The sequence below is a fragment of the Carex rostrata genome, chromosome 34 (assembly GCF_964058835.1).
Source record: "Carex rostrata chromosome 34, lpCarRost1.2, whole genome shotgun sequence".
Taxonomy (NCBI): domain Eukaryota; kingdom Viridiplantae; phylum Streptophyta; class Magnoliopsida; order Poales; family Cyperaceae; genus Carex; species Carex rostrata.
The window spans coordinates 210,636-354,614 of NC_135951.1; the positions used below are offsets into that span (position 1 = coordinate 210,636).

The 143,979-nt window shown below is 33.4% G+C and overlaps 4 protein-coding genes, 6 long non-coding RNA genes and 5 pseudogenes across 16 annotated transcripts; 7 read left to right on the top strand and 8 right to left on the bottom strand.

The window, feature by feature from the left end:
* Positions 1-16,062: 16,062 nt before the first annotated feature.
* On the bottom strand, positions 16,063-20,247 carry LOC144549053 (uncharacterized). Of its 2 annotated transcripts, XR_013509551.1 has the most exons (3): positions 20,150-20,247; positions 19,849-19,924; positions 16,063-19,444 (listed from the first exon to the last, which is right to left on the bottom strand). It is a non-coding gene; the product is annotated as an uncharacterized LOC144549053 (long non-coding RNA). The 2 variants fall into 2 exon arrangements; XR_013509552.1 differs by lacking the exon at positions 19,849-19,924.
* LOC144549236 (small nucleolar RNA R44/J54/Z268 family) lies at positions 19,012-19,114 on the bottom strand (annotated as a pseudogene).
* Positions 20,248-38,816: 18,569 nt separating the features above from the next.
* On the bottom strand, positions 38,817-41,705 carry LOC144548822 (putative receptor protein kinase ZmPK1). Its single transcript, XM_078297538.1, has 2 exons — positions 41,698-41,705; positions 38,817-41,378 (listed from the first exon to the last, which is right to left on the bottom strand). Exons 1-2 carry the CDS (start codon positions 41,703-41,705, stop codon positions 39,014-39,016), a joined length of 2,373 nt encoding a protein of 790 aa, XP_078153664.1. The 3' UTR covers positions 38,817-39,013.
* A 12,588-nt stretch (positions 41,706-54,293) lies between these two features.
* LOC144549126 (kunitz trypsin inhibitor 5 pseudogene) lies at positions 54,294-55,070 on the top strand (annotated as a pseudogene). The gene has a single exon (XR_013509580.1). The product of XR_013509580.1 is annotated as a kunitz trypsin inhibitor 5 pseudogene (transcript).
* Positions 55,071-55,813: 743 nt separating this feature from the next.
* Positions 55,814-57,859, bottom strand: LOC144549069 (E3 ubiquitin-protein ligase SINA-like 10). Its single transcript, XM_078297824.1, has 3 exons — positions 57,747-57,859; positions 56,825-57,080; positions 55,814-56,497 (listed from the first exon to the last, which is right to left on the bottom strand). The coding sequence occupies exons 2-3, from the start codon at positions 57,075-57,077 to the stop codon at positions 56,094-56,096; spliced, it is 657 nt and encodes a 218-aa protein (XP_078153950.1). The 5' UTR covers positions 57,078-57,080; positions 57,747-57,859; the 3' UTR covers positions 55,814-56,093.
* A 2,959-nt stretch (positions 57,860-60,818) lies between these two features.
* On the bottom strand, positions 60,819-62,881 carry LOC144549114 (putative disease resistance protein RGA4). Its single transcript, XM_078297860.1, has 2 exons — positions 62,498-62,881; positions 60,819-61,784 (listed from the first exon to the last, which is right to left on the bottom strand). Exons 1-2 carry the CDS (start codon positions 62,855-62,857, stop codon positions 61,485-61,487), a joined length of 660 nt encoding a protein of 219 aa, XP_078153986.1. The 5' UTR covers positions 62,858-62,881; the 3' UTR covers positions 60,819-61,484.
* Positions 62,882-63,583: 702 nt separating this feature from the next.
* Positions 63,584-64,486, top strand: LOC144549202 (uncharacterized). The gene is made up of 2 exons (XR_013509622.1): positions 63,584-63,790; positions 64,172-64,486. It is a non-coding gene; the product is annotated as an uncharacterized LOC144549202 (long non-coding RNA).
* A 5,064-nt stretch (positions 64,487-69,550) lies between these two features.
* Positions 69,551-73,992, top strand: LOC144549181 (uncharacterized). Of its 2 annotated transcripts, XR_013509613.1 has the most exons (3): positions 69,586-69,792; positions 73,013-73,136; positions 73,763-73,992. It is a non-coding gene; the product is annotated as an uncharacterized LOC144549181 (long non-coding RNA). The 2 variants fall into 2 exon arrangements; XR_013509612.1 differs by lacking the exon at positions 73,013-73,136 and having other exon boundaries at positions 69,551-69,792.
* LOC144549239 (small nucleolar RNA R44/J54/Z268 family) lies at positions 70,023-70,126 on the top strand (annotated as a pseudogene).
* LOC144549183 (uncharacterized) lies at positions 70,031-93,283 on the bottom strand. The gene is made up of 2 exons (XR_013509617.1): positions 91,505-93,283; positions 70,031-70,812 (listed from the first exon to the last, which is right to left on the bottom strand). It is a non-coding gene; the product is annotated as an uncharacterized LOC144549183 (long non-coding RNA).
* On the bottom strand, positions 76,205-83,868 carry LOC144549067 (protein argonaute 16-like). The gene is made up of 21 exons (XM_078297822.1): positions 83,737-83,868; positions 82,915-83,117; positions 82,155-82,373; positions 81,342-81,478; positions 81,169-81,266; positions 80,950-81,047; positions 80,638-80,797; positions 80,030-80,146; positions 79,738-79,845; positions 79,598-79,660; positions 79,400-79,513; positions 79,036-79,204; positions 78,728-78,840; positions 78,500-78,637; positions 77,629-77,762; positions 77,483-77,545; positions 77,320-77,383; positions 77,131-77,242; positions 76,974-77,047; positions 76,743-76,869; positions 76,205-76,493 (listed from the first exon to the last, which is right to left on the bottom strand). The coding sequence occupies exons 1-21, from the start codon at positions 83,866-83,868 to the stop codon at positions 76,333-76,335; spliced, it is 2,604 nt and encodes an 867-aa protein (XP_078153948.1). The 3' UTR covers positions 76,205-76,332.
* On the top strand, positions 89,355-95,223 carry LOC144549182 (uncharacterized). 3 transcript variants are annotated; one of them, XR_013509615.1, is made up of 3 exons: positions 89,355-89,514; positions 90,375-90,451; positions 94,877-95,223. It is a non-coding gene; the product is annotated as an uncharacterized LOC144549182 (long non-coding RNA). The 3 variants fall into 3 exon arrangements; XR_013509616.1 differs by lacking the exon at positions 94,877-95,223 and adding an exon at positions 90,658-91,517; XR_013509614.1 differs by lacking the exon at positions 94,877-95,223 and adding an exon at positions 90,674-91,517.
* Positions 95,224-98,163: 2,940 nt separating this feature from the next.
* Positions 98,164-99,976, top strand: LOC144548775 (uncharacterized). Its single transcript, XR_013509470.1, has 2 exons — positions 98,164-98,274; positions 99,710-99,976. It is a non-coding gene; the product is annotated as an uncharacterized LOC144548775 (long non-coding RNA).
* A 30,174-nt stretch (positions 99,977-130,150) lies between these two features.
* LOC144548823 (miraculin pseudogene) lies at positions 130,151-130,759 on the top strand (annotated as a pseudogene).
* Positions 130,760-134,188: 3,429 nt separating this feature from the next.
* LOC144549228 (noroxomaritidine synthase pseudogene) lies at positions 134,189-135,926 on the bottom strand (annotated as a pseudogene). The gene has a single exon (XR_013509628.1). The product of XR_013509628.1 is annotated as a noroxomaritidine synthase pseudogene (transcript).
* Positions 135,927-143,979: the final 8,053 nt, after the last annotated feature.

The window sequence follows — 143,979 nt, forward strand, 5'->3', positions numbered from 1 at the left end:
CTTCGTGCACACACTTTGTACTAGATTACAAGAAATGAGAACAAACCTTGTACCGAATTTTTTATTAATATCCAAATTTAATATTAAATTTCAAAAACTAACCGCTTGAGCAGTGCAATTCGAATTTTACCCTTTTCGTAAATTTTTTTTCCGGAAACAGGCCCCATTTCCGGAAAATTTTTTTCCGGAAACAGATAAAATCCGGAAAAAATTCCTTCGGAAAGTATCTCTGTTTCCGGAAATTTTTTTTCCGGAAATGGGAATCCGGAAATTTTTTTTACGGAACCAGGCGAAATTTCCGGAATTTTTTTTTCCGGAAATGCATTAAATTTCGTTATAAATTCGCAGAGTGTTTACGGTTCGCTTTCATATCATCCGCTCTCTCTCTCACAGTAAGTTTTAATTTAATTAATTTATTATTTATAATTTAAATTTAATTAATTTATTATTTATAATTTAATTTATTTATATTAAATTTAAGTAATTTATAATTTTAATTTCATTAATTTATAATTTTAATTTCATTTATTTATAATTTAAATTTAATTTATTTGTAATTTTAATTTAGAAGTATTTAATTTGTAATTATTTAAATATGTAACTATTTAATTTGAAATTATTTAAATTCTGAATATTGTCATATGAATTGAAAAAAATAAAAAATGGTGCAGAATAAATTTAAAAGTTTTTGTAATTCTAAAATAATTTTATTAATTCTGAAATAATTTTGATTAATTCTAAAATGATTTAGAATTGTTTTAGGAACTTTTTGCTTTTCGGATTCCTTACGGAGCTCTGACAGTCAGATCGACCGGTTTTCGATTGAGGTAATTTTATTTTCTTTATGTTATTTTTAATTTAATTTATAATTAATTACTTCATTCCAAATTTTTTTTTTATTTTTCATAATATTGTCCAGAAAATTTAGAATTGTTTACAACCTTCGAAAATGGTTTATAATAATTTAAAAAATTCCAATATAGTTTAGAATGTTGCCCTATTAATTTATGAAATTCCAAAATAGTGTAGAATAATTATTGAAAATTGTCTAGAATATTTTTACCAATGGCAACACAATTTTTAATTAATTATATGTTGTTATTTTTGAAATTGTCAGACCAATCGAAATTAAAAATGACAACTATTTGTGCGAAAATTTATACTGGAGGGGAAATCCAATATAATGATGACGGGGTCTATTACAGTACCCGAGCTAAATACTCATTACCGCTAACCGTGAACCACAATTTTGATTATCTTCAGAATGAGATTTATAAATTTGTTGGGTACAATGCTAGTCAAGCAAATCTGGAAATTCAAGCCAGGTTTAATATGTCCACCGATGGACAACGTGACTATCAATTAGTACCGGTAATGGACCAACAATCATTCGAAATGATTTTAGGAATTGTGTCGTCTTTTTCACAAAGGTTCAAGATTATGGAGTTATATGTAGAATTGGAACCGAACTGTACTAGTCAGATTCCTGAACCTCGATACCGACCCAGTACCAGTCAGAATCCTGTGGAACCGGACCCAATACCAGTTAGATCTCGACCTAGCACCGGTCGGTACTCTGTGGATGTAAGAATGAGACCCGGACCCAGTACCGATAGCAACTCTGTGGATCGACCAGTTATATCCCGACCCAGTTGCAGTCAGAATCATGTGGATCAAGACCCAATACCAGTTAGATCCCGACCTAGTACCGGTCGGCACTCTGTGGATATACCAATGAGATCCCGATCCAGTTCCAGTGCGGTCCGCAGACATGTACGCGATTATTCGCACGTACCTGTGGATGCAATTGATTCTGATAGTTTGGCGAGTGGAGATGAGATGCTCTCCGGTGAGTCGTCGGGTTCCGATGATGATATCAGACAGCCCAATCAGTCACAACCACAGTCCCGTCAATCACAGTACCCGATTACTGGTCGGGAAAATATGACACATCCGGTTGACAGTTTCAATGACATATCCGGTTTTCGGCCTGCGGATGTCGATTTTTTCGGCAGCTCAAAAAAAATGACAGATAATCCATTGGCTAAAGGTGTATTTTATGAGTCGAAAACGGCTCTAAAGATAGCAATCAATGAGTTTCATCTTGAAAATAATTGTGAGTGCAGGGTTATTAGGAGCGAACCTAAACGTTACGAGTGTAGGGTTTTCGGATACCACTTTTGGGGTTTTGCGGTAACCAAAACCCTTTTAGGCTTAAGCTGCGGAAAGAACGTAAAACAAAAATTTTTACTTCTAACTCAAGCCGTGAATTAAAAGGGATATGCCGGAAAGACCAAAGCAGAGTTCCTTCTGAAGTCTTTCATTGCAAGGACCCTTTTAATCCTTTTTACAGATCTACTCCATGATTGATTTCTAAAACTTTAATCTACTTACAAATTAAATAGATTAATATAACATATTTATACCTTGTTTCCAAATCACAGTTGGAATGCAGACCGAGCGAGTAGAGCCTCACCAGGGAAGGAGTCGACTCGGAGTATCACACGTGTGATACCTCTATCGGTAATCCACCAGGACTAACCGGAGAGCGGTTTATTTCTTCTGCCAGAAATACCGTAAACCGCGGAATTATGCAAAAACACTATTCACGAGAATAAGACGAAAACCCGTAATCACGAATTTTCGGTTGCTCAGTTTCATCAATATGCAAAACTGACATACCGCGAAATTCGGTAAAACACTATTCATCAATCCCGTAAATATTCTCCACAACAACCCGCAAGATTATACGTCAACTACGTATAACTTTCTTTTCTCAACCGAAACACTATTTGGGAGAGAAACCGGGAAAGAGAGAAAATACCGATTCGTTTCTGCACGAAAAGATACATGTGAATGTGCATATGTATATATGTGAATATATCTTTCTCTCTCAACCCCTCCACCCCTATTTATAGTGTTTAGAGTTGGTTGCAAAAGACCAAAATGCCCTCCAAGTTCGGCCTATTTACAAGACATGCCATTGACACCTCATCCTTTTTATATGTGAAATGACCAAAATACCCCTTCCACACCCTTCCACATCCTTCTCCATGCTTCTACACATGCAAGGTGGCATAGGTGTGAAATGACCATTTTGCCCTTGTGGATAGGATTGATGACATGTCATCTGGATAGGATCAATGACGTGTCATGCGGATAAGCTCGAATCTGAAAAGACCCGAATGCCCTCAGCCCGAACACAAATAATATTCGTATAATTATTCTAAACAATTATATATATATTTTTCTTTCGGTTATTTGTTTCGGTATCGATGACATGTCATCTGGATAGGATCGATGACGTGTCATGCGGATAAGGTCGAATCTGAAAAGACTCGAATGCCCTCGGCCCGAACACAAATAATATTCGTATAATTATTCTGAATAATTATATATATTTTTCTTGCGGTTGTTGTTTCGATAATTTATACAATGTGTCCTGCACATTTATAAATTAACCGGTCAACTTTTATATAACGTGTCACACACGTTTATAAATTAACCAATGTTTTTGCTTGTTATTTTTACATAACATTTATAATTTAATTATAACACGTATAATTAATTATAACCATCTTATCATTGATCATAACCAATTTATAATCAATCAAAATAAGATTCTCCGATTAACTCCTATATGGTGTGACCCAATAGGATCTGTGTTATGTTGGTAAATAGAGTTAAAACCGTTTTAACTTCTATAATCATGGGTGGCGTCTGGCAACACATCATGACCATCCAATTACACAGATGATGCTGTACTGTACAATATCACGATCCAGTAAACAATTTACTTGTGTCTGTTCCTCTGTCTCATAGCTATCAGATCAGTTTCAAGGTAACTGAATCTTTTCTTGATCTTGAGCATATTATCAAATATGATTACTCTTGTAATCATACCGCGCGCTGATAATCTTACTCTATCAAGGGGCCCAGTGATGCTATAACTCGTATAGAGATACGAGGGACAAGTAGTATTCTTGGCAGACTATCACTTCCTCAGCTAAGCTATATATATCGAATGCTACCGTTATGACTGCTTTTTACGGACAGTGTTAGATAACACTCACACATATATATTTCTTAGTGGGAACGATAAATACCTCATACTTTAGAACGTGACACTGAATGAAAAACATAAATGACACGAACACAATTCTATTTAATGTTTTCATTCGGGGTCTGTCAAATACCATGTTCCTAGAACATGTATCTATGTGATTAAAATGACATCTCGTGTCAAATGGTTTGTAAAACTTAACCATCTTTCAATCCACATACTAACCTTATAGTGGTAATTAGTGTTCCTGCTAATTACCTTGGTTAGTGACCTTTTAAGATTAAGAGTATATATCATCTATATTATGGAGTTTCACAATTTCAGTCATGAACTCGAAATGATCCATAAATTCAATAATACTCAAGGCAAGAAAATGATATTAATCATCCAATTCATGAACAAAGCTTTATGATAAATTATCGTATTATTGACTTCTAGATTATTACAAACTAACAACGAGGTGGGGTGCAGAGATGTTTTTTGTAAATTTAAGGTGTCCGCAAAGCAGAATGGTCTTTCAGAATCTTGGATTATTACCAAACAAGCACTTCCCCATACGTGCACAGTATCGGCAACACGTACTGATCATTGTCAGCTTACATCAGAGATGGTTGCCCTTGCGATTGATAAGACCATTAGAAGGGACGTGTGCTCTTCTATAAATCATATTCGAGATATCGTCATGATGAAATATGATAAGGTAACCCCCAAGTACAACAAATTATGGAGAGGTCGTGAGCTTGCTATTGCAAATCTATTTGGGAGTTGGGAGAACTCGTACAACTTGCTTATTCCACTATTGGAAGCCATCAAGAGAAACAATCCAGGAACTAAGTATTGTGTGATCTCGAAACCGATTGAGAAAGAAACTGATAGGCACTTCCACAGAGCGGCATGGGCATTTAGAGCGTGTATTGCAGCGATACCGTTCCTCAGACCAGTGATTAGTATCGATGCATGCTTCATGTCGGGACGGTACCAGGGTAGGCTGCTAATGGCATGTATGTACGATGCTGAAAACCAATTACTTCCAGTGGCTTTTGCAATTGTGGAGAAAGAAAGCGCTGACAACTGGGGTTTTTTTATGAGATGGTTAAGGTTGGAAGTAATTGGAGATAATCGATTCTTTTGTGTCATATCGGATAGACATTTGGGAATTAAAGCCGTGTTTCAGGATCCAAATCTCGGATGGGATGAGTCTACCGATCAATCTGTGCATCGGTATTGCTCCCAACATGTTGCCGAAAATTTCTACAAGCACATGGGCCGTAAGAGAGAGGTCAGCGACAGGTTCATAGCTGGAGTGAACAAATGCAAACCTAGGAGGTTGCAGGAGATGTTACAAGACTTTGAAATTGGTTGTCCGAAGGCTATCGACTACCTTAACATGGTGGGTAAGAGGGACCCTAACGATGAAAACGAGCTTCCATGTCCAGAGAAGTTGTAAATCAGGGGGCTAAATTTATGCTTAAGTACTGGGTCTGCCATACTACAAAATTCGAATAATATTGTAAATCACCTTAAATTTTTTCAAATTATTCTACATCATTTTGTTATTTTTCTAAATTATTGTACATCATTTTGGCATTTTGTAAATTAATCAGACAATATTCTTAACCATTAAAATGAACTAATTAATTATATGTTAAATTAAAATTAAAAAAAATACAAATATAAAAACCTGAATCGCAGATCCGATCGATCAGACAATCAGAGCTCCGAAAGGGACCCGAAAGGAAAAGAGATTCCTAAACAAAATTTAAATTAATCGAACAATTTTCTACATTACTAAGATAATTTTATACACCATTTGGTATTTTTTAAATTATTGTAAACTATTTTGATATTTTTTAAATTATTCTACACCATTTCGGTAATTTATAAACAATTCTAGACTATTTCGGTATTTGCTAAATTATTCTACACCATTTGGTATTTTCTAAATTATTCTACACCATTTAGAAATTTTCTAAATTATTCTACACTATTTTGATATTTTTCTAAATTATTATACATCATTTTGGTATTTTCTAAATTAATCAGACAATATTCTAAACCATTAAAATGAACTCATTAATTACATTTTAAATTAAAATAAAAAAAATTCAAATGTAAAAACCTGAATCACAGATCCGATCGATCAGACAATCAGAGCTCCGAACGGGACCCGAAAGGAAAAGAGATTCCTAAAAAAAATTTAAATTAATCGAACAATTTTCTATATTACTAAGGTAATTTTCTACACCATTTGGTATTTTCTAAATTATTCTAGACTATGTTGGTATTTTTTAAATTATTCTACACCATTTCGGTAATTTCTAAACAATTCTAGACTATTTCGGTATTTTCTAAATTATTCTACACTATTTGGGTATTTTCTAAATTATTCTACACTATTTGGGTATTTTTCTAAATTATTCTACATTTTTTCGGTATTTTTCTAAATTGTTCTATACCATTTCGGTATTTTTTAAATTATTCTACACCATTTCGGTAATTTCTAAACAATTCTAGATTATTTCGGTATTTTCTATATTATTCTAAACTATTTTGGTATTTTCTAAATTATTCTAGATCATTCGGTATTTCCTAAATTATTTGGAAATTATTTTCAACCATTTAAAATTAAATAAATTAAATAAATTAAATAAAAAAAAAATTACCTTGAAAACCGGAAGGGAGAATGTGATGGAGTGTGATGGGGACGGGGGAGCCAGCGGCATTTGTAGTTAACTCTGTTTCCGTAAAAAAAATTTCCGGAAATAGCCTGTTTCCGTAAAAAAAATTTCCGGAAATAGCCTGTTTCCGTAAAAAAAATTTCCGGAAATGGGGCCTGTTTCCGGAAAAAAAATTTCCGGAAAGGGTATATTTCGAGATTTACTGCCGATACGGTTAGTTTTTGAAATTTAAAATTAAATTTGGATATTAATGAAAAATTCGGAACCTTGTAATCACGAGACGTTAAAATAGTAAGAAAGAAATATGAATGTTCAAATTTTACAAACCTTCCAAATTTCACACACTTCATTTAATAAATCTTCGCGGTTTATGAGACAAATTAATTTAAACCATGATTTAAGTTGTCAAATGAGATATAAAATATGAGAAAAAATAAAGTAACTTAATTCTAACAACCAAACATGATTGTATATTTTGTATAGAGTAAAACTACGATATTCTTAAGTTTACAAAGTGTACTTATGAACTCAACTCTAAAATCTATCAAATTGATTTCAAATAACGAATTCAAATCATTATTTGAAATGAAATTGCTATCTAATTAATTTTAATGCATTCATTTTTTACAAGCTTTTTGACCACTTGATCCTATACAAAATTAATTCGAAAATTTAAATTTTTGTAAGTAAATGCATCACTCATAGGTAGACGGATTTCAACGGCTCGAATTCGTTATTTAAAGTCAATCTGATATATTTTATAATTAAGTTTACAAAAAAGACTTGATAAACTTTAAGAACATCTTAGCTCTACTCTTTTTTTATATCTCTCAAAATTTAATTTCTAGTGAGTGATCAGAAATTAATATTTTTTTTGTCAACATAACATTTGGGGAAAAAAAATTAAAATTAAGTATAAATCTGAATTATAAATAAAATTGCTATCTAATGAAAAATTTTAATATCCTGAAATTATTAAACATGGGTACACGGAACGGTTCATTCAAAATTGAGAGACACGTCACAGCTACCGAGGCATAGGCTTTATACGCCGGTTCGTCTTCCAGTCTTCTTTCATTCTTCTGCTCCCTCTCGCTCTCCCTCTCCCTCTCCCTCTCCCTCTCCCTCTCGTGAAAAGATAGACTGCCATGGCGACGAAACGGAGAAAGACGCAAAATGAAGAAGGAGAGACTTCTAATTCTCCTTCTCCTCCTCCTCTTGCTGAAGAAGAGATTGGAGGAGAGACTTCCTCTCCCAGAGCTCCAAATGAAGACGAGACTCGAAAAGAAGGTTCTTCCAGAGATATCGTGAGAGCAGAAAAATCGAATTCTGCTACTTCAAGTGAAGAGAAGGTTCTTCAAGTGACAATCCACTCTGTCGCGCTGAAATGCCCCATTTGCTTTGATCCGCTGTGCCCTCCAATTCGTCAAGTTTGTTTTTTATTTTTTCAATATTATTCTCTGGAAATGTATCTCTTTGATCTTCTCTGGAAATTCATAGTCTGGTTTGCGCCCTCCAATTCACCAAAGCATTTTTTGTTTGTTTGTTTATACCTTTGTAATTGGAAATATATATATATATATATATATATATATATATATTTTTGAAAGCTTGGTAGATGCTACCAAGAATAAGAATAATTGCATTAATGAAACTGAACAAATTGACATTATTTTTTGGCAGTGTCAGAATATTCAGGCGGCACACGTGGCGTGTCTCTCCTGCTGGTCAAAACAACAATACAAATGTTCCACCTGCGGTGAGTTTATAGGGCCTCGCATCATCCCATTTGAGGCTGTGTTGGAAGCAATACATATACCTTGCCCAAATGCCAACTTCGGATGCGATGAGTCTGTTTCATATTCACAGATTCAAAAGCACACTCAAAAGTGTGAGTTTGGTCCGTCTGATTGCCCAGTACCAGAATGTGCTAAAATGGTCTTCCCAGGTACACTCTTTTGCTGGTCAATATATTTTTTTTGTAGTATTATTACTACAAATCAACAGACACAAATGCAGGGTTTAATATTGCCAAGTATGGGTACAACACAGTTGTACTGTTTCCGATTTAAATTTAAACTACAAATATAAATCTTACTAAATCATTTTTCTTATCAAAATAGACATACAAGGTGAGGAGACGCTTTCTGGGGAGATTCAGAGGGAGGACCCACAACAACCATCACGAGAATATACGCCGCTGGTGCAAATGGAGGAGATAGAGGAGCGTCCCAAGAGAAAGAGGAAAGAGAAGGTGCCGTACACACCATCGACCCGTTAAGATGGAAATGTTTTACTTGTTAATTACATCGTTAGTATGTTTTTGGAACTGTTGTTTGGTAGTTATGTTGTGACAGACTTTTATTACATATATATGTTCAACCTTTATGATATTATTGTTTGAATATTAGAGACTTTTATGTTGATATTCTTTTTTTTTACTCTACTTTTAGCGTATGTTCTACTTTTATTTTATCATGTTATGCTTTTTTACATACAACTTACACCGTACATGATATATCAAAATTTCATAATTTGTACAACAAAAAATATTAATTCCAGATTTAAAAAATATATATATATATGTGTTGGTGCGCATCCTCAGCTCCAGCTTGCACATCAAACGGTGCTCCTCCCAGGATGCACACCAGCTAAATTTAATGTGCGCTACGGATAACATGGGTGATTACTTTTTAATTCTGTGAATTATGATGGTGTTTGTTTAATTTTGAATTAACGAGGTGTTAAATTAAAAAAAAAAATTGGCTTTTTTTTTTATAAAATATTCTCTTTCCCTTGGATTGAAGCCTTTGAAATATGTGCCCCAACACAGATATGACTATACAAGTATACAGGGCTCCCATATATTCAAACAACTCGAAAAAAAAATGTCTATTGAAAACATTAATACTAAGTGCACCCCTGGCCCTCACAAGTTGACATAGGTTACAGTCAACTTTAACACAACTATTACTGCATAATATAGGACTATACGCAGTTAATACTACTAATTAAACATGGATCGGCAACCGTGTACGAGCACATAGCAGTGTGAAAAAATATTATAAAAAGAATTTAGTTGTATAAATTCTTTTTATTTCACATCTTAATATGAGACTTTCTACAATCAAAATCACAACTCAATCAAGGAAACGGCTTGACTTCAATAAATATAAACCTCATGCGAACACTTTAGGCCACTAAAATATATTAAATCAAGCATGCGCAATTTTAAAGGATATAAATTTGAACATGTTTTTTTTTTACTATTATCCATACTCGATTTTTTGTCACTGCTTGTAATTCAATAAAGTTGTGTGCACAGAGAGTGTTGTATCATTTCAGATTCTGAATGAAAAATGCGGCAAGCATATTAATTGCAATTTTTAAGCTCAGAGAATCAACCTTAGAGATCACGCAAAAAAGATATATAGGATCTCGATTTGGAACTCTGTAACCATAAAAAGAAATTAACTGTGTAAATATAGATTTTGCTGTTGCAGAGGAGGGCCAACCTTTGAATGAGCAACAAATAAAAAAACAAAATTAGCTAGGGTCAACCATATAATTGAAATTATCTTGTAGAACTCCTATCTTTTCACTGGTTTTAAGATATTGAAATTTAAGAAGGGACCATTTTTGGTATTTATTCCCTCTACTAGATGGCCGGTTTTAATTTTTTTTTTTTTTAAGAACCAGTTACTACTTACTAGGTGGCCAGTTTTGGAATAAAAATTTAAAACCGACCATCTAGTAGCCGGTTTGGATATTTTGAAAAATAATAAAAAAATGTGGACATAATTATTAATTTCTATTTTATGTTCGATATATTTAATAAAAATGTCAGCCATACGCTTGACTGATTGTAGAGAATAAATACCAAAAATGGTAAGAATAATCATCGAGGTGTTTTCTTCTCTCAATATATAACCAACCAGCTCTTGACCGCTACTAGAAATTAATAACACGAATAGTCGCATCATGAAAAAACACAATGAATGCCTGCGTGACACGTAGTATCATATGATATATCGGATTGCTAAGCCATGGATCCAACAAGAATTGTGCTTTTTAGAGAAAATCTCAAACACTTATTTTACATCAAACGATTGAAAATTAAAACTTCATGAATGACTGGTTTTTCATTCACAAAATATTACATGCACCGAAAAATATGTTAGATTGTTCGAAAAAAATATCCGTGAATGAGAATGGTTATCTTGATTATTCAGATTTTAATTTCAATAAATAACTGACTGTAATAGTGTAAATTTCGAATAATTACTCATAGCTCTACTTTATTTATTTTTTAAATAAATGTCAATATAAGATTTTTTTTGTATATTACAATTTTATTTATTCTATAAAAAACCACATATTTAATTAGTTTTTCAACGAAACTCAAATTCTTAAATGGTAGCAAAAATTAAAATTCAATCAGATGTGGAGCCTAGATTGCATATTCAATAATTTCAAGTGCTAATAAAATTATGTTTAAAAAGAAAAAAAATATTAATTGTGTATTGAATATAATTGTTTGTTTTATTTCATGTCTAAAATTTGCATAAATATTAATACTTTAAAAAAATAATTTAATTATAGAGTTTTTGTGATTTTTACAAAAAAATTATTTTTTCACATTTAATTTTAGTTGATCCCCAATTATCAGCTTCCTTAGTATTATAGGCCTCATATACGATTACAATATTTTTTGTCACTACTTGTAATTTAGCAAAGGTGGGGTGCACAGAGATGGTGCTGTATTATTTCCGATTATGGGTGACAGGGTGAGAAAAGCTGCAAGCTAATAAGCACATTCATTGCAACTTTTAAGCTAGTCGAGATCACGCAAAAAATAAAAATATAGAACGACCAAGATATTCGAGGAAAGAATATGATCCGGCACACGGCTCAAGAAATTTAAGAAAAGCCTCGCTAATTGTCCTTTTTTTTTACTGGAAATATGATTCTCTTTAAATTTAGAGCAAACTGTGCCATCTAATTCAAATCGTATATTAAAATCAGATTCAAACTTGTTTTAGTTCTGTAAGTTTGATTGAGTTTCATAATCGTTTTGACTTCAACTTAGATATAATTTTTTATAGTCATATCGATACTGTTGGGGCAAATTGAACGGTCAGAAAAAGAGAGACCATGTACCCAGCGGTGGCAGACTGGCAGTAGAGTAGATGGATGCAACCAAAAAGTCATCTACTCACTTTTTCTCTTTTTTTAAATTGTACTGAATCTCTCTCTCTCGCATTCATTCTTTTCAAATTCTTCCTGTTCGGTTGGCAGCCATGGTGAAGGCGAGGGAATTTTCAAAACGCATAAAGATCACTAATGAAAACGAAGAAGAGACCAATCCTCTTCCTCCTCCTCCTCCTCCTCCTCCTCCTCCTGAAGAAGAGACTTCCTCTCCGAGAGCTCCAAATGAAGAAGAGAGTGGAAAAGAAGGTTCTTCCAGGGAAATCGTGAGAGCAGAAAAATCGAATTCTGCTACTTCAAGTGACAATCCTCCCTAACGCACTGAAATGTCCCATTTGCTTTGATCCGTTGCGCCCTCCAATTCGTCAAGTTCGTTTTTTTTCAATATTATTCTCTGGAAATGTATCTCTTTTATCTTCTGGTTTGCGTATATGCTCCATCCAATTTCAGCACCTTTATAATTTCTTAAGAACATATGAACAAATTCAGCTTCAATATTTGAACGATTTAGACCCAAGTATTGTCTCATATTTCAAAATGACAACTGCTTTCTAGAATATTTATGGGAAACACCTTTGAATAGAACACCTATTTTGCAAATTTAACTGAGAATCATGTATATATTGTGATATTGTGTCATATATATTTTGAAATGACAACTGCCTTTTAGAATATTTGTGGGAGACTCCATTGGGAGTTGCATGTTCTATTACATGGTATCACAATTGTTATTAACTTCATAAATGAAATTTTTAACTAAATCTGATAGAACATCAAGCATTTTTTTTTGTTTTACCTTGTATTACAAATTGAAAAGCTGAGTAGCAAGTATTGTTTCATATTTGGAAATGACAAGTGCCTTCTAAAATACTTGTGGTAGCACTATTGTTACTAACTTGTTACATGGTAATACTATTGCTACTGACAAGTGTTGGTATAACTTCACTACTGATATTGGAGTGTTTTCTGCTTTTTAAAACACTACCGAATTTTGTCAGTTTTGTTATTTTTCAGAAATTAGCAAATAAATTGGGCTGCGCTTTTTATAGATACAAGTACAATTTTTTCACTTTATTTTATTGCCTAATAAGTCCAGGGGCTCGTTTCATGCGCTGGGTTCTGAGTTTTTTTACACTTGTTACAAAGTAATAAGGTTGCTAAATAGATTACAAATATTTGTATTTGTTTCTTCTTTTTTCTGTTTGGTTACATGATCTGTATTTCAGAAACATGGATGTCATCTGCAATTAACTTGAAAGAATGATGAGTAAACATGCAGTCTCCTGTTTTTTCCCCCTCCTCTCTAACTTTTGATTATGGACAAGTTATTTTTGATTGAGATTGTGAATCCAGTAAAATCCAAGTTTAATTCACAAACAATGATTGCGGATGAAATTTTTAATTCAATTTGGTACAAGTTGAAGCATTGTTTGTTTTTACCTTGTATTACAAATTAAAAAAACTGAACAAATTCATGTACTTTTGGCAGTGCATATTAGGTCATGTTGCATGTCTCTCCTGCTGCGAAAAAGAACAAAACAAGTGTGCCACCTGTAAAAAACCGAGAGGGGGCCGAAACATCGCACTTGAGGCTGTGTTGGAATCAATATTTCTCCCTTGCCCTAATGCAAATTTTGGTTGCCGCCAGTCTGTTTCCTACTCAAAGATGCATGTGCACACTGATACGTGTGAGTTCGGCCTGTTTTTATGCCCAATTCCAGGATGTGTTCACAAGGCCTTTCGAGGTGCACATTTTTACTCGATATGTATTAGTACAACAAGTCCACTAACACAAAAATGTTGTGTTTAATTGTGGACTTGTTGCGATACCAAGTATTGGTTGGTACTGCATAGTTGTACTGTTTTCGATTAAAATTTAAACTGCATATAGAACAGCTTACTTCATCATTTGTCTTATGCAAGCCTTGATAGGCAAATCTTGATTTCTCTATTTTCTGACAAGAAGTTTGTTTGCTAAATAAAACCTTAATTATGTTCCTTTTATGCACAATGTTGTAGGAGAATGGAAGGAACATTTTATGAAAGACCACCGGGCCGGGGGACCACCGGGCCAGGGGACATGCTATGACTACCATTACGGAAAATCCTGCTGTATAAGTTTAAATGAAGATGATCATTATTATACCTTGTTTGGACCAGCGGAAGAACTGTTTCTGCTTGTGAAGGAATCCATTCCCAATGTTGGGAATGTTATATCTTTATTTTATGTTGATTTGGCCGGTCTGGATCCGAATCATTTCTCATATGAACTTAGAGAGTGTTCGACATGTAAAAGTCACAAGTCGCCATGCGTTGTTTCTATCAAGAAATGGAAGAGAGGTGACGTGCTTAGTGCTTCCCTTTTGGTACCATCACTGGTTCGGTCCTCAGGATATAAATTGCATGTTTTAATAAATAAAAAATAGGGATGAATTCTCATCAGACTGAAGAAAATGATCTTTTTCTAGGATGGTTTTATTTAACTCATGCCTGCCTTGTTTTGGAATTCTAGATTAGTCATCGGCTTGAAATGAAGTTGTGTGTTTTGTTTGTTTTGTTGAAAGAATGTTCTTTGTTTGTCATAAGCATGGACACTTGGTGGATTGGTGTTGTGTTGTCTAAATTTGAATTTAAGTATATTAAGGTCTTTAATTTGGACTTAAAAAGGTTCAGTTTTGTTTCTATTATGAGGTGATGCATCTGTCCGTTTTTTGAAGCACTGACAAGAGCAAAATAGGGAGATAAGCTATAAGGAGAAATATCATGAGTATCACTTGTATAATGCAGAAACTATACTCTTTATTTTATTTTATTTTTTAATTTCAGAAACCAGCAAAGAGGTGAGGTAATGTTGTTTTATTTTAGTAGAATTTTAAGTAGTTATATATAGTTAAAATTTATACTTTATATGTTTTAGATTCATTGACCAAAACAATCACTATGATTGGCTTAATGGTATAATATATTATGGGGTTGAAATTCAATATGGGTGAAAGGAGCCTGAGTACAGTGAGTCACAATTATGTAACAATTCACTTAGTATTTGTTCAATTATGTATGAAAATCAGCAATAGGATAGATAATTTTTTTTAGTTAATTAAACTTTGATTTTACATATTTTGTTTTATAATCACTTCTGAATTCTGATATGTTCGCAATCGCGTTTATGTAAACTGATACCTTTTGAAAATAGGTTTGTATATTATTACCCATTTGGTTTGTACTGCATATGCAATGTGTCAGACTATATTGATCGAATAAAAACCAAAAATAATAGTTTGAAATTCTTCAATTACAACGATTAATAATCCGTAATTTCTCTAACTTCAAAAACAGCAATTAAAACAAAAATCAAAATACACTGAGGGATGAAGCGTTTCACCTGAGAAGGATGGTTCTATGTAACTCTTGTCAGAAATCTTTCTTGTTTTGGAATTCTAGATTATTTATGAGCATTAAATGTCTGTTTTGTTTCTTTTAAAGAATTTTGTTTGTTTATCATTAGCATTGGCACTTAATGGAGGACTGGTGTTGTGATATGCTACTTGTAATTTAGTTGTCTAAATTTGAATTTAAGTATAATAAGGTATTCAATTTGACACTTGGATCAATTTCAGATTCATTATGAACTGAGTAGACTTAGCTTGTACCGTAGCGTACAAGTGAGATCCAATACTTCAATCTGTACCAGCAAAATTTACTACTCCATCTTGGCTAATTACAGTTTTTGAGTACCTCAAAAAAATGCTCTCTTGGGTTGATATCTGGTACGCTACTCGGTCAAATCCCATTTTACCAAATAGATGACGGAATTGAAGTTTAAGCCCACCCTCTTCCAGGTCAATCATGTGTTTGTTTCTCGAATCGAGAAATGCCAGGGTGAAATACAATCATCTCATTGGTGTAAAATGTAATACCTGTTTACTCAAGTGTCTAGGTCTCATTAAAAAAAGCTGACTATAGTTTTCTCTTACCAGTACATCTAAATCATACAATGTACCGGTAGCATCATTTGTGATTTCAGGAATTACAAACATAATTTATACAATCAGTTGCAGATGCAAAAATTTAAACCTAATGTAATCAAACATGAAATAAAGATACACATGGTCAGATATGCTTCATAAAATTCAACAGAGAAATCCATACAATTTGAGTATTCAATCTAATCCCTCACCGGTTATACAATAAAATCCATACAATTGAAGAGAACCGAGGTCCAGATCACAGAGCGTTTGCATTCGACAAAGCACTTACATTCTTAACAGTTTCTAACAGAGAACAATTTTTTTTTCTTTTTCATATCTCCGTTCTTATCTCTGTTACAGCATCATTGGGCCTCCATAGACACAAGTAAAATGTGCTTTCCCAAAGAAACAAAATTAAAACCCCACAAAAATAAATCTCTAAGAACTTATTTGAGAAATGAAAATCATGCATCCCATCTTAATAAGAAAACTAAATTCAAACTTCACAAATCTTGAATATGCAAAAGTCAAACTTCATTTGAGTTTTGTTATGCTATCAAAATGTAAAGTCAACTTTCATAAATGGCACCATAAAAGTTCTTATAAACAATGGCATCAGAGAGAATCTCACATAAACCAAGTCATCATCAATTCTTAAAAGGAGTGCATATTTTATTTACATTTTCCTTGAATCTCACTAAGAAAGTACTAAAATTTGTACAAGGATTATTTGCTAAACTTTAAAGAGGATAAATTTACTAAACTTCACAATGCATGGAAAAAAAAGTATAATTTTTTTTCCATGGCTTATTAGCAAAAACCAATGTTTTGTCCTCATAAAATCACTCTCTGCAAACAATAACTGCAATTTTGGTAGTGTTTCACTAATAAAGGAGATGCAAAATAGAAATGAACAAATGTTATACTGTAATTCGTCATAAATAAACAAACAATGCTGCAGAGCAACCTACAAGAATCTTATAATTACACAAATTTAGAAAACTGTTCAGAGGACATCAATAAACAATTTATCAACAAGTAAAGAATCAAAATCCTAAGGAGATATGCTACAGGGGGAAAGCAAGAAAAATAAAAGAAAATTGGGCCTTCAGATTGTTCATAAATGTGTTTATAATATTGTTTCAACATGCCAAAGTCACTGGAGCCCAAATATATAATGTGCAAATCAACCATGTCAGAAAAAAATCCAGTGGTAACCCCACACATTCCTGGGAGACAAAACATATACTCTATCTAGGAGAGGGAGGGGGGATTGGTATCCTCCCAGGTACCTGACTCAATACAACACAACACAACACAACACAACACAATTGAAACAGATGGCCCAGATTTACTCTCAGCACGTGCTTGCTTAGGATGATGCAGGGAACAATATTATTTGTGCTTTGATATTCGTGCCAAGTTAAAAAGAACAATTTTTGACCGTCCGATTCAATTGTACTCAGTCCAGTAACCTGAGGGGATGTGAATTCAGAGGGGGGGGGGGGGGGGGGGGGGGGGCGTCCATATCCTCTGAAGTAACATGATATTTATGTTTAGATCTGGACCATCCGATCAGAATCCGCACAAATATTAAATGGACAAATCAATCTTAAGCGACTAATTTGTGACAAAGGACAAAGTTTAGTGACCTTCGGCGAAATTTACCCTAACATCATATGTATCATATCAAAAACTCACAAATTTACCCGTTTTACCGTGATTTGAAAATTTGTTGTCAAGATTGTCAAAATAACAATTGTCAAGTGATCCCTCCTGTAATGTAATTGGTACATATAGCAATTACAAATATCTCTTTCTCCTCTCCTAAATAGAATCCATATCAAGTGCAAAACCTGACCATGTAGAATGAGTCATCCATTTTAATATGGTATGAATCGCAAAGCAGAACCCCTACATTCAAAATAGGCTCCGAACCACAGGGGACACTCACTCTTGAGTCCATCCCATCCATCAACATTATATATTGGGCTACAACAGTAACATGGAATTTGAGATACTCTTTTACCATATCTTTTCATCATCAGGCCAGTAATTTAGAGTGAAAAAATAACAAACATTCAGTAAAGGTAGCAGTTGTAATGCAGCATCAAGCGATCAACCCAACAAGGCAACAAAAATACAAAAGTTTCTTGTAGACATAAGAAGTCAAGCAATAACAACAATTGAATATCAAAGAAGAACTATTATTGTGCCTTGGTAGCAGCAATGATATAAAAACATCATCAAAGTACAATCTGATAATTCATGCATTTTTGCATCCTAAGGGTCAAATTTAGCAAACAGGGAAATTAAACCTAGTCAAGTAAAAGATGTGAAAGACCCTCAGTAAGTATAATATGCAGCTACAAAAATCAGAAAATGAAGTATAGTATGCATTGTGAAAGACCCTCAGTAAGTATCAGTCCTTATTTGTCAACACACTGTTCTCTGGGGCCCATATAAAAAAATGTATATGTCTCACAAGTTCGCATCAAAGGGTTTTGGCATGTTAATTCCTCTTCCTCAACCAAACAAGAATTAGTCATGATATTTTCTTTCCCTCCTTCCTCTACTCTCCATCCAAACAAGGTGTAAACTCAAACATTAGTTTGGATCCAGATTGTCCAGACTGCACATGCAACATGCAGCAAGAAATATTCTGTTACCTCAGATAATATGGACTCAGCTTCTACAGCCTTTTATGGCAGCAGATGTGTGCTCTGACTTGTGTTGTTTCTCTCTCTCCACACACAAGGGGTGGTGGAGGATGAGAGGAGAGGAAGAGGAATTAACATGCCATAAAACCTAAAGCTAAAATTCATGTACATTCTTATAGGACTTCAACATAGAACATCATTCATTTTCAGATCTCCATTCTTTTACTTATAAAACATCATTAGGTCTTCATCACAATAAATACAATGCATTTTTTAACCCAAAAACAAACACCAAAAAGTGCATGCAATAAACAACAGATTATATGCTTCACTACATAATAGTTGATGTATCAACAAAAAAAAAAAATTATCATGGGAATATCAAATAGAAAAAGTCAAAAGCGGCTTGCTCAAATTGATTGAAGAAAACAGATAAAGCATCAGAGAGACTCCCAATTAGAGGAAGTCTTCATCCCTTTTTGGAAATTCAAAAAGGAGTACAGAATCCCTGTCTACATTCTCTTCATCACTTGCATAACCTCGTCAAACAATGTCCCTCGACATTTATGAATATTAATTAATAACTTCACAAGATCACAAAGAAAAGCTTCAGTTTTTACTAAAATTTTGTTTATCAAAAGCTTGTTAAAGAAAAGAAGTAACATAATATATACAAGGGATCAAACAATGCACTGTTAGGCGACGGTGCAACAACAAATTCAAACACAAGATGGGGATTTCATGTTCATCATGGAAAGAAAGAGAAATTTAGTAAAGAAGAGATCTAATACCTGAGACAGCGGCGGGGAGAGCACCTTTGTTTAGGCCCTCCTTTTGTAATTGTGCCTTAATTTAGTCCCAATTTACCTTATGTATAAATAAAATAAAAATGAGCTGATGGAAAAAAAAAATTAAGTAAAAAAACAAAAAAAAAGGAAAACAGGCCACAACAAGGGTCAGTGCATTGTCTATTATCACAAGATGACAATTAATAAAGTTTATTTTTAAATATGCACTTAAAAGTATCTGAAATGTTTACCAGCTTGATTGAAACATTCATGGTAAATTGAATTTAACTTGGCAATAGGTTTATTTAAAGTGACAACTGATGGTAGCTAATTGAGGCTTTATTTTGATTAAACAAAGGCAATGCAGCAAACTTGATTTAATTCAACCTAATAACTGGATTGCAATTGATGGGTTAAAATCAGGCTTTAGTTGGGACATAGTACCATTCATTTTCAGTACAGTAAATTAACCTTGAGTTTTACCTTTGTGGATACTACATAATTAATTAACAAGCATTGGTCTGTGAACCATCACATTTGCTGGATGCTTGGTCATCTCCTATAGAATGAAGACAAAAGGCCCAAACACTAGAGAAATTAAATTGACACTGAAATCAAATTGAGAGTGTTGTAGTTGCACAAAACCGCAAAGCTAAGTTGTATGAGTAAACTAAAGCGACTAAGTGTAGCAAGTAAATATCAATCACAAATGGAGATCACCAAGAGAGAGAGAGAGAGAGAGAGAGAGAGAAGAGAGAGAGAGAGAGAGAGAGAGAGAGAGTACCTTTGGATTTGGATTTTGGAGTTTGAAGGGGACGATTTTCGTAGCTGAGACAGCGGCGGAAGGAGAGCTGATAACACTGGCCCCCTACATCACTCCCGAATAGGCACCGGATACGTCGGTCACGCAAAAGTCGAGATATCTCAGAGGATACGCACTCGAGCTGAGAGTACCTTTGTTTAGTAGACCTCAAATCCTCTGCATTAACTCAAAAGGATATCTTTTGAGGTAATAAATCTCAACTGTTTGATCTGTTTTATGATTCGTGTAGACTAGATCCGCACTAATATTATAAGATCCCTATGTTATAGACAGGAGTCGGATTGACTCTGTTTAAAATCAGACGGTTGAGAATCTGAGATTCATTAACACAAAAGATTCCTTTTGAGTTAATGCAGAGGATACGAATTCTGTTTAGTAAGGCTTTCTCTGCGCCAGGCGCAAGGACATGAGTCGAAAACATCTGCATTATGTCACCGTTTAGGTTTGAATCCATTCCGTCCGATCAGAATCAGGACCAATCCGATCCTAGCGGATAATTTACAAGCTCCTCTAAGATGCGTGTCAATACATAACAATCGGATCGGATTCAAAATCAACTGGTGTGGTACCTTAGGTGATATGAATTCCCAGCTCATGGGGTCTGCGGAGCTCCCAATCAAAGAAATGGAGAGATACTCAAGTGATTTTGGGCCTTATGGCCTATTTGTTTTGGACCAACACGGCCTCATAAATAAGTAAGAACATTTAGGCCGTGCATTATGCATTACCAACCACCAGAGTCAATTCTTTCGCTGCCTTTTTTTTTTTGTTGCTACTTAAAATGAAGGATTGACGGTTCAAGTTATTCTTATTTGATACAATCTCATCACCTCAGCGATAGCTTAAATTATTCATATTTGGTTGAATCTTGTTACTTTAATCATGGCTTAAATTAATAAAAAAAAGTTGTTATTAATATGGAGTTTGGCTAATGCCACAATGTTATAATTTTAGTCTAATTTTTGACAATCTAAACCACTCAACATAATCTTCATGTTAAAATGTGTTTGGAGACCAAATTTTTTATATTTTTTTTTAATTTTTTTTACTATTTTTTAGATAGGTTCAAAATCACTATTTTGGATGGTCCAAAATTATCCGAAAACAATGGTTTTGTACCTATCTACAAAAATAGTAAAAAAAAAATTCAAAAAAAAAATATAAATTTGGTCTCCAAACACATTTTAATATGAAGATCATGTTGAGCGGTTCAGATCGACTGTTCGGACTTTAAAATTGCAAAAACAGATTCGTTATAACTTAGACTGAAATTATAACATTATGACATTAGCCGTAATTAATTAATATGTTGATAATTTGTTAGCTTTAATAATCAGTAAAATTAAATATTACCAGTATTGCATCCATAGCTGGTATGGATCCGGTGGTACCAGTTCTCAACAACATACCCAAAATCAAGTTTTATATCTATTCACAACTAATTTATCAAATGTAAATCTATTGCTTTGTCTACGTCCATACAAAGGAGATATGAGAGGGGTATTGCAACAAGCTCTCAAAACATGAATGATGTTTGTTTACAAAAATTGAAAGAGCCATATATCATCATGTATTTATTTGTGCAGCTTAAGCGAATATACAACTTTTTTTTGCCTAAACCAACCCTCAAAAGTTTTGCCTCACTCAGTGCAATTAAACTTCAAACTATACATGAAACAGAATAACAACAAAAATATTATCAAAAGGTTTTCAAAAAATATGTAGAATTTTGAAAATTTATAAAATCAAAATATATACTAGTAAGTAGTAACTTAATAATATCTAACAATAAAAAGAAAGATTAGTTAAATTTGTGCGATTTTGCTGTGTTTTAGCTTTGGTAAAGAGACCCGATTTTTTTATTTTTATCCAAAATTTGAATTAAATTTTAAAAATTAACTGAACCGGTTGGTAAATTATAAAACTACCCAAACCGCTAAACGGTTAACCGGATCCTAGGTTCGGTTAACGGTTTAGCGGACCAAGGGTTCGGTTAACCGTTTAGCGGACCAAGGGTTCGGTTAACCGTTTAGCGGACCAAGGGTTTGGGTTCGGTTAACTGTTTAGCGGACCAAGGGTTCGGTTAACGGTTTAGCGGACCAAGGGTATGGGTTCGGTTAACCGTGAAGCGGAAATATTTTACCATTTGCTCTATAAGTATCAGTCCGACGGAGAGATGAAACGAAAAAAATAAGAGTGTTGTTTGAGAGACGAACGGAAGAAAAAAAAACCGCTGTTTGAGATACGAACGGAAGAAAAGAAGAAAAAAGAAGGTAATTTTTTTTTATAATTAATTTGTAAATTATATAAGTTAATTCTTGAACTATCGATTTTTCAGATTTTTTTGTTGGAGAAGAAGAAATTAAAATATGATCTCCAACCAAAATACAACATATTATAACCGTAATATTTGCATATATTATTGTTATTTAATATGTACGACAATTTTTTTTTTGACCAACTTGTGATAAATAAAATAAATTGGCAAATTGTTTATTATTGTTATAAAAAATATAAATCAAAAGTAATGGAGAAAGAATGTTACTTATTATTGAATTTATTATTTAATTTAATAACAAATTACGGATTCTTTTTTTTTGAAAACTTGATAGTAGCTACCAAGGTTCCAAAATAGTTTAGAATATGACAAAAAAATTCTAAAATGATTTAGAATTGTTTTAGGAATCCTTACGGAGCTCTGACTGTCTGATCAATCGGCTCTTCGATTCAGGTATTTTTTATTTTTTATTTATTTTAATTGATAATATAATTAATTAGTTCATTTTAAATGGTTCAGAATATTGTCGAAATAATTTAGAATTTTTTAGAACATTCCAAAACGGTGTAGAATAATTTAGGAATATCCAAAATGGTTTAGAATAATTTAGAAAAATGTAAAATGATATAGAATAATTTTTAGAGGTCCAGACAAGTTTTAATTACTTATATGTTGTTATTTTATAAATTGCCAGACCAATCGAAACTAAAAATGACAACCATTTGTGCGAAAATCTTTATTGGAGGGGAAATCCAATACAATGATGACGGGGTCCTTTACAGTACCCGAGCTAAATACTCAGTACCGCTAACCGTGAACCACAATTTTGATTATCTTCAGAATGAGATTTATAAATTTGTTGGGTACAATGCTAGTCAAGCAAATCTGGAAATTCAAGCCAGGTTTAATATGTCCACCGATGGACAACGTGACTATCAATTAGTACCGGTAATGGACCAACAATCGTTCGAATTCATGTTAGGAGTTGTGTCGTCTTTTTCACAAAGGTTACCAATTCTGGAGTTATATGTAGAATTGGAACCGAACTGTACCAGTCAGATTCCTGAACCTCGATCCCGACCCAGTACAAGTCAAAATCCTGTGGATCCTGACCCAATGCCAGTTAGATCTCGACCCAGTACCGGTCGGCACTCTGTGGATGTACCAATGAGACACCGACCCAGTATCGTTAGCAACTCTGTGGATCAACCAGTTATACCCGGACTCAGTACCAGTCGAAACTCTGTGGATTTACCAGTTAGACCCCGACCCAATACCAGTCGGGTCCGTAGACAGGTACGTGATTATTCGCATGTACCTGTGGATGCAATTGATTCTGACAGTTTGGAAAGTGGAGATGAGATGCTCTCAGATGAGTCATTGGGTTCCGACGATGATATTGAACCACTCAGCCAGTCGCAATCAAAGTCTCGTCAAACACAATCCCGTCAATCACAGTACCCGATAACTGGTCGAGAAAATATGACACATCCGGTTGATAGTTTCAATGACATATCCGGTTTTCGGCCTGCGGATGTCGATTTTTTCGGCAGCTCAAAAAAAATATTCGATAATCCGTTGGCTAAGGGCGTAGTCTATGAGTCAAAAACGGCTCTAAGGATAGCAATCAATGAGTTCCATCTCGATAAGAACTGTGAGTGCAAGGTTCTTAGAAGTGAACCCAGACGTTACGAGGTGGCGTGCAGAGATGTTTTTTGTAAATTTAAGTTATGCGCCAAGCAAAACGGTTTTTCAGAATCTTGGATTATTACCAAACAAGCGTATCCTCATACGTGCAGAGTATCAGCAACACGTACTGATCATTGTCAGCTGACAGCAGAGATGGTTGCCCTTGCAATTGATAAGACTATTAGAAGGGATGTGTGCTCTCCTATAAATCATATCCGAGATATCGTCATGCAGAAATATAATAAGGTAACCCCCAAGTACAATAAATTATGGAGAGGCCGTGAGCTTGCTATTGCAAATCTGTTTGGGAGTTGGGAGAACTCGTACAACTTGCTTATTCCACTATTAGAAGCCATCAAAAGAAACAATCCAGGAACCAAGTATTGTGTGATCTCGACCCCGATTGATGGAGAAACTGACAGGCTTTTCCACAGAGCGGCATGGGCATTTGGAGCTTGTATTGCAGCGATACCGTTCCTCAGACCAGTGATTAGTATCGATGCATGTTTCATGTCTGGACGGTACCAAGGAAGGCTGCTGATGGCATGTATGTACGATGCCGAAAACCAATTACTTCCAGTGGCTTTTGCAATTGTGGAGAAAGAAAGTGCTGACAACTGGGGTTTTTTTATGAGATGGTTGAGGCTGGAAGTAATTGGAGATAATCGATTCTTTTGTGTCATATCGGATAGACATTTGGGAATTAAAGCCGTGTTCCAGGATCCAAATCTCGGGTGGGATGAGACTACCGATCAATGTGTGCACCGGTATTGCTCTCAACATGTTGCCGAAAATCTCTTTCCGGACCAATAACCGGACCAACGAATTCATTGCCACGTGTCGACGCCGACCCAGCATGACCCCCACGCGTATAAAAAAAAAAAAAATTCGGTTCGGTTAACCAATAACCGGACCACTCTTTCCGGTGCATAGCTAACCGAACCCACTAAACCCGGTTAACCGTTAACCGGACCCAAACCAAATTTCCGGTTAACGGTTAACCGGACCCATTTAAAAGTATCCGGTTAACCGTTAACCGGAAATTTGGTCCGGTTAACCGTTTAGCGGTTTGGGTAGTTTTGAAATTTGGAAGGCGGTTCGGTTAATTTTTAAAATTTAATTCAAATTTTGGATAAAAATAAAAAAATCGGTAAAGAGACTATAAAAATAGACCACTATACGCAAGGGTAAAAAGTGACTATTCTGACAATAGATAAAAAAATATATATATTGAGAGCAAAAAGAATACGTAAATAATTCATAATTATACATTGTGAGCAAAAAAATTTTTTTGCTGAATTTGGTTAAAAATTCAAGAATAATTTGTAAAATTCTGAAAAAAGTTTGTAAAATTCGCGAATAATATGTGAATTGATTGCCAATAGATATAATCCAAATTATTTGAGAATCTTGTTATTACTATAGTACCAACCAATTTACCGGTCAAAGTACTCAGTTTACCCATCTTATTTATTTAATTTTTTTCAAATTCGTTTAAAATTCATGTTCTAAGAAATTATGTCACTATATAGCGCAACAAGCGTGCCAGTTATGTACCATGATTCGTGCGTCATATACTCATATTATGTAACTACTTTTCAATAGAAATGACAGAGTACGATACAATACGCAAATTATCAGGTTAGCACAGCACAACACGAAACATGATCACAATCATGTAAATCACACTTAATCTAGGCCGTTAGATTTTATTCGGCCGGTTATTAAACAAATTAAAAAAAAAATTAAATTATTAAGTGGTGTGAAGTGACCACCTTAACTGTAGTTAAGTTGGCTGGCCGCACCAAGTGCAATGTGACGATGCTCATAGATAAGCCTACTGTAGTACCATAGGAAAATGATAGTTGATCGTTTGTGGCACATTGAAAAGCAAGAAAAATATATCAGTTGGTCTCTTTCTGTACAATTAATATTTTCCGATGATAACAGCAGAGTTTCAAATCCAGATCGTATAGTAAAAATTTTACACACATGAAGAAAACAAACTATTCTCTATGTTATTCGGTTCTCTTCTATATTTTCAATTTTTTCACTAAATTAACTTAAATTACTAAAAAAAATAAAATAATAACTAATAATGTCACATGTTGTTACGACGTAACAAACATATATAGTGCAACTATTTGTGTCGGTACATCACGTGAAAACTTGAATTGATTATGATAAGTCACAAAACGTAATCTAATTAAATCACAGCATGACTAATCACATAACCATGAGTTCTATGATTAACTATCTTCCCAATTTCGTGTAACGAACTGTACTATTATTACTCCGTCCAACAATACAAATGTCACAATTTTCTGCAATTAATTAATTTGTTTTCTTTCTAAATAGCAAAAAAATCTACCCTCTCCCTGTTTATCACTCAATCATATTATTAAATGCAGATATAAAAAATAAATAAACAATAATTCCGTCATGATTTTAATTTATTCGAACTCAACAACCGAATATAACTGGACCAATTAATTTTGAAAAAAAAAATACATTGACATAAATACAATTCAAATTAACTACAGACAACTCAAATTATCTATTCGACTAAAATATCGATAGATGGTTATGGCATGCGCATAGCTAGTCATGCTGTGTTGAAACGTGACTGGTCACGTTTGGTCACCTTTAACTATTTTTTTATAATTTAGATTAGTTTATTCAAGATTTACCATTTGATCAAAATCTAACGGTTCTAAATATATATGACTCATGTAGTATGTTGTGTCAAATTTTCAAAAAATAATTAAGTTACGAAACACGCAAATCATATCACATAATCGACACATAAATTACCATGTTGTTCCATACTATAATTTTGCTGTGACGAAACTGTTCGCTGTGCTATTTTCCCCACAGTAGGCTGGAATCGCATCATTTGTTTATTTTTTTTTGTGATTAATTGCAATCGGATGCATTTTCTTTTTACAGATATTTTGATGTAGCTTACTATACCCGGATGGCCGGATATGTAGGGTTTTATTAATTGTGTTCGATAGCTTTAATTTGTTGATGTGTGTACTGTGTACCAGTGTATGAAATGTATGTTTGCATGTGTTAATATGATATGTAAAATAGGTACAACAAACAACACAAAATTTGCATGCATGTGTTGAGCCGTAATTGGCGAATTCTCATTTCTTAGAGAAGGGATGTGAACAAAGTAGGCAGCATTTCTCTACGAAGTAATGGTGAACCTATATGCAAGAATATGGCTCTATGTCTTATCAAGCTGTCAATTCATCTTTATTTTTATTTTATCTTCAAAAATAGTAGATCGTCATCCTGCCCATGTACATGCACTGTTTTGTCCACCAAAATATAATAATATATAATAGAGATATACAATTATTATTTTATAGCAAGAGTTGGACTATGGTGCTATATATGGAGTAGAACTAGGGTGCTCTTACGCTCACCAAAGTTTTGGTGAGCTTAACTCTAAAACTCATAAAATCGATTTCAAATGACGAATCCGAACCGTTGAAATCTGCTTACCTTACGTGTGATGCATCTACATATGAAATTTTTAAACATTCGAATTAATTTAGTATAAAGTCAAGCGGTCAAAATTAGAAGGTTAATAAATTAATTTTAGTGCATTCATTTTTGAACGTTTTTTGACCGCTTGACTTTATACTAAATTAATTCGAATGCTTAAAAATTTCACATGTAGATGCATCACATGTAAGGTAGGCGGGTTTCAACGGTTCGGATTCGTCATTTGAAATCGATTTGATAAGTTTTAGAGTTAAGCTCATCAAAACTTTGGTGAGCTTAAGAGCACCCTAGTTCTACTCCTATATATGTATATATAGTGTCATACTGTGCTATGTGCTATGTATTTTTTGGTCGTCGGATGAGCTTTAAGATTGGTGCATAGAAAATTCTCTAGATGGAGATAACAGAGTGGAAATAAAAATAAAACAATCCTTCGTGAAAGTAGGCGACATAACAAATTGTTTCTCTTTTTTTTTGAAGTTGGCAGAAAAGAACAAATCGATCCTCTCTCTCGATCTTTTTCCTCTCCACTCTCTTAGTGGTTCAGAATTTTTTAACTATTTATTGAAATCAGTGAATTTCAAGTCATCTTAATAAATAGTAAAAAAAGTTTCAAAAAATGTAAAATTTGGTCTCCAAACACATTTTTATATAGATATTATATTATGTTGAACAGTTTGGATTGATTGTATAAACTTTGAAAATTGCAAAACTGAATTGGTATGTCCACAGCTCAGGAACTATCATTTTAATCTTAGCCACTCAGGAACTGCCATGGAAGGAGGTGAGGGCCAATATACCAACGTTTGGCAACCAAATGCCTTACTCGTGAAGTATATCAGTTTCAATGGTTTGAATTCGTCGTTTTGAAGGAAATCCGTTATATTTTGAAATTGGTGAGCACATCACACGCTAACTTTATTCTTTTAATTTTCTTAAAAATGACTTTTGTGACGATTTTACATAGCGCAATACCATGTAAAAATGGTTATCCTTGCTGTTTCTAAATTGCGAAATTGCCGAGTAAATGAAATTTGTGTACTAAATTTAAGATAATATCAGATTCACAAGTGGATTCATAAGTGGATATCAATCAATGTTACAAAAAGTTTATTGCAATTTTGCATTAGATTACTTGTAGCCTATGCTAAGCCTCCCCTTAAAAACGGAGTACAGATTTCCCCGTCTAGATTCTCGTCATCACTTGCATGACCTTGTCAAACAAAATCCCTTGAAATATATGAGTATTAATAAATAACTTCACAAGATCACAAAGAAAAGCTTCAGTTTTTACTGAAATTTTGTTTATCAAAAGCTTGGTAAAGAAAAGAAGTAACATGATATATACAAGAGATCAAACAAGGAACTGTTAGGCGATGGTGCAACAACAAATTCAAACACAAGAGATGGGGATTTCATATTCATCACGGAAAGAAAGAGAAATATAGTAAAGAAGAGATCTAATACCTGAGACAGCGGCGGGGAGATCTAATACCTTTGCTTGGGCCCTCCTTTTGTAATTGTGCCTTAATTTAGTCCCAATTTACCTTACGTATAAATAAATGAAAATGAGTTTATGAAAGAAAAATTTAAGTAAAAAAAAAAGAAGGAAAACAGGCCGCAACAAGGGTCAGTGCATTGTCTATTATCACAAGATGACAATTAATAAAGTTAATTTTTAAATATGCACTTAAAAGTATCAGAAATGTTTACTGGCTTGATTGAAACATTCATGGTAAATTGAATTTAACTTGGCAATAGGTTTATTTAAAGATTTATATGACAACTGATGGTAGCAAATTGAGTCTTTATTTTGATTAAACAAAGGCAATTCGGCAAACTTGATTTAATTCAACCGAATAACTGGCTTAAAATCAGGCTTTAGTTGAGACATAGTACCATTCATTTTTTTGGATAAGAGGCTTTATAAGCCCGTTTCATGTAAATGAAACAAAATAGTACCATTCATTTTCAGTACAGTAAACCTTGAGTTTTAGCTTTGTGGATACTACATAATTAATTAACAAGCATAGGTCTGTGAACCATCACATTTGCTGGATACTTGGTCGTCTCCTACAGAATGAAGATAAAAGGCCCAAAAAATAGAGAAATTAAATTGAGAGGGTTGTAGTTGCACAAAACCACAAAGCAGTATAAGTTGTATGACTAAATTAAAGCAACTAAGTGTGGCAAGTAAATCTCAATCACAAACGGAGATCACCAAGAGTACCTTTGGATTTGGATTTTGGAGTTTGAAGGGGACGATTTTCGTAGCTGAGACGTCGGCGGAGGGACAGCTCTCGGAGAGTACCTTTGCTCAGTAAGGTTTCCTCTGCGCCAAGCGCAAGCGCATGAGTCGAAACATCTGCATTACCTCACCGTTTATGTTTGAATCCAGACTGTTCAATCAGAATCAGGACCAATCCGGTCCTAACCGATAATCTACAATCCACTCTAAGATGCGTGCCAATATATAACGATCGGATCGGATTCAAAATCAACTGGTGAGGTACCTTAGGTAATATGAATTCCCAGCTCATGGGGTCTGCGGAGCTCCCTATCAAAGAAATGGAGAGATACTCAAGTGATTTTGGGCCTTATGGCCTATTTGTTTTGGGCCAACACGGCCTCATAAATAAGTAAGAACATTTAGGCCGTGCATTATGCATTGACGGTTCAAGTTGTTCTTATTTGATAGTCTTATCACCTCAGTCATAGCTTACATATTCATATTTGGTTGAAACTTGTTACTTTAATCATGGCTAAAATTAATCAAATCAACCAAAATTAATTTATAAAAAAAAATTGTTATACGGAAGCCTAAATATTATTAGTACATGCAATTGTGCCATTTTAATGATAACTAAATTAATAAAATCATATTAATATATATGAAGTATGGCTAATGTCATAACGTTATAATTTCACTCTAAGTTATAATGAGTAAGTTTTTACAATTTCAATTTAATTTATGACGATCTGAATCATTCAACATGATCTCCATGTTAAAATGTTTTTGGAGACCAAATTTTATATTATATTTTTAATTTTTTAGATAGGTTCAAAATCACAGTTTTGGATAGTCCAAAATTATCTGAAAACAATGATTTTGTACCTATCGAAAAAATAGTTAAATTTTTTTCAAAAAATATAAATTTGGTCTCTAAGCACATTTTAATATGAAGATCATGTTGAGCGGTTCAGATCGACTGTTCGGACTTTAAAATTGCAAAAACTGACTCGTTATAACTTAGACTGAAATTATATATAACGTTATCACATTAGCCGTAATTGATTAATATGTTGATAATTTGTTAGCTTTAATAATCAGTAAAATTAAATATTACCAGTATTGCATCCATAGCTGGTATCGACCTGGTAGTACCAGTTCTCAACAACATACCCAAAATCAAATTTTATATCTATTCACAACTAATTTACCAAATGCAAATCTATTGCTTTGTCTACGTCCACAAGGGAGATATCAGAGGGGTATTGCAACAAGCTCTGAAATTATGACTGATGTTGTTTACAAAAATTGAAATAACCATATATCATCATGCATTTATTTGTGAAGCTTAAGCAAATATACCACCTTTTTTTTTGCTAAACCAACCATCAAAAGTAATGCCTCAGTCAGTGCAATTAACCTTCAAACTATGCATGAAACAGAATATTATCAAAAGGTTTTCAAAAAATATGTAGAATTTTGAAAATTTATAAAATCAAAATATATACTAGTAAGTAGTAACTTAATAATATCTAAAAAAAAAAAATAAAGATTAGTTAAATTTGTGCAATTTTGTTGTTTTTAGTTTTCGTGAGACTATAAAAATAGACCACTATACGCTAGGGTAAAAAGTGACTATTCCCACAAAAAAATAATATGTAAATAATTTAGAATTATACATTGAGAGCAAAAAAAAAATTGCAAAATTTCGTTAAAAATTCAAAAGTAATTCGTAAAATTTTGAAAAAAGTTCATAAAATTCGCGAATAATATGCGAATTGATTGTCAATAGCTAAATCCAAATTATTTGGAAATATTGTTACTCTAGTACCAACCAATTTACCAGTCAAAGTTCTCAATTTATCCGTCTTATTTATTTAAAATTTTCCAAATTCGTTTAAAATTTATGTTCTAACAAATTATGTCACTATATGGCGTGACAAGCATGTTGGTTACGTACCATGATTCATGTGTCATATACTCATATTATGTAACTACTCTTCGATAGAAATGATATAGCACGGCATAACACGGAACATGCATGATCATGTAAATCACACTTAATCAAGGCCGTTAGATATTTTTCGGCCGGTGATTAAACAAATTCAAAAAAATTTAAATTATTAAGTGGAGTGAACTGGTGAGGTGACCACTTAACTGTAGTGAAGTTGGTTGGCCCCCACTAAGTGCAATGTGACGATGCTCATAGATAAGCCTACTGTAGTACCATAAGAAAATGATAGTTGATCGTTGTGGCACATTGAAAAGCAAGAAAAATATATCTCTTTGTGTACAATTAATATTTTCCGATGATTACAGTTTCAAATCTAGATCGTATAATTTTGAGTCATCTTTATTCTTATAATAATTGGGATAAATTTTGCTAGAGGTCACTAAATTTTGTTATTTATCACGAATTGATCACTAAGGTTTAATTTTTTTTTTTTTAATCACTCAATTTTGTCATTTCTCTCAATCAAGTCACTCTATATTTTTCCATTCAAAATACTAACATAATATACTTATTCCGTTAGTACTAGATTGCAAGAAGTAGGAAGAAGACGTAATAATAATGGCAAAGAAATTAATTAATATATTCAAACTTTACGAACCTTCAAAACTGCACACTCTTCTTTTAATAAATTTTGATTGTTTATATATTAAGCGTAGTGAGATTTATAACTGTTCAATTCCTATCCCAGAGAAGTGGCCGAGTAAGAATTTTGATTAAGTGAAATCACATGAGTGTCAGAAAGTAATAATTTTACACACATGAAGAAAACAAACTATTCTCTATGTTACTCGGTTCTTTTCTATATTTTCAATTTTTTCACTAAATTAACTTAAATTACTAAAAAAAAGTTAATCATAACTAATAATTTTAATTTGTTGATGTGTACCAGTGTACGAAATGCATGTTTATTTGCATGTGTGTTATGATGAGGAGGGTTCAAATACCTATATTTTTTGTGCCTCTGTCATGCCTCCATTTCTAAAAATTTCAATAACTCAAAATTTAAATTATAAATATCAAAATAAAACCGTTAGATGTGATCTATGTTATTTTCTCTATATGCTCATAAAATATTATCACATTTTAATTTTGTTTTTATGTGAATTAATAAGTTGAAAAATCAATGTCTAGAAATTATCCACATTAATACATTTTTTTTTATAATCTCTTGATGACAATCAAAACAAAGTTAAAATGTCCTAATATTTTACATGTGCATAGATAGAATGATGTAGATCATATTCAACGGTTTTATTTTGACTTTTAAGTTTTAAATTTTAATTTATTAAAATTTTAAAAATAAATGCACGATAGAGACACAAAAAATGAAGGCATTTGAACTCATATGTTAAATAGGTACAACAAACATCACAAATTTGCATGTGTTATGATATGGTGATCCGTAATTGGCGAATTCTCATTTATTAGAGAAGGGATGTGAACAAAGTATACTCTAGGAAGTAATGGTGAACCTATATGCAAGGATATGGCTCTATGTCTTATCAAGCTGTCAATTCAATTTTATTTTTATTTTTATTTTCAAAAATAGTAGATTGTCATCCAACCCATGTACACTGTTTTGTCCACCAAAATATAAGAATATATAATAATGATATACAATTATTATTTTATAGCAAGAGTTGGACTATAGTGCTATGTATATATAGTGTCATACTGTGGTATGTATTTTTTTGTTGTCGGATGAGCTTTAAGATTGGTGCATAGAAAATTCTCTGGATGGAGCTAACAGAGCGTAAATAAAAACAAAGCAATCCTTCGTGAAAGTAGGCGATGTAACAAATTGTTCCTCTTTTTTGAAAGGTTGGCAGAAAAGAATAAATTGATCCTCTACCGATCTTTTTCCTCTCCATTCTCTTAATGGTCCATAAATTTTTAAATGTTTATTAAAATCAGTGAATTTCAAACCATCTTAATAAATACTAAAAACGTTTCAAAAATGTAAAATTTCATCTCCAAGCACATTTTAATATAGATATTATGTTGAACAGTTTGGATTGACTGTTTGAAGTTTAAAAATTGCAAAACCCATTGGTATGTTTATAGCTCAGGAACTACCATTTTGATCTGAGCCACTCTGCCATGGAAGGAGGTGAGGGCCAATAACGACGTTTGGCGGCCAAATGCCTTACTCGTGAAGTATATCAGTTTCAACGGTTTGAATTTGTCATTTTAAAGGCAATCCGTTATATTTTTGAAGTTGGTGAGCACATCACACGCTAGCTTTATTCTCTTAATTTTATTAAAATTGACTTTTGTGATGATTTTACATAGCGCAATACCATGTAAAAATGGTTATCCTTGCTGTTTCTAAATTGCGAAATTGCCGAGTAAATGAAATTTGTGTACTAAATTTAAGATAATATCAGATTCACAAGTGGATTCATAAGTGGATATCAATCAATGTTACATGTGTATTGCAATTTTGCGTTAGATTGCAATGCAACAGTGTACCACGATTAATTAATTTAAACCTAGCTACAAATTAATAGGTAAGAATTTTCTGTCTACTCATTAATTATCATGGTTCATTTAACCAAGCACGCAATTGATATCTTCAATTAATGCTCCACATCATGATAGCTAGTGCAATTTGTAGAATTCATTATAAATAGGATGTGTAGTTCACATTTCTGACATCAGGGAAATAGAATAAGTCGAGCTCTTAGATCCTTCGGAAGTACTTCCAAGGTAAAAGCAATTTGTATAACACATGCAGTACTTCAAGAAATCCTTATTCTTCTTTTCATGTGTGATCTGTACCAACAATTAATTTATTCCAGAAGTTAACATTACTTTGATCAATTCATAGAATGAAGGACGTTGTCATAATCTCCATTGTGTTGGTTCTGGTGATGAGCTCTTCTTGCGCAGGAGCTCCTAGGAAAATAGTAAAAGACGAACCTCAGAATTTCTTGACCGGAAAAGCGGTCTCAGAAAAATCATTCCAAATTGATGGAGATAAGTGGGGGCATCACACTGAGTATGTCATGCAGCCTGTGCTAATTAGCTACCCTCATGATTTTAATTTTTTTAATTTTGTATATTCAAATTTAATTAAATTTTCGTTCTTTTAGTTTTCATTTAATCTTAGCTTCTCTCATAAAATGACAAATATGTGCTTGTAGCCTAGAGGTTAGAGTTTCATTTGTTTACTCACTCTTATTCAAATTTTCAAGTTACAGATCGCCTGGAGATAGGACATTAAATCATACGACTAACCACCCGTCGAAACCGCCTCAGAAATGATGTGGTTCTTGCTGCCTCAGAAATGAATGCAAATTAAGAATGTGATTGCCCAAAGTAGGAAGTGGTGAATATATATCATGTGAGACTGTGGATGGGTATGGCTTGACTGTAGTTTGTATATGATAATATATAGTAAGGAGAATATATATTCCATGTATAATAATCTTAGATGTGATACATATATATAAATAGGTGCAATATAAGAAAATAAACAATGTAAATTATGATATGTACCATGTCCAAACAGATGTACGTTGAAGTACGTACGAGACTTAAAATAATCGCATCTCAAATCCTGAACTAGTGAAGGTTTTGGTAGAACTTTTTTAATTTATTTATTAACTTGCCTTTTATTTATTTTTTAAATAGTGGTACTAAGTAGGACAGATTTCTCATTAATTAAAATATTTTTTTTTTACACTCTTAACTTGATAAGAGGAGATATTGATGTGGGACTGGCTGGAGCCTCTTCTCACAGTTTGAACTAACAATTTCGGCCCAATTAGCCCAATCAGCATTCCTGTATGAATTTTTCAAATCTAATTTCATACCACAAACATTGTATTATTCAATATAAATTAATTTGTTGACAATTAATTCCTATTTTAAATTAATCTATTGACAAGAATTTGTGACAACTAATTTATTTTAATCCATATAAATTAATTTGAAGGCCGAATATCCAGCAAAAAAAATACAAACGTAAATTCTGACTGTAAACATGCATAACTTTTGATAGAAAATATTGATTTCGTCTTATGACTCAATTCCAGAAAGCTCACAAAGAGATCTACATGAAAAATTGTCTGAAGTCATTTTCGAACCTGTAACCTGTAACCGTCATTTTCGAACCCAATAAAGATCGTCTGAAGTCTGAAAAATTGATTTGAAAATTGAAATTTCTAAACATCACCAATTATTTATTTTCTTTTTATTTAAAATCGAAATGGCCCTTTTAAGAGAATTTATTAGAAGGCACTAAAAATATTTATTTATTGTCAAAAAATTAATTTATTCTATTATTTTTTCGAATTTATTTTTCAGTACAAAAGGTGGAATGGTCTCTGGTTTCCAATAAAACATTTGCACATAAGACACATCCTAAACAAACAGTACATCCCCTCAATTGATGTATTTCCTGAGTCAAGATTTTATGTTGTCTCCACTTGCTGAATTCTCGTATGGCATTTTTAACATTTGGCCCCACCTGTCATACCCTACTTCCCAGTCAAAACATTACTAGAAGACAGTCTCTCATCTCTTCCAACAACACGTACGTTCAAGCTAGACTTCTTCCATCCCGGCTCCTCCCTTGATGACCTTTTTATCGGTATATATATTGTTCAGTGTTTCACTGGAAACAGTTGTGTGGGTTGCCAACAGTTTTGGAAACCAAGTCATTAACCATACATAACAACGGGTCTATTGCTCCTGTGTTGGTTTGACTTCATGCAGCGCAGCAGTGACTCTATTGCTCATGTGCTGAATGAAGCCAAATCATCCCTGTTAATATCTTTACCTGGTTGCTCTACAATTGTAATTTGGATCGGGCCTTTGATTGTCCCACCAAGTTAACGGAAGCCCAATAATGTAAAATCTAAAACCTGATAGCCCCAAGTCCCATTTAAAATGCAATTGCGAAAAACGACAAAGGACAAAAATGTCCTTGTTCTTTCAAATAAATTGCCTGATTAAATCCAGTAGATAGATCCCTGCAGAATTTTCAACATGGATATATGGCCTGTATAAATAGAGAGACTAGTGACTTTTTTTTTATGGTTTAAAGGCTGTGAATTCATGATCACTCAACATCATGAAATAATTTACGTCGACAAAATTTGCTGTCAAGTATAACATTCAACACAATAATAGACATGCATGGATCGATGCCGCGTGTCTGAAAGCCAACTGTATTGACCCGGAATGCAACCAAAAATTTACGATTGAAGGACTGGAGGAATAAGTGTCATGAAATGTATTTCATGTTATGAGGAAACTAATAATAATCATTTTTATAAAAAAAATAAGAATTTAAAAGGTTTAAAATAAAAAAAATTCACTTCATCATAGGAGCTTAATTAGTCCCCTTTTCCGAGTTTTTTATTAATAGGAAATAAAAATATATAAATTTTAAACAATTGAAATGGAATGTAGACAAAACACCGTAAACTATGGCGTCCATTCCAAACGCCATAGTTTATGGAGTCCGTCCGGTAACAAAAAAAAAAAAAAAAAAATTCTGCAAAAGATAAGGGTAAAGCCAATCATTTGTATTTTGTTTCAATTTTAGAAAACTATTCATTGTTAATTAGGGATTCATATATATTTTGTTCCAATTTCAGGTAAAACTTCGGCTACTCAAAGTGAAGGCGATCATTATGAGATGGGACAATCTGATGAAGCTCGGCGATGTATTTTCTATTTAATGAACATATTGGTCACTCTATATATGGAGGAAGAATGAGAGGAGACAACCCGAGGGAAGAAAGAAGGAGAGGTTAAAGCACTACTAAGCAGGAGAGGAGAAAGCACGAAAGGAGGATGAAGAGAATGAGCTATGCCACATCAAGACTCAAGCTGCCGATAGGTGCATTTTACCACTAATTTGGCTATTATTTGTAAAGTTTCATTTTAGTAAATTAAAGTTTTATATGAGTCTTTTCTCTTTCACTAATAATCTCTCTTGTTTGATCACTATTGTCTAGGATTGATAGATTTTTCCTGTTTTGATTTAATGTTTATGTTTATGTTTTATATTTTCTTGGTGATTCTTGCTTTAATTGTTTCTTGGTGGTACAAATTAACAGGGATATATATGATAAGATGGTGATATAATTTTAATGTTATTAGTACAATCATGCTCCTTGTTTATGTCTATTAGCTTGCTTTCATGGTTTTATATTTTTTTGGAATATATTGGATGTTATTTCTATTCTTTTTTTTATAAATGACTAGCAAATATAGGAGTTAATTATCTTCAGAAGTACCTTCAGGAGTTAATTCTCTTTTTGGATGTTAATTATCTTCAGAAGTATTTAAATAAACAGAAATCTTCATACGTAGAAATAACATTTCAAGTGATATAAATCAGTCAATTACAGTTCTAAATGGAATTAAAAATTGCACTGAGTAATATATGATGAATCCTATAGTTACTTATGCTCCCAGTATCGTGCAAAGAACATTCAAATTTGCAAAGTAAATAAGATAAATAACACAAAATTTTAGCATCCATTTTTTTCAAATCGCAAATTAAGATCATATTTATTCTCTACGTAAATCATAAAAAATCATTATAAAATTATATTTTTATATTCATTATAGCTGTAAACATCAAATTTTGCTGTGATTGGAAGATTAGTTGCCTATAGCTGTTACCATCAATTGGAATAGGTCGCATTTTGCACATTGAGAGACTGAGAGGTTTCTCTCCTACATTTATATGTCCCTTTCACACATTTATTCATTTAGACTAAGTAGTGGAGCATTCAATCCCAAAGATCATGAATATATATCATTAATTGCTAAGTGGGATGCTACTATATATAAATACAACCAATTATTTGTGTGAACTGGAAAATAATTAAGAAAAAGAAAGTTAAGTCAATATGATAAAACTAAAGAGCACAAACAGGGATCCTAATGATAGAAGATGATTTGATCATCTTATGTAGCTAATTAGCAGACAAATATTATAAAAAAAGAGGAGAGAATTAATTAAACAATACAAGAAAATAAAAATCTCATTTTTTCCGTGTATTACATGTTATACAATTTATGAGCAAGAAGTGTATTTATTTAACTAAATGTCGATTACAAATTCATGACTTAGGCATCGATGGAGTGTAGAGTTTGCAGAACAGAGATCATGCTAGGCCTATTGCGTTGCTCCTCTTCCAAGCATGAAACAGCTAACTTTACGCATGCAGTTACCTCTGCCATCTTGAAACTGAAATCACCTTTCAATCTGATGTCTACAATTTCTACAATGCAAGAAAATTCATTGTGCGCGAGTTTTTCTTTAAGCTTCATCACAAAACTACTCAGTGTCATGTTTACCCCCTCTCCATTATCAGTTACACAATCTGAAATTCGGACCCCCATCACTAACTCAAGAAGCATTACTCCATAGCTGTAAACATCAACTTTTGCTGTGATTGGAAGATTAGTTGCCCATTCAGGTGCTATATAACCTCTGGTCCCTCGAATCCGTGATAGCATTGAGTTTACTCTGCTTCTATGAAGTAACTTCGATAATCCAAAATCAGTGATTTTTGGGTCAAACTCTCGATCTAACAAAATGTTCTCCGGTTTAACATCACAATGAATGACTTGTTCTAAGCACTCGTGATGCAGATATGCCAACCCTTTTGCCACGCCAATTGCGATTTTATATCTCTGCTTCCATCCAAGCAAGATACTTGAAGTACCGGTACCGAACAGGGCTTTGTCCAACGAACCATTTTCAACAAATTCTGTGACCAGTATCCAGTGCAATTTCTCTGAACAGAAGCCCCAAATTCTCACAAGGTTCATGTGAGAAATCTGACAGATAACACTCAATTCAGCCTGAAATTCTTGCTCACCTTGGTTAACTTCATCCAGTTTTTTCAAAGCTACCACTCTACCATCTCTCAATACACCTTTGTAAACAACTCCGGATCCTCCCAGCCCAATGACATCTTTAAACTTATTAGAAGCCTTCCCTAGTTCTTTGTATGTGTATCTACGAAATTGATAGGTGACCAACTTATACCCTTCTTCCTTTTCTAGTGAATTGCTCTTCTTTCTGAACATGAAACAATAACCAAAAGAAATGAAGAAGAGTTCTATTACAAAAAGAGCAAGTAAACACCAATACAAATAGGCCCATGGTGTTTTTCCCTTTGTGCTCCGTTCTAGCTCCGTTCCTTCACAAATAGGTTTGAGCATCCTTGTATTGAACAATAGTTCTGAGAAGGCCTCACTGCTTTGAGAAAGCTTAAGGTAGATGTCCCCTGGATAGCCAGGATAATACTTACCATTGAAGAGAGAGTTTTTCACATAACACTCTCCTTTTCCAGGACGGTATTCAAGACCTTCGCACCTGTAATTCCTACAAATGTCCTGGCACACTTCTATAGAGGTTCGACTCATGACAATTATGTCAGAACCTTTAGTCGAATAATCAGAGCTGGGGACATGAACAAACCAGCCTTCATTATTATTATTGAAAATACGTGAGCATCCTTTACTCCAATTACTCGGATCATTCATTTTGAAACCAGGAGGACAAGTGCATGTAGGCTGTGGTGCATAAATGCAAATTCCATTTGTACCGCATAACCCATGGATACTACAATGTTGAGAAAGAGCTATCCATGAGATTGACCAGGTGCCATCAATTTCATTCAGACTATACAGCCTGAGATTGCCATCGGAGTCTAGCGTGAGTCGTCTCCAAATCCCAGGACCCAAATCAGATGCTTCAAACCTTAAGGCATCCGTTGAGGTAAAAAAACCATTTACATCAAAGGAACCTCGTCTTGTACTCATATAATTCACACTTCCATTATCACACACACTGTTCGCATGATCTGGCCAATATGTGGTTGAGAGTGCGAAAGTGGGGTTGCCGTACATCAGTGACAGGACATTATTATCATCGAAATAGAATCTGTAGTAGTCTGACTCTGAAGAAAGTGGGGCTCTATATGCTATCAAATTTATGTATGCGGTAATTGGTTGATTAGGCAATAAGGTATCAGTAGGGTAATCAAAGCTTTGCCAGAGAGTATTATTACCTCGACTCATAATGACAAGGTTTCCTGAATCCAGGAGCTCAGCTCGATAAGCATCCTGTGTGTCAACGTTGGTGCTCCATACCACCCCTCCATTAATATCCTTCAAAACCAGATTACCATCTTCGCTTAATTTAATCATATACACGGAACCATAATTAACAGGTCGATTGAGGTTTGCACTTGCAGTCCAAACCGCTGTATATTTTTCTGACTTAGAAAACCAAATTGAGAAGGTAAAATCAGTCGGTGAGATGTTGTAGAAGCCGCATGTGAAAGTACCGCTCGTAGATATCAGAACTTGAGAAGGATCTTTAACTGATAAAGATGCACCGAGATCAAGATAATCACTACAGCAAAACAGAGTATCAGCGACCGGTATTAGCGACTGGTGGTGACGCCGGTCGCTGATGCTAATTTTTTCTCAAAAATAATGATTTTTAGTCAAATTCTGGCGACCAACTGTATTAGCGACCGGTATCAGCGACCGGCGCCAACACCGGTCGCTGAATTTTTTTTTTTTTTTATCGCTGAAATTTTGAGATAAAACGCGCGGGCGGCAGAATCTTCTTCTCCGCGGCAGAACTCCAATCGGAACCCCAAACCCTTTTTCAATTTTTGATCGGAACCCAACCCCTTCTCCAAAATCGATCGCCTCAGACCGACGGCTCTCAGCACCTCTCTCTCTCTCGCTCTCTCGCTCTCTCTTGCCCACGCTAGACCCTCTCTTGCCAGACCATCCTTTCTCTCTCACTCACGCCAGAGAAAAAACCCTCCATCCTGCGCACCTGAGAAGCCCTTGATCCCGCCAGAGAAACCCTCCATCCTGCTAGAGAGAGAACCCTCTATCTCCTCCGGCGCCTCTCCCTCCTCCGGTGCCTCTCTCCACTGTCCGCCGTCGCCTCTGTCCTCCCAGCGCATCACTGTCTCTTCTCCAGGTATTTCACTGAATTGAATAGATTTAGCGATTCTGTCACTAGATTTGGATTGTTTGGTTTAGCGATTGTTTGGTTTAGCTGTTGACAGATTGACAGATTGCGATTGATTTAGGAGCTCGTATTTCGGCAAAAAAATTGTTATTCTCCAAAGGCATGGTTGGTACTCTTATTTCGGCATAAAGACTGATTTAGGTTTAGCTATCAACACCCTGTACCGCAACTAGTACAAATACCATCAGAAAAATGAGATGTCGGTACTAAATTTGAAGATTTTTCATTGAATTTAAGCTGTACTGGTACTCTACTTGTCTAGGATATAACATTTGACAGCATTTTAACTTAATTTGATGATTTATTTAGTGTTTGGATAATGTTTTATGATAATTTTTATGAGAATGTTATATGTAACCTTATTAATTATATATTAAATACTTTCAGAAAACCAATTCAATTCAGTGATTTATTTAAACCAATTCAATCAAGTTTCTCAATACTTGAAGACTAGAAACTTGATTTTTGTCAAAATAAATATGTAGGTAAGCATAAAGACAAGCTAAGGACTGGAAAGGTCTCCGTGTCACCGTCAAGCTTACCGTCCAGAATTGTCAAGCTTGCCTCCAATAGTTAACATTTCAGAGCTTGCACCATCACAAAATCAAGGTTTAACAATTCAGAGCTATACATATTTCTCTCATTTTCTATTTTACTCTTTTATTCTTATCAATAAAACTTTCAATTTTATTCTTATCAGTACAACTTTCAATTTTTACGAGATGCCAAATCAAGCTTTAGTACAATTAGGGTTTTCCTGTATAAAACTGGTACTAAAGCTTAATTATTCACAATTAGGGTTTTGTATAGCTATCTGTACTAAAGCTTAATTATGCAAGAATAACGCATTTATGCTATTGAAGGAGGTACCTATGATTTTTATTGATATAAATTATAACTGGTACCAGTTCAGTACCAGTATTTTCTGATTCTGGTACGGTTAGGGGCCTATTGAAGGAGGTACCTATGATTTTTATTGTACCAGTACCAGTTCAGTACCTATGATTCTGGTACCAGTTCAGTACCTATGATTTTTATTGTACCAGTACCAGTTCAGTACCAGTATGCTATTGAAGGAGGTACCTATGATTGTTTGACAACTAGAACTTGATTTCATATTTTTAGCATTTTTCTGCTATTTATTAGGCATTTTCAAAGTTGGCTTGTTTGAAATGCAAAATCAGCATTTTATGTTTTTATTTCCACTTCTGTCCCTGTGTCAAACAATTTGTTGGTTAATTGTTGGTAAGATTAATATTTGCTATTGAAAATTGGTTATGTGCAGAGGGATTTAACAGCACCATATGTTGATGATAGAGAAGCGACTGTTGCTGCCTTTTTTTGCATTTGGAGCCTTTTTCGGGTAATTTCAAGCCCTTTTTCTTGATTGATTGTTGCTCGAGATGTGATAAATTGTGAGTTCTTGTGATGAATTGGGGTATTGATCGATTGAGTGCGGGTTGTTGATTTTCCTGGCTTTATTAAATTCATTGATATGTGTTGTTTTGTTAAATGGGAGTGTTTGATATTGTGCAAAATAACAATAGGCTAGCTTAATTTGGGAAAATTAGAATTGAGAATTTTGAGGAATATGTGCTTTTTTTTTATTTCATGACTTGAGAATTTTGAGGAAATTGTAATTGATACTATGGCAAAATTAGAATTGTTGTGTTGATATTATTACTGTTGTATCTCAAATCAAAAATGTAATTTTGTATGATATTTGACGTTACAATTGAATCGATCTATTGTGTATGTTTTGAGAAAAGTAAAATTAAAAAAACCCAAAAAACTGACAGAAAAGTAAATAACAAAAAAAAATTGACAAAATAGTATCAGCGACCGGATTTAACTATCAGAGACCGTCGATTCACGGTCGCCGATATCTTTTTCCCGACGTCAGCAAAAAATAACAGCGACAAAAAAAATTGGTCGCAAAAAAATATCAGCGACCGGATTACGTCATTCAGCGACCGGTGACGTCATCAGAAGAGTATCTGCGACAATGCTTTTAGCGACCGGAGTATCAGCGACCGGAATCGGCTTTCTGAGACCGGAATGACTATCAGCGACCGGCGACGTGACTATCAGAGACCGGAAAACCGGTCTCTGATAGTCTTTCCTGCTGTAGTGAATTAATGGCCTTCACAGAAATAAAGAGTGAGAGAAAGAGGAGGTGGAAGAGAGACGACATGGATAATAGGTTATAGATAACAGGTTTGTGACTTCTATTGGGAAATGAAAGTATATGTGGCAGCAAAGAATATAATCCATAGACTTCATCTCTTATAATTGATGAAGTGTCTTTATCTTTTGAAAAATATGCAAAGTTTGAAAATTTCACCTAACCCCAGTAATCACATATCTAACTATTTCTGAACAAGGCATATCCTATTTAAGTTTGTATGTGTGGCTCATTATGCGACCGTATAGTATGGATGTGCCTTTATTCAATTTAAACTACCCACTACATCTGAGCCAATCTAAACCGCCAGATTTCGTAATTGAGAAAAATGGTTCTTCTGATGGGCTGATTTTAGGCAAATAGTATCTATTGAATAATCTAATAGAATTTTTTTTTCCCCATTTTATGAAGAAATGAATCACTTGTTTGAAGAAAAATAACAGATGAATTGTGTTACGTATCTAAGAACATACGGTTTATAAATGAAAAATTCAGAATTCGAGATCTCTAATCCGCACTTGACCGATTAGTAGATAGAAATGAGAATATATAGATAATAATTATTTTTATGTAAGTAATGTCTTATATTATAATTAGAATAATTATAACAAACCCCCCACTCCCATCTCTCCATTTTTCCCGCACTCTCTCTCTTCCTTAACTGTCATATATCCCCCCACTAATTTTCTTAAAAGTTTCCTTTTATCCCCCCACTAATTTCCATAAAAGTTTCCTTTTATCCCCCCACTAATTATAAGACCCCCCACTCCCATCCCCGCATTAATTATGCATTCCTCTAATTACAATTCTTGCGTTAATTATTGCTTTAAAAATAATCTGCGCATTAATTATACTGTTATCTAATAACAATCACTGTTAATAAATGCTTATCTGTTAATTGATGTTCAAAAAAGTATTTATCATTATTTCTGAGAAGTATTTACCCTTGTAACATAGAGTATTTATCCATGTAACATAGAGTATTTATCATTATGTCTGAAAGTATTTATAATTGATGTTTTACTGTAAGTTGCAATTATGTCTGAGAAGTATTTATCTATGCAATACAAAGTATTTATCCATGTAACATAAAGTATTTATCATTATGCATGAGAGTATTTATCATTGATGTTTTACTGAAAGTTGCAAGTATGTCTGAGAAATATTTATCCATGTAACATAAAGTATTTATCCATATAATGTCAAGTATTTACCCATGTAACATAAGGTATTTATCATTATGTCTCAGAGTATTTATCATTGGGTGAGAGGATTGTTTATTTAATGGTCTCCAGTTGTGCGGGGACGATTCAAAAAAAAAAAAAAAATTGTGCGGGAACAATTAGTGGATTGATTTATTCTTTCATAAATAGAGATCATTGCATAGGGTTTAATACCTAATAAATTCAAGTTAAATACTTTGATGCTTCAAGTTAAATACTAACAGTTTTTAAACGTTCATTAATGATTTAGCGGTCCCCCCCATGTTTAATGGTCCCCAGTTGTGCGGGGACGATTCAAAAAAAAAGGAAATTTTGTGCGGGGACAATTAATGGATTGATTTATTCTTTCATAAATAGATATCATTGCATAGGGTTTAATACCTGACAAATTCAAGGTAAATACTTTAATGCTTCAAGTTAAATACCCGCAGTTTTTTAAACGCTTATTAATGATTGAGCGGTCCCCCCATGTTTTTTTTGGCAGTATCTGCGGGGATAAATGCGGGGATAAACCTGCGGGGATTGTTATCATTGTCCTTATAATAATTAAACGGAGAAGAAAATATCCTGATAATATATAATTTTTTTTGTGCTCAAATATGGAGATAAATTTTGAGTAAGGCTACAGTGCTATGGGTTGCATAGAGGACTACGGTGCTACGGCTCAATATTCGAGTTTTCAAAATCCTAATGGTCGATCCGAACTGTTCATCTTGCTCTCCATATTAATATGTGTTTGGAGACCAAATTTTATATTTTTTGGAAAAAATTTTACTATTTTTTTAGATAGGTAGAAAATCAAATATCTGAATGTTGCAGAATTTTTTAGATCAAGTGATTTTCTATCTATCTAAAAAAATAGGAAATTTTTTCCATCTCATATATATATATAAGAGTTTATATTTTTAATAACGTTATGTATAATTATGTAAATATTTCTAAGAAAAAAAAATTGTATTCAATTTATATATTATCTAATTAAAAATTTATTGCGTGTCTACAAAAAAAATTATTGTTTGAATTACATATTCTTTAAAATCTTTTATGTACTCATTAAAGTGTAATGAGATATAATAAGGAGGTGTCAAACTTGATGAGAGTAAATAGGAGATAGAGATTAACAAGGGGAAATGAGGACTCCATAAGAACATTTTGTTAATTATTTTAAATGAGAGTATTTTGTTTGAATTTTTTTGAAGGTAGAATAATTTGTAATATTGCCCGATAAATATATCAGATGATAATCAAACGGCACAAGGAGTCTCAGGTAAATCAAATAAGTCAAATTTTGAACTAGATAAAACAGTCAAAATTTTGGGAGTCAATATTCCATAATTTTTTTCATAATATATATTAAACTATATAATATATATCTACTATTCGGATACGGATAATTAAAATTCAAAACCATATCCGTATCCGTATCCGCACGGATATTCGAATATCGGATATCTGTATTAAATTTTCGGATACAGAGTCGGATAATATCCAACCCGTTTGCACCCCTACCCTGATGTTATATTAGCCATGATAGCAACTGATAGCAACATTTTTCAAACTACGTACAGTGCCGGTTTTCTCGAAAATTATATATCTATAATATAGATTGGAGCTGCTATATTATTCATTTGAAGCATCACTTTGATTATTGTGTTTAATTATTATTTACGTTGTTTACTTTCTTATTTAATTTTGTTTGTTTTTTGTTCACATTAAATATCCGAATTTTTTTTCTTACCACCCAATAAATCAAAATTAAATGAATACCACCCATTAATTCTGAATTCATATTCCACCACGTTCGCAGAGTGAATCCGTGCACGGATCCCAATCGGTGCGCGGACTGGGTATGCTTACCGATTCTGATTTTTTTAATATATCAATAACAACTATAATATATTATAATATTATTATAATAATGATTTACTATATTAACAATATTAATTATTAATTATATAATTATAAATTAATAATAATGATTAATAATAAGATACTAATTATATAATATTAATATATCAATAACAACTATAATATATTATAATAATATTATAATAATAATTTATTATTAATAATATTAATTATTAATTATATAATTATAAATTAATAATAATTATTAATAATAAGATACTAATTATATAAAATTAATATATTAATAACAACTAAAATATATTGTAATATTATTATAATAATTATTTAATATATTAACAACATAACATAATTACATTAATAATTATTATGAATAAAAATATTAATTATATAATATTAATATATTATAGTATTATGATAATAATTATTTAATATATTAACAATATATGATATTAACTATATAATTATTAATAATAAGATACTAATTATATAATATTAATATATTAATAATAACTATAAAATATTATAATATTATTATAATAATTATTTAATATATTAACAATATAACATATTAATTATATAGTTATATATCGTTAATAAGATACTAATTACACAATATTAATATATTAATAATAACTATAATATATTATAATATTATATAATAATTATTTAATATATTAACAATATAACATAATAATTATATAATTATTTATTAATAATAATTATTAATAAAAAGATATTAATTATATAATATTTATTATAATAATTATTTAATATATTAACAATATAAGATATTAATTATATAATTATATATTAATAATTATTATAAATAATAATATACTAATTATATACAAATAAAATATTATTATAATTATTCAAGTTAGGCCATGAGTTGGAATAAAAATTAAACCACTATGTGAGGTGGTTTAATTTAGGCCGGCTTAAAGATTGGCTTATGCCATCTTAGTCCGGCTCAATTAAGGCACGTTTGGTGGAATAACGAGGCCGAAACTCCTTATTTCACCCTTTAGGCCACAATCAAACATGGTGTTAAACCGTGCGTTTGGATGAAATAAAGAATAACTCAGAATAGCTCGCTAACCTCATATTTGGAATAGCTACTAATCCAATATTTCAATAGGATAGCTGAATAGCAGCTAACTTGAGCTATTCCTTTTGTTGAAAATAGTGTTTTGTTTCACCCAAACGTGAAATGGTAAGAATAGCAGTTATTTCTGAGTTAGCGCTATTTCAGCTCAATCCAAACACACCCAAAAGAATTGGTTCGAAAAAGAGGAAAGAAATAAGATAAAAACATTAGATTGGCACTAAATTAAAGAGATTTAAAAAAAAATTGCTTTGTTTTAATAAGCTTAAATACATATTAACATCACTCATAATTATTAACATTTGAATTGATCAGATCTTCGAGTTTGATTTACTTTTGAGTTTTCTTTTTTCAAGGTTGAATTATTTTGAGTTATGGGCCAACTGCCAACATGAGGACCAGTATAAAAAAACAAAAAAGAAACAAAAAAAAGGCAGTGCCACATGTCAAACACATGACATTCAAAGCTTTGATTATGCTCTGTTTTCTATTAACATTTTTGTATTCTACTTTTGTGAAGTGGTTGTGTGTGATTGCGTGGTTCTTACTCGCACTGACGAGTGACGTCAGCTGAATAGTCACAATGAATCTTCACCTTCAAAATAAGGCCCACTATCTTCATCAATCTCTCAGCCTTTCTATATTTTCATTTCTTCGTCTCTCTGTCTCCGTTCTTACATCTGTTAATTGAATAATTAAATATTATTTTACTTTTTTGCCATTAAATATTATTTTACTTTTTTGCAAGTAAGGCCCACTATTTGTCACATTTAATTGGTAACCTGGTCTATATTTCTTGAACCCTGATGTATTAAAAATATGAAATTCATTGGTACAGTAAGATAAGAGGCATATTTCTTCTAAATAAAAAAAAATTGTTTTTCCATTTGTCTTTTAATTATCTGAATTATATTTGTATCTGTTTGATATCCGATATGTATTTATATTCATTTAACATCTGATTCCTATCCGTATCCGAGACTAGAAGCAGAGGCAGAAATTTATTGTATGGGGGCTAAAAAAAAGGAAATTTAATAAAAATGATGAGTGAAAGAGAGATAATATAAAGAAGTGTTACATGTGAGTTTTTGATTTTTTTTTTATTAAAAAAAGTTATAAAGTGTTAGGAACCTCTCAAATTTAAAAAAAAAAAAAAGAGAGGCTATAGCCCATTTTCATTGCTGAAAAGATAAGATTACAATGTCAATCCATAATTTGGCAGTGCAAAGGAAACCAAAATAGACTCAGGGGTACATAACCAACAAGGTAGCAATACATTCAAGCAAAAGAAGAGTCTAACAACCAAAAGTATTTTAAGCTATCTATAGCTAAGCCTCTTTGACAAGGGCTGGGGTAAACAAAAAGTAAGTTGTAAGTCTGTGGCTTCATTCATCACTGGGAGTAACTCCAGGAGCTTGGAAAATCACCAACTCCATGTTAGGTGGCATGACATCCAGGGGGCACTGCATGTTCAATAATAGACATCCATCCCATTGCTGCTTCCTTAACCTTCTTCTTAATAGGTCCTGTCCAGTAAGCAATAGTAGATTTAATGAGTAAAATGATAGTTCTAACTGATTTGTGCTAGCAGTCATTAAAGCACACATCATTCTGATATTTCCATATCACCCAGCATACAACACTAAAAGTTATGTAGCCCATGTGTTTCTACTGGTGTAAGAGTAAGAGCCTGGTGAAAGATGTCATCCCAGGAACCCCAATTCTGCATAAACAATTGACTTTTTCCTAACCAGAATCAGACCTGTTGAGCAAATTGACAGATCAAGAAAAGATGGTCTCTAGTTTCTGTATTATAGCAAAAATGACATGTGGTTATCCCTGTCCAACCTTTGGTGACAAGGACATCCTTAGTGAGAAGTTTCCTATGCATATTAAGCCACATAAAGATTCTAATTTTGTGTGGTATGGATAATGACCACCATGATCAATGGATGTGCAGCTAACAGCCCTCTATTATTTAAAAATTTATAGATAGCCTAAGTAGAATACTTCCCTGTTGGGTCCCATATGAGATTTAGAACATCACCCTCATTTTGAAAAGATATTGAGCTAATAAGTTGCAGAAGATCTGACCAGTCAGTCAGATTCACCCCACTAAGGGTTCCTCGAAAGTGTAGAAACCTCTCAAATTATACACAAATTTTTTTTTTTTAAAGAATAGAACTCAATAGTATAAATTTTCACAAAAAAAATATGAGGGTCAATTTGTTGTAAATGTAGACTTTTATCACAAATTATAGAGCAAAAGTCTAATGCCTCCGCTGTCTGAAATTATTCATATTTGTATCTGTATCTGACTATAACGGAAAGAATACAGTTTATTCGCTATATCTATATGTATCCGATCTGTTTACACCTCGTCTAGAAATTAAGTTATATATCATAATCTTTTTTCTTAATTGAAAGTCTATATTCCTTTTTCCATGGTATATCTCCATCTTAATAAATGACTAAACTGCCATGACTAAAATAAATCTTGTTGAATTTTCGTAAATGAATATTTTTCAACTTCTGAAAACCTTCTTGCATTTTCGTAAATGAATAAATCATTCAAAAATAGCAGAATATAAACTGCGTAGCGAGTACTGTACAAACTATAGTGCCGGATTCGTCCAAAATTACATATCTCTAATAGAAATTGAAGCTGCTAATTATAAGGTCATTATTCATTTGGACCCTCACTTTGATCATTTTGTTTCATTATTTACCTTGTTTACTTTATTATTAATTTTATTATTTACATACCATTAAAATTAATTATCTGTTTCCTAATTGATTGGTCACGTTAATTTGGTTTATATTAAAGAAAAATATTGAATTACTTATTTTATTCTACGTCAATTTTACACTTCGTTTTATAGATTAAGCATAAAATTATAAAGTAATCCGTCTAAATAAGTAAAATATTGAAAAATAAATCATATTCATTACAACGAATCCTTAAAAAAAAGGTGTGAAATAAATTAATTAGCCTAAAACTATAATTTAACTTATTTCATCTTATTTCTCTCTTTTCTTTATCTCACAATCATACACGTGCGTAATACTTAGTACAAATTACAAGATTGATCCACCAACGGTTCATATACCATGTGAATCCTATCCAATTAATTATGAGTACAGTTGTAGTACTATTGTCCTCTGGAAAAATCAACATATAGTCAATATTTCCCCTTCACATGTCACTATTAATCAAGAGGTTCTAAATAGCGTATATTGTGTCATAGCGGGAAGCTTACAAAAAAATTATAGCGAATAGCATCGCTATAGCGAAAGCTATGCCACATAACGTTTTTTTATTTTTATAAAAATTATATCATATATTTGTACTAAATATCAGCATTATCTAAGTCTCATAGAATAATAAATAACATCAAATTGATTAAAAAATTATAATATTCATATTGAACCAATACAAAGTCCAAATTATGTCTCAAGATATCCATAGTAATACTAATATCATAAACTATTGATCTTTTTATATTCAAAATATATTCAACATCATGACATAACCTATCTTTTTTTCTATTTAAATTTCAAAATAACATAGACATCGTGGCATAATTAACTATCTTAATCTATTCAAAATATTCAAACTACCATATAGTAAGTATCATTTTGTCACTTCAAGAAATATCTTAATATATTCAATCTAAGCTTTTATTTAAAGTCCATATAAATTGAAAAAGAAAAGAAAAAAAAACTCATGTTGCATTACGCGCTGTAGCTTCCTTATTTGATTTCGTTTGATGAATCTCTCATTTAATAATTAATAATTTAATATAAAACTTAGTACTTCAATTGCAAAAAAAAAATCACGGTTCAAATCTAATATGAACCTTTATTTAAAGTCCATATAAATTGAAAAGAAAAAAAAAACAGCTCATGTTGCATAGCGCGCGCTATTTGGGCTATACGCTATGCGCTATAGCGAACCGCTATTACCGCTATAGCGTCTGTAGCTCAAATAGCGCGTTTTGATGTCATAGCTTAGCGTTTAGAATCCAAAAATGCTATAGCGTGGTATTTAGAACACTGCTATTAATTATCTGTTCAAATCTCACTTTACTCTTATTTGATTATTTATTTACATTTCTTTTTTCCTTAGACACAAAGCACGAGACACGGTCTACAATTCTTTTTTCCTTTGACGGGATCCGAATTGTTAAATTAAAAAAAAAATTGTGCGCAAATTGAATTTGCGAACGGATTTGGTATGCAGATTGGATATGCAAACTGATTGTGATCCGTGTGTGGATTCAGTCTGAGAGGGTGGTAAATATAAAATTTTTATTAATTGAGTAATAATCATTTAATTTCAATTTATTAAAGTGATAATTAAAAAAATTTCGAACTCATGAGTCTGATCCATTAAATATTCCAAGGGTCGCTATCGCTCCGTACGTACCAAACATCAAGCCTTGCTGTTGTTTCGTGCTTGACTTTGGTTTGATTTTTCTCTTTTCCCAATCCTTAATTTTAGATAATATGAATTTTGCTCCATTGAAAAGATTATTATCTCTCCGTATTATCGTCAATACCCAAAAGTTGAGTGAGTTTGGATGCACTTTAGAATAACGAGAATAGCTACTATTTGAAAATAGCATGATAAAAAAATAGTGCTAACTCAAGCTATTCGGAATAGTTAAAATGTTGTTTGGATGCACTCTTTGTAACAGTCGCTATTCCTACTTTTTGTTGGAACAACGGAATAGTGCTGCTTGTTGAAAATAGCACCTGTGATTGTTTGGATGCACTTAATTTAGAATAACACTGCTATTATGAGAATAACACTATTCTCATACCATTCAAACATATCCCAAAAGTCCAAAAGTCTTTGCAGAGGTTTTAAATTAACTACTGAAATCTCGGATAAACAAATGCTCTCTAACATGACCGATTTTGCTTCTTTAACCTCTAAATTGGAGAACTCTAGGAATATGAACAGAGAGAATAATACTAATATCAAATTCGTATCCGATAGGAAATAAATGTCAAAATTTTAAATCAATCCGCCTTTAACGACAGATATAGATAAGGAACAAATAATTTACGAATACATATACAAAATAGATAATTGTCAAGTAATTAAGTTATAATTAAGAACTTTAACATAAACATACTAATTAACATAATTCAAATATGAAAATGAATGATTAATTAAAGTTAGTTCATCTAAGTTTATATTTAAACCAATGGGAAAAACAAATCAAAATCAAAGACATGATTGGATACCCGAATAGATATTGGAGTGGAGAGAAATATTAAGAGAAATTTGTAATAAAAAAATCTGTTGTTAGTTCAAACCCTTAAGGCTTTAAAGGATTCAAACGTTGGAGTGAGCGGAGAGAAGAAAGATAATGGGTTTGGATTATAAAACAGGTTCTGGATAGAATCAGATCACATCCAATTCATTTAGGCATCATTAAAATTATCCACTTCCGAATGATCGGTCATGTTAATTTGATTTATATTTAAAAAATATTAAATTACTTATTTCATTCTACGTTGATTTAACACTTCATTTTACATATTAAGTATAGAGTAAGTTAATTCGTCTAAATAAATAAAATATTAAAAAATAAAACATGTTGATTACAATAAATTCTATGGGAGCAATAATAAGTGTGAAATAAATTAATCAGTCTAAATCAATAATTTGACTTATTTCATCTAATTTCTCCCTCGTTATTTGACAACCAAACACGTGCGTATGTAGTAGAAGTACAACTTAATTATGAGTACAGTTGTAATACAATTGATCTCTGGAAAAAAAAAAATCAAGAGATAGTCAAAGTTTCCCCTTCACATGTCACTATTAATTATCTGTTCAAATCTCAACTTAATCTTATTTAATTATTTGTTTACTTTTCTTTGCCAAACTTCCTATAGGCTTCAACTTACTTTATATATACCAATCAGAACTGTCTATATACTACTTCCATCAGAGAACTTTATACAATGAAGTTTCAACTCCTTTCCATCTCTCTTCTTGTGACCTTACTATTTTCCTTTCTCACCTCCAATGCTGCCACATTAGACTCAGTGTACGACACCGATGGCGATGCTTTGATCACAGGAAACCAATATTACATTTTACCAGTAATCCGTGGCCGAGGCGGAGGCCTAATCATGACTTCACACAATGACCAACTATGCCCTCTTTATGTTGCTCAAGATCCCAATGAGCTCGAAAGAGGCTTACCCTTGATCTTCCATCCCGTAAATCCGGAAGACAAAGTTGTTCACCTCTCCACTGACATCAACATACAATTTGAGGCTATTACAATATGTATCACGTCATTGACATGGAAACTCGAAGATGTTGAAGGAGGCAACCGATATGTAAGTACCGGAGGGATAAACGGGAATCCGGGGAAGGAGACGCTGAGTAATTGGTTTAAGATAGAGAAATGGGAAAATAAAGACTACTACAAGCTGGTATTCTGTCCGACTGTGTGTGACACTTGTAGGCCGGTGTGTGGGGATTTGGGTGTTTTTTATGAAAGTGAGGAGAGGCTGCTAGGCTTGAATGGCGGGCCTTTCCAAGTTAAGTTCATGAAAGCAGATTCATGATTGTAATTACTAATTAGTAATATATTTTGTTTTATTAGAATCATAAGTTTTATGTGGAGGAACTAATATATATGTGATAGCAGACTGTATTTTGCATAATGAATAAACTGGAATAAAATAAACAGATTTTCCTGTTCCTTGTTTTTCTTCTTAAATACTCTCTGGTTATTGATTATAATATATATAGACAATAAATTAATCAAATTCATGCTAATTTTTAAGCTTTAATACTTGAAACCAAGCATGAGTTGTGGAACTCATATTTGTCTTTGCTAATGCAATTTCTGTGCGTTGTTCACATGCTAAAGAAATATATAGATGTTGCCATAAGAAATTTCCTTGTAAAATTACAACTAAAACATGCTCAATAATTTTTTTTCCAAAAACTGTAATACACCTTCAATTATTAATTGGGCAACTTGTTGCCCAGTTCCCTAGCTCTGAATTTAAAACTAAAAAATGGAGTTAAATAATTAAATATGTCGGTCAGCTAATACCCATCCATTCAGGCTATCAGTGTTCACGTTCAATTTGTATCATGTTCTTCTTGCTTAGAGTCAATGCATGTGGTATGGAAAATTGGAGATCCAGAAGGGGCTTATGGACCTTAATTTAGTTTAAATTGGGAAATTGAATAGAATTGAGACTTAATAAGTTGCACTTACAATTGAAAAGCTCACTTGGGACTTATTTGTGTCTTTCAATTTGACAGGAATGAAATATTATAATGTGCATGTTAATTTACCATATGCAGGGTATATGTACAGACGTACAGTTTTCATTTTATTTACCAAATACATGTTAGTTTACCATTAAGTGTCAAATTAAAGACCACTAATTGCCACTAAATGGAATGTAGACAACTAAACTACAATCAGCATATCACAACACCAGTCCACCATTAAGTGCCAAATGCTGACGACAAACAAACAAAATTATTTAAAAGAAATAAAACAGACATTTTAAGCTCACAACTAAGCTAGAATTCCCAATCAAGGAAGACTACTGACATGAGTTACATAGACCGATCCATCCTAGAACAAGGCCATCTCCTTCAAGACTACTATGGTTACTCCACAACTGATATAGTATTTCAAAACAAGGAAGATTACTGACACGAGTTACATAGATAGAACCATCCTAGATGAAGGTCATCTTCTTCAGTCTGACGAGGATACATTACTCTTTTTATTTATTAAAACATGTACCTTATATCCCGACAACAAAACCTGTGATGGTACCAAAAGGGAAGAAACATGCACTTCACCTCTCTTCCACTCCTTGATTGAAACGGCTGGCGACTTATAAATTCTATCTGTCTGCCACTCCTCAAGTTCATATGAGAAATAATTATTGTCGCGATCGGGCAGATCAACGTAAAACAAAGATATAACATTCCCAAATTTGGCAATGGGTTCCTTCACAAGCAGAAACAGATCTTTACCGGGCCCAAGAAAGATATAATAAGGATCCTCTTCATATATTTTTACAGTGCAGGAGTGACCATAACAGTAGTAAATGCTGCGGTCCCGGTGATCTTGAAGAAAATGTCCCCGCCATTGTCCTACAACATTGTGCATAGACAAATAAAGGAACCAAAATAAGGTTTGATTTTGCAAATGAACTTTTCATCAGAAAATTTGAGAAATCAAGGTTCGCATAAGACTAAAGATTTAGTAAGCTGTTCTATATGCAATATGCAGCTTAAATTTCAATTGGGAACAGTACAACTGTGCAGCACCAACCAATACTTCATATTACCACCATTCCACAACATTAATCCCTCCATTTTTGTGCTTGTGGTCATTGTTTTGCAGCTTTTGCTTACATGTTAGTGGATTAGTTGTACTAATACAAGGACAAAAAAGTATCGACAAACAAAAATGTGCACCTGAAGACGCCTTGTGAGCACAGCCTGGAATTGGGCATAAAGAGGGGCCGAATTCACATGTATCCGCATGCACTTGCCTCTGTGAGTAGGAAACAAACTCACGGCAACCTAAATTGGCATAAGTGCAAGGTAGATGTGCTGATTCCAAAACCTTCTCGAGTGCAATGTTGCGGGTCACTACAGGAACATTGCATATGTGACACTTGTGATGTACTTTAGACCAGCAAGAGGGGCACGCCACATGCCCATTCATACACTGCCAAAAGTATCAGATTTTGTATTTGTAATATAGGGTAAAAACAAAAAAATGCTTAAGTTGTACCAAATTGAACCAAGAATACAAATTAAATTAACATAATTTTGATCTGCAAGTACGTTAAGATAATAGTGCTACCATCTAACAAAACATGCAACTCCCAATGGAGTCCCCCCATAAGCCATGAGTATTCTATATGGTAGTTATCATCTCCAAATATGACACGATACTTGCTTTATCAGTTCAATTTGCAAAAGTATGAGGTGTTCTATGCAAAAGTGTATATGATGGAAACTGTTGATGTATTTTTTTTTTTTTCTTTTTTGGGCAAATTGCCAGTAGGCTTGCATTGCATCGGATGAAACAGTACATGCAGTTTATAGTCTATTTGCAGTGCACTAATTGCACCAGATATTACATCCACATACAACTGTTGATGTAGTTGGCTGCCTTTAATTTCCAACAACAACCCACAACCAAGCCTTTACTCCCAAAAAGTTGGGATAGGCTAGAAATGAAACTCAATCATAATCATAATCACAAGTTGGGGCTGCCTTTAATTTCCACATATGATAAATTCAGGCATAATCGCACAAAATTGAGTTAAAAAAAAAAGTCAAGGGCACAAGGATATAAATTTCCAAAGAATAATATTGAAAAATAAACCTGATAAAGTGGAGGGCACAAGGGATTTGTGCAAATAGAGCAGTCCAATAACTCGGTATCGATTGGGACCGTCTCTCTTCCTCCTCCGGTCTCTTCTCGACGAGCAGAAGAATTAGAAGCAAGGTTCTGAAACTCGGAATCGGAATCGGAATCGAATTTTTGACCGCCGAGTCAGAATCGGATGAATCGGTCAGAATCGGAAGAATCGGATCGGTAACTCGGGTTTTTTTGACAGAAGCTTATTTTGTAGCCAAAAAATAGGAAAAAATTGATAAAAATAATTTGTAAAAAATCTATGTTAATTAAGACAAAATATTACACTCAAATAAAATAATAAAATTGAGTAATACATTTAGCAAACATGAGGAGGGGCGGATTGTAAAATTGAAAAATAGTAAACATTTCCTAAAATAACAGAAGAAATTAATAAATAAAATATTTTTGATTCCTAAAATAAATAAATATAAAAAGAAAAATAAAGGATGAAAAAGAATAAAAAAGGAGACAGAAAACATAGAAAAACAATTCGAAAGCAAGTGCAAAAATGTAAAAAAAATGCTAAAATGGATGGGTCCAATAAAGAACGAAATGGAGAGGAGAAAGAAAAGTGGAGGCAGTCTTTTATATGTCATTAAACCTTACATGTGGCCCATCTCCCTATCAGAGTTTTCTAGTTGCTCCTAGTTCATTATGGGCCAATGTTATTTAGATTTCTATATTTAATAGACTTGGTACGCCAAGTTTATTTGAAATGTCTCTATTAGCCTTTCTTCCTCCACAGATTCCTTCGTTCTGTCTTCCCAAATCAAAAACTCCTCTTCCGATAAACCCAATTTCACGCAATGAAAAGGCAAAATCTGCTCATTTGGAGGAGAATCGTCCTGAATCGGTCTGGAATCGGTCAAGACTCGCTTGACTCGGTCCGACTCGGCTGACTCGGCTGAAAAAATCGGAAAACTCGGCTGACTCGGCACTGTTCATCCGAGTTTTGCCGAAAAACTCGAACGGGCGCGAGAATCGGGTAAAACTCGGCTCGGACACCACCGATTCCGAGTCGACTCGGCCGAGTCAACTCGGAATCGGCCGATTTTCGGAACCATGATTAGAAGTCTCTCCTCCCCCAATTTCTGTTTGAGTCTGGTTCAGAGTCTCTCCTTCACCAATTTCTCTTGGAGACGGAGAATTCGAAGTTTCTCCTCCCATGTTTTCTCTTTGAGAGGGAGTATTCGAAGTTTCTCCTCCTTCGTTTTGAGTCTTTCTCCGCTTCGTATTCGCCTTCGCAATGGAGACAGAGGATTCGGAGCCTCTTGGAGACTTAGGATTCAAAGTCCCTCTGCCCACGATTGCATTTTGAGACGGAGCATTCGGAGTCTCTCCTCCCCTGATTTCTCTTGGAGACGGAGGATTCGGAGTCTCTCCTCCCCCGATTTTTCTTTGAGTCGGAAGATTTGAAGTCTCTCCTCCTTTGTTTTGTGTATTTATCTGCTTCGCCATGGCTATCCGCTTCGCCATGGCAAGCTTAACGGACTCATTCGCTCTCACCCTCACCATGCTGCTTATTAGCGAACTTAACGAGTCAAGTTGACAGTTCAGGTTTAGGGTTTAGGGTTTTGAAAAAAATCACATGAAGTCTTGGAAAAAACAAGAGTCCAACCTATTGCAGATAAAACTAAGTATGCTCACTATATACCAAAAAACAAGCAAGGAAAGAGAGGGGGACTGACAAAGTAGTGAAGAATCAGTACTTGGAAAATAAAATGAAAAACCAGAACTAACAAAGTAGTGAAGAATCAGTACTGGAAAGTTAGGATCACGGAGACGGGGGCCAGAGACACGGACACGGGCACGGACGCGGCGCGTCTGGTAGCCTGGTGGGGGTTACCGGGGTAGGTTAGAGAAATGGGAATTGGGAAAGAGAGAATTGTGAAATGGGAATGGGTCCGGACTGCGGAGATCCCAATCAAAGAAATGAAGAGAGAGGCTCAACTGGTTTAGGGCCTCACGGCCTGTCTAAGCCCAACTCTCCACGGTCCATTTAAATCAATAAGAAGAAAAGCATTACCTTTGCTTTTTATTTGTCAGTTTGGTTAAAACGGAATTATGACCTTATGCATACACGTGTATGATTCATACACGATATTTGGATTCCAAAAAGTTGAAAAGGAGATTCTTGGAATTTACTCAATTAATTCCTCGAAATCTGATGAAAGAAGCAAATAGAAATTCAAATTGTCAACACTAATTAATCGAGTCATAATTATAGAACACTCCAATGCTTCTGCAAATTAAAGGTTTTTTTGGTACCGGTAGCTCCAGGTTGTCACATGATAGCATCATGACAACTAATGCCATAGATAGCCTATCATCGGGGCATTCTTCGACACGTAAAAGACACACATGCACACATCTTTATAACTCTGTTGTAAGAACTGAGTTTTCTACTGCTTTATCAAGTAGCTTCAAAATGTTTTCTTCCTCCCAAAATTTTCAAGCCTAGAGTGTGAATTATGAGTGAGGTATGTGTTAGCAATTATCTTTGATCACATCAGTTTTGCTAATATAAATTATTAAAAAATATACGAGATTAATACTTACACATGCAAGAAGGTTTTGCTTCCCCTGATTCCTCTTGCCACTTATAATCTCAAGGAGTATTACTCCAAAGCTATACACATCAGATTTTACAGAAAATATACCCTCTGTGATCTATTCAGTAGACATGCATCCACTTCATATATAAGAAACACAACTAGAGGAAATTAATAAGCAAAACAGTTGAACATATTCCATATGCCGCATATATAAAATTGAATGTACATACCGATCGAGGGCCAATCACTGTTTTTGTGCTTATTACTGCCTGTTCTCTTTCAAACAATCTTGCAGTGCAGAAATCTGAAATCTTAGGATTCATCTCTTCATCTAATAAAACATTTGCTGCTTTGAGGTCCCTATGGATTATGTTGAGAATAGAATTGTGATGAAGGTAGAAGCCCTCTTGCAATCCCTATTACATTTTCCAATCCCGTTCTCCAACTCAAAGAGGCACGTGCACACACACACACCCCAAATCTTCTACATTGTATTTGTGATCTTTAGAAAACATGGAACAATATAGAAAACAAGACTTTAGGTAGGTGGGAAAACGTGCATAGCTTATTTGAAGAGCTGGAAGTATCTCATTATTACTCGTATCAGACTCCCATAACTCACTTTCTAAAATATCTCTCCAACTCTTTTCTTCCCCCTCATACCTTAAAATGCTAGCAATTAACTTCACAGCTAGGAGCAACATTCCACACTTGTTCATGATTTGCTTCCCAATTTTTACCAACTTTGGGTCATGATTTTGATCTACTCCACCAAATGCATAATGTTTGAATTATTGCCAACACTGTTGAGCTGACAGATAGCCAAGGTTGAATGTTGGCTCTGTTTGCATAATTCGTGCAACTTGATTGTTCCTTGTAGTAACTAGGATTTTTGCAAATATTGTTGACATAAAAAGAGCTTGAAATTGATCCCAAAGACTCTTCTTCTCATTCCAGATGTCATCAAGGACCAAAAGTACTCTTTTCGCACTTATCTCCTTGTGAATTTTCTCTTGCAAAGCACTCAAATTTGTAAGACCACACTCCTTACATGTAATAGACTCCACTAATTCTCTAGTGAGCCTCTCAACATTGAAATCATCTGATACACATATCCACCCAAATTTATCAAACCGTTGTCGGATTTTTAGATCATTATAGGCAAGTTGTGCAAGGGTAGTTTTTCCAATGTCCCCATGCCAACAATTGTCACCACCGAAACAACATCACATTCAGAGGACAACAAATCAATGAGCTTCTTCTTTTCCCTCTCTCGACCAAAGATATTCGAGTCAATAACAAAGTGACTAGATGGAGCTACTTGTAATTCGTTGTTGCAACGCCTGGGCCCATCTCCCTCTGACAGCTGAAGTGCAATCTGATCATTCACAATCTCATCAAACCTGCTTCTTATTTGCTTAATATGATCGAGCATGCCGTACCGAACCTGGAAAGTTAATAATTAACTTGAGAGTGTATGGCCTACTATAATATTCATATACACAGATAATAGTATAATAGTAGTTATGGTATAGTAGTTGCTACATATTTGCGATTTGCAATGTGGCACGCCATATGTCCAGCTGGTACCTTGTACTTGTATATATGGCTCTACCTGGACCTGATTGTGACACTATGGAGTAAAACTACATTCTCATATTCTTTGTTTTAGTGCTAATAACTTACAACATTTTGGCAGTTGGAATAAATATTGCTAACAAATGAACTTGACTAGGTTGAAAACTATAAGCTTGGGATTTCACATCAAGGGAAATAGAAAATACATTTGTTTGTCTTCATATTCATTAACAATTCCATTTACTGCTGGGAAATTAACCAATTGCTTAGCACTCCTTAGTATAAGAAACTAAACTTGTACAGCGCATTTCAATTCCTCATTTTACTTGTCAGTTGCCTATGAAATGAAGTCAGGATGGACCTCACACTTCTACAGTTACTCAAATTAATTACGACTTAAAAGTTAAAAGTATCATAAAGAAGGTTTTCTCTTGTACATTCAGGAATGGACCTCACTAAGACGTTTATCTTAGTGACCCAAACTCATGAACACAATGCACATACAACACACACCCTTTGCAGTATGAAATTAAATAAGTTACCTGAATTTTAATCAAAACAAAATAATTTACTCAAAGTTACCTGAATTAGCTTTCTTTTATGAGAATCTGGTGGAGAAGCATCTCTTGTTTCCACTTGCGCCCGTAATAGTTCATAGTGGTACTCACCCAGTACATCCTCTGCATCATATGCAACTCCCTTGAGCTCCTTCAACCAGAGCTTTATTAACAAATCTTTGATCTCCCTCTGCTCTGCATCATATAGGGTGGCCCTGATTCGCTCCAGCAACCTCATCAATCTCTCCAATTCAGCCTCAATTTGGTGGTTTTGATCTACAGGTGGAAGCGAGGAAGACAATAGAGTTTGCGCAGAGGCATTGACAGCAGGCAGCAATTTGGCGCCCAAAGAGAGAAGATTGGAAATCGCTCCACCTATACCCATCGATCTAAAATTGCAAAAGTCTCTTCTCTTCAATCTCTTGTGTGTGTATGAAATGTTACAAATGCTCGGTAAAAAAGTAAATATTTCAGAGAAATTTTTTGAAGTCAACTCTATTAACTAAAATATATATAGTTCTAGTGTCATTGCCTTCTTTGAATTTCTAATTTATTTTTTATTTACTGGTTTGATTTGTAAGACGGGTGCACGTCGGTCTTCAGCTCTTTATAAAACAGGTGCAAGATCTTAAATCTGATCGACATATTATCAAGTACCTGACTTAAAAACCAGATTTACATATTATTATTATTTTTTGAAAGTCCAGATTTACATATTATTAACCAGACTTTTATTGTTCCTCGTATTTGGAAATTAATTAAATTACTGAATATGCAATATATTTCATTCTTAATTTGGAAATTACGTTACTACACTTGATGCTTGTGTCAGAGCCAGAGGCAAATTTGAAGACATTAACATGGCACCTTTTACTCAAAACTCTTGCAACTCTCTTCATAAGCTTTCCGGAACCGAATCGTAATAAAAAATATACATATATATATGAGTAAGGCTACTCTACTTTGCAAAGCAAAAGCCCTTCTGTGCTTTGTGTTTTGCTCCCTTGGATCTCCTTCAAGATTCATGCAAACTCAGATTGATTTGATTTCAAAATTTTCGCTGGATTCATTTTTTTCGGATCTCCATTCACTGGACGGTCCAGTAGAGACCCCCCTCCTTTCTCTCTCATTTCCCCGTGCCCCAACCTTGCTAGGGTTTTCTTGCCCTCCTTTCCGTCGGATCTGCTCCCCCACCTCCCGCCCTCTGTCCTCCCTTCTGCCACTGTCGCTAGAATTTTGTCCTCTCAGGCTACGCTTTCTACGCTGATGAAGTCCGCCTCTCCTCTCGCCCCGCTTACTCATCTCCTCCCATGGTCAGGTCTCTCTCTCTCTCTCTCTCTCTGCTTCCACATAATCCTGGGGACATTAATATCAACAAAGACTACACTTTTTTCCAGTTTAATGCAATTCATCACTAAGCAATAACAATTTCCTCCTCTAGAGATACCGGTTCCAGTGTTGTAGTTCAATAATGGTATCACTGAGTCAAATAGTCCAAGACTCAATTTAACCCAAAATTAACCAGTTTTGACCTCAGTTCATGAATAAAATAATCTTCAGGTGTATAATGAGAAAATTGGCAAAACTACGGAATGTAATAGTCAGGGCTCACCCAAATCAATGTTTGTTTCTGAAATTTGGAACTTTCAACGGGAACAAAACATAAAACATAAACTCAACTTCCTTATATTTTTTGTAGGATGTTAACTTTTGGGAATCGGTATATCCCACATGTTATGCAATTCCTCATATTAAGGAAAGCAGGGGTCAGATTGTTGTGATGTTATCCATGGCCGGCTACATGTATAAGTGTGTGTATAAGTGTGTGTTTTTTTATAGTTTCGAGTAAAATTGGTTATATGAAAATTTTGCTATGGGAAATGGGATGCTGCTAATATGTATAAGTGTGTGTTTTTTTACTTCTTTTTTTGTTTCTTTTTTTTTATAATGAGACTAGGGTTGTAATTATTTATATTGTTTATGCAAAGAAATAGAAACATGTTACTGTGGTGTATGTTTTTCATGTATTGTTGTTATGCTTGATGAAAAATGAATTTGGTGTTTGTTTATGCAAAGGAATATAAAATTGATGCTTGTTAGAAGAGCCGCCAGGAAGAGATGACATGAGAGGCGCAAGGAGCTTTGACCCAACGCTAATTGGAATGTAATTATAATGTTGGTACACCCAAGAGAGAGAGTTCATCATTGCATTCAATTGTTCCTTTGCAACATAAAAAAAAAAATCAATACATACACACTGTTATTATTCAAATATTGCAAAAAACAATACATACGCATATGATTTCCAACAAAATTTCCAACACAACATAACACTAATCCATATGATGCCAACATAACATAACAAAGAAATATGTAATTCATTGACTTTTAGCCCTTGACAATTCATTGATCAATAGAAGTATATATAAAAGTCACCTCCTACTTGCATACAATTATACAATTCAAATAAACTTATTAATAGAATTATCCTAATCCATCAATTAGAATTTTGTTGCACGTATCTCTTCTGAGTTCCTCATGCGGGGTGTGCCAGCAACTCTTGGGTACCAACAGCTTGCAATTTGTGAAGGCCACATGATAACAACTCCATAGCCCTTATAATTTTAACTCCTCAAATGCTGACACTAAGCTCATTACTGTAGAATTCATCACAATATCTCACCAATGAATTAGTTAGTTTTATCATTTGTTCATGAGCTTGGCCATTTTCTATTCTTTTTGTCATTATGTCAAACAGTTGTTGATCTTTACTAAAACTAACACTCAACGAAGCAGTTACAAGTTTCAGGACTCGATAATTTCAGATTTTAAACAACTAATGACAATTAAAATCAACAACTTCACTCTACGAATCTCCAAAAGAAACTTTCAACAGTCTGAATTTTAGCCAAACAAGGAGAAAACAAAGAGACAGATTACCTGATGTCACCTGATGTCACAAGAGAAAGAAAGGAGTGGGACTGGTGGTGCGGCAGTGCAATGCGGTGCGGTGCCTTAGGAGGAGATGAGTAAGCGGGGCGAGAGGAGAGGCGGACTTCATCAGCGTAGAAAGCGTAGCCTGAGAGGACAAAATTCTAGCGACAGTGGCAGAAGGGAGGACAGAGGGCGGGAGGTGGGGGAGCAGATCCGACGGAAAGGAGGGCAAGAAAACCCTAGCAAGGTTGGGGCACGGGGAAATGAGAGAGAAAGGAGGGGGGTCTCTACTGGACCGTCCAGTGAATGGAGATCCGAAAAAAATGAATCCAGCGAAAATTTTGAAATCAAATCAATCTGAGTTTGCATGAATCTTGAAGGAGATCCAAGGGAGCAAAACACAAAGCACAGAAGGGCTTTTGCTTTGCAAAGTAGAGTAGCCTTACTCTATATATATATATATATATATATATATATATATCGAAATTATGCATGTTTTAATCGAATTTCAATTTGTATTTTTTCTTGATTTTTTGGACCTAAATATTTTTTTATTAATACAAAATAATTGCCAGAAAAATAATTTCATTGACAAATAATATATTTTATTGAAGATACGGACAAAATAGTTGACAAATATTATTGACAAAATTAATTTCTTTGATATAAAGTTGTCAAGTTGTCAAAATAATGGTGCACCAAGCATTACTATTCTAAAAATAGCGCTATTCCTGAACGATCCAAAGGAAGAAGCTTGTGTACGCGCGATAGTACGTACGTAATTTGTTTAATTATGTATTAATGCGCGTAATTAGTCAAAGTCAAGACCGAGTAATGAATATATAGCTTGTCTCGAAGTAATTAAGAAGAAAAGAATAACTTTTCCGAGGGGTTGGCTCTAGAAGTTGATCTCCAATTAAACTTCATCCCATCTATCAATGTTTCGCATACCTTTTTGTGATTATGTAAATTAAGATAATAGAATAATATATTTTTTGAATTAATGAGCAATCTCTTCTTTTGTGATTGATCTAAAAATGATATAATAACATTTTTTTTTAATGAATGAGCATACATTTTTTATGATTATGAATTTATGCATGTAAAGATTATAGAATAATTAACATGTTCTTCTTTGAACGAATAAGCACACTGTTTAAATTGAAAAAAAATCATACTCTTTAATTCTCGCTAGATAAAACTAAATTATTTTTTTATCTATTTCTTTTTTGATGAAATGGGAAATTAAGCTTTATTAATTTTGTCAGTATAAAAGTATACCACCTTTTTTCTTGAGACGTTCTTTCTTTTTTCTTTTTTTTTTTTTTCCTACTAGACTGCTTCTGTTTTTCCACTTTTTGGAGGGTGTGTTTTGAACTTCTTTATAAGTTAACCACGCATGTACTATATATATTATGTAACATAATATAAGCATGAGATGGTCTATAAACTCATTAATTTGTTCGGTGTGCTGTGCTGCACCCAATTAAAAGTCGCATAAGAATATGTCATTTTGTGTTGTTTATATTATACCTATTTTACCTATTATATAACACATGCAAACATACATTTCGTAAACACCTCAACAAATTAAATCTATTGAACACAATTAATAAACCCGAATAAAAGTAAACTACGTTAAAATATTCGTAAAATATCCAGCGTACGATGGACGAATACCAGAAAGACTCTTTAGTTGTCCCTTTTTACATGATTCAATTATTTATATCTATACTTTGAGCTCAAAAACTTCTGAAAATATTCCAGCAGTTATCTCCTTTTACATAAATTGTCATGTCTATTAAAATTTGTTTTGTCCCTTTCAAAATAGAATATTACTAATTGCAAAAATATATATACCAAATTACTAGAGATAATTTTTTCAACAAAGATAGACTCAACTATGGTTCAATTATTCTTTCGATTATCTATAGTTGGGTTGAGTTGTATTTAGATCAATTTAATCTTCTTCTCTTTTCAAAATTAATGGGTTCAGTCGTATCAAGTCTGAATTGGAATAAAAATCAAATCAGAATTTGTCAATCTATGTATTTTTTGTATTCTCACATAATTATATTAAACGAGTGATAGACAAGAAGAGTGATAAAGATTAATTTCTTCTATTTACAGTGAAAATAAAAAGAATATTTTGTAAGAATATTTTTTACAAGAATATATATGATATTTACAATTTCAAAAGATTAATTTCTATATTTCAAAATGTATTGTAAAAATTATTTACTGAATCACTTTCAATGTTAAATTATGTTTTTTCAGAATTAACGTTGAAATCCTATTAATTTTGGTCACTATCTTTTCCCTCGAGGAAAGAAGGAATCAAGTTTCTCATAAACCCTATTAGGTGTTGGATTTTTATTTATTGTTCACATTTTCAGACATTTTTATCTTTGAAGAATATACAAAAATATCTTGAAATAAAAAAAAAATTGCATATTGCTTTAATATAATGATTGTATATTTATTTCATATTCTTATCTTTCTTTATAAAATATATATATATATATATATATATATATATATATATATATATATATATATTATTTAGGAGTAAAGCTAATATAAACTTAAGTGTACCATACACTTAATTTTATGACCGTCAGATTTCTTTAAAAGTCGTGTAGATTCTTTAAAAGTCGTGATAGCACGACTTTTAAAAAAATCTGATGGCCCTAAGGTTAAGTGTACAGTACACTTGGTACACTTAAGTGTATATTAGCTTTACTCTATTATTTAGTTTACAATTGACAATATAAAAAAAAAATGAATGTACCGCTTGATGTGACACAAATCCATCTAGCGTATATAGGTTCATCATGACTAATTGGAAAATAAAAGCGACTTTGTTCATACCGATTTTTTTTTTCTTTAAATGGACTGTGGTGAGTTGGGCAGGCCGTGTGGCCCAAAAGCCAGTTGAGCGGGGAACCCATTTGTATAGAGTCAATTTTAGTGCGTACATCGTTTAAAATTTTGATGGACTAAAACGCCCCTGTCCAGCTCAATCCTCTGCCCTAGCGAAGGGAAAGCATCGTCTTGGTGACAACACCCTCACTGCATCAATAGCTGCACAAATTCTTCGAACTGTGCCAAGGGAAAGCATCGTCTTGGTGACAACACCCTCACTACTCGTTCGTACCTAGAAAAATGTATTCAATAAATGGATCAGCATAGAGAGTTTGGGGCAATCAGGCTAATTTTGGTGAATGCACCAATGTTGAAATACAAAAACAAGATTAGCTCAAAAGTTAAAACAGAGAATGGAAATAGCGCAAGAACCTAGATGATAGATTCTCGGAGAAATAGCGCTGCAGCGGGTTATAGCTAGTCGCTCAAATAAGAACTAAATTCCGGTTTTGACATTTTACTTTTCTTCTAATTTATTTCATTCGGATTCGATATCAGTAACGATTTGGGGTTCTCAGGTGGTTGCCATGCGGAGATGAGGCGCAGCGGAGAGATCGACGACTAGGGTTTTGACGAAGTTCGCTGCACGCACGAGAGAGAGAGAGGTGAGCGGAGTAAAAAGAAAAAGAAGCTGAGAGAGGGGATGGGAGTTTTTGGAGTCTGCCCGTTAATTTTTTTCGCTGCCCGTCTTTGCTGTGAGGGTATCTTAGTCCATCAAAAATTTAAACGCTGTACAAACTAAAATTGACGCTGTAAAAATGGGTTCCCAGTTGAGCGTCTCTCTCTCCGTTTCTTTGATTGGAATCTCGCAGTCCGGACCCATTCCCCACTTCTGTAACCTAACCCGGTAAACCCCACCAGCCATTACCACCAGACACCAGTCTACCAGACGCGCCGCGTCCGTGCCCGTGTCCATGTCTCAGGCCTCCGCCTCCGTGGTCCTAACCTTCCAGCCTCTGCGATCCGCGTCGATTTCTCCGTTGCGCAGGCTCCCACTTGGACAGTAAACCCCACCCTCTCTGCTATCGATGTTTCTTCTTATTTCTTTTTTTTGTGCATTAACATTATGGTCGTAATAGTAGAGAATAAACCTAATTTTTGGTAGTTTAATTATTAAAACATTGCTCGATGTTGATTGGTCAAATTCAGTCCCTCTCTCTTGCTGGGTCTCTTTTGGTATATAGTGAGCATAATTAGTTTTATCTGCAATAAATTCGACTCTTCTTTTTCAAAGACTTGAGCTGCTTTTCTTTCTGTTGTCTGTCTCATATTTTTATAATTTGCTTTATAATTTAGGTTGGTGGATTTCAAAGACGCTTCTTTTTCACTGGATGCGAGTTAGCTCAAGAGTTGATTTTTCAGCTCGGACCTGAACTGTGAACTGTCAACTTGAGCTGACTCAAATCATTAAGTTCACGAGTTAGAGTTCGAGTTACCCTCAGCTTACATGAACTGTCTCAGGTATTAAATCTCTTCTTTAGTATATTTCTCTTTCTTTCCTTTACAAAAATAAAATCTCCATTCTCCATTCTCCATCACGTGTTTGATTTTCTTGTAGCACCATTTCTTAATAGTTTGCTGTTTGATTGTTGTTTATTCAGATTTCAGTAAAACTGAAGCTTTTCTTTTGAGAACTTGTGAATTTACTAATTTACATTCATTAAATTCAAGGGATTTTGTTTTGATAAGGTCATACAAATGATGATGATAATGTAGACAGGGAAATCTGTACCCCTTTTTGAATTTTCAAAAAGGGATGAAGACTTGGTCTGATTGGGAAATTCTCTCATGCTTTATCTGTTTTCTTCAATCAATATCCGCAAGTCGCTTTTGAATTGTTTTTTGATCTCCCCTTTTTGAATTTGCATGCTCTCTTTGGTGTTTGTTTTTGTTTAAAAGCGCATTGTATTTATTTTGATGAAGACCTAATGATGTTTAACAAGTATAAGAATGGAGATATGAAAATGATGTTCTCTGTTGAAGCCTGATAAGGATGTACATCAGTTTTGGCTTTAGGGTTTGGGTTAAGGGTTTAAGTGTGCATGAAATTCATATGACCTCAAATTTTGAGTTTGGTTGAACGAGTATCCTCTCCGCTATGTGTAAAAGATTCCTTTTACTTTACGGTTTGAGATTTACTCTCAACCGGTGCCTATTCAGGATGGCGTAGGAGGCGATTATTATTTGTGCTTTGAGATTTGTTCCAAGTTAAAGAAGCCGTCCAGATCCACTAATTCTAAAAGATTCCCTTTTACGGTACCGGGCAGGATCGGAATTTGTGTGCATGTATGTGTGTGGAGAGAAAAAACACACAAGTCACATCTGCTGCCATAAATGGCTGTAAAAGCATGCTGTTTGGTTGCTGAGGTTGTTAATTTATTGGGTCCGGTTTATTTGATTTTCAACCAAACTGAAAAGGTTTGGATTAAGTGGTTCGGTTTTTCGGTTTAAATGGATTGGTTCGGTTTAATTTTTAAATTACTTTGGTTTTTTATTTGGGTTTGGTTCAGATTTTTAAAATAAAAAAGACCGAACTCTGTATGGTTCAAATCCATGGTTTAGTGTTGAAGAAAATTAGAGTATCTACATATTTTGGTTCACTTGTTATTCGGTTGACAAGTTTAATTTGGTTGGATTGGTTATATTTTAGAAAATTGAATAAATTTTTGGTTTGACTATTTTAATTTGGTTTTATCCGAACTGACCGAATGAACACCCCTACTTGTTTTGTGTGAGACATGTACATTTTTATATGGGCCCTAGAGAACAGTGTGTTGAAAAATAAGTTATGATACTTACTGAGGGTCTCCACAATGCATTTCGTACTTCATGTTTTATTGCCCACTGATTTTGTAGCTGCAAATTTTTCCCTTGAATTTCTTTCTGTTGTGCTTTACTACATTTAGAATTTCACTTTTCGTTAAATTTGACACTTACGATGCCAATAATGCATTAAATTGTGTGAATAATCAGATTGCACTACATTTGTTTGATTTTCAAATGCTGCTATTGATTGACTGTTTTTTTCAAATGCTACACTGTTGTTGCCTTGTTGGGTTGATGACTTGATGCTGCACTACATCTGATGCCTTTACTAAATGTTTGTTATTATTTTATTCTAACTTACTGGCCTGATGATGAAAAGTTGTGATATCTCAAATTCCATGTCACTGTTGTAGCCCAATATATAATGTTATTGGATGGATGGATAGGAGGAGGAGAGAGAGAATCACTTGATTTAAAGATTCTAGACCATTAAAAAGTAGTGATTTTCAACCTATCTAAAAAAAATAGTAGAGTAGAACTAGGGTGTTCTTATGTTCACCAAGCCCTTTTGTGAACTCAACTCTAAAACCTATCGGATTAACTTCAAATGATGAATGTAACCGTTGAAACCCATCTACCTTTCGGGTGATGCGTCTACATTCGAAAATTTTGAACTTTCGAATTATTTTTGTATTGAGTCAAGTAGTAAAAAAAAAACGTTCCAAAATTGAATGCATTAAAATTAATTAATAAACTTTCTAATTTTGACCGCTTGACTTTAGTCTACAAGTAAATTTTCATATGAAAGTCATGTTGAATGATTTAGTTCGAATATTTAGATTTTCAATATGAAAATATTGATACGTAGTACATACCAATCTGTGCTATGCATAGTACCATAGACTCATTTATGTTTTGTCACTGCCTATTTAAAGTTTGATATATCTCAGAGGATGTGAATTCGTCACGCGTGGGGTTACCACTCTAGTTTTTTTTTTAGAGACATGGTTGATTTAAACATTAAATATTTGGGCTCCAGTGACTTTGGCATGTTGAAACAGCAGAATAAGCACATTTATGATTTATGAACAACCTGAAGGCCCATTTTCCTTATTTTCTGGTTTTCCCACCTCAGTAACACAAATATCCTTAAGTTTTGATGTTTGTGTGTGTACACTTGTTGATAATATTGTTCACTCATGGCTTTAACAGTTTTTTTTTTTGAGGAAACCACTTAACAGTTTTTTAAATTTGTGTAATTATAAGATTCGCTCTGCATCATTGTTTGTTTATTTGTGAGCATTTGTCCATTTCTGTTCTGAATCTCCTTTATTAGTGAAACACTACCAAAATTGTATTTATTGTTTGCAAAGAGTAATTTTAGGAGGACAAAAAATTGGTTTGGAAAAATGATACTTTTTTTGACCTATTTACAGAGTATCTATTTTCCTTCCTTGTAAAGTTTAGTAAATAGATCCTCTTAAAATATCCTTGTACAACAATATTAGTTTTTTTTTGTAGTGAGATTCATGGTGAAGAGGAAAATTTTGATAAAATCTGCACTCATTTTTTTGAATCTGAAGGATGATGACTTGGTTTATATGGGATTCTCTTTGATGCCATTTTTTTTTTTATTAAGAATCCTTATGAATCTTTATTAAGGATGAAGACTTGGTTTCTTTTTGTTTCTCATTGAAAGTTGAAACAAATTTTACTTGTGCTTATTAAGGCCAAATGATGCTGAGTCAAATGTAAACTCACTCATAATGAGCCGAGTCAGAATGGAACAAACGAACTATGAGCTTTTTCTGAACCAATTTTCAACGAGCCATGAACTACGATTTCCTTTTGTCATTCCTAATAATACCTGAGTTAAACTTTTCTTTTATAAATAAATGCTTCTTATTGATTTGAGGGGTTGTGGTGAGTTAGACTTAGACGAAGGTGCTTTCCATTTCTTTGGCATTCTGAAACAATAGTATAAACACATTTATGAACAATCTGAAGTCCAAAAACAAATTGAGTCTCCACTGTCTCAGGTATACTTCTCTTCTCTAGTATCTTTCTCTTTCTTTCCTTTATGAAATTGAAATCTCCTTCTCTTGTGATTGAAATTCTTTTAGCCCATCTCACCTAATGGTGTGCTGTTTGATTTATTGTTTATTTCATGTTATTTTCTTCCTAAGTTAGAAAGCTGTTGTCAGTGGATCTGACCCTTCACATATAGGCCTTTTAGTTTTAAACAAAAAATGGTGTAAATAAATTGAGCATGCCCTACCTACTAGCAGGTCAATAACTTGTGACTAAAATCATACAAATTCGAGTACTCCGGTCATCAGGTCATGTTTGTTTCAGCCATTGTTGCAGATCAATGATCTCTAAATTTAATTCTAAACGGACTAAAAAGAACTCCTTACTGCAAAATATCAATTATTTGATAATAAATTAGAAGTGCTCCAATGTTACTGGTGCACTACTTGGCACTTTTGTTGAATCAGATGCTAGTGCATGACTGTTATTGCTATTATACTTGACATTTTTGAGAGATATATGTGAGCACATAGGTGAAATTGTGTACTTCATGTGAAGGAGGAATTATCTCTTGCATCTTGCAAGTGTATTGTGACATTTTTTATTAAGCCCTTGTGAAATTTACATTTTCCAGATGAGGAGGGGATTGCAAATTCTCAGAAATCACTGGGGTTAGGTCAAGAACATCGGGATTGCGGGGTCCGTTAGGGCATTCAAAACCATCTGTGCCTTTTAGCATTTTGTTATATCTATGGTTTATATTTTTGTTTTTTGACTTGAAATCATGGATGTTTGATAGTTTTTTCTGGATTTTTTTTAGTGTAAATTTTTTGTTGATTAATTAGTGTTGTATTTTTAAGATTATGTACCTTAATTTGAGACGCATATAATTTGACTTCACAGATTTAATGTTCATATGATTTCTCAGTTGGTATTAATTGTGTACCAGCAGGTTTGATAGCTTTTTGTTATTTCTAAAATTCTAAATGCATCTGATCAGAATGTACCAACATACGGTACTGAATTGTATGATTAAAAACTAAAAGGCAATATAAATTTATGCTTAAATGGTACCAGCAGGTCCAAAAAAGCGGTACCAGCAACAATTGACAATCCCACATATTTCAGTCATTACAAATCTAAAAAATTGAAGATTAAAAGTTTCTTTAAACACCAATTAAACTACAGATTTGTAAAAGATTATTATAACTTCAATCTCGAATCTCTCTGTCACTATTTTTCTACTTCGTTAGAAAATGAAAATTTTCTTTCAAAATGTGATTTTTTTCGTTATTTCTATATTGGATCTGGGGGCAACAAATTTCACGCATTTCACTATGCATCTATCAATTGTTATTTGGAATTAATCATAAGATATATTTGGCTGGGATTGAGGACTTTGCTAGGAACCTTATTACAAATAACTTGGAAAGATCATTTGGTTGTGGATTGGTCCTAGTATAAGTTGCATCACTAGGCAACTTAGGCTAGATGATATATTAAGCACATTCAATTTAGATAAAACAAGGGTCTTGGGAAATGTGGCAAGTTAACATATATGCAATATAAAAAAAGGGGGCTTGAAAAATTAACTGTGTTATAGACCTGGGTTTCCAATATTGTAGTCTAGAAGGATAATTTCAAATTCTGATTGATTAACAAAAATAAAAAAAATTGACACATATTTGACATTTTTAATTTTTTTTAATGTTTTGTATCCTCACAGTTGGAGATGTTGATGTCAGCTCTTACTTCATTCCAAAAACAAAACTAAAATCAATTACAAAAAACTTAGAAAAAAAAAAATAGCAGCATTTTTAAAACCAAAACAAAAAAAAAACATCCTAAAAGTTTGACACCCATCTACTGGGGCTTCACTGCTCTGCTGATTGCTGGCTTTTCCTTCATTTTGACCTACTGTTGATGATAAAGAAAAAAAAAAAAAGGAGTTTAGTTTGCTGGACACTCACTCAATCTCTGAAAAAAAATTGCAACACAGAGGAAATAAGAGAGGTACCTAAACCATGTGCAACACATAAAAGTGTATCTATCGCCTTGGTCAGGTCCTACTATTTTAAAAAAATAGCAATCAAAATAAATAACTCTACCTCATAATTCTAAGTTAATTTTTGAGAGAAATTATATCTCTATTGCATTAATTTAAACTAATACTTTGATTCTCTCTCACGATTTACTTTAACGAGTTTACAAATCCTACTGCTTTTGATAGAGTTTCAAATAAGAGTTTTCTTTTGTATTTCATATTGATTAAAAGATAAAAAAAAATATGCATATTAATTTCTATAACTTCTAATTGTGCATATCGTTGGTTTATTTATTTTAATTGGTTTCCTTCAATATTCTATTACATGTAAAAAACAATATGAAATAATGAAATATATTTTACCTGTCATCAACTTCACTGTTTATTTATTTATATAAAGTTTGTTAAATGTGAAATGCAAATTGCATTTATCATTAATTTTGCATTTTGTTGGTACTTTATTTAGCTTAATTTAACATTAGTCGCAAATAATTTGTGAGGGAAAAACATAATTCCAAGTGTTATTGAATTATGCTCCTCATGAAAACTTAATACCAAGTATTATCGAATTATGCTCCTTATTATAAGCAACCGATTGAACATCACAAAAATCTCTACTAAAAATTCATTCTTATATTGACCATTAAATTTTAACAGGAAGATTAATGAGACAATTATATAACATTATATTAGTATTTGAATCAGAAACTATTTTATTTATGCATTGATATACCAAAAGCTTGCCATTGCTTTAAATATGAAATATAAATTAATTAAAAACTGGAACATTTTTTGTTCTTGAAAATTGTTAAAATAACAACAACAACAATAATAATAATAATCAAGGCTTAAAAAAAAAGCTATAGCGAAAGCCATCCTACTTAGCATTTTTTGTTTAAAAATTATATTTTATATTTCTACTAATTATTAACATTAACTAAAGTCTCATAGAGCAACAAGTAATGTAATGATAACAACAAATGTTGCTCTTACAAACAACTGCTATAACCACAACAACTATTAAACAAAATATATAGCTAACACAAGTTAACTTTTTCATTGCCTAGCTACCAACATAGAACTAATAGCAATGAACTTATATAAACAAAAACATCACTATTATTTAGCATTACTTTAAACAAGTTTGAACTCCAACCAAGTCAACAGAAGAACATTGAGTTGCACACATTCTTATGCAGTTGTGGCATATCCGGCACAGCCACAATCCCATCGGAACCTGAAGATGTGTCAGATAGATCCTCGAACTTTATAAACTGCGACATTTGTTGTGCAGCCAAGTGGGCATAACATATTGGTGCAACTATATACAAAAGAAGAGAAGGTTATTAATAGAAAAAGGTTTTGCCAACTCCAAACACTCAATATACTAAATGGATCTCATACCCGAATCAATTAACCTCTATATGAACTTCTAATATATATATATATATATATATATATATATATATATTTAAAATCCAGACTTCGAGCTTTTACCAAACAGACCCCCCCTTTAACATGTATACTATGACAAAATCACTTTTATGTAGTTTTGAGTATTTTGACTTACCAATTGAGGTTGCAGTAGTGCTCCTCTGGTACACATAGGAGAGAGAGTGCACAAGCTTTTGTAGATCATCTACTGGGAAACCAATCTCATCAACTAGCACATGATAATGTGTTGGCCTCGAGGTACCCTTCAATAATTGTACAAATAAAAAAAAATGAAACTTTTACATACATTTCCAATAATAATTCAAATTTAAATAATATTTACTAATGGAAGTATAAAAGAACATACAATCATTCCATTGTGTGCACACATGAAGAAATCATAGTTTTTTGGATGAACTACCTTTGTATCCACAATAGTACCTATCAACAAGTAAAAAAATAAGGGAACTAAATAACATCCTAATTTTTAATTAAAGTAAAAGGATAACATTACTAAAACATACCAGGGGGGACATTATCAGGTGAATCAGCTTGAAAAAGTTTAGTATGGTGATTTTTCTGAGCAATAATCAAAGTGAATTTAGGAAGAGGGCCATCACTGAAATGCTCATATGCCTATGGGGATTCAAAAAACCCTTAATGTTAAAAGAAATAATTTCAGAAGAAAAACAATAACCACAACTTAAATGTACCTTAATTATCTGATTAAGCTCGATGTTGAGAACCTGACTGAACTGGGTCTCACTCACACCATCCCTAAAGTATCAAGTAGCAAATATTGGAACATTAAGAACACTTATGAATGTATGTATTTAAATGCAAACGATCAAATAAATTGCATATAAAGAAAGTTACCTGAAAATGATTATCTGTGTGGGTTTCCAACCACTCGTTTGGCAGAAATCAAATAGAATCTCCCTGTAATGGAAATAGAAAGTAAAATACAAAGAACCAAATTGGATTTACATGTAATCATTTTAGTACTAAGTGTGAAAAGGTACCTTATCATTCCATTATCATACTTGCCATCAGCAGTCGGCTTGTAAAGCTGATCGATCATTTCTAATTTTGGTGATTGTGTACGAACAGATGCACGGTATTTTGAGATTGATGGCCAGTGCCTTGATCCAACCACCTGTTAAATCAACCATATTTTCCATAGATTATTAAAACCAAACCTTTGAATAATGTTTGTAGTGGCTGCTCAGAGCTGCTATAGCATTTTAATCTGATAAACCCTGTGGTCCTATCAGATTTTTAGCAATACAAGGCCTTCTACATTCAGGACTAAAAATAGTGATCATAACAATCATATTTTAGAAAAGCATTATGATATTTTATAATATCATAATGATATTTAAGGTTTACTTGTAATGAAGAAATTAATTAAATTGTATTATTAGAACCAACTATTTATTATTTATCATTTGAAAAGTATGATGTTTAATTAAACAAACATAGACAGAATTTTCTTCGTCTCCATGAAAATGTAATTCAATTGTTGATATATAGACAACCGACAATTTTGATAATCTGTTCAATTGTTATCAATAACAAATAATTTACTTATATGTTATCTATGATTTAAGTAACAGTGCATCAGTTTTAGTGTAATTTGAATTATATGCTCTTTGATATTTTAACTAAAACATCCTAATATGAAATCCATTACAGTAATAAATATGTTCCACACTTGGATCCTAAATTCTTTTTGGATATGTATCTGCATATGGTTCTTGCAAAATCCTAATAGATTTGCATTTAAATTATATTATAGTATAATTTGATCCTAGCCCTATCCATATATTGAATGTTTTCTTGCCAGGGTCAAAGTTCAAAATCAATTTAGAAACAGGAATTAATTATTCATACCGCGGCAATGGATGGCAAATCAGAGCGACCTGGTGAACCATGCGAGACATCGAGGCCCAAAATTAAGGTTGGATTTTCATGAACTATGGGAATGGACCGATTGTACTCCACTGAGACAGAAGAATTTATACCTCCAAGCTTCAAAAATGGAAACAATTCAGTAGTTAGCATGTCATGAGCTAGAAAACAAGCAAGACGTTGTCAACGGTAGGAAATATTTTTACCTACCTTTGCATTGATCTTGAGAAGAACATTGGTGAAGTATTGGTCATTGTGCTTGCCAGGAGCAATGCACTGTGTTACGATCCCCATCTCATGAAGATTTTTCTTTTTCCATGGCCCTTCAAATTGACAAAATAGTGATAATAAGTATTTGTAAGAAGAGTGCATACCATTACTAATGTTCACATAAAAACCCAAGTCTTCATGATTAATAACGTAAATCATGATAATTATGGTTGTCTTAAAGTAGGTTATATTAATTAGATATTTCCAACACAATAAATGAAATTTAAGAATTCATATGCGATGAATACCATAAATCTCAGAATTCTTCCTATCTGGGAGTATGCAAAGAAGTAACTGAGGCGGGGTAGCTGGCAGCAGAGCACGTAACTTCTCAAACATCTTATTGACTCTAATAATAGGCCCTGCTTTTAGCCACTGACGATCCTCCTTAACTAGTGTGTACGGCCGTTCAATGTGCTTCACAAAAGATAATCATGCAAATTAGCCAATAATATTCACCAAACATTATACTATAAAGCCCAAAAACGAGAATTTTCTGAAGATAACTTTAAATTGTTACAAGACGGTGATAAATCATATATCTACATAGAAATACCCTGAACCAAGTAAAACCTCTTAAAATAAAAAAGACGAGACAAAGATATTACTTACGATGCCTTTGTTGCGGCCACAGTTGATAATCTCCCTTGATACATGGCTCATGTCAACTCCAGCTGAAAAGTTGCAAATAGCCCATCGTTCAATCCTAACTGGGTTTATCAATTTCTATAGGATATGCCAAAAACCTTCAGTCAGAGTCTAAATTGAAAGCCAAAATATATATGATGAAAATATTATTGAATTTCTAACCTTGCGGTTAAAGTTCCATCGTCCACAATTTGGAACAAATTCTTCTCCATCACCAAGTAACAGCTGGAAGAAAACAAAACTGCTAATCAAACTCAATTATAATTTATAAAAAAAAATTGCCATGGAAAGATGTAACTCACTGTAGGTGCAGTAAGGACACGACCATCAAATCTGTTCAGTTGTTTCTCAATCTGAATACCACAAGCTTTTAGCAATGGATCCTCATCATATTGGTTGCTTCTTATAGCCTGTTAAGTATAACATGCGTAGTTCTATAAGCATGGTTCGAAAAATTTCACACACCAAATCGAGGTTACTTCAGTGTCAAATGTATAAGTGCACAGGCAACAAGTTCTACATCTCTATATCGAGGCATATAATAAGTCCAGTTACAATAATAAGAGAGAGAGAGAGAGGGAGGGAGGGAGAGACCTCGGTGATAGTTCTAGTTCTATCCTTGGGCTTCTGCCTTGAACTTGCAACCAAGTTAGCCCTTTGTTGGGATGACAAAGCTTTCGTATAGTGCTGGAGAGAGATCAAATCACAAAGCTGCAAATCAAAATTTAATTTATTAGCGACTGAAATTTCATAGTGCCATGCCGCATCCTATGAAAACATAACAAACTTCCATAAGAAATGGTGTTGGCAACATGTCATCTCATGTTGTCTTCAATAACTTAAAATTAGAGCCAGCAAGCTCCATCACCAGCGGGTCAAGACATACGCCATCAATTCAGGTTGGAAGATATGCGCCATGAGGTCAAGTTGGACAGGATCAACCTCAAGTTTATGGCTTTCTGCATTACCATCATTGTTTCGAATAATATCAAATTATATTTTTTTATTGGTAGTATAGTTTTTTTATTAAAAAAATTATATCATAACTCATAAGCATTATGCAGATCATGTTACAACAGTCAAGACATCTTGCTAAGCACCCTGCAATGAAATCAATTAGCAGAATTCGAAGATTGCCAGCAGCAACATAGAATACTCACATTTTGTTACATCTAAAATGAAAGAGATAGAGATAGAGTGACCTCGAGAGGAAGGTAGTTGGGGCGATTACGCTTGCCAACATCCAAACAAGGATAGTTGGCAGACCATGACACCTTTATTTGGTGCTTTTTCTGGTAATACTCACACACAGTCACATCTATTGTCCGTAACTCGCCATCTTCCCTCACTTTCATTGAAAAACTTCAAGCCAAAAAAAGTTAAACAAATAAAAATTTAAATTCCAATCTCAGAAACGAAATACCAAAATGCATAATGAAAGTGAGCCCACTGATCAAATAGATTATGGGTTTCCATGAAAAAGAAATAAGAGTATCAAAGATTGAGTCAAGTACCGTTGCTCGTTGCAAGGGAGTTCGCTGATCCCAAAAATTTTGAACTCCATCTTGTTATGCTTAGTTTTTATTCTCATATTCTTTAACATTCTTTTGGCCTAACATTCCAAGCACAGGTGTTCAGACTTCAGAATCAACTTCTCAATTTTTCATACTATCAATTGCAAATTTGAATGAAAGAAATTAAAAAAGCATAGATAGATATGTACTTATACTTACTTTCATCCAGTCAATCATGCTTTCATCTCTAGCATATTGGTTTGCCTTGAGAAAGTCAATTACCGGGCCTGGTGTCATTATCATGGTAGTGGTAACATCTGTAAATACCACAACATGTTAAAATTTCAATATAAGAACCTTAATAATTATGAAAAAATTTAACAAGAATATACCCATATTTAATGAGAGGCCACTGAGTGTTGTGTAGAAACTAGAGTGAAAGCCACGACATCCTGTCACACCGCCACCCAAGTCCACAAAACTCTTCGGGTCTCCATTGAAAAAAGATTGTCGGACAAGTAGGCATCCCCTGAAAAGTTCATAAGGATAGCATCTTAAACCCATTAGTGGTTAATGAATTTGATACAGACTAAAACCTATAAAGTTTTCCACTAAACCACAATACTACTACATTTTTTGCAATAAAACATCAGCCGGAAGAAACAAGCAAGTCAAAAGATACTATTTAGGCATTTTTTGCAATAAAACAAACTAGTTTACTCAACAACTTGAAAGGCTATGGATATACTAGGCAATAAACACCAGTACTGCCAACCATAAATACTGCATACTGATTACTGAACTAGCATAAAACACAACCCTCTGGGCATGCACAACGAAAAAAAAAAAAATCACCATGCTAAGAAGTACCACCACTTGCAACCAAATTCTACTCAAGTTTTTTGTATTTCTGAAAATATAAATCTCAAAATATCTTATGGCCTCAATGTAATAAACCTGGAATAGATAAACATGTCATCCTTGTGCTTGTTTTTTACCAAAAATATAAAGACTAAAACTAACCTCCATCTATCATTTTATCAAGAAACGAAAAGATAGATATGAGGGGTCATTATAGACTATTTAAGAAAATGTAATGTACAGAGTACAACATATACTCACAATGCTCTAATTTAGTATTTGTCAAATTTAAACTGGAGGGTCATGCAAGCATGACATTTTTCATACTGCACAAAGAAGACTACCTGTTAGCATGTTGTTGCCTAAGAATTATATTGAGGACTCGCAGAGCGTCCTGGGTGTTGGGTGTGTCGATTCCTCTGAGGGTCATAGCAATGGAATTCAGAGAAATCTTATTATCAACATATGTCAGAGATACTTTGAATGTCTTGGTATGCTGCACCTGCTTTTGCCTCTTTTTGTCTCCTTCTCCGAGGCTCCTATTAGCTGGACTCCCTCTTCCCCTGAAAACATCAATAATAATTATGGAACATTAATTAGACCGAAAGACAACACTATTTTCACTTTTTAATATTGAAGCATGTCATAGACAATACAAGGAGAGTTGCTACAGTAGGTTAAGATATTATAGAATGAGGCCCAATTATACTTGGTAGCCTCTGCCAAGGTTTCAAAAATAAAATGAACCCATTTATAACCAAATTAAAAATTCATTTAAGATCCCATATGTATTATCATATCTTGATTGAAATCTAATTAAAGATGTTTAAATAATATGTACTCCAAAACCCCTCAATATTTAAATTTTTAGCACTTGTACATATATATTATATATTTTTTGTATTAGAAGGTACAATACTGTCGAACAATTCAACAAAAGAAAAAAAAATTACACAATAAACTAAAAAGTAGGGATTTAAGAGTACTACAATCAAAGGATGGGACATAGTTACATACTAGCAGTTGAGCAAATTACACTAAACCCAAGAGCAAAATTGGCAAAAAAAAAAAACAAAAAAAAATTAAAATAGGACAAACATTAACCTGCTTGACACCTTCTCTTGTACCACCATAAAATCAAAATTATTCCGAGGCAAGGGCCCAACTGTGAAGAAGCTCTTCTCACCATCATAGGCAAAATCTTTTCCAGCAAGCTCTGAGCTGTACGTGTGGATAAGTGTCTCCATTACTTTCCTTTTAATCCCTTTGGTCTCCACAATTTTGTCATCCTCATATTTTATAACAACCTAAACATGCATTATGTAATTCTTCTTAGCAATTAGAAATTAATCAAGAGTTGTTTCAATTTATATTGTGGATGGATTATGTAAATTAAGTAATGCATGCAATATGTACTGAGATGATTAATCTGACGAAAAATCTCGACAACTAGACATTGGTAAATATGTTGATTCGGCAACAAGGTACCTAGTCTAGGTACTAGACCATGGACCAATACCGGTTCCAGAATTGAGTTTCTTTATGTCTAGTTAGGACAAGAATGTTTTTGGTTACTTTCATTTTCGGTACCTATATATACTGAGATAGGGATACTCACCTAAGCCTAGGGATTAAGGTTTTGGGATGAACAAGGAAAAGTTGTACTGCAATTTTTCTTAATAATGACCAAAACTAGTACTTTTTAAAAGATGTTAAAAAAATGGGAACTATGCAACACTTAAGCTAGCCTACATTAGAAGTATAACCTGAGCCGACTCATGCAAGACGTAACTTTTGTGTAACTTAAAACAGTATCCTTTTCATGCCAACATAGTCAGCAACAGGTCAAATTAGAATTTTTGTTTGACTAAATATAAATCAAACAAAAGTGAAAGAATTAAAATATTAAAATTTGAGATAAATTACATCGTATTGGTAGAACGTGACATCAGTCCCAGTGAAACGAACATTAAAGTGGTTGGAGAGAAGGCTAATTTTGCGGCCTTCTTTCCCCACACAAGGTCGCTTCAATTCTTCTTCCTTTGGTTTCTCCCCCATTCTGTTAATATTAACACAAGATAAAATTTTATGAAACAAATGTGATGAAATATTACTAGAGGAATACATTAACAGACATGGTACTTTAGAAAAAAAAGATGATGAGAACCAAAAATGTCCTATTTATTTTATATTGTAAATAAGATATATACAAATAGAGAGCTTTAAGAGACAAATATATTAGATAAATCCATGAAAAAGAGTTCTTCCTTAAGAGAAAAAGGCTTTGAAAAATCTGGAGTAGAAGTTATCTCAACAGGGTATATTTACCTAAAGTGTGAACTGTGAAGGAACACACACGAAAACCTCCACGATGAAAACAATTAAATCCCAATCTAACACTCGAAAGTAGAAAGAGAATTTAAAGAGTAATAGAATGAAGAGAAAAACCTTGTAGAAAGAGAATCTGCGTAGTCCGATGCTTCGACTTCTTTGCAAGAGAGAGAATGAAGAGAGAAAAAATGAGAGGGAATGAGAGAGATTGGGTCCACAATATAAGACCAACTTCGGCACCTTCCTCTCCAGTTATAAGAAACCGGACAACACATTGTCTTTTTATTTGTTCCTAATTACCTTATTGGTTCTGGTTTATTTGTTTTTTTTTTTAAATATAATCGAACAAGTTTGGATTAAATTATTTTTTTCTTGTTTAATTGTATAGGTTTTGTTGAATTTTTTTATTATTTTGATATTTTATATTTCATTTGGTTTAAATTTTACCAAGGTTCTAAATAGCACACGATAGCGGCACTACAGCGATTTCGGACCATAAAAGCTATGGCGCTATCAGCGTTATAGCGCGCTATTTCGCGCTATAACGGTGCTATATGGTCATAGTGCCATTTTTTTAACAATGCCGCTATGACGCAATAAACGCTATTTAAATCTTCGAATTTTACTAAACCGAAAAGATCAAATTAAACAAACTCTGTATGATTTAAATATTGTTTATATATATTATATGTGTAATATCAACAATTTATATTTTTTGGATATTTTATAATATCTAAATATTTTGTATGAAATTGAAAAATGTAGATCATTGATATATATATTTCTATAATCTACAATTATTAAATATATTTGTGTATTTATTAAATTCAGATTTTAAAATTTAATATATCTTATTTCATTTCAATCTAACAAACTGAAATTTGAGTATTTTAATTAGTTCAATTATATTTTTCAATACCGAACAAACTTATAGTTTAACTTGTTTGAATTCGATTTGAATCTACCCACTAAACAACACCTACTCAATTCATTCGTCACTTCCTAGAACCGGAGCGGCTTTGTCAAGTGGTAGAAGCTGCTTTTCTGTGGCAAATTTCTGTGTTATAAACTGCGTAGAAATTTAATTGATGCAGGAGAAGAGTCGTCAGAGTGGCAGTTCGCAAATTTAATAGATGTTAAAAGTGGCAGTTTGCACGGGGAATTAATCAGAAGCGGTACAGGCGTTAAACTTGAACTGGCGACCGGTCACACACTCAATTTTTTTTATTTTTCCAGAAGAATGTCACTTTGCCCGGAAGCGGAAATGACGCTGTTTGCAAATATTTGACTGGAAATTTAATTGAATATATAGTCATGCACCAACGCGCAAATTTAATATTTGACTGCAGGGACCATGCACCAGGTCTAGGGTCAACTGCGAAAAGAACTCTGAAAAAGCTCGATCGTCAGAGTAGCAGTTTGCAAATTGAATACAACCAAAACGATGAACTAAATCAAAATACAGAAGGGCAAACCCCAACCTCCACACTGAAAAAGGAACCCACCCCCTGGCAGAAAATAACAAATCTCTGGCTCATTCGCAAACCCCAACAAAAAAATTGAATCCCAATGACCATATACTTTCACAAAAAAGGGATGAAACCAAAAGGCAGCAAAGACATCAACCTCACCTTTGCATCCTTAAAAACACATACAACTCAGATTGGTCAAAACACTCTCCAAAAGCAGCAAGGTGTCAGACTGGAAGCAAAAGAAGGACCACACCGTCTCCAAAAGAAAGAAATGTGTAGTAAATAAAAGCAAAAGTGGAAGGGCAGTTAAAAGGAGAGGGGTCAGAACTAAGATTTGGGCCAATCTCTTAAAATACATTAACACCCCCACTGAACCCAGAAACAAAAGTTGATCGAGCAGAAAGTTACGAACCGCAAATCAATTATGCATTGTATACAGCCCATAAATGAGCCTCAACAACCTTCTCCAAAAGAATTAAAAGTTCAAAACTAAATCAATTATGCTCTATTTAATTCTAAACGGATCTAAAGCTTAACGGGTCTGACTTATCATTCATTCTCAACACGGATACAAAACGAATAATTGTCGGATAATTGAGTCATATAAACTTTAAAATACAAATACTAATTAATAAAATTGAAATATAAAAAAACTACCATCTTAGCATGCATATAAGAATTTTGATTTACAAAACGACAATGGAATTAATTATGCTCATTGCTAGTGGACATTTCCTGCATAAAGAGATTTTTATTTAATTATTACGAGCCAGTGGTGTAACAGGAATAACAGGAATAGAGAACAGAAAAGCATATATCTATGCTGTAAAAAAAAAGTTATTTAGTTTAGAACATCAATAGAACAGTAAGCCGAATATAGAAAGTACAAAAGAAAACCCTACATTTTTAGAAAATTACAGAAAAACCCTTTATGTTCATTATTTTCAAAACAAAACACAAGCTTAACTTTTGTTCCCTCAACAAAAAGAAACTTTACTGGTAATGGGTACTTCGGTACATGAAACATGGTACCAGTCAGAGACGTGTAAGAAAGGTGGGGAAGTTAATTGTGGGATCATGGGTACAGGAAAGGAAGTTGTTACCTTCTTGTGCTCTTGTAAATGCGGTACTCTTCTATAGCACTGTATCTTAATTTTATCTGCCGATTCCTGATTTGAGTTGAATAATTTAAGTAACAAGTACATTAATTAATTGATACAATAGGTGTTGCATGTTATCTCTAAAGATAATTAATCAGAGGCTCCATCTATTGTTAATTTACCACCTTTTAGCTTGCTGCTCCATTTTGATAAAAAAAAATTGTGGCAAAATTTTGAAAATTGCAAAGTTGAAGGAACTGAGTTGGTCTCCCACAATTTTTACTACCAAAAATAGATGGTTACTATCAGTTCTGCTAACAAATTTGTTTTATTCTGTTACGTACTAAATTTTGGGTTAGATGCTCTTTTAAGGAAAGTCAAGAATCAAAGTTTATATAATATAGGCAGCTTGCTTAATCAATACATAAATTATGCAATTTTTCAACCATTCGAGTTCATTCCGATCAATTTCCACTAATTTCAATTAGCAAACAGTAGACAAAAGAGAGCGCAACAAAATATCAATTTACCCAGAATTTGCTCCATTTCACTGTGGTTTGAGCGACAAGGTATCAGTGAAGCGGAGAGGTGCGAGCCCTAAGAAAGCATAGTTAGTTCTTGGCAGAGAGAAGAGTGATGGGACAGGTAGGGCACCGACGAGAAAGGGTGAAAAAAGAGCGGAATTAAGGAAAGAAGAGTTGGGAATGACCGAATGAGAAGGTCCGGAGATTTCAACCATATAGTCCCACAACAGTAGAGTAAAATGAATCGGATACATGTGGATATCCACACCGTTTAGGATTTGCGGATTTTATCCGTATCCGGAACAATTATGCATGTATAGAGTAAGAGGAGGGTTCCAATATTTTATCATACCTCATATTTTATATTTTCGTTTTCAAAGTTCAAATTGTCGATCCGAACTGTTCAACAAAGTATTTATAATAAAATATGCATGAAGATGAAATTTTATATTTTTTGGAATTTTTTTGCTATTTTTTAAGATAGATACAAAATCACTGTTTTTGAACCGTTCAAAAAACAGTGATTTTCTACCCATCTTAAAAAATAGTAAAAAAATTTCATCCCTAACCATATTTTAGTATGGATATCATGTTGAACGGTTCGGATCGACAATTTAGACTTTGAATATGAAGAAAATGAAGATATAAAATATTAGGTATGATGAGGTATAAAAAAAATGAGGCATTGGAACCCTCCTCATAGAATAATTATCTGGATACGAATATTTTGCTCGGATTTAGAGCGGATTATCCGACTCCATTTTCAGCCTTATACAGATGCATATATAAATATTAATAATTGAATTACCCAGATACGAATATTGCTCGGATTCGGAGCGGATTATCCGGCTCCGTTTTCAGCCCTATATAGATGCATATATAAATATTAATAATTGAAAAAAAAATGAATATTTAAAAAAAAATTAAAATTAATTTTATTTTCGGGAAAGAATAATTTTGATTCAAAAAAATTAATGTTGCATAATTTCAGTTTGAGAAATGGTCCGGTTATAAAATGTTCCAGAAGGTTTTAAAACTATTAATAACTCTAAGTTAGAGAAGTATATCAAGTGGTTTCGCAGTAAGTACAGTTAGTTTGGCAAGTTGTACAAGTGGCAAGTACACAAAGTGATCATGCTGAATGTTAGAATTTTAAAGTGTGTTTTATATGTATATGATTTGTTATATGAGATTACAGTATAGAATTAAAATTTTACAGTATTCACATAACTAAAATGACAATTTTTTGATGTAAAAACTGTGAACAATTAGTCGCTTCCTTATTACAATAGCTCTCTCATTTCTCCCTTGGATGGACGCAGACAAAGCCATAGATTTACATTTGGAAAATTAGTTGTGAATAGATAGAAAATCTAATTTTGGGTCTGTGGAGAACTGGTACCAGGTCAATATATACCATCTCTGGATGCAATACTAGTAAAGTTTAATCTTTACTGATAATTAAAGCTAACAAATTATTAACACATAATCTGATTTGGTTAATTTAATTATCATTAAAAATACCACAATTAAATCTACTAATAATATTTAGGCCGAGGTATAGCAATTTTTTTTTGATAAATTAATTTTGCTTGATTTGATTAATGTAAGCGATGAATTAAGTAACAAGTTTCAACCAAATATGAATACTTTAAGCTATGACTTGAAGTGATAAGATTGTATCAAATAAGAATAACTTGAACAGTCAATCCTTCATTTTAAGTAGCAACAAAAATGGCAGCGAAAGAATTAACTCTGGTGATTGGTAATGCAGAATGCACGGCCCAAGTATATGCTTCTTATTGATTTAAGAGGCCGGGCCGTGTTAGGCTGAGACAAGGCCGTAAGGCCCAAAATGACTTGAGCATCTCTCCATTTCTATGATTGGGAGCTCCGCATACCCATGCGCTAAGAATTCATATCACCTAAGGTACCTTACCAGTTCAGATTGAATTCATATCATCGTAGAGGGGCTTGTAGTTACTGGTTTCAACCAGATTGGTCCTGATTCTGATCGGACGGTCCAGATTCAAACATAAACGGTGAGGTAATGCAGATGAGTTGTACTCAAGCGATGGCGCTTGGCGCGGCGAAAACCCTACTACTCTCAGCTCTCTCCGCCGTTGTCTCAGCAAAAGTCCAAATCGGGGTGGGGTGTAGCCGAAGGAAAAGAGGACCCACCGAAGAATATGGCTAAATTATCCCTTTCGCGCGTTGTTCTCCTCTTTTTCGTTTTCCCTCTCAGAAGAAAATCGAGCTTCTCTCTTCTCTCGTGTGGTACGTTGTCTCTCTCTCTCTCTTGTTGATCTCTGTTTGTGCTTGAGATTTACTTGCTACAATTAGTCCTTTTAGTTTAGTCATACAACTCAGGTTTCTGGTTTTGTGCAACTACAACTCTCTCAATTTGTCCGTTTTTATTACTTTAAGTGGGAATTGAATTTTTCTAGTTTATGTATAGGAAATTTTGTTTGGTTATCTATTTGACCTGAAATTAGATATACACATTTAAATAATAAGGTGCTTCACAGACCTTTGTGGTTTCAATTTCTTCAACTTTCTCTATCAGGCTGATGTAGAGCAGTAGAGATGTGTGCATCTGATAACTAATTCTGATAACACCTTTTGTTTCAAATTAAATTCTGAGGTGGGATCTAATTTTTTGGGCCCTTTATCTTTGTTTTATTATCCAGCAAATTTATGCTTGTTAAGTATGTAGTCTCGTCAAAGGTAAAACTCATGGTTTACTGTACTGAATATGAATGGTACCGTGTCCCAACTAAATCCTGATTTTAACCCATCATTGCAACTAATTGGAAGTCCAGAGTCTCTGGCAATCCTGTTATCAGGTTGAATTAAATCAAGTTTGCTGCATTGCCTTTGTCTATTCAAAATAAAGCCTCCATTTACAACCATGAGTTGTCATGTAAATAAATCATTAAATAAATCTAATGCCAAGTTAAACTCAATTTACCATGAATGTAATCCAATTAAGCCAGTTAACATTTATGATACTTTTAAGTGCATATATAGAAATAAACTTTATTGTCATCTTGTGAGAATAGACAATGCACTGACCCTTGTTGTGGCCTGTTTTCCAATTTTGTTGCCAACTCATTTTCATTTTATTTATACTAAAGGTCAACTGGGACTAAATTAAGCAAACAGTGCAAAAGGATGGCTAAATAAATGTGCTCTCCCCGTGCCGTTGTCTCAGGTACTACATCTCTTCTATAATCTCCATCTATGGTGTTCGAATTTGTTGTAACACGCTGGCCTAATAGTCTGCTGTTTGATCTCTTGTATATTTCATGAATTTTTTTTTTTTTTAACAAGCTTCTGATAAATAAAATTTCTGTAAAAACTGAAGCATTTTCTTTTGCGATCTTCTGATGCTATTAATTAATATTCATAAATTTCAAGTGATTTTGTTAAACAGGTCATGCAAGTGATGAAGAGAATGTAGACAGGGATTCTGTTCTTGTACTCCTTTTTGAATTTCCAAAAAGGGATGAAGACTTGCACTAATTGGGAATCTCTCTTATGCTTTATCTGTTTTCTTCAATCAATTTCCGCCTTCCACTTTTGAGTTTGCTATTTGATCTCTCCCTTTTGAATTTGCATGATCTTTCTTTGGTGTTAGTTTTTATTTATAAGTGCATTGTATTTACTGTGATGAAGACCTAATGATGTTTAACAAGTATAAGAATGGAGATCTGAAAATGATGTTCTCTGTTGAAGCCTGATAAGGATGCACATCAATTTTGGCTTTAGGGTTTTGGGTTAAGGGTTTAAGTGTGCGTAATATTCCCATCACTTCAAATTTTGAGTTTGGTTGAATGAGTATCCTCTTCGTTATGTGTAAAAGATTCCTTTCACTTTATGGTTTGAGATTTACTCTCAGCCGGTGCCTATTCGGGATTGTGCAGGGGGGCCAATATTATTTGTGCTTTGAGATTGGTGCGAAGTTAAAGGAATGGTCCAGATCCACTAAATCTAAAAGATTCCCTTTTATGGTACCGGGGGAATTCATATCCTCTACATTAACTCAAAAAGGAATCTTTTGAGTTAATACATCTGGACCGTCCAATCAGCTTTAAGATTCGTGCGAATTAAATCTGCACTAATATTGATGACCCTCTATGTTTTAGACGGGCACCGGATGGGTTTGTTTATTGGGTACGGTTTATTTGAATTTCAACTGAACTGAATAAGTTTGGATTAAGTGGTTCGGTTTAAATGGAGCAGTTCGGTTGAATTTTTAAATTACTTAGGTTTTATTATCTTGGGTTTGGTTCAGATTTTTAAAACCAAAAAGACTGAACGGACCAAACTCTGTATGGTTCAAATCCATGCTTTAGTGTTATTGAAGAAAATTAGTGTGTCTACATATTTTGGTTCAGTTGTTATTCGGTTGACAAGTTTAATTTGGTTGGTTTGGTTATATTTTAGAAAATCAAATAAAATTTTGGTTTGACTATTTTAATTCAGTTTTAACTGAACTGACCGAATGAACACCCCTACTTGTTGTGTGTGACACATGTACATTTTTATATGGGCTCCAGAGAACAGTGTGTTGAAAAATAAGTTATGATACTTACTGAGGGTCTCCACAATGCATTTTGTACTTCATGTTTTATTGCTTGCTTATTTTGTAGCCGCAAACCTTCCATTTCATTTCACTTTTTTTTTTTTAAATTGTGTGAATAATCAGATTGGACTACATTTGTTTGATTTTCAAATGCTGCTATTGATTGACTGTTTTTTTCAATTGCTACATTGTTGTTGCCTTGTTGGGTTGATGAAAAGTTTGTTATTATTTTATTCTAACTTACTGCCTGATGATGAAAAGTTGTGGTAAAATTATATCTCAAATTCCATGTCACTGTTGTAGCCCAATATATAATGTTATCGGATGGATGGATAGGAGAAGGAGAAGAGAGAGAGAATCACTTGATCTAAAGATTCTAAATCATTCAAAAGTAGTGATTTTCAAAATAGAGTAGAACTAGGGTGTTTTTATATTCACCAATCTCTTTTGTGAACTCAACTCTAAAACCTATGGGATTGACTTCAAATGACAAATCTGAACCGTTGAAACTCATCTACTTTATGGGTGATGCGAAAGTTTTGAACTTTCGAATTAATTTTGTATTGAGTCAAGTAGTAAAAAAACAAACATTCAAAAATTGAATGCATTAAAATTAATTTATAAACTTTTAATTTTGACCGCTTGACTTTAGTCTACAAGTAAATTTTCATATGAAAGTCATGTTGAATGGTTTAGATCGAATATTTAGATTTTGAATATGAAAATATTGATACGTAGCACGGACCAATCTGTGCTATGCATAGTACCATAGCCTCACTCATATATTTTTTGTGGCTGCCTATTTAAAGTTTGATGTATCTCAGAGGATGCGAATTTGTCACGCGTGGGGTTACCACTCTACATTTTTTTTTTAGTGATATGGTTGATTTACACATTAAATATTTGGGCTCCAGTGATTTTGGCATGTTGAAACAGCAGTACAAGCACATTTATGAACAACCTGAAGGCCCATTTTCCTTATTTTCTGGTTTTCCCACCTCAGTAACACAAATATCCTTAAGTTTTGATGTTTGTGTGTGTGTACTTGTTGATAATATTGTTCACTCATGGCTTAACAGTTTTTTTTGAGGAAACCACTTAACAGTTTTTTAAATTTGTGTAATTATAAGATTCGTATCTATTGCTCTGCATCATTGTTTGTTTATTTGTGAGCATTTGTCCATTTCTGTTCTGAATCTCCTTTATTAGTGAAACACTACCAAAATTGTATTTATTGTTTGCAAAGAGTAATTTCAGGAGGACAATAGGTTGGTTTTCGCTAACGAGCTAAGGAAAAAATGATACTTTTTTTAACCTATTTACTGAGTATCTATTTTCCTTGTAAAGTTTAGTAAAGTAGGTCCCCTTAAAATATAGCTATATCCTTGTACAACAATATTAGAATTTTTTTGTAGTGAGATTCATGGTGAAGAGGATAAATTAGATAAAATCTGCACTCCTTTTGAATCTGAAGGAAGGATTAGACATTTGCTAACGGGTAACCCGTGACCCGTTCCGGGTTACCCGTTAGGGGTAACGGGTAGGACGGGTAAAGGGGTAGGTCGGGTACGGGTAAAACCCGTAACGGGTAGATGGGTAATTTTTCCAAAACCTCTATCCGGTCCGTTTATTACCCGTACCCGTTGCGGGTTGACGGGTACGGGTACCGCGGGTACGGATCCGGGTACGGGTCCGGTCCGCCCGGTTTTTTTTTTTTTTTTTTTCTGTTTTTTCCCTTTTTTTTCTGTTTTTTTCAAAAAATTCAAATTTTTTTGAAGTGAAACGGGTCGGGTACGGGTAACGGGTACGGGTATGCGGGTAGATGGGTACGGGTAGGCGGGTACGGGTATGCGGGTAGATGGGTACGGGTAGGCGGGTACGGGTAGGCGGGTAGACGGGTACGGGTATAACGGGTTTTTTTTCAAATTAGGTTGTCCGGTCCGTTTATTACCCGTACCCGTCTACCCGTCTACCCGTTTGTACCCGGGCAACGGGTACGGGTAGCTCGGGTAACGGGTACGGGCCGGGCAAAACGGGTTGAACCCGTTAGGGGTTTAGCAAACGTCTAGGAAGGATGATGACTTGGTTTATGTGGGATTCTCTCCGATGCCATTTTTTTTTATTAAGAATCTTTATGAATCTATATTAAGAAAGGATGAAGACTTGGTTTCTTTTTGTTTCTCGTTGAAAGTTGAAACAAATTTTACTTGTGCTTATTAAGGCCAAATGATGCTGAGTCAAATTTAAACTCACTCATAACTAGCCGAGTCAGAATGGAACAAACAAACTATGAGCATTTTCTAAGCCAATTTTGAATGAGCCATGAACTACGAGTTCCTTTTGTTAAACTTTTCTTTTATAAAATAAATAAATGCTTCTTATTGATTAGAGGAGCCCTGATGAGTTAGACTTAGACAAGGTGCTCCATCTCTTCTCTAATATCTCTGTTGCTTTCCTTTATGAAATTGAAATCTGTATCTCTTGTGGTCGATTTTCTTTTACCCAATCACCTAATGGTGTGCTGTTTTGATTTATTGTTTATTTCATGTTATTTTCTTCCTTGAGTTACAAAGCTGTTGTCAGTGGATCTGACCCTTCGCATTAGGTCTTATAGTTTTAAACAAAAAATGGTGTAAATAAATTGAGCATGCCCTACCTACTAGCAAATTGTGACTAAAACCATTCAAATTTGAGTACTCCATCCATCAGGTCATGTTTGTTTCGGCCATAGTTGCAGATCAACGATCTCTAAATTTAATTTTTAATGGACTGAAAGGAATCCAAGCCTTTTTAAAAATATCAATTATTTGATGATAGATTAGTGGTGCTCAAATGTTACCCGGTACACTCGGCACTTCTGTCGAATCAGATGCTACTTCAGTTAGTGTATGACTGGTATTGCTATTATACTTGACATTTTTGGGAGATACATGTGAGTACATACATGAAATTGTGTACTTCACGTTCATGTGAAGGAGAAATTATCTCATGCTTCTTGCTAATGTATTGTGGCATTTTTTATTAACCCTGTGAAATTTACATTTTTCTTAGTAGGTAGCGTTCAGGTTGCTGCTTTTGGCATATTGAGGCCGCATTGGTTGATAAGAAAGGAAGATCCCATAGCCATAGTACTTTATGTTTTCCGATACTCTCAGAAATCACTGGGGTTAAGCCAAGAATATCGGGATCGCCAGGTCTGTTAGGGCATTCGAAACCATTAGTGGCTTTTAGCATTTTGTTCTATCTATGGTAAATATATTTTTTTTTCCTTGAAGTCATGGATGTTTGATAGTTTTTCTGGATTTTTTTTAGTCTAAAATAGTTTGTTGTATTTTTATGATTATATATGTGCCTTAATTTGAGATGTATATAATTGGGCTTCACAGATTAAATGTTCATAGATACTGTTATATTCCGAAATTTTAAAACGTGATTAAATGCTAACTTATCTTTACACTAAATAAAATTTTCTAAGTTAATTACCGATCAGATTGTTGATTTATTTTAACGAATCTAAAATTTTGAAATATAAACGTAAAAGTTAGAAAATAAAAACAATAGGTTTTATATAATGAGATAAATAAATAGAATACTAATTAGAAAGATAAATTATACGAAGCTTTCGTACGATTAAATTTATATAAAAGTTATAAATTTTATCTATTTAAAATTTATAGATTTGATATTAACTATATGTTTAGAAATTATGAACATATATATATAAATAAGATATATACATATATAAGATAAAATTATCTATCTAAAACCTTGATTAAGATCATAAACAAAATTTTCTTTTGAATTAAGCACAACAAACTTGTATATAATTTTGAATACAAATCCGTGAGGCTGATTGGTTAAAAGTTTATGTAATTGATACCACAAATTAATCAATTATACTATGTGAGGAATCTAAAACCGTTCATATTTATTTAGCACGAATCCCAAAGCCATCCTTCGTTCCCTTGCTCAATTCAATTTGAAACGAATTCATGCTTAACCAAATTTGATAAATTTTGTCGGGTCCGCCCAAATGCCTTAAACCATTCAATTCTTTTAACCATTGGATCCTTAAGCTTGCACCAATCTTGAAGCACCTTATATTAATTAAAATATGAACTTTAACCCAATTAGATGAAGAATTCGGGTCCGCCAGGTTTTCACCCTCTTCGTCCCTTTCCTCTCCTGTTCGCGCAAGACAGAGGCAAAGCCTCGTCTCCTCCCTTCTGTCGCTGCAGCGACGAGCCCACATCCTTTTCGATGCCTGACAGCCCGACCCCACCCCCGTGCTCCTTCTCTCTTTTTATCTCCTTTTAGGAGATGGCATCCGGGTTTGATTTCCCCGCTCTCTTTCTCTCTCGTTGTCTCGTCGAAGTTAATGCGAAACGGCGAAAGTAGCCGCTGTCTTTCCGTTGTCAGCCGGTCGTACTGCCTATTGCGTGTGGTTTTTCCTTTTCGGGTATATAAGCCCCCCCTTTCTCTCTCTTGAGCTTAGCTCTTGATTTTCGCTCATGTGCTGAGAAATCCCTCTCTTTCCCCTCTTTTCTGTTGTTCTGGTTGGCTTGTTCTGGTTCTCTGGTTGTTCTGGTTCTCTGGTTGTTCTGGTGCTTGGCTGGTGCGGTTCTGTTGCTTGTTGTTGCTGTACCGGTGTTGATTCCTCTTGCTCTCTCCATTCCGTGCTAGCTCTTATCGGGTAAGCTTTAGCACCTTACTTTTTTTCTGTGATGGTGCTGTGAAAGATTGAATTTTTGCGGCTTGCTCGGGTTGTTGATTTTCTCGGCAAGCCAATGCGCGTGGCTGTGTTGCCATGCTCTCTGACCTGTGCCTTGGCTGTGTTCCTGTTCTGTTTTGGTTCTGTTTGCCTTGACCTGCTGCCTTGCTTTGTTTTGTTTGGCTGGGTACTTTGCCCTCTGATTTGTTGCCTCTGTTGCGTGTGACTGTGTTGTTTCTGTTCTGTTCTGTGCTGATGCTGTGAATATGGATTGCGTGTTGTTTGACTTGTGTATGTGGTTGGTACCAGTGTACCAGCCCAGTGTATATTCTGGTACGGTTCTGATCTGTTTTACCAGCCTTTGAAATGACAGGGACCAAACTGTGAACTTTTTTTAAAATTTAGGGGTAGTTATGCAATTACCCCAAAAAGGTGTAAATAATTTAAGTGAAGGGGCCAAAGTGTAAATTGGTGAAATTTATATGTAATGCCGGCCATATGTATGTATTTATGTGAATGGACCTTGAATTGAGAATTGATAAGTCAAATGGGCCGAAAGGTATAAAAGAATTGACGGATTAAATGATGGCTTTTAAAATTTAGGTTTTGATAATGTAACCGAATAAAACCGGATGCTTATGTAAACTTAAATTTAATTCGGGAGATGATTATACCGTCCAGGGTCTGATGCCTCATAACATAATTTGAGCAGATACAAAATAAACCCAATTGGACACCTGTATGATCCCGAAACAAATCTAATTAAAACACCCAACACATTAAACTAAAATAAAAGTTTTATAAAAAGTTTTTAAAGTTAAAATAATCCTTTTAAACATTTTTCGAACTTGTACAAAAATTCGTTGTTAATTATTAAAGGACCAATTTATTTAGCAACGGAAAGTATTTATTGGACATAGATTCGAAACGACTAATTAAACGTAGAAATTAATTTAGTTATAAAAATAACGAATTGCGCGACTTAGGAATAAATTAATTAGAAAACGCGTACAATAATTAAAGGTTCTGTTTTTTAAAATTTATAAAAGAATTATACATCTAGAATATAAAATAACTAAACTATATTAAAACGGATTATAAAAATTGCAATGACCATACAATCAATATATTTTTATTAGAATATTCGCATTAGAGATTTTTGATTATAAATTTACTTTCGAAACCGAATTTTGATAAATTAAAATGAATTGTAGTCCGTTTAAAATAATTCAAAGTAGATAGGCAATTAAAATATATTAGTTAAGTAAAACCCGTTAATTTACCGTAGCTCTCGAACAATTATTTTTATTTACGAATAATTCGATATTTGAGTTTCTACAAGCAATATATCTTCAAATTAAATTATTAAATATATAAATTAATTTAGGATTAAATTTGATCAAAGTGAATGATCAATATCTGACGAACTTATAAAGAAATTAAGATTAACGCTAAGCTCGATGACATGAAATTAAATAATTAATATATGCCTAACCGGATCAGTCAGACTGACTGAATCGGTAATTTTATAAATCGAACTAATCGAGAAATTGAATTGCACATTAACTGGGACGAGGGTTATAATAAATTAGCATAGATTTTAATTAGTTTAAATTACGTGATCACAGATCAGTCGACTCCGTACGAGACCGACCCGTGGGCCGATCCGACTGACCCGCAGATCGGAGCATACGTGGAGCACGCTGATTTTTAGCGACAGAGACTCCAGCCCCCTCAGGTGTGGGATATCTGAATTATTCTTTTCGTGGGCGTACTCTTACCAGTCGATCCATCTGACCTGACATTCGCACTTTATTTTTAAGTAGTTGCATTAAAACTTTAGAGCATGTTTATCCTTTCTGCACTGTAGGTAGAATTGCATAAAACCCTGAAAAACTCGAATTTACTGTATTTTAAGAGTAGAGTAATTAAATAATATTATATATATATCTTATTAGAATATTAGGTTATTAGCTGTCTTCTTCTCGTAGAAGACTATATTATTATTTTACGTGCATACGCATGCATTGGTGAGAGCTGAGCAGAGCCGAGTGACTTCGTTCCGTCTTGGTGTCACTTGGCATGGGACGGCCCGACAGCCATTGAGCTGAGGGTCACTTGATCCTTGGATGGCTTTAGGATTATATTATATGTATAAACTTGATTATGTATTCTTTTCGATTCATTTTACCATTGCGTGCGGGCCGGACTCGAGCCCTGAGGCACGGACGATTCGAGATTTATTCCTTCCCTACATTAGGAGCTACTTTGCCTAGAACGGGATTCCAAGCCGGGTAGTGTTGGGTAGAATCTTGTACGGGGTTCCAGCACCGGTTTGGGTAGAATCCAAAACGGGATTCCAAGCCGGGTAGTGTTGGGTAGAATCTTGTGCGAGGTTCCAGCACCGGTTTGGGTAGAATCCATGTGTGGTGTCCTATTGGTCTGGCCGGACGGTAGAGTTCTCTTCTGCTCATGAGGAAAGAGATTAACTTTTTACGACTTGCATTGTATGATTTCTCCTATTGGATATGTTTGGGTGATGAATCGTTAGGCGAGATGACACACCGGATTTTGGTAAAGGTATAACCATCGGCTAGTGTGCAGTTCTTGTGGGCAATGCGCGATGTCATTAGGCAACGTGTATCATTGTTCCCTGATCACAGTCCTTGGATTATATTATTCAGATTCTTTTGGTAAAGGTATAACCATCGGCTAGTGTGCAGTTCTTGTGGAGCAATGCTCGATGTCACTAGGCAACGTGTATCATTGCACTCTGATCACAGTCCTTGGATTATATTATTCGATTCTTTTGATCCTATTGGCACGGCACGGGGTGATTTACTTTATCCATATTATTATTATTATTATTGTATTTGGACACACAGTGCAATGAGTACTGCATTCCGATTTGATTTGTATCCGATATTACACCTTGATTTTATTTTGGGTTTATTTCGCATGTTGGCATAATATAATAATCGCATCATGACATCATTCAAAAGTATTATAAGTTCTATTAGATATTAATATAGGTTTACACATGTGCATATTTTTAATTGTATTCATTTTATAAAATAAAAGTGCTTTGGCCGTAGAGGATCCCAGAGGGGATAATTCTGGGTCACATACTGGGCGATTCGTCGCTCACTCACAAGTTGTTTCGTGGGTTTTAGGTACAGGTTCTGGTGGTCCGCAGCAGGAAATGTCAGGAGCTGTCCCCGAGGGCCACATCACTTGACCTAGTTAGGGTTAGGCTTTGATTAGGTTTACGAGTCCCGTATTTTCTGTGTTATATATACGGGTTCGATAGATCATGTATCCCCTTCTATAGATGGTGTTATTTGGATCCGAGATGGATCGAATTATATGTTATGTATGAGTATGTTTATTTATTTGCTATGTGACTGATGCTTGATATTTATATTATGTTGCTTCCGCTGTTGTTTGATTTATTATTTATGATTAGCCTTGCGTGCTTAATGATTAATTAAGCACGAGGCGAGGTTGATCACACCTTAATCCAGAACTTCTGGTTTGGGGTGTGACAGATACCAAGTCCCGAGTGATTTCTCAGTTGGTGTTAATTGTGTACCAGTATGTTTGATAGCTTTTTGTTTGGGTAAATTTCGCTGGAGGTCACTAAACTTTGTTATTTGTCACGAATTGGTCACTCAACTTTGATTTGTCCCTTTTGAGTCACTCAACTTTGTTATTTGTTCCAATCAAGTCACTCAACGTTTTCCATCCAAATTTTTAACGGAATATGCTAATTCCGTTAGTTTTTTGGAAGGAATATGCTAATTCCGTTAAAATTTTGGATGGAATGGGTATATTCCGTTAATTTTTTGGACGGAATAGGAATATTCCGTTAAAAATTTGGATGGAAAACGTTGAGTGACTTGATTGGGACAAATAACAAAGTTGAGTGACTCAAAAGGGACAAATCAAAGTTGAGTGACCAATTCGTGACAAATAACAAAGTTTAGTGACCTCCAGCGAAATTTATCCTTTTTGTTTTTATTTGTAATATTCTAAATGCATCTGATCAGAATATACCAACATACGGTACCAGCAAAAATTGCATGAATTGCATGATTAAAAACTAAAAGGAAATATAAAGTTATTCTTAAATGGTACCAGCAACAATTGACAATTCCACATATTTCAGTCGTTACAAATCTAAAAAATTGAAGATTAAAAGTAACTTTAAACATTAAACTACAGATTATTATAACTACAGTTTTCTACTTTATGAGGAAATGGAATTTTTCTTTCAAAATGTTATTTTTTTTTTCGTTATTTCTATATTGGATCTGGAGGCAACGCATTTCACGATGCATCTATCAATTGTCATTTGGAATTAATCATCAACTATATCTATTGAGGACTTTGATAGGAACCTTATTACATGTAACTTCGAAAGATCATTTGGTTGTGGATTGGTCCTGGTATAAGTTGCATTAGTAGGCAACTTGGGCTAGAAGATATATTGTCTCAATTAAGCACCTTCAATATAGATAAAACAAGGGGCTTTAGAAATGTGGCAAGTTCACATGTATGCAATATAAAAGAAAAGGGCTTGAAAAATTAACTGTGCTATGGACCTGAGTTCCCAATATTGTACTCTAGAAGGTTAATTTCAAGTTCTGTTGATTAACGAAGGATTGACGGTTCAAGTTATTCTTAACTGATAGAATCTTATCACTTCAGTCATAGCTTAAATATTTATATTTGGTTGAAACTTGTTACTTTAATCATGACTTAAATTAATCAAAACAACCAAAATTAATTTATCAAAAAAAAAATTGTTATACCGAAGCCAAAATATTATTAGTACATGCAATTGTGCTATTTTAATGATAACTAAATTAATCAAATCAGATTAATATGGAGTCCGGATAATGTCAGAACATTTTATAAGTTATAACGAGTAAGTTTTCGCAATTTCAGTCTAATTGTTGACGATCTGAACCACCTCAACATAATTTCCATATTAAAATGTGTTTGAAGACCAGATTATATATTTTTCAAATAGGTTCAAAATATCTGTTTTGAATGGTCCAAAATTATCTGAAAACAATAATTTTGTATCTATCTAAAAAAAATAGTAAAGAAAATTCCCAAAAAAATATAAACTGATGACGGTCGAGATTTAATAATTAATGAGCTGAGCGGTTAAGATTAAACATTTGTAGTCAGAAGCAAACATTAACGATTGGATGCATCGACCTATATTTGTTATATAGCAGTGATTCAACAATTCAGAACCTCATGCATATCATAGGGTTTTTCTTCTTTTTGGTCATGATCTTCTCTCCGAGCTAAGGCTGCCCTCATTCCAAAACTTCTTTATTGGTATTTTCTAGTTGCATTTTTAGAAAAAGTTAGATATATATGTATATCCATCACAACTCCACATTTAGATATTTTTCCAACAAAATTTTCAAAAGTAGTTATTTCTGAAACCAAACTAATATTTCTATCAATTAATATTCTCCTTTTTTTATTTTATCCATTTAAAATAATACTGATTAATATTAACAAAAAAATCAAATAATGTTTTTAATTGTCCTTAAACTTCAAACCTAATAGACGCAACTATATATCCCTTCGATCGCTCTCCTGTTCTGAGTGTTCTGAGTGTGAAGAGAGATATTTTTTTAAATCTTGTGATAAGCATGAGTGTTGTGCTCGATATGTAGCAAGTTTAGTTCCATGTATTTGACACTAGAAACATAGGGTGCGTTTGGATAAAACAAGGAATAAAGCAAGAATAGAGCTAATTTAAAGGTTGCATAGAGAAAGTAAAATGAGAAGTAAAGAGTAATTAAAGAGAACGCAATTAAACTAATATTGAGAAGAGCAAAGGACGTTCCTTGGCTGTTGAAATTATTATCGTTACACTCTTCCGCATAACAAAATTATTACTCTTTTAATTTTTTTTCTACGGTTTTTTCACCAAAATAATTACCTATACTCAATAATTTTCAAAATATCTCCAATAATATTATAAACTATCTATCTTTTTCCATTCAAAATAATCTAAGCATCATGACATAAACTGTATATTTTTTCTATTGAAAAGAAACCTAAGAATCATGAAATAAACTATTTATCTTTTTCTATTTAAAAGAAAAATCAATATGGAACTTGAAAAAATAATATTTAAAATTAATTTTCAATTAGGACTTTATATAAAAACCTATGTAGCATAGCTTGCATTATAACGTGTAGCGTGTAGCGCACATAGTGAACCGCTATTACCGTCATATCGGTCGTAGTAGAAATAACGCATTTTTATCCTATAAATTAGCATTTAAGGTCCAAAAACGCTATTATGTTGCTATAACACACTATTTAGAACACTGAAAAATTTCTTTCAATCTTTATTCTACATAAAGAAAATTATATCCTACTTCATGTGTATCACTCAGTGGATATTATTATGTGCAGATATAAAAATATACAAACGATATTTTACTTGAACTGAACACCCAATAATTTAAAAAAGAAGAATTAAATAGACACAAATACAATTTAAATTAACCATATATTAATTCGAAATTATATTAATTTTAGTTTGTTAAAAACAATTTTGAAATTCGGTCTAACTCAAACTCACAGAATCGAAGCAAGTTTGAATCTTTCTTCACATAAAATATTTCTCTAATAAGTTAATCATGTATGTAATTAATATTGTGAAATTATTAGTGTCCCATTTAGATTAGACGCGACTATTATGTGAAAGTTCATCACTTTTTTCAGTAAAAAGGGGACAATTAGAGCATCTACATCTCTGAAACTCTTGGAGTTTCTAATCTGATGTGGCAGTTTCTAAATCATTTCAGGGATGCAGATGGGTTTCTTATTTAGCAACTTTGCTCCAAAGTTTCTTAATAAGAAATCGTTTATAAACTCTGACATGGCCAAATAATTCGCTGAAATTATTTTATCTTGTAATTTATTTGCTGATGTGGTAATTAAGAAACTCTAATTTTAATTTCAGGAATGTGGGAGTTTAGAAACTTTCAGAGACAATTTCTAAAAATTAGTTAACAGTTATTTAGGAACTCCAAGAATTTCAGGGATGTAGATGCTAGCGAGGTTTAATTACCTGGAAAAAAAATTCGAGCCCTGCGGTGGAAATTTTTTTTTAAGAAACCATAAATAATAAAAATAAAATTGTTAAACCAACTTAATTGGTTCGATTTTTTTTTTATTTTGTACCAAATTGTTTTTTCAGCCCGAGTTTCATAAATTTTCAAGCCACAATTACATGATTTTTCTCTAAAATCCGTGAAACTACCTCTGGCCGAAATTAAAAAAAAAAAAAAATTAGCTGTAGCCGACCTCCCCCTTGAGATGAGCCGACTTTTCCACCCTTCCAACTTGGATTCAATTTTCTCAATCAAAGGCATGAACAGCTCTCTATTTGGTTTTTTCAAAGTTAATGGCAAACCTAAATAGATAGTATGAAAATCCGATAAGGAGCAGCCTAGAACTGATGTTATTACCGGCACCTGGTTAGCACAAATATTGAGAGGTATCCATGTGCTTTTCTCAAAATTAATTTCTAGACCTGATATTGCAGTGAATAATCTTAACAGTACCTTGAGCGTGATAATTGTTATTGGTTCTGCATTTGCAATGAAAACAGTATCGTCTGCATATTGGTGGATGACAACAGCTTGTTTCAGTTTCTTAGTTAACCGGGACTGTACCGAGCCATTAAGAACCACTATCATCTTGCTAAGAACATCAACCGCAATATCAAACAGCATAGGAGACAATGAGTCCCCTTGTCGTAATCCCTTTTTATGAAAGAAAAATCTGATTCTCCTCCGTTCATTACAATTCTCGATGAAGCTGTAGTAAGTAGAGTCTCAATCCATCGAATCCATCTTTGAGGGAAACCACGTCCCTCCATGACCCGTTGGAGATAATACCAGTATTCTCTCCTGAATTTGCATCACTGTTTGCGAATTCAGATAATATATTTTTTGCGTGATCTCCGAGTCTAGAGTATTAACAATACCCTTAACGGGCATACCCTACCCTACCCGCCCGTGCCCGAGCCCGGGTATGGGTCGGGTACGCAGGTAGGGGCAAAAATAGGACCGGACTCACATTTTTGGACCAATACCCGACCATACCCTACCTGAGTTTACCCGTACCCGTATACCCGACTACTGTTCATTGCCATTTCAAATTTCAAAATTTCTGTTTTTTCCCCCCAAAAAAAATCCAACAAAAAAAAAACCAACAAAAAATCAACAAAAAACCAACAAAAAAAAAACAGCAAAAAACCAGAAAAAAAAACAGCAAAAAAAAAAAAAAATACCCGTACCCGCCCTACCCGTACCCGTACCCGCCCTACCCGTACCCGTACCCGTACCCGCCTTACCCGTCAAGGGTACACGGGTACGGGTATAAGACGGGTAGGGTATGGTTTTTGAAAATTATACCCGCCATACCCGTACCCGTATACCCTTGTACCCGAGTATACCCGTACCCGAGACGTACCCGTACCCGTCCCGGGTATACCCGGGGTACCCGTACCCGCCCGAGTATAAATACACTATCCGAGTCTGACTCTCTGCTGCTACACAATTAATATGCTCGCTGCTTTTCTCATTTAGAATCAGAAATGATACATCACCACTCTCTTTGCACACATCTTTGCATAATTACAAGCCTGACAAAAACTCTTGTAATCACATGAGATGTATAATAATTAAAAAAAAAACATGTTCAAATATTATTACTCTTGAAAACTGCACATGCTTTATTTAATAAATTTTAGTGGTTTACAAAGTGTTCAAATGAATTTATACTCGTTAAAGTCAAACTGTATTTTTTTTGTTGAGTTATAATTTTGATTCTAAAAAGTCTCATAATAAGATGCGGATATATAAAAAATTTACGTTTGAAAAAAAAATTCATGCTACTTGATACACCATCATAAATTTATTTCTTCTAAACAGAATGTTTTTAATGTTATTTCATAATTTTTCTACATAACTTTTATAAAAAAATTTCAATAAATTACTTAAATTACTAAGAAAAAATTACGTGATTAATAACATCACGTGTGTTACGACATGACTTGATCATGATGAACTAACATATTATGACCATTTGCATGTTGTCACATTATTCGTAATTTTGGTCATGATACATGTCAGGTGAAAATTTTACTTGATTACGGCACGACACAATATTAATCCATGCCACATGTCTCGTAATTAGCTATGTTTTTAATTTTGTGTAGCAAAGTGTATTGTTCTTAATTTGTACAAATTTGTTAGCAAATAGTACATAATTTTTGCAAATTTGTCGATATGGTTCTAGAATTGTATATAATTTATCGACAGTTTCGCATACTGTGTTGTACACGGTTGCGGATCCTTGTGTAATTAGTAATTTTAACTGTGCGTAGTCATTCGTATATATTATGTAGAAGTAGTTGGACGATAGTTTATAACTGAATTTTAAAGAATGCATTCTTGTATTAGAACTGAAGAAATCTGGGTGCACTTTAGTATTAATGTTTTGGATATATATTTTATGAGTGAGTCTATGGTACTATGCATATCACGGGTTGTTACCGTGCTACGGCTCTATATTCGAGTTTTCAAATCCTAACAGTCGATCCAAACCGTTCATCTTGTTCTCCATATTAATATGTGTTTGGAGACCAAATTTTACATTTTTTGAAAACTTTTTACTATTTTTTTAGATATTTAGAAAATCACTTGATCTGAAAATTCTGGACCATCCAAAAACAGTGATTTTCAATAAATCTAAAAAAATAGTAAAAAAATTTCAAAAAATATAAAATTTGGTCTCCAAACACATTAATATGGAGAACAAGATGAACGGTTCGGATCGACCGTTAGGATTTGAAAACTCGAATATAGAGCCGTAGCACGGTGCCAAATCGTAATATGCATAGTAGCATAGACTCACTCATATTTTATTGAGTGTATTGAATATATATGAGAGCACTGTATAGTTATATATATCATCACTGTTCAGTCCAAGGCAAATTGAATGTTCATAAAAAAAAAAGACTATGACAGTGCACACATGCAAACACACAGCATAATATAAATTGGTCAAATTAAGTATTTTAACGTGAAGTATATATTGATGGTATTCGAGTAAAAACATTTTTACTAAAGACATTTGCATAATTTCTAAAAGTCCTAAATTATAATTTCAAAATATCCTAAATTATAAACCAATTTGGTCTACATGTCAAACTCTAATTATTTTGATAAAACAATAAGTCATAATTTAAATTTGGTATGTATAATTTTCAATTTTACCAATTATTTACAACATAAACAGAAAAATAATTAAAATTTGTTTAATATTCCGAAAAAGAATAAGGCGAATTAAACAAATCAAGGAGATTGAGAGATGTAATTTTGTTAAAAAATATGCTCTCTGAGACTGACTATGTTTGGTCCTTTTTCAAACGTTGGTATGGACATGTTTCGAATCTGACATCATATATAAAACTATTTATTTATATTTTAAATACTAAAGAAAAAAAATATCGTCTGATGGGCATCCGGTTAAATTAAATTTTAATTTTTTCATGGATCTCAAAGTGAATTCAACAGTTCCAACTGAATATATATCTGATTGCATTTTATTCGATGCTCATTCAAAACTGCTACATCTATGAGTATTAATGTAAACAGTACAGCAAAGATCGGTAGTTTTATGGAATTGAGAAGATTTTAAACTTGTTGCCAACAGCTTCATCCAATAAAAATATCCGGAGCAATTTAATTATTAAGCCCTTCTTTTTTGGTGCATCTAGTATATCAATAATTTATTGCCAAATATTTGCTTAAGAGTTCTTGTCATTGATACAAATCTGAAATAATTTTGAGAAAATATAGGATTATTTATGGTAAGAAATTGTTTCGGACCAATTGCCTAGTTATTTATGCACTCACTCATTGTTTTATGAAATTCTTAATTTCTTAGATACCCTTCAATTCGTTGTCAATTTCTTATTTCAAGTGCTATATAATAATTTTTTCTCATCATATTTTTATCAAAAAAAAAGGACGCAATAACAGTCCCCAACTGCAATCCTCTATGCATTCCCGACTGGTCAAAGGCTTTGATCATTGGACCACTTCTGCCCCACACGCAACGTCAGGGGAGCCCCCTGCCCACCAGTCGCTGAGCATAACTCCAATATTAATATTGCTTCACAGAAGTCTTAATATTTATTTAAACAATGCTTAGTATTGCTTTTGCCATTTTGACATTGCTTCATATTGGTTTTGAAAATAATAGTGATTCAGAATATCTTAATTTTCATTAGATAGTCTTCAATATTGATTCAACAAGTCATAATATTCATTCATAAACTCTTAATATTTATTAAGCAAGTCACAATATTGATTCAGAATTATTAAAGTCTTAATATTGATTCATCAAGTCATAATATTGATGCAACAAGTCATAGTATTGATTCAGAAACTTAATATTGATTCAGCAAGTCATACTATATATTGATTCATAAAATCTTAATATTGGATTTTGTCGTTTTGACATTAATTGCTTAATTTCGGTTTTGACATTGCTTAATTTTGGTTTGACATTTCTTAATATTTGTTTTGAAAAGACTTACAGTATATATTTCTTAGGTCATTTTAACAAATGTTGACAAAGATCAACACACGATATGCATCACAACAAAAAGCTGTGCAAGTAAATTGAGGATTGACTGGATAAATAAACTGGTTAAAAATGAGGACTAAATGAAAAGTACGAGGCTTAAAATGAATAAACAAACTGGATGAAAATGAGAATGTAACAGAGAGGGAAGTGGCATTGCTAGAAATTGAGAGACTAAAAGCTTAGAGAAGAATTGATCAGGAGATAGGTCAGATATTTTTTCTTCATTTTTAAGTTACTTTTTGGTCCTATTTACTTGTAGTATCTAGCTCCGCAAATTAGCATTTACAAAAAAAAAAATAGATTTTATCGGACGAGATGCAAATTTTGTAGATCACTAATTGAGAAACCAAGTCTCAATATAGTTGGTCTTTCCTCAATTTACGATTTTACCCCGTCGTGTAATATTAGTCGACTGTGCAATTGTGCTAGTGTGTCTCAGTTTATGCTCAATTGAAAACTTTGCAATTGTCAAGTCTGATTTTCGTGTTAGATATATAACTAGACAAACAAAAGTGAAAATTGGTTGAGTAACAACACTGTTTACTAGTCTTCTTTAGCTTTGTAAAATATCTAACTAATTTTATCTGGTATTCTTAACAGCTGCAAGAACAAGCAGATGCCTACCTGGAAGAACAAGCTTTTAAGTACATGCAATTAAATGAATTATAATAGCTTCGATTTTATTGAAAAACGTATTTTATTTTATTGGACGTATTTTAGCCAAATGCTGAGCAAACTCTGGGCTGTTTGATTTCCCGGAAATTTATGCTATGCAAATGGTGAGTGCATCATCTGTAAAAATATCACCCATCCACCACTTTGCTTGTTTCTGAAATTAAAAAAAAAAAAAAAAAATACACACACAGAGCAAAGAACATAGTTTCTGCATTATACAATTCATATTTCTCCTTAGAAACTAAACTGAGATCACTAATTACCACTAAATGGAATGCACTAAAATTCAAATTTAGACAACTAAATTACAATCAGCATATCACAACACCAGCCCATCAAGTGCCAATGCTGATAACAAACAAACAAAATTCTTTAAAAGAAACAAAACAGACAACTTCATTTCAAGACCACTATGGTTACTCCATAACTAATCTAGTATTTCAAAACAAGGAAGATTACTGACATGAGTTGCATAGATAGACCCATCCTAGAAAAATGTCATCTTCTTTAGTCTGACGAGAATACATTACTCTTTTTTATTTATTAAAACATGTACCTTATATCCCGACGAGACCCGTGATGGTACAAAAAGGGAAGAAAAATGCACTTCACCTCTCTTCCACTCCTTGATTGAAACCGCTGGCGACTTATAACTTCTACCTGTCAGCCACCACTCCTCAAGTTCATATGAGAAGTAATTTTCGCCCAGATCAGGCAGATCAATGTAAAATAAAGATATAACATTCCCAAAATTTGGAATGGGTTCCTTCACGAGCAGAAACAAATCTTTACCGGGTCCAATAAAGCCATAATAAAGATCCTCTTCATTCAAAATTATAGTGAGGGAGTGACCATAACTGTAGTAAATGCTGCGGTCCCGGTGGTCTTTCAGAAAATGTCCCCGCCATTCTCCTATAATTTTATATGAACAAATAAAAGAACCAAAATAAGGTTTGATTTTGCAAACAAACTTTTCGTCAAAAAAATTTGAGAAATCAAGATTTGCCTATCAAGGCTTGCATAACAGAAATGATAAACCCTGCATTTAAACTTTTAGTATGCTGCATGCAGCTTTATGTTTCAATCAAGAAAAGTACAGCCATGCAATACCAACCAAATACTTGGAACCACAGCAATTCCACAATATTAAACCCTGCATTTTTGTACTAATACCAGAACAAAAAAAGTATTGACCAGTAAAAATGTTTACCTGAAAAGGCCTTGTGATCACACCCTTGAATGGGGCATCGAGACTGGCCAAACTCACACGTTTTAATGTGCACTTGCATCTCTGAGTATGACAGAGACTGGCAGCAACCAAAACTAGCATGAGGGCAAGTAAGATGTATTGATTCCAACATTTTCTCGAGTGCGATGTTCTGGGTCCCTATCGGTTTATTGCACATGGGGCATTTGTACTGTACTTTTTTGTAGCAGGAGTAACAGGCTATATGATCATTGAAAAAAGAACTTGGATTTGTTCAGTTCTTGCATTTGCAATATAAGGTAAAAACAAAAAATTGCTTCAAGTTGTACCAAATTGAATTAAAAATCTCAACCTCAAATATCTCATATTTCTGAATATCATCAAATGTTAGAGATGAGCGGAAAAAAAAACGAGACTAAACAGTCAGTCAATCTTTCAAGTTAATTCCAAATGGCAGTTATGTTTCTGAGATAAATATCAACCAAACAGAAAAGAGAAGAAACAAATAGAAATATTTGTCATCTTTTTAGCAACCTTATTACTTTCTAACAAGTGTAAAAGAACTCAAAATCCAGCACACTAAACGAGCCCGTGGACGTATTAGGCAATAATTTAAGGTAAAAAAATATACTTGTATTAATAAAAAACGAGGCCCATTTTGTTTGCTCATTTCAGGGAAACTGTACTTGTACTATTCAAAATTAAAAATTGAAAACAATGCAAACTGGTTGTGTAGTTTGCTGCCTTTTAGATGATAAATTATGACATAATCATTAAAATTTGAGATTGAAAAAAATGATCACACTTCAGTTCAGATCGTTCAAATATTGAAGCTGAATCTGTACACAAGTTTTTGTGAAATTATAAAGGCACTGAAATTCTAAGGAGTATTAATGCAAACTAGGAGAAAAAATATGCAAAATTTCCAGAGAATAATATTGAAAAATAAACCTGATAAAGTGGAGGGCACAACGGATCGGAGCAAATACCGCACTCCAGTGAGGTAGGGTCGATTGTGGCTCGAATCTCATTTCTTCCTGTAGTCTCTTCTTCTCCTACTCCATTCTCTTCTTGAGAAGGAGGATTCAAAGTCTTTCTCCGCTTTGTCTTTGCTGCCGTGGAGTCGGAGGATTCGGATCCACCTGGAGACGGGCCATACTCACATGTTTCAGTGTGAACGTCCATTTGCGAGTAAGAAATAGACGTGGGGCAACCATAATTGGCATTAGGGCAACGGAGATATATGGCATCCAACATCTTCTCAAGTACGCTGTTTTGGGGCCCTTTCGGTTTATTGCAGGTGGGACGCTCGTACTGTCCTTTTTCCCAGCAGGAGACACACACGATGTGACCTAATATGCACTGCCAAAAGGCCATGAATGGTTTCAGTTTTTGCATTTTGCAATATTCAATTTGTACCAAATTAAATTAAAAACCTCAACTGCAATCATTGCATTGCATGTCAATTAAACTTGGATTTTACTTGATTTACAATCGCAACCACAGATATGTTATGCTTGTGATAATCATCAAAGATAACAACTTAAAAAGCAGTTGTCATTTCCAAATATGAATCAATACCTGGTTCTCGGTTTGATTTGCAAAATAGGAGGTGTTCTATTCGAAGGTACAAATGATGGAAACTGTTGGTGTAGTTTGCTTTCTTATCAGATTATAAACTATGGCATAATCCTTAAATATTGAGATTTCAAGAAGCGATCACAATTAGGTGTAGATCATTCAATATTGAAGCTGAATTTGTTCCCAACCTTTTCGAGAAATTTTATAGGCGCTGAAATTGGATGGAGCATATACGCAAATCAGAATATAAAAGAGATGCAATTTCAGAGAATAATATTGAAAAAAGAAAACAAACTTGATAAATTGGACGGCGCAACGGATCAAAGCAGATGGGGCAGTTCAGTGAGTCAGGGTCAACTGTGACTGTAATCTCATTGCAATTATATATAACCTCTTCATTGCAAGTACTGGAAGAGTCTTCACCTCCAGTCCCTTCTTGAGAAGGATTCATCTCTCCTTCATTTTGTCCTCTTTGAGAGAAATTCTCTCCTCCAGTCTCTTCTTGAGGAGGAGCGCTTTCCTTTCGTTTCACATTCCCTCCAGTTTCTTCTTCAGGAAGAGGAGGAGGAGCTCTTTCGTTTTGTTTCGCATTCCCTCCAGTTTCTTCTTGAGGATTCATCTCTCCTTCGTTTTGTCCTCTTTGAGAAGAAGTCCCTCCTCCAGTCTCTTCTTGAGGAGGAGGAGGAGGAGGAGCATTCATCTCTCCTTCAATTTGTCCTCTTTGAGAGGAAGTATCTCCTCCAGTCTCTTCTTGTGGAGGAGGATGAGCTCTTTCGTTTTGTTTCGCATTCCCTCCAGTCTGTTCTTGAGGATTCGTCTCTCCTTCGTTTTGTCCTCTTTGAGAGGAAGTCTCTCCTCCAATCTCTTCTTGAGGAGGAGGAGGAGGAGGAGGAGGATCTCTTTCGTTTCCTTTCGCTTTCCCTACAGTCTCTTCTTGAGGAATCGTCTCTCCTTCGCTTTGTGCTCTTGGAAAGGATTCGTCTCTCATTCGTTTCGCATTCCCTCTTACCCTCACCATCGTAGCGACGTAGCCTGAATTCTCACTCAACAGAAGAAAGGGATGTGAAGTGAAAATGTGAAATGGAAGAATTTGAGAGAGGGAGAGAGGCTAGTGTCTTTGTCGTGAATATGAAACTATTTTATATTCAGTGATTTTATAGCTGAAATTAAAGATGGAAGAAGATCTCACGCGTGACCTCAAAAGATTTCAACAAAATTTCATCATTGTCTGTATTTTTAACAAGTGTTCGCTTTCAATTTTACTGAACCGTCTTGTCCAAGTCAGTTACTGATTTATACATAATAAAATTACTAATTTATAATAGATAAATATTTTATATAAAGATAAGATTTAAAAAATCATTCAATTTTTAGGTTTGGGTAATTGGGTTGGACCAAATCTCAACTTATTCAGCTTTACAATTTATATATGTTTGAGTTGCATCTAATTTTAAATTAGAATAAAAATTATATCAGAATTGTACATTTTTAAAAAAATTTAACTACATAAAAATTAGATCAGAATTCTCCACTAAATAAAATTAATGAGTGATATATGACGAAACTAAAAAAAAAACGACTTGGATTCAAACAAAGACTCGGACTTAAACTCATTAATTACAGTTTAATTGTCCTTTAACTTTTTTGAATGGCTAAGAATAAGTTCTAAGAAAGGGCCCATTAGTTCATCACTTTTTATAATTATTAATTGTATTATTAATTTCATGTTACGTATTCTATAAAATTTTATTATATTGCTATTTTTTTTAATTTGACTATTTATATTTTTAAGTTGTTTTAATAGCATTAGAATTTTTAAGAGTTAGTTAGAACTTCTAAGTTCAATAGATGGTGTTAGATCATAATTAAGTTGTCTATTTAGATTCTCTAAATTAATTATTATGTAATTTGTTATATTATAAGAAGAAATATCATGTCATTTTCTTCTTTGAACTTTGAGAATGTATAAAATAAAATGTTCTCTTCTCTTGTGATATATATCTCTTCTTTATTTAAATTCTCTTTTTATTATTTAATATCTCCGTATATCAAATAAGGTCTATATATACACACGTGGAGAAGAATGTGATATGTCTTCCTTAATGGACAAGAAAGCACTTAAATAATATTAATGAGCGATAGACATGTAGAGTAGTTGAATTTTCATTATTTAACATAAAATAAAAACATAATTATATAATAATTTTTTCTATATTCTACAACAATAAATATATAATTTGTAATTTTACAGAAAATGCATCCTGAAAATTTCTGTCATTTTTATTATTTTGTGACAAATTTGTATATGGTATGAATTTTATTAAAGTTTGTCACACGGAAATGGAACCATGATTAATTATAACACTTGTTGTCCTTACATGACTAACCGCGTTATAATTCGGATGACACGTGGAAAAAATCAAATTTTTACGTGATGTGTTGCACAATAATTAAGAATTATAAAAAATAATCACAGTACGACAACAATTATGGTACGTTATTACACCGTAATCAAGTTATGTCATAAGCACACGTGCCGTTATTAGTCACTTTTAAACTATTTGTTTTAATATATAGTTTAAGAAATAGAGAGTTAGAATCAAGGGCGGATTTACTGTAGCAGAGGGGGGTCAGCTGCCCCCGCTGGATTTTCAAAAATAATGCTAAAAATCTGCTTTTCGGACCTCTGCCCCTTCCTGAAATTCAAATTGCCCCCCTGTAGTCCATTTTGGAATTCTAATAGACGGAACGGAGCCCATATAAACTCTGAGCGAAACAAATTAGCGGAGCCCAAATAGGCGCTGATCCCAAATAGGGAAAATTAGTTGAACCAAAATGTTTTTATTTTTTATTTATTTTTTTAATTCAAAGGCAGAGGCTGCCAAGTTGAACCAAAATGTTGATTTCAAATTCCCTATAAATGTTGAATTGTTGATTTTTTTTCAAGTAATTTAGGATTTTTATTATATTGATCGGTATTTTTTTTTGTTATGTTGAATTGTACCCGATAAGTTATTGGGTTTGAACCCGATAAGTTATTTGCATCCGATTATTGTCCCGCCCTGACAAAAATCGTGTGTCCACACCTGGTTAGAATTATATATATAATTAACCCCACGATATGAATGGTCACGTCAATCACATGAAAAATCTTTCTACTTTGAATGAATCTGTTAACACGTTGGAACCTGTATAACATATATCTTTTCACCGGTTTTACATTTCTCTATAGCGTTTAAAATATAAATAAATAGTCATATTATATATGATTTTTTTTTTGAGACAATATTATATATGATATCAAATTCAAAAAATGTCCATAGCAACGTTTGAAAGCGGACCAAGCACTGTCAGAGGACAGAGGGTAATTTTTTCAAACAAATTCGTACCTCTCTGTCTCCTTGATTAGTTTAATTCGCCTTATTCTTCTACGGAGTGTTAAGACAAATTTTAATTAATTTTCTTTTTATGTTAAAAATAAATAGTAAAATTAAAAATTATACACACCAGATTTAAATTATGATTTTGTCTTATCTGTTAATGAAATTAGAGTTTCACTGACCAATTGGTCTTTGATTTAAGATTTATTGAAATTAAGCAAATTAATATCTTTAGTACAGGTGTTTTTACTAAAAGACTACTTATATATAGTTCACATTAAAATATATAATTTGATCAATTTATACTAAACTGTGTGCTTGCATGCATGCACTCCATATGTGATTCTTTGGTCATTAGAGGCTTTCCTTGCTTCTCTCCTCTACTGGCAATAATATCAAAGGCATGTTTTTTTTTTTACTTTTTTTTTTTTTCATGAACGCTCTATTTCCTTGGACTGATGCCTTTGGCAATTAATATATGCCCTAACAGTGATGATATGACTATACAGTGCTTTCGTATATATTCAAAACATTATTAATAGTAAAGTGCACCCAGATTTCTTCAGTTCTAATACAAAAATGCATCCTTTGAAATTCAGTCAGAATTAACTATCACCCAATAACTAGTACTACTACTAATGTACGAGCTAGTATATGCGGTTAAAACTACTAATTGCACACAGATCCGCAACCGTGTACGAATACATGATTGTGTGCGAAAATATTAATAAATTGTACACAATTTAGAACCGTGTTGACAAATTGTAAAAAGTATGTGGCATTTGTATTATTTTCATACAAATTTGTATAGATTATAAATAATACACTTTGTTTGCAAGGCTCGTGGCTTGGATCACAACATGCGAATGGTCACGGTATGTTAGTTCCATCGTAATTAAATCATGTCATAACACACGTTACGTTACTAATCACGTAAACTTTTCTTTATAATGCACTAAATTTGCAGTTTTGAAGATTTATAAAATTTGAACATATTTTTTTTACTATTATACGCCTCATGTGATTAAAAGATTTTTCTTGTCACTGCTTGTAATTTAGCAAAGGAGTGTGTACAAAAAGCGGTGTTGTATCATTTTCGATTCTGGATGAGAAAAGCGGCAAGCAAATTTATTGTAGATTTAAAGCTCAGAGAGAGAATTCAGAGATTACGCAAAAAATATAGAACGACCAAAACAAGCAAATTAAGAATATGATTCGGCGCACAGCTCCAAGACATTTAAGGAAAGCCTCGGTAATTATCCTTTTTATTTACTGAAAATGTGACACTTCTTTGACCGAACGGTCTCATCTAACTCAAATTAGAGATTAAGCATTTCCGATATTTGAGATAACTTTTTTACTGAATTAAATTCAATTAATGTAAACTGTATTTACGCCAATTTAATTCTTTTCTTTTCAATTAATGGATCCAGTTATATTATATTGGATCTTGAGTTCAAATAAAAATACAATAGAAGTATCGTTTATATATTTTTATGTCGGCATTTAATAATGTTAATAAGTGATACTACTCGTTGGTATAATTTTATTTATTTGGAATAAAGATTAAAAGATACACTTACAATATTTTATGTTCTACAACAATAAATATAAAACTTATAATTTTAGAAAAATTGTGTGCAGAAAATCATGATTTATTAATATGTATTTTTATTTTACTTTCTTACATTCCATGTTATTTCACTGAATCAAAATTATGATTTGGCCTATTTTTCAAGACATGCTTTGACTTGGATGTCCCAATAATAGAAGCTATTCTAGAATATGTCAATTCATAATAGTAATGTGCATCTAAACAATATTTTTGTTATTCAGAATAGCTAGAATATCTGCTATTTTTTATTCGTTGTAAATGTTGGAATAACTACTATTCGGAAGTGTGAAGAGAGAGGAAAAAAAATATTTTTTTCTCTGATTTTCGCCAATACAGTTCTGAAATGACAAAATTGATACTACTTTATGTTATCTCCACATTGTGACAATTCGTTTAAGTTTCCACTTGCCTGTATTCCCTCTTAATTAGCATCTTGTTAACACTATTATTTCTCGGTTACAGCTATTCACTATTCCAAATGTAAAATCCAAACATCATTTTTATTAATCCGAATAACACCATTTTCACATCAATCTAAACTATTTTTTTTACTACTCTCATTTACTATTCTCAAATTTCATTATTCTAGTTATTATAACTCCCATCCAAATGTACCCTTAAAGATTAATTAAAAGAACCATGTGAAGCTTTGAAGGTTTATAAAATATGAACATATTTTCCAACCTTCCAAAAGATATGATCATATATATTTCAAGGGTATGTCCATGCAACAAGCCATTTTTTGGTGCATGCAATAAACTCATATTCTAGTATAGTGATTTTATACACATCATGTTATTACACGATTTCTTCTCATTTTTTTTGCAATCTAGTACAAGTTGAGTCCACAGAGTGGTGTTGTATCTTTTTAGCGAGTTCTAAATAGTGCGCTATAGCGTTGTATAGCATTTTCGGACTATAAAAACTATAGTGCTATCAGCACTATAGTGTGCTATAGCAGCGCAATATATATGTATAACGTTATTTTTTCAGTTATTATACTATGACGCGATAAACGCTATTTAAACCTTTATTTTTCAAAGTTTGAGTGAGAATCAAAAGCGAACAAAAACAGTTATTTTAAAATATCTACTATGAACAAAACTCGAAGTAGCATTGATTTCTCTATGAAATCATGATGAACCTCTATGCTAGTGACGAAAACCAAATTGACTCGGAAAGTTAATCATTCGTCAATCTTATTGAATAGCTAAGACAAGTTTTAAAAAGAAAGTCTCACTTGTTCATCATAATTAATAATTATAATATTAAATTACATTATGTTTTTTGTGAGACTTTATTATGTTACTGTTTTCTAAGTTTGACTATTTATATTTTCTATATTATTTTAATTATGTTAGAGTTTCTAAGAGTTAGTCATTATGTGTTGTTAGCTTCTAAGTTAGATTTTTAGTTTTTCTAAATTATTTATTATATAATTGAAATATTATAAGAAGAGATAACATGCCATCTATTTTTAGACTTTAATTAAAATATAAAATGTTTTCTTATCTTCTATATCTTGTGATTTTTCTCTTCTTTATCTAATTTATCTTTTCAAATATTTAATATCATTCTAAATTAAAAAACTTGTAGATACAAAGCAGAGTTTGAGATATGTTGTTCAGATACCTCTATATCTTCGGTCATTTTTTTTAATACCCAAAATAAAAAACAAATTTACCAAACTAACCAATCTGTTGATTTTTTTTTTATTTCTACCCAGACCGCCTGGCATACTGGCGGTCCAGATCTGTAGTGAACCGCCAGGTGGTGGGGCGGTCCACTAGGAGACCTGACTGCCCACAGCTCAGGCGGTCCACTATGCATCAATTAAATCTGAACCGCAGATCTTAATGGTGCTTCGTAGCCTCAGACACCGCTCGCAGGGGGCTGCCGCCCCCCTGCCGCCCCCCATATTTTGTTTAGTATCTCCATCCATAAAACACTTGGAATTATTTTGTTGCAACACTCTACAGAGAAAAATGTTTTTTTTTTTTTTCCAGTTTTGTAAGACAAGCTTATCAGATTGCATTGTCCCCTCCAAACACAGCTCATAAGTCAATGTTATGCCAATATTACTTCTATCTCACGTAGCACAACAATCTAATATTATTAACTATGCTCATAGAGCAATGTTAATTTGTTATCCTTCTAACCATTGCAACCACCTCCTTTTTTCTCCTTTACAGTTTATTAGTTTTTGTTTTATGTGGTTTTCTTATGAGTTTTCTATATGTTTTTTCCTCTGCCTCAATGGCCACTGCCGAAGCAAAGCGAGGCACACGTCTAATATATATATAGTTTTGGTTTTGATCAAAACATATTGGACTGCAAACTGGATCTCATTTACCTTATCCATTTATACGTAGTATAATGTTCAGACAAAGGACGAAAGGAAAATGAAAAAAAATGAGATCCAGTTTTTGTACGCCACTAGTATTAACACCGATGATCACATATATATACATGGTTAACAACGAGAAAAATAGAGAGATCTAGTTTCTTTGACCAGATTGATAGATAATATGACTCTTGCAATGCTATAGTGTACATCATCAATACAACAATCAAAACAAGAAAAAATAACTACGTGCAGTAAGTTTACCTGAATGAAATAAGTAAAATGAAAGACAAAAATAAAAGACAGACACCATAGACACAGTTTCACACTGGTCCTTCTCTTCTTTAGCAATACTTATCCCACAAAGTCCCCTCCATCAGTAACTTCTGTACCAGAATTTCAAGTTGCCGCATCCCTCCTCTAAAGATTCATTTATTCCTCTCCTTCCAAATAAACCAAGTCACACAAACAAACCATCTTATCCATGTTTAGATTATCAATTATAAGAACAATTGAACAACAATATATAAGGAAAATACTGACATGTCTGCATATGCATTTCCAAAATTATAAAAAAAACATATTATTACAACAGTTTCAAAACCTTCCATCTAAAAATAAGAACACAAATTACAACATTCCATCCCAGTGACTGACATCTTCAAAAAATAAAAGTAAACAAAATCTAAACTGGGAATAGATAATGGTACAATGGTACCTACCTAAATTACCAGCTGCTTATCCCACTATAATGTCTAACTAATAAGCTGCTGATTGAAGATTAGACCCCATTAGTCTTCTTGTTCCAGCTGCTTATGTTATGTATGTGGGCCTGATTCTAGGAGTATGTGGGGGGTGGCAGGGGGGCGGCAGCCCCCTGCGAGCGGTGTGTGAGGCTACGAAGCCAGTATGCCAGGCTGCGAGCGATGTCTGAGGCTGCGAGCGGTGTCTGAGGCTACGAAGCCAGTATGTGGGGAGAATTTTAATTCTGAGAAGTCAAATTGCATGAAAATCCTTTAACCGACGGCCCAGATTAAGTTACCCATTAAGATCTGCGGTTCAGATTTAATTGATGCATAGTGGACCGCCCGGGCTGTGGGCGGTCAGGTCTCCTAGTGGACCGCCCCACCACCTGGCGGTTCACTACAGATCTGGACTGCCAGTATGCCAGGCGGTCTGGGTAGAAATAAAAAAAAAATCAAAAGATTGGTTAGTTTGGTAAATTTGTTTTTTATTTTGGGTTTTAAAAAAAAATGACCGCCATATCTTATGCAACTGTTAATTCACCTTTTTCTTTTTTTTCCAAAATTCTGAATTGTCATGTCAAGAATTTAAATACTTTTGTCACCATCATAATAAAATATATAATAAATATGTGTAATTATTATTTCAATATTCAAAATTTTCTTATTCAAGATCCTTTGCATCTCTTCTAATATTAAAAGGCATGAAAACGTGAACAATGAATTAAAAATCTATTTAATATTGAAAGTGCTGTCAGACGGAGTTGGTTATTCCAACTTAGGCCGGTCTAAATTATTTATGTTTGGTTGAGGCCTAAAGTTAAATCATAGCTTAAACTATTCATTGTTTGGTTAGAGTTGGTGGAGGACTAAAGTTTTAAAAGCCTAAATTGGTTCATTATTTATAATAAGATACTAATTATATTATATATAATATATTAATAATAACTGTAATATATTATATATTATTATAAAATTTATTTAATATTAACAATATAAATATTAATTATATATTAATAATAATTATTAATAATAAAATATTAATTATATAATTATAAATTAATAATAATTACTAATTATATAATCTTAATTATTAAAATAATAATTTAATATATTAACAATATAAAATATTAATTATATAATTAAATATTAATAATAATGATTAATAATAAGATACTAATTATATAATATTAATATATCAATAACAACTATAATATATTATAATATTATTATAATAATGATTTACTATATTAAGAATATTAGTTATTAATTATATAATTATAAATTATTAATAATTATTAATAATAAGATACTAATTATATAATATTAATATATTAATAATAACTATAATATATTGTAATATTATTATAATAATTATTTAATATATTAACAATATAACATATTAATTATATAATTACATATTAATAATAATTATGAATAAGAAAATATTAATTATATAATATTAATATATTATAATATTATTATAATATTATTATACTAATTATATAATATTGATTTCTCAGCATTTATTGATGGTCAACATAGATGACCATTGGAGATAAATTTTGTCTTGGAAGTTCGATCATTCCAGGGGAATGAATGGTTTCATACAATTAATGTATATTATTAAATGAACTTTTATAGTTTGCCTCTTTGGGTTATGTGATTCATTTGTATTTGCTAAATAAATGTGGGGCTTCTTGGGAAATGATTAGTCAGTCACATATGGCTCTATATATTGGTACTAGAAACCACTCCTGCATGTCAGTTCATATGCCATCTATTAGTTCAATCTGATTTCATTAATTTGTTATAAATTCTCTATTTTACTTAGATAGGTACAAATCAATATTTTTTAGAAGATTATGGACCACCCAAAAACTGTGATTTTTTCAAGTGGGAACTGTCAGTATATATATCAAGTGGGAATTGTCTGATTTTTTCTTGAAAATCTAAGTTAACGCCCTTGTTATAATTAGAATCATGAAATTGTGTCAGGTAAGTCGAATAATTTATGATGTCAACCATTGAAAAATTGTCCTGCTAATTGTCCTGCCTCTGCCATAACTATGTGTACTTTATTCTAAAAGTTATTATTAAATTTAGGGATTGAATTGAGTAATAATAATTGTTAATGTATTTCTCATATGTAGAATTCAATTTCAAAATATATCGGAAAGCTGGAGAGCAGTAAAACAAACAATACTAAAAATAAAACAGAGCGCTTATCTTATTTGATGTATTTGGCAAACATAGGGTTATAGTTGTAATTAGTTGATCATTGTAAGAAACAGTTAGTAAGAGATTAGTTAGAAGCTGTCTTACGTTATAACACTACAGATGATTACTGAGATATGTCTTGGCTATATATAAACCTCACAATCGTATCAATTCAAAGTTAATGAAAATACAAATCATTCTGTCATTCTCTTGTCTCTCTCCTCTATCTGATATCTGTCAACACAAGTTTGCAAACCAAAAGTACCGTATGAAGTCAAACCCTATAACCAAAACCCAACAAATTTCTTAAAAACACAGAACTCCACATAAAACTAATACCAGATCAATAATATCAGGATTTCTACCAAAATATAAACCCAGCCGACGAAAAATTTCAACTAACTACCCAACCCTGATCACAGGCAACAACCTTAGAGTAATTATAATACCCAAGTCAGATAAGAAACAACACAGTTAGTTAGGAGGATAACAATTGTTGTTATGTTAATTTGGAACAACTGTTATGTTTATAACTAGATACTGTTAACATAAGAATGCCAATAAAAACCGATGCATGTATCAAAAATTAAGATAATGGCAAGTTTCACAAAACCTGGACTGCATATAATGTAGCTGGCAAAATTAATTCCGTGTTCGTAGATCCAAGTAGATTATGCCCACGAGATTACATCATCTGCACCAGCATAAAAGTATAAGCAATTATACACAAAAAGTGAATTAATTCACATCGAGGAGGAAATGAGAAAGAGAGATTATAATCTGGCATTAGGGAGGGTGGTACTTTAACATCTCAATAGTTGTTGAGCATCAAAATTATGAAGCTGAAAAATAATTTTGTGTTGGACATTTTTTTTCTTAAGAAGGTCCCAACATTAATTGCAGCTGCTTTAGAGGGTACTTATAAGCGGAAAGGTTCTGCTCATCGTATTTTCGGGTACCGTACATCTATAGTTACATACTATTCAGTTTAGGTACGTAGTAAGAAAAGGTCACATGAGTTGCTAATATGAACCTTTTCAGCAATAGACAATCCACCTTGATGATACAAACTATTATTCTTCTAGCCTAAAATAACCCCACAACAGAATGGATAAGAGAAGGAAACTTAACTTAACGCAACCCAAGAAAACGGATGCCTTCCTCTCCCACTTGTGAAGTCATCAGAGTTTCTGTTGTCAGTTGGCTTCAACCAATAAATTTTGAATTCATTCTATCTTTTAGCTTGAAGAGGAGAAAAAAAATAGTCAGAACTGTGGTTTTATTTCAAAATAACGAAACTAATTATCAGGGTTTTTCAACGAAAAAATAGCCATTCAATGGAATATACTTCTCATGTTAGCATGCAATTTAGTAAGTAGACACTACTCAGAACAGAGTGGAACATATTAATATCCAATTGATACAAGGTACGGCATATTTAATGAAACTAAATTCTTTATGATGATTAATTTGTTCAAATGGCATCCAGAGTAGCACCGCATTGAGAACATGAATCATCAAAAAGACTTTTTAACTCAGTTCAGTTCGAGAGAGCAATTAAACTCCAAACAATACGTGCCATAGTATGATATCCATAGGAAGGAAGCAGGAATGGTTTCAATTTCAAAGTTATCTAACTAGAAGGGCTAGAAAAAGAAAAATACAAAGAAGAAACTTATCTCGAATATATGCTCTGATTCTGAGGTTTATCTCTGTTCTGTGGTATGCTCTAGAGACAGGAAACAAGACAAGCTATGTGAGTGCCACCGACCACGAAACCTGTTTGTTACAAAAACCTTGCAGAACACAAGTTCAGTTTGCAAACCAAAAGTACCATCTGAAGTCAAACCCTATAACCCAAACCCAACAAATTTCTTAAAAACACAGAACTAACCCCACATAAAACTAATACCAGATCAATAATATCAGGATTTTAACCAGAATATCAACCCAGCCGACGAAAAATTTCAACTAACTAGCCAACCATGATCACAAGCAACAACCTTACAGTAATTCTAATACCCAAGTCGGATAAGAAATAACACAGTTAGTTACGAGAATAACAATTGTTGTTATGTTAATTTGGAACAACTGCTATGTATATAACTAGATACTGTTAACATAAGCATGCTAATAAAAACCGACGAATGTGTCAAAAATTAAGATAATGGCAAGTTTCATAAAAACTGGACTGCACATAATGTAGCTGGCAAAAATAATTCCGTGTTCATAGATCCAAGTAGATTATGCTCACGAGATTGTATCAACTGCACCAGCATAAAAGTATTAGCATTATACACAAAAAGTTAATTAATTCTCAACGAGGAGGAAATGAGAAAGAGAGAGATTATAAACTGGCATTAGGGTGGGTGGTACATTACGATCTCAACAGTTGTTGTGCATCAAAATTATGAATCTGAAAATTAATTTTGTGTTGGACATTTTTTTTTCTTAAAAAGGTCCCAACATTAATGGCAGCTGCATTAGAGGGTACTTATAAGTGGAAAGGTTCTGCTCATCGTGTTTTCAGACACCGTACAACTATAGTTACATACTGTTCAGTTTAGGTACATAGTAAAATAATGTCACATGAGTTGCCAATATGAACCTTTTCAGCAATAGACAATCCACCTTGATGATATTAACTATAATTTTTCTAGAATAAAATAACCACACAAAAGATTGGATAAGATCCACTACAGCAAATCCCACTTTCTGCGACCGGTTTTCCGGTCGCAGAAAGTATAGGCGCCGGTCTCAGAAAATCAATCCGGTCGCAGAAAGTGAAAAACGGTTGCTAATACCCCGGTCGCTGAAAGCATTGTCGCAGATACCCTCCTGATGACGTCACCGGTCGCTGAATGACGTCATCCGGTCGCTGATAATTTTTCTGGTCGCAATTGTTTTTTACTGACGTCACGAAAAGGTATCAGAGACCGGTGTACCCGGTCTCTGATACCTAAATACCGGTCGCTGATACTTATATCAGCATTTTTTTTTGTATATTTTGTTATTTACATTTCTCCATGACATTTCAAATAACATAAATAAGACAACAAATTACATATAATTCCACATTCACATCGATCAAACAATAATATCAAATAATAGCTCAATTCGAATATAATATCAAATAATCATAACATACATAATAGCTTGATTTGAATTTAATATCGTACAACAATTCAATATTGACATACAACATGATATCATATAACATAAATAAAAAATCATGACATACATATACACACATTGAGTTCTCTCCGAGCATGTTGATCGGCCATGAATCTAACAAATGCAAATGATAGTAACACCAATTAATAAAGGGTACCAATCAAGAAGGACTTATTGCGAGAAATTTCAGCTTCAAACGATAAGCCGATTGATGCAATATGGTCCTGCGCATGCTTCACGAAAAGGGGCGTAACTTTTGATTCGTCCGTCGGATCGGCCTGAAATTTTGACAGGAACTCCACAGCCCAAAACCGGATAGATTTGTTTTGCCCATGCGGGCTCAGATTCGCGATCCGAGTTTTCCTTCATGGACTTTTGGACCTTTTTTTTATAATTTTAGAGTTTTTAGGGTTTTTTATGTTTTTTTTTTTTATAATTTTAGAGTTTTTAGACTAAAATTAAAGCTATTAAAGCTATTTACATGCATTAAAGCTATTTATTTGACTAAAATTATAACTACCAAAACCTTAATGTGACATTCTGGTAAAATTATAACTACCAAAACCCACTGCTTTATACAATCTACAATACTGGACGGGTACCATTGGTACCAACACTGCCACCACACAAGCAACACGGCAGCAACAAAAATTAGAGACAGAGTTACAAGAATCAAAGCCGCGTAACACCCAAAATCAAGTAATTCAATCGTGTCGGAAAAATCAACAATCCGCACTCGATTTATCAAATCCAATTCTACGAATCATCACGACAAACAAAGAAATCAGCAAGGAAAATCAAGTAAGAAGATACCAGTGTCGTCGGTTCACGGCGTGCGGTCTGGGCGAGTCGTTGGTGGTGCTGGTCGTGAGTCCAGAAGACGGCACGGAGAAGAAAGCTGGTGCTGGTCGCGCGGAGAAGAAGATGGCGAGGAGGAGAAGATGGCGAGGAGGAGAAGACGGCGCAGAGGAGAAGACGGCGCGGAGGAGAAATTTTTTGGGGAGGCCTAGGGTTCTGGCGGAGAAGAAGAAGGGTTTTGGCGGAGACGAGGGTTCTGGCGCCTTTTTTTTTAGCGAAAAATTCCAGCGATTTTAAAAAAAAAACTTTCAGCGACCGGCGATGGTGCCGGTCGCTGAAAAGTATTGGTCGCCGCTGATTTTTTTCTTTTTTTTTTTTGGGGAAAAATGACTATCAGAGACCGGCGTTAGCACCGGTCGCTGATACCGGTCGCTAAAAAATCATTCTGTTGTAGTGAGAGAAGGAAACTTAACTTAATGCAACCCAAGAAGACGGATGCCTTCCCCTCCTGAAGATTGGTACAAATTTAGAGCTGTTAATTTGTGCTTGGGGACTCGTTTGGGAATTGGTTGAAATTTAGAGATGTCAACATTCTAGAATGTTTAAGAAAATTTTATGCTCGGGGATGAATTCGGGGATTCATACTTTTTAAAAAAAATTAAAATTTAACTCATTTACAATGAAAGTTAAACACTAGAACGTAGTTGATTAAATGCTTTCGTTTACATGTTTAAATTATACGATTATTTCGCTGCAATTGACGCTATTTTTGTTAACTTTTTGAACAGAGTATTTTTCGCTTCATGCAGCGAAAGGCTATACAATAAAGAAAGATCCGTACTGTTATTGCACTGTATGAAGAAAAACCTGCTCAGTTTGTCATCGACATTCTAGAAGGCTGGAGGACACGCGCGGGTATTTTATTTGGGGTACAATTATCAGCTTCCTATATATTAACATCACTCATAATTAATAACACAGCTATTTTTTGTTGTTATCATCGAAAAAAAATGTTATCTATTACTGTTAAGTACTATGAAGCAGGAAGGGTGTAAACAGATCCGATATTATTCGATTTTATCTGGATCTAAATACGGAAAATAATGAATTTTAATATTCCGATGCAGATATTATCTGATTTGGACACGAATATCAAATTAGATACGGATTCAGATAATTATAGGCACCGAAGCCGTCTGATGCGTGACTTGATCGGATATCAGAATTTGGAGAAAAGTATAGGCACCGAGGCCGTCTGATGCGTTTTAACATCCCTGACCCTGCTCTGAGATTTGTACGCACAAATTTTGAAGTGCATTGGACATCTCTGGTGTTCTCGCTCATTAGACCTGCTCTGCTCTTCCGAATTTGAGTTACTTGCATTTATGGGCCAAAATAAGGCCCAGTTAAAATAAAAAGCAGTGCGACATCTCAAACACATGGCATTCAAAGCTTTGACTTACGCACTGTTTACTATTCACATTTTTCTATTTTTCTTTTGTGAAGTGGTTGTGTGTGATTGCGTAGTTCTTACTCGCACTTGGCGAGTGGCGTCAGCTGAATATATAGTCACAATCTTCACCTTCAAAGATTTTCATTTCTTCATCTTTCTTCTTGTCTCCGTTCTCTAAAAGAATAATTATATATTATTTTCCTTTTTTTCATGTAAGTCCCACTATTTATCACATTTGGCAACCTGATCTATATTTCTTGAATATATCCAAATGTATTAAGAAAATGACATCCAACGGTACCGTAAGATAAGAGCCATATTTCTTCTAAAGAAAACAAACTGTAGCGAGTCCATTAATAAATGATAGCAACTTATTATAGCAATATTTTTCTAACTACGTACAGTGCCGGATTCCTCCAAAATTATATATCTATAATATAGATTGGAGCTGCTATATTATTCATTTGAAGCTTCACTTTGATTATTGTGTTTAATTATTATTTACGTTGTTTAATTTCTTATTTAATTTTGTTTGTTTTTTGTTCACATTAAATACTTATGTCAGAAATTCGAGGGAGCTCTTTTATTTGTTCATAAAATAAATTCATTTTGAATTTATGATATCTCACATGGAAGATATATTTTTAGTCACTAAATTAAAAGCTAGTACTGAATCTATTGGAAGTTATTAGTCAGTTCAACTTTTTTATTAATCACCTTGATTATTTTATTTTTATTATTCGAGTTAATTACTTATTTTATTGTTCGAGTTAATTACTTATTTTATTGTATACGCGCGGTATGTACATTATTATTCAATATCTTCATAAATAATTTGTCCGAACATATAGCATAGGATAAAGTAATTGGTTATTAATTAAAAGAATTAAGTAGTAAAAAGCATTATTTACCAATCAAATAAAAATGTGATATCAATATATAAGTATCGGTTATATATATAGAATCGGTATATCAATTCCAGAAACATGTTCTGTCTTACGTTAATCAGACTAAAATTTGAGTCTGATGGATTCCGCTTCTGTCTAATTTTCTTTAAAATCCGTACGCATCGCTTCATTATTCCTACTTGTTTGCTTTAATATTTGTATGAATCTAACGTGCACGAATTTTAAAGTGGATTGGAACACATTGATGGACATCAGATGCAAATTTCTCCCATAATTAGTTCCCATTTATTATTGAGGCCAGGCTGATTGTACAATGTCATTTGTTAAGCAACAAGACTTGTATAGGTTTTTCCACACAGATATGGATGAAATCTCAAGAAGTCCATTGACTTGAGCAACCAATAGTATTAAAGAATAGTGCTAACTCGAGTTAACGACTATTCCAAACTATCATACATTTTTGAGTTATAAACTAAGACAAATAAAAAAATAGTATCTAACTCAAAAATATATAACACTATTTTTTGAGTTCATCCTCATTAGAATCAAGAGCTATAAACTATTCTATATATATATATATATTTTTTTTTTGTTAATTAGCTCTATTATTTAATTGTTCTTTGTTTCATCTAAACATTCATTATTCTTATATAACATTCTGTTCTACTAATTCAATCAAAGAAATCAACTCATGAGTGAGTCATGCATGATCCATTAATATATATATTAATATTCCCAAGGATCGCTCTCGCTCCGTACAGTGTTGTTTCGTCCTTGACTTTGGTTTGATTTTCTCTTTTCCATATCCTTGTTTTAATTAGATGTTATCAATTTTGTCTCTGCAGAGGATTTAAACCACTCAAATCTTGGATAACCAAATGCTTTCTAGCTAACAGTATCAATTTTGCTTCTCGATCGCACTGCCAACCACAAAATTCTTTTTGAGTACAGCTCTAAATTATAGAGTTCTAGAAATATAGACAAAGTGAATTCGGAGTGAATAATACTAATATTAAATTTGCATCCTCTTTTCATTAAGCATATATCATAAATATGAATATAGATAGTAAAGTAACATCAAAATTTAAAATCAAATTTATTTTAAACGGATATAGATACATACGAATATGGATACAAAATAAATAATTATCAGATAATTGAGTTGTATTAACTTTAAAATACAAATATTAATTAACAAAATTCAAATATGAAAATGAATAAATAATATAAGTTAATTTATTTAAATTGATAATAATTTCATTTATATTTAAAGAAAGATTACATTATTTCTTTTCATTCTACATCAATTTTATACTTTGTTTTACATATTAAGTATAGAGTAAAAAATAATGCGTCTACCCTAAAAATATTGAAAAATAAAACATAGTTCATCATAATTAATGTATCCTATGAAAGAAATAAGTGCGAAATAAATTAATCAGCTTAAAATAATATTTCAACTTATTTCATCTTTTGTTTTTCTTCTTTATCTCACAATCATACACGTGCGTACGTAGTACAAGTTAATTAGAACTAAAGTACAAATGACAAGATAGATCCGCTTACTGCATGCCAAGTGATCAATCCTATCCAATTAATTATAGTACAATTGACCTCTCGAAAAATCAAGATGTAGTCAAAATTTTCCTTTCACATGTCACTATTAATTAATTATCTGTTCATATCTCAACTTAAACTTATTTTAATTATATATTTACTTTTCTTTGCCAAACTTCCCATAGGCTTCAGCTTCCTTTATATATATATCCATAAAGACTATATACTACTTTCATCAAAACTTAATACAATGAAGTTTCAACTCTTTTCCTTCTCTCTTCTTGTAACCTTACTATTTTTCTCTCTCACCTCCAATGCTGAAATAGTGTCTGACACCGACGGCGATCCTTTGATCTTAGGAAACGAATATTACATTTTGCCTGTAATCCGTGGCCATGGCGGTGGCCTAACCATTACTCAACACAATGACCAACTATGCCCTTATTATGTAGCTCAAAAGAACAATGAGCTCGAAAAAGGCTTACCCTTGATCTTCCATCCCGCAAATCCAGAAGACAAAGTTGTTCACCTCTCAACCGACATCAACATAGAGTTTGATGCTATTACAATATGTGTGATGTCATTGACATGGCAACTCGGAAAAGTCGAAGGAGGTAAGCAATATATAATTGCCGGAAATTACTTAGACGGGAATCCAGGTAAGGAGACGGCGAGTAATTGGTTTAAGATAGAGAAATGGGAAGATGAAGACTACTACAAGCTTGTAATCTCTCCAAGTGTGTGTGACACTTGTGAGGTGGTGTGTGGGGATTTAGGTGTGTTTTATGAAGGTGAGAAGAGGCTGCTAGGCTTGAATGGTGAGCCTTTCCCAATTATGTTCCAGAAAGCAGATTCATGATTGCAATTAGTAATTGTGTTTTATTAGAATCATAAGTTTTATGTGAAGGAAAGCAGATTCATGATTGCAATTAGTAATTGTGTTTTATTAGAATCATAAGTTTTATGTGAAGGATATCATATGTGGTAGCAAACTGTATTTTGCACAATGAATAAACTGGAATAAAATAAACAAATATTCATGTTACTTGTTGCTCTTCTCATAAAATGCTCTTTGGTTATTGACAATAAATTAATTCATGCTAACTTGTAAAGTTTTATATTTCAAACTAAAGCATAAATTGTGTAAAAAGGAAGCTTTATATTTTCCTTTTTACCTCAGAAAGTACAAATAATGAAGCTTTATCTTTTAAAAATATGAACTTTTAAACTAAAACATGCTAATTAAATAGACTTTGTCATAAGAGATTTTCCCTGTAAAAGTAAAACTTAAACATGCTCAATAATTTTTTTTCCAAAAATTGAAATACACCTTCAATTATTATTTGGGCAATTTCATGTCAGTTCCCTCTGAATTTAAAACTAAAAAATTGAGTTATATAATTAGAATTCACATCCCCTCAGGTTACCTAGCTGAGTCCAATTGAAACAGTTGATCTAGAATTGTTCTTTTAACTTGGCACGAATCTCAAAGCACAAATAATACTTCCCCCTATGCCATCCCGAATAGGCACCGGATGAGAGTAAATCTAAGCCATCCATTTCAATTGTCTTGAGTCAGGTACCTAGGAGGATACGGATACAAATAATTATATATGTCTTCTTTCTTTTTCTTTTTCTTTTTTGCAAATGAGCCCGTAGGAAATAATTATATATGTCAGATCAGCTAATTAAAAGCCTAATACCCATCCAGTCAGCGTTCGCATTCAATTTGTAGCATGTGTTTCTTGCTTAGAGTCAGTCAATGGTATGGAAAATTGGACATCTAGAAGAATAATATATTATATGATGTGTGAATTCCCAACTCAGCATTATTTTTTATTAAATAAAAAGTTTCTAAATAACACATATCAATTTTTTTTCATCATTATTGGAACTAAGTCTGAAAATATATTACCCCTGAAATATTATTGTCCTCTATTAATTATCCTTCAAATATTGTTTTGAACTGTGTTTCATCTGGACCTTAATTGAGTTTAAATTGGCCAATTGAATAGCACTGAGGCTTATAATGGAAAGCTCCCTTCAAGTTACCAAATGCAGGGTATATATCTGTTAAGAAATAAGATCAATATCTCAGTCGTATATCATCGATCAAGCAACTATTATAATTTGTATTATTTCTAGAATAAAAAAATACAACTGTATAGAGCCGTTAGAGCATTAATTAGAAATAGTACCAGCGGCCACCACTACTAGAAATTACTACAAGAGTAGAACAATATCTGCGAGGATACTATCAATATATATACCTTCGTGGATGCTCCCGTCACTACTAGAAAAAACACCTTTCTGTCAGTATACCTTTGCGGATAGTCACTTTTTACCTTCATGGATACTATCTCCTTGTAGCTTATATACCAACGGTAAAATAAAAGAGCCGTTATCCGTGTAATATAAATTGAATTTAGAGCTTGTAAACAGTGATTCAATACAATACAAGAAATGCAATTAATAATAATTCCGTATACTATTCACAGAGATATAATTTCTCCACAGATCTCATAAAATTAACAATATACGTACAGGCGTACAGTTTTCAATTTATTTTTTACACTAGAGAAAACTTAATTTTGCAGAATTGTGGGGTTGAAGTTAGTTTAAGAAAAGAAACATGGTTGCATGAACGAGTGATTCGTAATGTTGGTGATTCTTTTACATAAGTGCAATATCACTTTTTTCGGATGGTCTAGAATATCCTTAAAACAGTGATTTTGTATGTATCTAAAAAAATAGTAAAAAATTATAAAAAATATAAAATTTGGTCTCCAAACATATTTTACTATGAAGATAATGTTGAGCGGTTCGAGTCAACTGTTCGAACTTCAAAAACGGACATAAAGGATGTGAAAAATATTGGAGCACAAAATCATAGTGCATTTGAACCATCCTATTTGGGGACTAGCCTGATAATTGGTGGAAGCAGAAGTCTAATACATCCTTATACCAGTCCGTTCCGGTATCAATACGGTACCAATATGAACCTTTAGGAACTAGGGTATATAAGCCCAAGGAAAGGTATAGTTAGTAAGTTACTATAACATGCATATGTTGACTAACCTAATTTTAATAATTAAACATGGCAAAAAAAAAAAAAATGGTCTGACCTAAGACTTTTCTTTTAGCCGTAATATAACAGCACAGCATCATAGCTATTGAAAAAACTACATAAACCTTACAATAACCAAAAAAAAAAAAAAACTACAAACCAAAACCCAGTAAAAAACCAGCACATACGTTGCAGCTGTTATATTACAGCTATATCCATCATACATACATACATAGAACCAGTGCACATACCCCAAAAAGAAACAAAATATCAAAAAACCAGAATACAACACATATGTTACCAGTATTGGAGATGTTTTACAAAATTCACTCAAAAATCAATGAAGGCAAAAACAGTGTACCAGTGAGGAGAAATCAGCAGTACCAGTAAGGTGAAACCCAGTAAGCAGTAACTAGTGACAAAATATAATTCATTACTTTCATTTACAATACCAAGGGGAGCAAAAATCAGTAGCAGTACCAGTGACTCTCTGAAAGACCGCACTAGTGAAAAAAAAAGCAGTACCAGTTCCCAAACACAAAGGATCAAGGGTATAATAGGAAATTAGTGAGTCAGTTGAAATGGTTGGTACCAGTAACAGCTCAGAGCTCTACAATCGCATCTAACTCTCAAATTGAAGAAGTAATAAGAAAAAAATCGTGTCCAAAAAAGCACATGGTTTTTAAGTTTCATGAAAAAAAACTATCATAAAATTTCCAAATAGAATAGGACTTTTTGAAGACATAAAGATTTTTTTAAATAAAATAGAGAAACAAGAATCAAGCAAAGAATGTGAAGGGGTACACACCTCAATTTACACAGCCTTGAATTTTTAGCCTATAGATATTCTTAGACAGTAGATAGAAGAGGCGTCGACAAGAAGAAGAGAAGAGGAGGTGACAAAGAAACAACAGAAATACTAGGTTCGTTCAATTGAGGTAACGAGAACGGATGGAGAGAGAGAGAGAGAGCAAACTAGAGTGGAGGCATTGAAGAAGATGAGCTCCGTTCTTTGCTCACTGGCTATGTGGTACGAATCTTAATGCGTTCTGGAGCGGTTTAGATGTCCATCAAACTAGACTTGAGTTGATGGGAAACGGAACACCCCGCTCCCACAAACCTATAAGTAGCTATAGCTTTATCATTGAAACACAAAATATGGTATTTTTTTGTTCTTCCCAATTAAGTTTTAAGAAGCATATAATTTAAGAATAGATAGAGTAAATCCAAAAGTACATACGTATTATTAATACTCCCATGCACACCATACAAGTAATATTGAGTTGACAAATAGTACTGATAATATAAATAGATCACAACCATATATATATAGAACTAATTCGGACACACATACAGAAGTAATATTATTTCCGTGCTGGGATTAGTCTATCTCAACTCAGACGATCATACAGCACTTCTCTTCTTTACTTTCACCATTAGCCCATTTTTCATCTGGAGAATAATAGAGTTCTTCGGAGCAATGACATGGCCTTCTACCACCTCAAAATAAAAATTATAAACCAGTGCAGCCCCTGCTGCTTTCATCAGAGTATAAGCCATGTCCTTTCCCAAACAAGTCCTTGGACCAGTATTAAAAGACATAAACTTATACGATGGTTCATATTTCAACTTGTTGTTGTCAGAAATCCACCGTTCAGGTTTGAATTCTGAGCAATCTTTTCCCCAGACCTCCTCTATCCTTGCCAGTGCGTAAATTGATATAAGAATCTTTATGCCGGGAGTTGCCAAGAAACCGCTCGGTAGCATATCATCCTTCAACACCCCTTTATGCTCAAATGGAACCGGTGGAAAGAGCCGGACTGCTTCATTTAGTGCAGCATGCAAGTAGACTGATTTTGCAACCTCTTCAGGATTAAATATGGCCATCCCATCAGAGGTGAAGCTCCGAGGAAATGAATTTAATTCATTTAGGATCTTTTCCTCGACATGACGATTTTGTGTAAGCAGCCAGAGGAACCACGAGAGGCCAGATCCAATTGTGTCACGACCACCTAGCATGAGATTGACAGTAGTGTCTCTCAAGAACTTGTCTCTGTTGCCGGTTTCGCTGTCATCTATATAAGATGATAACAAATCAGGCATGTTCTCTATCCCCTTTGCTGCCTTATTCTGGGCTTTCTTTTTCTCAATTGCTTCTTCAACAAATTGATCAATCACTCTCCTTGCATCAGCTAGCTTCTTTTCTCTTCCCATATTTAGTCTCCGTAAAAGCTTCCACACAGCCACCGGCATGGCATGCCGAAATAACAAACTCTCCATGGCATCATCCATTGCTTGAGCAAAAGGTACAGTCGGTAACCCGATAGAGAGGCTCTTAAAATTGGCACCAATGACTAATTTGGTAGTCGTGTCGAAAGTTAACCGCATAAACACATCTTGCATGTCTATAGCTTGACCTTGCTTGGATGCATGGGCCAAGAATGGGAGGAGTGCCTGCTCCACTATGTCCCGGCTTGACTGTGCCACATAGGCACAGAAGCGGGAGCGGGATAATAACATTTGTTGCTTAACACGTTGAGACCGCCATATGTCAGCATCAGAATTAACGATGCCATCACCAAGTACATCGAATATCTCCAAAAACTCCTTCCCTTTAGGATAGTTCTGGAAATTTGATGTGAAGATATGTTGTATGTTCAAGGGATCACATGTAAAAAAGATATTCATGCCTGCAAACCATCCCCCACGGAAATAGAAGTTGCAACGGCACCTACATAGGATATCGGTAGTATACGCATGTAAATTGTGGAGATTTAATATTACTGCCGGCATCATGCCCACTAACGGCCAATACACTGGAACATTAGGTTGTTTGTTTCTAGAGGAGACAAAGTTATGGTAGTAATAGAGGAAAAGAAGGAGGCAAAGAATAGAGAACATAAGCTCCAGAGGAGAAAGAGATGGCCAGGCCATTGTTTGCCAGGTTGAGATGGAGAGGATGTGCATTGGCTTAGATATATATATAGTAATTTCCTTTGTCTATGTGATTAGTGTTTTTAACGTGCAACCAAATATTGTTCCAATTATTAAGACGTCGTTGATTTGCATGCCACAATATATCGATCTCATCTTATTATCTACACTGGACATGAAGAAACTTTCTTTAGAGTTTAATTTTTGAAATAATTCTTTAGAGTTTAATTAGATTAATTCTTGGAGGCCGGGTAAATGTCCTAACTCCTAATTGCACGTTATCTGTTGATCTTTGTTGCCGTTTACTAAAAGGTGATTCTCTGCAAATTTCACAATGTAAAAAAGAGAACGCAATAAGTTTCTTGATTTTTAACCCTAGTCACCTAATGCTCACCCCGCAGCTTTGAACTTGAGTGCTCACCACGCAGCTGGATAACCCTAGCCGCCGTTGAAGGGAAAGGCTCCTTTTAGAGAGGAGCCGCCTTGTCCGCCGAGATGTCGCCGCAATAGTAATTAAATTGGATACTCATCCATTATAATTTTTCGGATATGTGCGCATACAGATGCAAATAGTCTCATATACGAATATGTATCACATTTTAAACGGATACGAATACGGATCAGATATCAGATCGATGGATATGAATACAGATACAAATATAATTCGGATAATTAAAAACATATTAAAATTTAAATTGTTTCCTGAAAATAAAAATATAGGTATGTTGGTTCTTTTTTGATGATTGATAAATATGTTGGTATTGTAATTTACAAGAATAGTAAAATGCATTGACATTATTAAATATCTTAATTTGTGGTACGTCAATCTTCAAACAATGTGTGCAGCACGTCTTTGTCTTGTTCTGGCCCCGTCCAGTTAATGATTGTATAATGTTTTCACCTACAGAATTTCATGCTGCAACTGATGATGTCGCGATGACCTGGTTGAACTTGAAGGAGGTGAAGGTAGCAAGAGTGTTGACTTAAGTGGCGAACGAAGAGATACAGTCGATACTGCAACTGAAGATGCCGCATTTGAAGGTGATGAAATTAATGATGATGGCACTTCCAATCACAAAAGGAAACAAACTTTGGATGTTTGGAAGTATTTTGCAGATGTACAAGTAAAGAAGAAAGGGAAGATGGTGTCAAAGGTAGAGTGTATCTATTGCAAAAAGAAGTACAAAGTTATACGGGGCAGCCCCACAACAACTCTTTTACGACACAAGGTAAAGTGCAGTTCCATAAAGAAGTCAATAGATACTCAAGGCCTTCTAAAATTTGGATCATGTGATAGTGCTGCACTAGTTGGTAGTTTGATTTTGAACCCAAGAGGGGTTTATGATCAAGTGAAGTGTAGGAAAATAGTTACAAAAATGTACATAGCCCATGAGTTGCCATTTACCTTTCTTGAGTACCAATGGTTCAATATTCTAATGAAGTATACATCAATCCTTATTATCAAAGAGTGAGTAAATCAACAATTAGGAGTGAGTGCATCAAAGTGTTCGACTTGAAAAAAAATAGAAGATAAAAATTAATGATTTTTAAAAGCACTGATAGAATCTTAATCACAAGTGATTGTTGGACTTCAAACCAAACCATTGGTTACAAGTGGCTAAGGCTAAGGTTGTCGCGGTTGTTTGGTATCGGCCGAAGGCGATACGATATTTCCCGAGTTTACTCGCTTGGACAAGTTATATATAGAAAATCGATAAAATAGAGGCTAAATCAAAATAATCGGCCGAACTATCACTCATTCTCTTACGTCTAGGGTAGGGGTTACGTCTAGGGTAGGGGTAAGTAAATTGCTCACAACTCTTGATTCACTCATAACTCGCTTGCTAAAAGTTCATTAACAACTCGCTCGTTAACTTAATGAGCCGAGCATGAGCGTACTCCAACTCGCTCATTAAGAACTGAGTTACATGAATCCTACCACATTCAATCCCAAACTGTATCAAACCTAAATAAATCAGGCTTCTAACACATCAAATCTCATGAATGAGTGCTTATTGGTTGCCAAATAATTAAACTGATTTTCTTAAATTATGTACTGTTTGATTTTATTAAATTTGCTTATGGACTAATTTGCTTAGCGACAACAGTATTTTTTTTATTTTGTTTGTACCATTTGCATTAAATTTGCGGAGTTTGATTTCCATAACCATGGGTTGTCGGAAGCACCTCAAATTCGGCAGTAGCTGCTGCCCGTACCGTGCGGACATCAATAGATGGCGTGTTGGCGTTTTGGTAGAAGATCAGGCTTCTTTTGATGTTTTGAAGTGGTGGAATCAAAACTTCAAGTATCATAATCAAAGCAAGTTGGCGCGTGATGTGCTTTGCGTTCCCATCACGACTGTGGCTTCGGAATCGGCCTTTAGTACCGGAGGTCATATATTAGACGACTATCAATGTTCTCTCTCCAAAGATATGGTGGAGATTCTCGTTTGTGGAAGTGATTGGATAAAGGCTACCATAAAAACCACCATTCAATTACAAGTAAGAGTTAAGTTTGAAATTTGTATTCATTTAAAGCTTTATACTCACTTATTTTTATTTTCAGCAATCTGCTATAGAGGAAGAGATTTTGGATATTCCAATCCCAAGCGAGCAATGATTAATCCAAAACAGTATGATATTCCAATATGATGTAGATTTTTATGAAGTAGCATCAGTTTATGCGCACATCAAATCTGAGTGGTTACATCAGTTCATGTGCACCTTGGTTTAGTACAGAGAATATACTTAGTTGGGTCACATCAGTTTATTTAATGGAGTGGTTAGTAGTTGAATAAATATATCGTTGTCATCTCTGAAATGAACAAGCAACTTACAGTTATTAGTTTCTTTCTCAAAACTGTAGCTACATTTTGGAAATATGACTACATGTTTCCATACAAAAGTTTTGGTACACAGAGAAGGTTTAATCATGAATTTAACCAACTCAAGTTTAATCAACTCAGTGATAATGTATTTTCTGCATGTTTTCATACATAGAGCAGGTTTAGTGATTGTGGGATAACTTATATTTTCTTTTTTCCTTGCAACTTGATCTGTTATTTTGGAACTTCAATTTATCATCTTTCTTTCTTTTTCTCGCAAAGAAAGTGCCATGACCACTATATCTATCACTGATCATTTTTTTTTCTTTTTTTTTTGGTATGATCTATTGCCAAATGCCAACTAGTATAATATAGGTTGAAGATTTGAAGATGAAGATGATTACCGATGGTCACTTGCTCCTTTTTTTGGTTAACTGAAAGTGTGACATGTTTTAGATATGTATTGTTTGTGTTTTTTAAATTATGGAATAGACTAGGTGTATGTGTAGTGTACTACTTTGTTTCGGAAATAAGACATGGTTTATTATGGACCATGTGCAGGCTGATTATTAAATTGAAAACAGCTATTTTGAACGGATATTCAGCGCTAACATTGTATTTGTTTCATTAATACCAAACTTAATGAAAACATTTAATAATGCAGCATTCAATATTGATTATACTTTCTAAGGAAACATTTAATGCAATGCTACAAATTTGGACAAACACCAATTTTTTAAGACCACAATTAAGGAAAGAGAAATTCTGTTACTGTTATCCGTTTATACAAAATAAATCAACAAAAATTTGAGAATCATTTTATATTGACAATCTTTACTATTCTTATGTTTCTATTTTTCTATTACAATATAAAATGCTTCGACAAATTTACATATTATGTAAAATATAAGAACAAATTGAATCACTGTGTACAATCATACTATATGAGATTAATTTTCTGAAAAAAATATTATTAATTAATTAATTTTATTATAAATTCTTATATATTTTTTTGAGGAGGGTTCAAATGCCTCCATTTTTTGTGTCTTCATCATGCCTTCATTTTTAAAAGCGTTAATAAATCAAAATTTAAATCATAAACGTCAAAATGAAACCGTTAGATGTGATCCATGTTATTTTTTTATGTGCTCGTAACAAAAATATCACATTTTGATTTTTCTTTTTTGTGTGAATTAATTATTTGAAAAATCAACGTCTAGAAATTATCCACATTAGTACGTTTTTACAAGCTCTTGATGACAACCAAAACAAATTAAGTTGAAATATCATAATTTTTTACACGTGCATAGATAAAATGATGTAGATCATATCCAATGATTTTATTTTGACTTTTAAGTTTTAAATATTAAGTTATTAAAGTTCTTAAAAATAGAGGCATGATGGAGACACAAAATGGAGGCATTTGCACCCTCCTTTATTTTTATTGTATTATATTATATATATTAGTATATTATTTAAGTGTAATCTTTTCTTAACATTATTTTATGATCAATTAATTTTCTCTATTAATTTCCTGATTTTTCTAGTACAAATCAAGCTTCTGCCAAAAAAGTTTGAGTTTCTGATCCAATTCAATCAATTATGACCGATTTTTTCAATTCCGATTCTACGGTCAATTGACCGATTCCAATTTTCAGAACCACGATTTGGACCTCATGTATCACTTACCACAAGTTTGGACTTGGACCTCATGTATCGCTTAATAGGTAACCGATATTTAATTTCACTTACCTATTAACCACAACATCAGCCATGTTTGGACCTCATGTTTGGATACGAAACTAAATTAAATATAATTTTTTTTAGATACGGATAGTTTAGGATACGGATACATATCAGATTTTAAACGGATATGAAGACAAATCAGATATCAGACAAATACGAACATAATTCGGATAATTTAAAACAATATTGGTAATATAAATTGTTTCATGAAAATAAATTATATGTAGGTCGAATAAATAATGCTGGTTTCTTTTTTTATGACTGATAAATATGTTCACTACTACAGAATAAGTGATTGTACACGGACATAAATAGGAGAGCTACACGGATTTCCTACCGTGTGGAATGTGAGGGTGTAGAAATCCTTGAATATTTACACACGGATATTTACCCGTGTGCGATTATCGAGAGCTACACGGATTATTACATAAACAACCGTGTACAAACGCTTGCCAGCGTCGCTCTCAAAATAACCGAGCTACACGGATTATTACATAAACAGCCGTGTATGATTACTCTTTCTACACGGACATTTAGCTAAATGTCCGTGTACGATTACTCTTTCTACACGGATATTTAGCTAAATGTCCGTGTAGCTCTCTTATTTTTTTTTATGTTTAAATACCTTTCTACACGGACTTTAGTTAAATGTCCGTGTAGAATTGTCCTTTTTTCCCTTTTTTTTTTTTGGTGGCTAGCTTCCAATTTTGTTAGCCATTTAAAATTAGAATTCCAAAACAAAGAAACATTAAACAGAGGTCTTTTAAACTCATAATTCCAAAACTATACAACAGTATAAATAATTTATGTACACTAAATTATACAAAATTATACAAAATTATACAAATGCATATTGAGCATTACAAAATTTAAATTGAAACCATCTTGTCCACATACATCTGATCTGCTCCTTGGTGTAACACTTTTGCTTTCGTCCATACTACAATTATAATTTGGTATTAGTTAGTAACAAGAAAAGGTAGAAGATTACAATTCATGCAACATATATATATACAAAGCCTTTTGTACATGCAATCTCATGTGATAAAACATAACATATACTCCTTAGGATCCAATACAATGTTTGTATAAAAGTTATATCCTTACCACTTAGTAACCACATGATCAAGCTTGGGCCCAAAATTCGCCAAGTTGGGCTCAAATTGCCAAAACTCTTGGTTATGATCTAGTTTGGACCGAAATTTCATACAAACTAAGGCGTATTAGATCCAAGATACCAAAAAAGGAGCTCCTATGTGATCCATGACATGATGCCTCTTGGTTAAAGGTCTCCAACATATTGCATCTCCAATAAGAATCCATTGATTAACATATATGTGCATACATAATAGGGAATAAAAATTCTCCTTTAAAATTTTCATCCAAAATTATAAGAAAATATTTATATATAAAATTAGTTGAATCTGTCTAGCTTTTATACGAACCATTGAAAATTAATTTCGTAAAAAAAAAATTATTGCATCTTATATGAATTTACGATGACTCTGATACCAAATGATAGTCTTAATAATTCATGACGTGTTTTGCAATTAAAAAAACACAAGCAATCCATAATCCGTAAATTCAAAATAAAATAGCAAAGTAATTTAAATCTTACAGTTCTGAAGTGCAGACATCTTTAGGCGGAAGCGTTAGTACTGATCTTCAACGGTTTTTCTCAGATCTGATGATGGAGACCTTAGGCGTTTTCTTTACCTCTCACTTTCAAAAAATGGTCCATATTACACTAATTATTTACATTATCTTAACAAATCAAGCATGCATGCATTAATTAATAATTGACCTAAATAAGCAATAATAAGCTAGTAACAGAAAAGAGAAATATATATATATATATATATATATATACATGACTAAGCTTAGCAAGATAGAGAGGAGAAATACAAATTAACTTCAAAGATCTCAGATCCTAGCTCCTTGTGCACAGAAATCAAAATGGCACTGCTGGAAGGAGAGAGAGAGAGAGAGAGTATTAATTGATCAAAACGGCGCTGCTGAAAGGAGAAGGTCTTTTATATAACCAAAACCCTAGAATAACCTTTCTACACGGATTTTTAAGTAAAAAATCCGTGTAGCTCTCTCAAGGCTTTCTATACTGTTATTTAAACAAAAAACCGTTTACAATTTTCACCTTTCTACACGGCTCTTTATTAAACGTCCGTGTTGCTCTCTCAAGCTTTCTACACTGCTATTTAAACAAACATCCGTGTACAATTCTTACCTTTCTACACGGTTCTTTAATAAATATCCGTGTAGCTCTCTCAAGGTTTTCAAAACTGTTATTTAAATAATAATCCGTGTACAGTTCCTAATAAACGTCCGTGTAGCTCTCTCAAGGCTTTCTACACTTATTCTTTAGTAAACATCCGTGTAGAGATCCCACAGATATTTCGGGCTTCCAAAAAATTACAATTTATCCACGGTTTTTAGGTAAAATTATTAAATCCGTGTACAATGTGCAGTATACAATGACCATTTTTGTAGTAGTGGTTAGTACTCTAATTTACAAAGCAGCAAACTGCATTGTCATTATTAAATAATGTCTTTGCTCTTAGGTGGTACGTCAATCTCCAAACAGTGTGTGTAGTGCATCCAAATTAATTGGATGGTGAATGGTCTAGATCCACTAATTCTAATGAACATTGGATTTACAGTACCACGTCGTGTCATCTTCATGAAAGTATACACTGAAATGTGTGAGTTCGGCCCATCTACTTGCTCAATTTTATATTTTTGTGGTCACAAGGCCTCTTCAGGTGCACATTTTTCTGGTCAATCTTTTGTGCCGGTATTAGTACAACTAAGCAAAACAATTAATGACCATAAGCACAAATTAAAATCCATTGATTATACTGTGGGAAACAATGACCAGGTGGTTGGAAGGTACAATTTAATTCTCATGCTTCTGGAGATGACATTTGTAGAGGATAGAATATTCTGTGAGAAGAACATAAATGTGGAGATAGATGCACATTTAATATGGTAGCCCATAATGAAAACATCTGATGTCGAATCAGATGTGTGAATTGCGATTAAGGTCAGATTGATGAAGTTGTCTTTGATTAAGGCAAGTAATTAGTTCACTAAGTAGGTAGTAAGTGGAATCAGTTTCAGCCATCGAATCTGATTTTGGGACCTTTAGCTGTAAAATCCGGGCAAGTCTATATTTTGTGTATTATAAAATCTGGATATAGATTAATGTATTATCTTGAAGGCATAAGTATGGGAGGAGGGTTCAAATGCCTCCATTTTTAAAAACTTTAATAACTCAAAATAAAACCATTGCATATGATCTATATTATTTTATTTATGCACATGTATAAATTTATGACATTTCAATTTTATTTTGATTGTCATCAAGAGCTTATAAAAAATGTATTAATGTGGATAATTTCTAGATGTTGATTTTTCAACTTATTGCTACTACTCACGTACAGAAATTCAATGAGGTTTCTTGTAGAACTATTACTCACATACATAAATTAT

Coding starts and splice junctions, on each gene's coding strand:
- LOC144549114 (XM_078297860.1), bottom strand. CDS start 62,857: ATGGGTATAGGTGGAGCGATTTCCAATCTTCTCTCTTTGGGCGCCAAA. Junction 61,785..62,497: donor ATAAAAGAAAGCTAATTCAG/GTAACTTTGAGT, acceptor TTAACTTTCCAG/GTTCGGTACGGCATGCTCGA.
- LOC144549067 (XM_078297822.1), bottom strand. CDS start 83,868: ATGGGGGAGAAACCAAAGGAAGAAGAATTGAAGCGACCTTGTGTGGGG. Junction 80,798..80,949: donor CTCCCTTGCAACGAGCAACG/GTACTTGACTCA, acceptor TTTGGCTTGAAG/TTTTTCAATGAAAGTGAGGG. Junction 77,546..77,628: donor TATGATAATGGAATGATAAG/GTACCTTTTCAC, acceptor TTTCCATTACAG/GGAGATTCTATTTGATTTCT.
- LOC144549069 (XM_078297824.1), bottom strand. CDS start 57,077: ATGAATGGGCATGTGGCGTGCCCCTCTTGCTGGTCTAAAGTACATCAC. Junction 56,498..56,824: donor TGCTCACAAGGCGTCTTCAG/GTGCACATTTTT, acceptor ACAATGTTGTAG/GACAATGGCGGGGACATTTT.